Below are 138,866 nucleotides of genomic sequence, written 5' to 3'. Positions count from 1 at the left end.
CTGCACACAGCTTTCTCCTCTGGGTCTGGGCCGCCCCCTCTGTCCCTTACAATGGCACTTGCCACTGGATGTAGAACTATTCTGTCTAGGACAATCTCATCTCAAGATCCTCCACTTAATTACACCTGCAAATACCGTTTTTCCACATCCGGTCACATTCCCAGGTATCACAGGCCAGGATTCACACATGCATTTTCTGGAGTCACCGTTCAACCCACCGTAGATGGTGTCTTATCTAAAATTGTATCTACACAATCACATGCAGCGATAGCGGGGCCCACTGAGAAACTGCGGTTGGCAACTGTGGGTTTCAGATTCTCTTTAAGACCTTCCTGCAGCTGTGCCTCCTGGCACAAGCATCCATTTTCTCCGGGAACAGAGGGCAGCTTTTCTTTTATGGCTTTGGAGCAGAGACTGGGGTTCAAGTCTCACCTCAACCACTGACCAGTCTGTATGGAAGGGTCGAGAGGCTGCCTTCCTCGTCCGGAAAACGGGCCCCTCACAGTGGCCAGGGTGGGGGAAGGGCTGCGGTCAGCAGCAAGCGCCATTGCCAGCAATCACTACTGGAGAGGCACGCCCTCTCCCATGCCTGACCCGGGAGCCCACGTGATGGTGACTGTCCCTTGTGCTGCCAAGTCTCCCACTGGCAGAGGAAACCGAGGCCACGGTGGAGTGGGGAACTAAGTTTATTTCCGACGCAGTGATTCTCAGGACAGTGGCGGATTTGGGCTGAGGGGCGGGGTGGGGGTGGGGATGGGGCAGGGCTAGAACTCCACCTTGCAAGCGGGGAAGGCCTCGTCCTGCATGGACACGGTGCTGTTGCTGCCCAGCACCGTGATGCCCAGCGCCTGGTGCCGAGCGTGCGTCTCCTCATACCACTCGTGCATGGCCATTGAGTCAAAGGTGGGGATCAGGGTCACCTACAGGCAGGAAAAATGGATGGGCAGTGAAGGGGAGCGCCCTCTGTCCTCCTGGCCCAGCCCCTCGGCAGCAGAGGCCCTCCTTCTTGGATCACGTGTGCTCTGCCTCTGTCATCTCTTGCCTGGATGCCTGCAGCCAGCTGGCCCCTGAAGTCCCTTCTCTTCCCCACGGTACCCAAGGACCCTCTCACAGCCCAGGAGACCAGGCCACAGCTGCAAGCCCTTCTCCATGCTTTCCATTCTTGGCTCACCCAGGCCTCCCTCCATCTCCTTGGACACACCAGGCTCGCTCCCACCTCCAGGCCTTTGCCCAGGCTGTGCCCTGCACCTGGACTCTCCCCCTGGACTGCCGTGCAAGCTGTGTGTAAGGCCATGGGTTGCATGTTCACATGCTGAGTGGGCAGCCAGCATGGTAGAAGCTCTTCTCTCTACCCAAACTTGCCTCCTCCCTCCAGGCTCTGTTTCAAGGCTTCCTGCGGCGACAAGCCCAGGCCTCTCTCTCAACTGTGTAGGTGCTGCACACCCCACCTGTTCCTCCTGGCCAATTCTTATGACAGTGTGAGGTGGTTAAGAGCTGGGGGTCAGGAGAGGTGATCAAACTAGTCCACCTGAATCCCCACCCAGGCTGCTGCAGACGAACGAGGAGTGAGTATGACAGGGACAGCATTCTGAGAGCTGTGGAGCACTCCTGCATTTGCCCTCCTTCCCTTGTGGCCAAGGAAAGGAGTCTTTGAGCCCCATTTCCACCTCTGTGTGGGTTCAACAGGAAGACACTGGGAGGCACTGTCCCTGCCTTGTGCCAATACTGTCTAAGGCCTGGTTTGGTTGCTCACCTTCAGGTCACGGTCCCACTGCTGCTTGCCAGCCAGCAGTGCATCCAGGACGGCCCGCATGCCCTCTTCCTTGTGCTGGTCCTGGCCGCTGATGACATAGCAGAGCGCACGCACTCGACGGAAGAACTCCTCATCCACCAGGCAGATGCTGCCCCCGCTGGGCAGATAGGCCAAGTCAAGGTAGACAGGGGAGCCAGGTGAGGTCTCCAATCCGCCTGACCGGCTGCTAGCTGACCCTGTGGGCAAGAGGGATGGGATTAATTGTGAGCTCCGGGACTGGGAAGGGGCTGAGACTCAGCTGTTTTCACCTGAATGGCTCCCTCCTGAGCAGGAAGCCTTCTCATTGTTTTGTGGTTGGTTGACAAGCCCTCCCTGGCATGGACAGCTACTCAATGAACCGTGTAAATACCCCTAGCTGCCTCCTCAGTGTCTGGAACCTCCCTGGCCAGTCCCCAGACACAGACATCCTCAGGGCTGGAAGGAGGGGGGCAACTATGGAGGGCTTCCTGGAAGAGGGGGTTTTTGGCACTTGAACCCTAAAAGCAGCTGATGCCTGGAAGGCTCTGCTGCTACTGCACCATCCACTGTTTAACCAGGCAAGAGACATTTATCAGACCCTATTGGGTACCACATCCTGGGGACATGGTGACCAAGACAGACAAAAATCACTGTCCACAAGGGTGATGGAGAGCCAGAGCTGATATGAGAAGGATCACGTTGCAAGGAGATCCAGGACAGGGAGGGCTGGATGGAGCTGGAGCTGCTGCACTTGGAGCCTGGACCATGGCCCCAGACCCAGAGCCTGCTCAAGGGGAACAAGACCATCACTTTGGGGTGAGTGAACTCATAGTCACTTGATTAAGGTCTTGAGCACAGGAAGCCTGCCAGATGCCTCATGTCTTATAATCATAAACATTGCCCAGCTCTGAGCGTGGGCCCAAAGGACTACGGGGGGCATTTGCAAATGAACGAAACCCCTAGCTGGGGCGAGTGGCATCTGTCACTTGAAATTAGGGACTGCAGCGGCGAGGATACTGCGTGGAGCCTCAGACAGAGAAAGCTACTGTGGCTACGGAAAGGGAGACAGGAGCAGTAGGGTTGGAGGGGCGAAGAGAAGGTGAGGGGGCCGTAGGTAGGAAAATGAGGGTAGAAGAGAGGTTGGCAACCGTCTGCTTTTGTAAAGATGGCTTTACTGGAACACCTGTTCAGTTACTTACTGAGATCCTGAGTTTGGGACAGAGATGGTCTGGCCTGCAAAGTTGAGAAGACCTCTGGCCCTTTCAGACACTGTTTGCTGATACAGCATGGAGGGCAAGAACCCTGAGGGGCCAAGACCATGGCCTTTCCAAAGAGGCCAAATGCCCTGGCAGACACAGCCTCAGATGACCCCCAGTCTCTGGGTGCCAGTCTTTCCCAGACCTTTCCCTGGGAGGGGCACCCTCTCCCTGCCACTCTGGTAGGAACCCATAACCTGCCAAAGGTCACAGGGGCCCATCAGGTGCCTCCTTGAAATCTGCCCAAGAAAGACAAGAGGTGATAGCTCAGGTGGGCGCTGAGGCTCAAAGAGAATGGAGACCAGGGTGCCCAGGAGCCGAGGGCAGGCCACGCAGGGAGAGAAGCCAGAGACTTCCATCAGCTCCTGGAGGGCAGGACTACCCCAGGCACCCGATATAGGGCCCAACCCCAAAGCAAGCGCTTACTAAACATGAGCTACAGTTATTATCACTGTCATCACTGCCTCCACACCAGCCTTCCCTAGGTAATTCCATCCCTGCACTAACGCAGTGGACACCACGTCCTGCAAAGTGCTGCGTGGAGGCCAAGTGAGCTGAGGGTGTCAATCACATGCCAGGCTCCCCAGACTTCAACTGGAAAAGAGAAGGGGAATTAATACAGTAATTTCTATTGTTGATTACATGTGAAGCATCATCCTTACGTAGCAGGAAGGAGTTTTAACATTCAGGAAAGTGCTTTAACATAGTGGGAGGATTCTGGGAGGACAGGACAGTGGGAAGCACCAGGAATCCCTCTCCCCACCTAGAGAACAATTGTATTGCAGGCCCTCCCCCTAACGTTGGAGCGACTTCATGGGATTTAAAGGACTGCACATTTCCTCTTCTTCCCCAACCCCCTTCTTTTCCTGGAAGCCAGGTATTTAAGGACTAGGATATTCAAAGGCAACTACATATATGCAGGAGAACTTAGAAAGTCACCACCCGACCCCAGAGAAAGGAAGAGGCTGAGATAAGACCTGAGAATACCTTACATTTACACCTCAGGCTGAGCCCCATCACAGAGACAGCCCACAGTAATCAAATGCACAAAAAGCCACAGCAGCTTTTCAAGATGGTTCCCAAAGAGAAGGAAGCCCTGCTCCTCCCAAAGCCAAAGCCAAAGCCAAGGCTTTGAAGGCAAAGAAAGCAGTGCTGAAAGGCATCCACAGCCACGTACAACAAGAGATCCGCATATCACCCACCTTTCAGTGGCCAAAGACATTGTGGCTGCAGGCAGCCCAAATATCCTGGGAAGAGCGCCCCCTGGAGGAACAAGCTTGACCACTATGCTATGCCACCATCACGTTCCCCCAGACTACAGAGTCAGCCTTGAAGAAGATAGAAGACAATAGTACACTTGTGTTTATTGCAGATGTCAAGGCCAACAAGCACCAGATCAAACAGGCTATGAAGAAGGTCTATGACATTGATGCGGCCAAGGTCAACAGCCTGATCAGGCCTGATGGAGAGAAGAAGGCTTATGTCTGACTGGCCGCAGATTATGATGCTCTGGACATTGTCAACAAAATTAGGATCATCTAAACTGAGTACAGCTGGCTAATATTTAAATGTAAAAATGTTATACTGTTATAAAAAAACACAGGAAACCCTGGGGAAGGGTACATTTGGATTCCAGAGTTACCACATTATTACATTAAAAAAATGTTCAGTTAAAAAAAGAATCACAAGGTACACAAAGAACCAGGGAAGTATGGACCATTCAAAGGAAAAACAAGAAATCAACAAAAACTGCCCTGACAAAGACTGGATGGCAGACTTACTAGACAAGACTTCAAAACGACTGTGTGAAAGATTGTCAAAGAACTAAAGGACGATGTGGGGGGAAAAATCAAGAAAACAATGTATGAACAAAAGAGAAAATCAATGAGGAGATAGAAAAAAATCAAAAAGAAAGTCTGCAGCTGAAAAAAATAACTGAAATGGAAAAAATCACTAGAGGGATTCTGTTTAAAATTTGAACGGCACAAAAATCAGTGATATTGGTGTAATGATAATGGAAGTTACTGAGTCTTTAGAACAGAAAGAAAAGATTAAAGAGAGTGAACATAGTCTAAGAAACCTGTGGGACACCAAGAAGGGAAAAAGGGGCAGAAAGATTAAAAAAAAAAAAAAAGAGCCCACCCTGGCTGGCGTGGCTCAGTAGATTGAGTGCCAGCCTGTGAATCAAAAAGTTGCTGGTTCCATTCCCAGTCATAGCAATGCCTGGGTTCCCCAATAGGGGGCGTGTGAGAGGCAACCAATCAATGCATCTCTAGCACATTGATGTTTCTCTCCCTCTCTTTCTTCCTTCCTTCTCCTCTCTCTGAAAGCAAACAAATAAAATCTTTAAAAAAAGAGCCCCAAATTTCCCATATTTGATGAAAGACATGAACATAAACATTCAAGAAGCTTAATGAATTCCAAGTAGAATAAGCTCGGAGATCCACATGGAGAATCATTAAAATCAAACTGTTGAAAGCAAAGGTAAAGAGAAACTCTGAGAGAAAGTGGCACTAACGGGGAAGTTTATCGCTACAAACTTACGCTTTAAAAGCTTTTATTTAAAATGAATATCTCAAATCAACAATCTAACTTTACAACTTAAGGAACTACAAAAAGAGCAAAGTAAATGTAAAGCTAGCAAAAGAAAGGAAATAAGGATTAGAGCAGAGATCGATAAAATAGAAAAACACAGAAGCAATGAAATTAAAAGTTGGTTTTTTGAAAAGACTAGCAAAATTGACAAATCCTTAGCTGGACTAAGAAAAAAAGAGAGAAGACTCAAATTAGTAAGATTAAAAAAAAAAAAAGTGGAATAGAATAAAGAGTCCCCAAATAAACCCTCACATATATGGTTAAATGATTTTTGACAAAAATGGCAAGACTATCCAATAGGGGAAAGAATAGGCTTTCCAACAAATAGTGCTGGGAAACATGCAAAAAAAATTGCAGTTGAACCCTTGCTTAACACCATATTTAAAAATTAACTCAAAATTGAGCCCTGGCTGGTGTGGCTCAGTGGATTGAGAGCCAGCCTGTGAGCCAAGGGGTCACTGGTTTGATTCCCAGTCAGGACACAAGCCTGGGTTGCGGGCCGGGTCCCCAGGAGGGGGATGCGCGTGAAGCAACCGCACATTGATGGTCTTCTCCCTTTCTCTTTCCCTTCCCTTCTCTCTAAAAATAAATACATAAAATATTTTTTAAAAATTAAATAAGTGAAAATTGATCAAGAGATAACTTAAGAGCTAAAACTATAAAACTCTTAAAAGTAAACATAAGGCAAAAGTCTCATGACATTGGGTTTGGCCATGACTTCCTGCCTACAGCACCAAAAGCATAGGCAACAAAAGAAAAAAGACAAACTGGATTTTATGTTAAAAAAAAGTAAAAACTTTTGTGCGTCAAAGGGCACTATCAACAGAGTAAAAAGGCAGCACACAGCGCACATCAGATAAATCATGTATCTGATGAGGGATTCATATCCAGAATACAAAGCGAATGCTCGCAACTCAACAAGAAAAACACAAATGACCCCATTCAAAAATGGGAAAAGAACTTTGTAGATGTTTCTCTAAAGATATAAAAACGGCCAAGAAGCAGATGAAAAAATGTTCATCACTAATCATCAGGGGAATACAAATCAAAACCATAAGATACCACTTCACACCCATTAGAATGGCTACTATCAAAAAAAACAGAGCAAAGTGCCCAAAGAAAACAAGTGCTCGTGTATCCAGAGAGAAGATATATTGACAAAAGATGAAGGCAAAGACAATGCTCAGATGAAGGAAAATGAGGAGAGTTGTCAGCACACCTGCTCTATGAGAAATGCTCAAGAAAGTTTTTTAAAATCCTCACCCGAAGATATGTTTATTGATTTTTAGAGAGGAAGGCAGGGTGAGAGAAACATTGACTGGCTGCCTCCCATACATGCCCCCATCGGAGATCGAACCCACAACCTAGGTATGTGCCCTGACCTGGTATCAAACCTTTCGCATATGGGATGATGCTCTAATCAACTGAGCCACCTGGCCAGGACTCAAGAAAGTTTTTTAGGCTGAAAGGAAATAATAGCAGGGGGAAGGGAAACTTAGGGAATTAAGGGAAACATAAATGGTAAATGTATACTCTTTTTCTTTTTAAAGATTTTATTTATTTATTTTTAGAGAGGTGAAGAGGAGAAAGAAGGGAAAAGATCAATGTGTGGTTGCCTCTCATGCGCCCCCTACTGGTGGCCTGGCCCACAACCCAGGCATGTGCCCTGACTGGGAAGTGAACCAGCAACCATTTGGTTTGCAGGCCCATGCTCAGTCCACTGAGCTATACCAGCCAGGGTGGTAAATGTATCCTTTTTTTTAATGTTTTTAAATATGTATAACTGTTAAGAGCAAACATTGTAACAGTATCTGGTCAGGTTTTCAATGTATGTGGACACAGTTCACATAACTGTATCATAAAAGGGGAGGGTAAAAGGATCTATATGGTTGTGAGGCTTCTACACCTTACTTGAAGTGATAAAATATTAACTGTACAGACTATAAACTGTTCTGATTCTGTTAATTTCATCTTTTTCATCGAGAGTCTAAAATCCTCTATTTGGTGTCTATGGAAGCTTCCAAAACTGTCTCTATATAGATGTAGATGTAAACAAAGCTGACTCCATCTTTGTGTGCCCCGATTTCTTCCGAACATGGTCGGAACCTGACTAGCTCAGCCAGCACCAAAGCCTCATGATGACAAGTTGTGAGTCATTATGACACATGATTAGTTGTGTCCTATAAGCTTACACAACAGAACCATAAAGATTCCTGTCAGTAAATGGCCAGAATGGCAGAGCAACTGAGACAGTATCACACTAGGTGCTGGTGTCAGTTGTAAGCAAGCATCCACCATAAGAGCAGCAGGAGGTCTGGTCCCTCTGTCCTGTTGGTAATCAGGTCAGCCGCACTATAAAACATTTACTGTAACGACTGTCCAGCAGTGGAGGTTATCTGTGCGGGTTGTGCGGTCACCTTCTGCTCTGACCCAATGTTCCTGTAATTCACAGGAAGACTGGGAGCCGTGTGCACCCCAAGTTGAAAAAAAATTTTTTTAATGCAGCAATTCCACTTTTGTATTGATCTCAAGGAATTTAAAGCAGGGTCTCAAAGGGATGTTTGCACATCCATGTTCAGAGCTGCATTATTTACAGCAGCCAGAAGGTGGAAGCAACCCAAGGGGTCGCGAAAGGATGAATAAACAGAAACGTGGTCAGTCTGTCTGTACCACGGACTATTATTCAGCCTTAAAAAGGAAGGAAATTCTGACACCTGCTACAGCGTGGATGAACCATGAGGACATTATGCTGAGTGAAATAAGCGAGTCACCAAAAGCATAAATATTGTGATTCCACTTCCAGGAGGTCCCTAGGGGAGTCAGACTCAGAGACAGAAAGGATGGTGGGGGCTAGGGGGTAGAGGGTGGAGGGAGAAATAGGGAGTTAGTAGTTAATAGGGACACTTTCAGTTATTTAAATGAAGAGAGATCTAGAGATGGTGGTGGCGGCTGCACACCGTGAATGTACTCATTGCCACTGATCTGGACACTTTTTAAAAACGCTAAGGCTGTGACTGTCACGTTCAGTATATCTCATCACAATTGGCGCTGATGTGACCAGCCCCAGACGGAAACCCTGCAGCCGAGTCTCTCATGGGCCACTTCTCCTATGTCATCACAGTTTGTTGCTCAGGAATTAAGCACATAGTGTGGCTCCACAGCAAGAGGACTGTAGAAGCTTGTGCCTGGTTTCCCAGGGATGCCCAGGACCCAGCACAGGGAGCTAGAGGGCCCTCCCCCGTGTCTCTTCTCTCCGCAGACCCTGCTGTGTCCTCCCATACGTTGCAACCAGTACGGCTAGATCCTCCTAGCTGATCACCAACCTGGTCCTGGTCTTAAGAACCTCGACACAAATGGTTACGTAAAACATACTATTAATTTCACTTGTTTCTTTCCACATTCTGTGGCTCTGTGGCTACTAGTAAGTCCATGATGACACCGTGTTTTCATCGATGGCAGTGCTGGAGCAACTGGGAACTGCCAAGTGCTTAAATAGTGAGGCCAGAGATTCCATATTGAGGAAAATGAGGCCCAGAGACAGTGGCAGGTGTAACTAAGGCCACATAGCACTAAGGACAGGACCCCCAGGTACTTACCTGATGGGCCCCGAATGTTCGTCTTGGGGACTGAGGGCTTTCTGGATAGGGGTGCCCGACCTCCCTTGTCACTGGGCTCGCTCCGGGCGCTGAGTGGCCGACTGGCCCGGTTCCCACTAGCCTGCCCCTTGGCCTTGGCAGTGGTCACTGGAGTGGCTTTGGGGGCAGCAGTGCTGAGGTTGGGGCGGGTCACGGACTTCCGAGTACGGCCGAGGCCCTCGGTCCGCCGGGCTTGTTCAGGAGGCAACAGCTCGGGGTCCACCATGCAGATGCTGGGTGGGGTGGGCAGTGGTGGCGGAACCTTGAGGGGGTCGGGCAGTGGGTTGCGGCGAGGGACCCCAAAGCCCTCCATGTCCTCATCTGAGTCCGCAGTGCCAGGGGCCGCAGGCAGGGGGTCCGAGTCAGACAGTGTGGGCAGGGACTCACTGACGGATGTGGGTGGCGTCTCCTCAGCGCCCACAGCGCCTGCCCGCTCCTGGGACCGGGCGCTGCTGTCGTTAGAACTGCCGGGGGACGTGGGGGCCGGCGCCATGGGCACGGCCTTGCGGTGCTCAAACTCACAGGGCGACACTAGGCACAGGTCCACATCATGCGGGGAGGCCGAGCGTCGCACCCGGGGGCCTCGAAGAGGGAGGCTCAGCCCTGCCTCACTCATGGGAACAGGGGGCGGTGGCAGCACCTGCTCAAAGGAGACGGACAGGGACTCATCCACCTCTGTGGAGTGGGGGGAACCAACCTCAGCAGGCAGGGAAGGTGTGGTCACTGTGGGGGAGGCATCTGGCCCCACCTCCCCGCCCCGCAGAGGGCTCAGTGACAGCTGCCTACCACCCTCAGTTGGGCCCTGCTGGGCTCCAGCTGGTGAGGGGGTGTGCGGCGGGGAGGTGCCACTGGCCACCAGCTGCTCCTGAGTCTTTAGGCTGTTACTGTCCTCCCCTGTGGGGCTCAGCCCCAGTTCCAGGCTGCTCCCTTGGCTGGGCGTGGCCACCAGCTGGGGGACAGGAGAGCTGCAGGCCTGTGGGGGGGGGCTTGCCTCTCCACACCGGAAGCTGGGGGCGCTGTGGGGCCCATTAGCTGCCAATGGGACACCTGGGCGGTGACTGTTGAGTGCTCTTCGAGGCTTGGAGGCTGCCTGGGCACCTGCCTTCTTGCCGCTGACCAGAGTAGAGGATGCCCGGTTCAACTCCCTGGGCTGGGTCCGAGGGGCGCTTGGCTTGGGGTCCTTCTTCACCTCGCGGGGTTGCCTAGCTTCCTTCTCAGCCCTGCGAGGGCCCTCAGCTCGTGGTGGCTCCTTCCGGGCCACCCCAGGGCGCTCCTGGGCAGGCCTGGCAGGCAGTGTAGTCCTGCCCTCTCTCCTCAAGCTGTCCCGAGAGCCCACACTTTCCTTGCTCTCAGTGCGCCGAGGCCCTGCCAGGTCTTGGGGGGTTACCACGGGCTCCCGCAAGAAACCCAAGTGCTGTAGGCGGACCAGGCTATCCAGGAGGCGGGCAGGTGGTGTGCAGCCAGGGAAGAGCACACGCACCACTTTCTCAGCGGGGCCTGTGGGGTGCCACACCAGCAGGGCACACACAGATGCCAGTGTGCGCTCAGCACCAGCCGAGGGCGGGTGCAGCACATACATGTCCAGCCGGCCGACACCCATTTTCTGGAAGAGCACAGTGGGCTCGGCTGGCATGGACCCACGGCTCAGGGGCAGGGGCTCTATGCCCAGCCGAGCGAGAAGGCTACAGGCCAGCTCTGCCTCATCCTCACCACGCACCAGACGAGAGACGGCCCCACGGGCATTGAGGAACACAACGCCCAGGCCTGGCGAGACGAGCCTGCGCAGCCTGTCGTCCCCAGAGCCCCCATCAGCTGCTGCCTCCTCGCGCTCCGCCAGCTTGCGCCGCAGCAGGCTATTGAGGCCCGGGAGGCTATCGGCACCTGCATGCGTCACCAGAACAGCGTCCACCCTGTCCAGGTGCCGCACCAGCTTCCAGAAGCTCGACTTGGGGTTTGAGCCGCCGTTGACCAGCATGGTGAAGCCATTGACAGCAAAGAAGGCGGCATCCCCGAGGCCACCGGGGAAGATGTAGCAGCAAGGCCGGGCAAGCCTGAGGAAGCCCACGGATGCTGGTGGCTCAAGCAGCTCGAAGGGGGATGGCAACTCCAGGGACTCGGCCACGTACTCCAGGAACTCACGCAGACCCTCAGAGGCCGGCCGCTGCACTGGTGGGTTCAGCTGCAGCCGGAGCCCACCCTGGAGGCCAGGCACTTCAGGTGCCAGCTGGGCCCAGTCTCCGAGGGTCGGGCAAGTGATGGTGAGCTTGGGCGGGTCTGCAGAAGGGGGTGCAGCATCCAGAAGATCCCGGATCTGCAGAGGCGGAAAATGGTTAAGGGGCCACCTGGAGCCAGGCAACACCCAGCACCTTGGGAAAACTGGACAAGTACCCCCCCGTCCTGCTGCCTGGAGCTTCGAGGGTCACTTGTCACTCTCAGGACAAAAACCCAGCCCTCCCCAAGTCCTGCCTCACCCTTTGCCCCCCTCCTGACTTCCTGCCTTCTCTCACTCTCGTTGCCCCAGGGCCTTTGCACTTGCTATTCCCTCCAGGGAAGCCTTCCCTGCCCTCTCACCAGCTCTTCCCTCACCATGGTTGTATCACTCACTACAACATAAACCCGTGCTTTTCACGGGTTTGTTTGTCCGCCCCACCCAGACCAAGGACTCCAGAAGGGAATCTGGGGTGCCGCCTGAAGCCTCCGGGACGTCTATTAACCCACAGGACCACCCCTGACCCACATACTGCAGTGGGCAATGAAACTGTGTCCTGACAACAGGAGGGACACATGTCACCACCATCCTTCCACAGAGAAGACAGAGCTCCCGACAGCAGGTCATTGGAGGAACGAGCCTGGATTCAGAGCCCCGGGAGGCCAGGTGGGGAGGAGGCAGCTTACCTCTTTGTCCCCCAGGACCTGGAGGAAGTGGCGGGGTGAGAAGCCCCCAGTTTGGAGCAGCAGCTCCCCTGTCTCTTCCAGGCAGGGCCCAGCCAGCACCAGAAGCTTGTAAGGGGCGGGGTCCAGGAGAAGGTTCCGGAGCTGAGGAAGGGGGAGAATGTTAAAGGCCCTATTCTGCATGGTGACATAACCAGCATCACACTTTGGGGTGGCCCTCAACCCCAAATCTATATATAACCACCCCAACAGGTCTCCATCCCACAGCCAGGCCAGTGCTTGACTAGAAGCCAGAAATTGTAGCCTCTCTGCCTCCTGCTGCCCAACTCCCACCCAAAACTCCTTCTCATCCTAAAACATCTGGCTCCAATGACCTCTCCTCCTAAAAGTCCTCTATACCTTTTCGGGGCTTCCTTAAGCCCACCTCTCCCTATGACCCAGCCCCAATGCCATGGGGCTGGCTGTCTCCTCCTGAGCCCCTTGAGGGAACGTTTTTGATGAGAGGAATCAACCTGTACAAGGGTCTCTACAGGGGTCTCCAGGGGCCTCTATCTTGTTCATCTTTCTCACAGATAATTGGGAGAAGGATACAGACACCCGCAAACTGCAAGTATTAAAAAGTCAATTCAGCCCTGGCTGGGGTAGCTCAGTAGACCGAGCACGGGCCTACAAACCAAAGGGTCACCAGTTAGATTCCCAGTCAGGGCACATGCCTGGGTCGCAGGCCAGGTCCCCAGTGGGGGGCAACCACACACTGATCTTTCCCTCCTATCCTCCTTCCCTTCCCCTCTCTAAAAATAAATACAATCTTTTAAAAAAACCCACACAACTCAATTCAGACAACTAGTAGGGCCCAGCCAGATGGAACACACAAATGGTAATCATCAGTCAGATGCCACCTTCCCACCTTTCCCACCCCATTCCGTCCTCCCAAACTCGGGCATTTTGGGAGGTGGGGAAGGCTTCTTGGGGAAGAGGGAACTGCTGCTGGGTGCAGACAGGAGGATTTCGGGCAGCACAAAGTCAGGGACACAGGAGATCAGGATGGGGAATGGCACTGGTCCGTGTAGCCCACTCCCTCCAGGAGCTGACTGGTACCTACCTCATCACATAGGGACTTCTCTGATGGGTTCAGAAGGACCAGGGTCTCCAGGGTGTCTCCTCGGTGGTGCAGGCTGCGTTGGCCTATTGGAGAATTGGATCTTGTGAGTTGGGAGCTAGGCCATGTGCACAGGGTCGGGCTGTCTGGGGTCAAACCCTGCCCCCATGTGACCCCAGGCAGCCACAAGCCCCTCCAGGATCTATTTCCCAGGAACTCCAGCCAGGCAGAGCTGGCCTACGTGGTAGTGCCACGGGTCAGGATGAGGCAAGAACAGGAAGCCTACCTCAGCAGGCCTCCCACTGGAAACAGCAGCAACAACAAGGCCATCACTGCTTATGAGGCCCAATTCACAGCTGTCAGCCCTGTGGGGGATGCCATGTCACCCCCATTTTATAGGCAAGGAGCCTGAGTCTAAGGAGAGCCAATGAGGGAACCACATGGGACCTGAGGCAGGACTGTGGGGAGACAGGGAAGTGGCAGATGGGGCTGGAATGAGGGGCAGCAGGAGGATGCCCAGGGCTGGGAGGCCTCATGAGCCACGAGACGAGAGTGGGGTTGATTCTGGGATCCCAACTTAGTCTGTTCCATGGAGCCCAGTTGTGCTCCCAATATGGAGCATCAGGCCTAGAGGCTAGAGAGGCAAGCACCCTGCAGGGCTAATGTGTGTGCTTCTTATCACACACCTGGATATTGCTCCATTCGGGTGGGGAAACCAAGGCACAGAGAAGGGAAGTGGCCACTGAGGTCACACAGAGCCGACAGGATATCCAGTACCCCCATCCCATGAGGGGTCAGGAAACCACCCAGAGCTGCCGGGACAATGAGGAGACTGGTCACTTCCTTCCCCTCCCACAGCAGCCTGGAGGTGACTCAAGGGCTGGTTGAGGGGAGGGGGGCTGCAGGAGACACCCAGGCCCCGCCCAGTAGCTGCTGCTGTTACCACTGAATCGCCAAGGAGCCACAGACTATGTGGGGCTGCCTCAGGCATCCCAAATCCCTCCCAGATCTTGCACCTTTCTCAGCTCCCCATCTACTGAGTACCTATTATGTACCCAACCCTGTTCAGGGGTCACTGCCACAAACCAGACATATTCTCTGCCACAGGAAGCCCACACTCCATCTGCCTGCCCGCCCAGTCCCTTTGCCTCCGCCTTTCCCTCCACCTAACACAGCAGTCCTGGATGCTTCTCCTCCTAAAAGCCCCCTCATCCCAGGTCCCCCAACCCCCCCCACACGTCAGCTGCTTCATCTGTCAAATAAGGACGAACACATGAGAACCTGCCTCGTGGGCTGTGGATGGCCAAGGGAGATACCTCTGGGTCAGGGTCCACCCCCGCTCCACACTCAGCAGAGCTCAGGTGGATTCTTACTGTTGTTGGGGCTTTCAGAGAGCGCTCGCCCAATGGACACCAAAGGGGAGCAGCTAGGGCACACAGGGTATCCAGTCTCACCTTTTACGATGTTGGAGAAGGTGGCCGAGTGCCGGGACACAAACACCCTGAGCTGCTCATCCAGGCTGCAGACGCCAGGGTCAATGTCCCAGGACCTGAGGCCTAGTGGGGGAAGGGGAATTGAACTGAGGTGGGAAAATCAGCCCCCTCCCCTAACCTGCCCCTGCACCTTGATCATCTCAGTCATTTCCTCCCCTCCAGCACCTGCCGCAGCCCCACCATAGGTCTCACCGCTCCTGCACACTACCAGACACTTTCCCACCTCTGGGCCTTGGCTCCGGCTGTTCCCATCGTCTACAGGTCCCCGTCCCTTTAGGTCCCCGTGCCTTTAGGTCCCCTTTGCCTTTTGCATCATGCTGCGCCATCCACAAACCATGCAAGCTTAAAACTGGTTGTCTCCTCACTCACCTTGGGTCCACCCCCACCCCTTGCCACCCCCACACACACTGTTAGCCCTGTGACAGCAGGGCTGAGCCTCTAGTCTTCCCCACCGACTGCTCTGCAGGGGAACATTTTCCAGCTTTCTGAACGGAGCGTGCTGTCGCCCCACATCACAGGCGATGGACCCCAGGCCCTGCGGATTGGAGAGATGAATGCCCTCCAGCCACGGCGTGGGATGCTCGCCAGGTGTGGTGTGCCAAGTGGCTGCAGGTTAACTGAACCTTGCAGGTGCACCTATGACTCACCTCTCCTGGTGCCAAATCCCACGGATAGGTCGCACCCGCCCACACCCCAATTAGCAGCTCCTCTTGGAGCCACGGAAAGTAGGCCCCGGGGCTCCAGGCGACGCCGCCCTCCCCCTTGGCAGGCCCTGCGGGCGGGAAGCAGAGCTGTCGCCAGTGTTGCTCAATCGCACCAGTCCCAAAGCCGGGACGTGTCCCTTCAGTGGTCTTCACCCGGGTCCGGGCGGAGCAGCCGAGACCAGGGCGGACATCCACGGTCTTGGTCCGAGAAGTCCGACTAACAGTGAAAGGATCTGAGCCCTCCACCCTTGGATCTCGCCGCCCAGTCTACCGAACGCCCGGCCCCCGCCCGCTGAATTTCGCCACCTCCCGCGCCGATTTCTCGGTCCCGGCTCCACGTAATCAGCCGCCCCCAGCCCCAGCAGTGCCACCCCCCGCCCGGGGGACCCCGCCCCATCCCCCACCTGGGCCGCCCCACCCCTGCCATCCCACTCCCGCCCCACCTCGTTCGAGCTCCTCCAGCACGTAGTTCAGCAGCCCCGGGCAGCTGCACTCGCCGCCCACCACGAGCAGCAATGAGCTCGGCGCTTCAGCCGCCCAGGGCCCGGCCGCCACTGCAGCGGCCACCGCCTCTGCTGCCGCCATCTTCGCACCGCCCTGAGGCTCGGCGAGCCCGCCCAGCTGGCCCCGCCCCTTAAAGGGGCCTCACCGGAAACGAGGACAACACGGCTCGGAAGTCTCTCTCTTCACCCGTTATGTGCCCCCTACTGGCCCCTAGTAGTCGTGGAAGCTGGTGCCGACTTTTGGGTCCTCGCTTTGCACCTGCCAAACGACCAACATCCACCCACCCATCCACCCATCCACCCATCCATTCATCCAACCATTCAACAAACTTTGGTTGCATGCCTACCAGTTGTCAATCAGAATCCCTGCCCTTGGGGAGCTCACCTCACATCGCAGTGGGCCCAGTCGGAACTGCTCCCAGCTCTCTAGGTCAGGGCTTGAACAGAGAATAGAAAAGCATCTTGTAGCTGGGGCTTTGAGGGACGTGTCAGAGTTTGCCAGGTGTGGGTGGTGGGGCACAAGCACATGAAGCAGAAATGAGCACATGTGAAGTTTTAGTTAACAAAGGGCAGTGTTTTTGGGATGCATTCCAGAGCACTCTGGGCCTGGAGCAGGGCAAAACACTTCTGCACCAGCTGTGTGCCAGGCATTTTATTCCATTAGCTCACTGAATATACGCATGAACATAGGAGGTAGATGCTGTTATTAGGGTCATTTCAGAGGAAAGAGAATACTGAGGCTTGGAGAAATGAAGTCATTAGGCTGATGAGTGGTAGAGCAGAGATTCGAATTCAGGGGTTCCAGATCCAGATCCAGGAGATTCCAGATCCAGATCAAGCAGAGATTCCAGATCCAGGCTGTGGCAGGGACTGACTGTCCAGCTCACATGGGTATCCCTCTCTCCCCAAACAGCTTCATTCAGCCCTTTTACCTATGGCAGGAACTACTTGAAAAATCACATTGCATCATTTTGACAGCTGCCTATGCCCATGCTGTCTCCCTTGGGAGTGAGCTCCCCAACTCTGGAGGTATACAAAAGGAATCAAGACAAATGAAAATGTCCTGGAAGCAGGATCAGCGGGCCTTTGTTCTTCATTATCTGAGTTGTTCAGCCCAACTTCCTCCCTGGTCAGCGCGTAATGGTCACTGGCCACATGCCATCTAACGTTTTGGCACTCTACTTCCTCTCTCTTTTTGGCCCTGGCATCCTTCCTCTATTCCAATCCCTCCTCCTTGGCTCCCTTCCCTGTGTCCTGGCTGCTCATTTTTTAAATTATTGTTCTGAGTAATCATGAGAGTGTGAGTGTCTGTGTCAGGCTCTGCCTCTCCACCAGGATGGGAGCTTGTTGGAGGCCAGACCAGGCTGAGGCCTCTTTGGGGCCCTGGCCTTTGCACGACAAGGCTGGGCATCTGGGAAGTGTATGCTAAAGGCTTATGGATCAGGGATGAAAAGCCTATTGGCCCACCATTCATTCCTTTATTCCTTTGTGTATATTTATTGATTGGGTCAGGACTCAAACCCAGGACCTTCTGATTGAAGTCTCTACTCTTCCTTCTGCTCAGGGCTGGGAGTTAATCGTTTAAGTTGTTCTTAAAGGACCCTGAGGTGTCAAGATGTGTCTCCACCAGAGAGTCTGATTGGGAGGGAAGGGTGCCCCCATAGACCTCAGATGTTCTTAGTGTTCTGGAGCCCTGATGTTTCACTGTCCCAGAGTGTGCCAAGGCCAGAGAATCCGGTGTGGGGAATGTGGAGAGCAACTCCCAGAGATGAAGAAGCATCTGGGGACCATTTATGAAATCCCAGGAACCAGATGCAGGTCACTGCCCTTCTACATTTGTCCATGTGTAACTCCATGCCTGTTGCAAAGTCACCGGGGTCAGGTGATAGCTTTGTGAAGGAAATGGAACCCTGGGTCCTCAGGACTGCTGGATGCTCTCATTTTCTTCCCCTTGTAATTTTTTTCTCTTTTTAACATGGGCTTAGTCAAATAGGGCTTGAGGAGGGGACAGCTCTCAGATTGGGAGGGAGCTAGGACATTCCCAGCCCTGGCAGTTCCTTGGACCCTCCAGTTGATTCTCTCCTTCCTCAAGGTGACCACAGCCATGACCTCTGTCACTATAGGTGAATTTTACCTGGTTTTGAACTTCACAGATATGGGGTCACACAGGGTTTCAACTCTTGGATCTGGCTTCTCTTGCTCCTCCTGTTATGGTGAGAAGCAGGTGTTTGAGCCTTTTCGTGGCTATGTAATGGTCTTGGGTACCACTTCTTATTTTTATATTGTGGTAAAATGCATATAACTTATCATTTTAGCCATTTAAAGTGTATAGCTCAGTTGCATTTAGTACATTCACAGTGTTGTGCAACCCTCACTAATATCTAGCTGCAAAACACTTTCATCCCCTTAAAAGGAGACCTCATCCCTATCAGCAGTCACTTCTCATCCCCCCCACCCTCCAGTCACTGGCAACCCCTAATCTACTTTCTGTCCCTATGGATTTTCTTGTCCTTGACATTTCATACAATGTATCACCATTTCGATCTGGCTTCCTTCATTCAGCATAATATTTTCAAGGTTCATCCACGTTGGAGCATGCGTGACTACTTTTTTCTTTCGTATGGATATTTATCCCCACATTGTGTTTAGCCATTCATCCACTGGCGAGTGTTTGAGTTGTTTCCACCATTTTGCTATTGCGAATAGAGTGCTCTGAACATTTGTGTACAAGTTCTTGTTGAGTACCAGCCTTCCGTTCTCTCGGATCGGTACCTAGCGGTGCAATTCCTGGGTCGTATGGTAATTTCATGTTTAGCTTTTTGAAAAGCTGCCAGCTTGCTTCCACAGCAGCTGCATCATTTTACATTCCCACCAGCAGTGTATGAGGCTTCCGATCTCTCCACATTCTTGCAAATACTTGGTTATATTTTTTATTGTTACACCAATTATTCACTATTTGTCCATTTCACCTGTTGGTGGATATTTGTGTTATTTCCACTTTTGACTATCATGGATAAAGATTTTTTGAGCCTTTTTGCACATATCTTTTGATGACTATTCCCCCACTCTCCCCAGTAAGTGCTCAGGGATGGGATGGCTGGGTCACGGGGTAAGAGATGATCAGGCTCTTTCCCCAAGTGGTCTGTGGGGGAGGTTGTGCCATCCCGTGTCCTCATCAGGACATAGGTTTCAGCCTTTTAAATATGCAGGATATTTAAAAGGCTTTCTTTCCTGCTCACCCCCACCCCACCCCAATCCTGTTGGTCGACATTCAGTAGGGATGTGTGCTGGCAGTGCTCTAGTTCTGGGTGCTGGAGGCAGGAACAAAGCTGCTGGTCCTGGGCTGAATCATTCCCCGTACGGGACAGGAGGGAGCCTGAGGTCTCCCATGTTTTATGTGTTAATTCAGTTCTCCTTGCAAGAACTCCGGGCCCAGATCCTGAGTAAACAGATATAATCAATGGGAAAGTGAGGTTCAGAGAGGTCAGGGGGTGTTTTCAGTGTCTAGCACCTTGGCCAGGATGTGAATTCAAAGCCACTGGTGCCAGGCCTTGCAACAGGTATTCCACTCATTCAACACTTCCCGACCATCTTCCTGTGCACTGAGGAAGTTTCCTTTCTGGTCCCCCAGAAGGCCCCAGCTTGCATGAAGAACAGCTGGCCCCAGATGCCCCCAGCCTCGAGTAGTCAGGACTGGGCTATAGGGTGGGTCCTGGAGCTGGAGGAGTGGGGAGTAGGGAGGGGGTTCTCTCTGGGGAGAGAGGGAAGGTATCCTGAAAAAGGGATGTTGGGGTTGGCCTTTTGAAGGGTTCACAGGAGTTCTTCAGGCAGATGATGCATTCATTAATTTGAGAAACACCTTCCGGCCAAATCCTTTGAGCCAAACTCATGCCAACATTGTCTCAAGGAGAACCAGACACGGACTCCCCAAGGGGTCGTTAATGGCTGGAAGGTCGTTAATGGCTAGAGGCTGGAGGAGTCCTGGGTGGAGGAACTTGGGGGTTCTTCAGGAGACCAGTAGGGGGTGCCTCCTGGGAGGAACATGTGGCTCCAATTTGCTCTCCCAGCGCAGAAAGAGCTGGCGCTTACTGTTTTTGCTTTGGAGTACACTGCTTGAGTTAAAGGAGGCCAAGATGTCATGGTTCTGCCTCAAAGAGATGCTTAGACCTGCTCCAAGCCACCTTCTGGCAGTGGAGCCTCAGTTTCCACAGGCGACATACATGGGAGGAAAAACATATCCAGGAAAAACTTGCCCATAGGCCTGGTGGTGTGGTGATGGAGAACTTCAGTTGTTGTCTGTGGATGGAGGCCCATGCATTTGGAATAAACAGGGACTTGTGAATGTAATAGGGGTGTCCCAACCAGACCTAGGGGGATCTAGAGGACTTCCCAGGGAAAGCAGCACTTGAGTCAGACCTGAGAGAGGAGGAGGATTGAGCACAGGCATGGGACAATGCAAGGACCAGCACCTAGAGAAGCAAGAGCTTCACCGATGGAGGGAATAGCATGTGCAAAGGCCCTTGAAGCCAGAACAGTCTGGGTGTGTTTGAAGATGACAAAAAGACCACAGAGGGACTAGATGGTGTGACAGGGAGATGCAGGGAGGTTGGTGAGAGTTGGACCATGCGGGGCCTCCTGGGTCACATAAAAGGCTGTGGATTTTACTCTGAGGGTCATGGGGAGCCATGGAGGGTGTGGGAGCAGAGGAGGGCATGAAAATTGAACTGTAAAAACAACTGTGAGCTGGTTTCAAGCATTTTACAAGATTAACATATGTAATTAACCGTTCCATTGCACAGGTGGGGAAACTGAGGACAAGAGAGGGTAAGTTACAGGCCCAGGATCACACAGACAGCACGTGGCAGACCCAGGATTTGAATCCAGATGCCCTGAGTTTGAGGGGCTGGGCTCTTAAACACCACTCTAAAGGGCAGAGGGAAGAGGGAGCTGGGAGAGGCCTGGCCCGGGTGGGCGCCCACTTGCAATCAGTTCATTTTGTATCATCGTCAGGATGCAGTTAGGTGGGTGCGTGGAAAGAGGCTGCATTTTGTTTATAATCCAGTCCTCTTCCAGGCCCTCAGCCCCTCCCACACTCCCCCAACTAGTGCAGACACCCACAGAAACCGAGATTCCCCCCCTCTCCTTTCACCCCCTCAGCGTCCCGTCAAGGTTACTGCCAGGGAGGATAGGACAAGACAGCACCCCTTCCTCTGCTCCAGGCTACACCCCAAACCCGCCTAAGGGCAGCGAGTGGGGAGGGAGGCGGCAAACTAGGCCGATTTCCGTTCTTGAGGGCTGCAGAGGATCCTGAAGTGGTACCACGAGCCACCATTAAGCACGTCATTCTAAGAAACGACGTGCATCCTTTCCCTCCTCCTTTCCACATACGTACGCTGAGCGCACATTGTGTGGTGGACGCTGTGCTGGGCCAGCTGCAAGCGAGCCTGGGTCCGCCCTCACTGCTCTCCAAAGGGCTGAGGGTTCTCTAATCTTTGATACCAGATTAATTCATTAATTATTCCACTCGACATATAATTCTGGAGCACCTACTATATGCCAGGCGTAGAGGAGACAATGTTTTCTGAGACCCCGTCCTGGTTTCTAAGGAGCTTGTTGCCTGATTGGGAGACCGACAATAACAATAGTATGAAAAGAAAACGAGGGCCCAGGGGGAGGTCTCCACCTAACCTGCGGGGTCAGGAAAGGTTTGCAGAACGAGGGGTTATTTCAGCTGATAGCGGGAGAGAAAGCAGCTTATCCAGAAGGAAGGAGTGTTTCTGGAAGGGCACAGCGCGTGTGGAGACCAGCCGGCGACGTGTGCGGGAGCAGTTAAAGACGTCCTGGGAGGAGTAGTCTGCAGAAGGAAGAGCGAAAGATGGGGAGGCTGTAAGCTAGGGGCGCAACCGAGGGAGAAGAACCTTGTGGGCGGAGCTTTCTATCTGCGCCCTCTCATTGGCCGTGAGCTGGTCCAATCAGGGGCGGTCACGAGGGCGTGGTCAGAGCGAAAGACACCCAGCCGGCGTGTCTTGCGGACTTGTAGCAGGGATTGGAGGGGACCGGGGGACCGAGATGGATCCTCACCCGGCTTCTCACCCTTGTCCAGGTCTGGACCACGCCCCCAGCGACCCGAACCAAGTCAAAAAGTCACCACTGTACCCACATCTCCCATCTCACTAATGTCCTGGTGGTGAAACACACGGCTGAGGAACACAAGGCTGAGGACAACACAAGGACCCAGACCCCAAGCCAGATGGGGTTCAAACCCGAGCTGTGTCCCTTCCCAGCTATAGGATCTCACGTTGCCTCAGTTTCCCCATCGCTCGAACAGCCTCCCGGCGACCCACACTTAATAGGGTCGCTGCGGTGATTGCACGAGGTAAAAATATGCTGAGCATGAACCAGTCCCTGGACGGGCTAACTGCCCACCGGTTGGTTATTCTTTGTATTTTATCACTTTGCTTTGGAAATGGGCTGGCCACAGGTAGCTCTCTTGAGTAGACAGTTGGCTGCGAGCTGGCTATGGTCTTTCCAGGAAGAGCATATCCACTCCCAGGCCTGTCCCTGGATGCACTGATGTTAATCCCAATAAAGTTGACATCGTGTTCCTGAACGTAATTAAGCATGGATTCACCTGGACATTGCTGTTCTCCTTTTGCATTCTGGAGCCAAAGTTTTTATGGATCTTGAGCCTCAGACGTTTTTATAAGACCCTGCGGTGCTTGGGATCCCCAGGCCCCAAGACACTTGCTTACACAGCCTTGCTTGATAGTGCCTTAATGGTAGTCCTAATGAGAGGTGGAAGCCCTGGTTCAAGTGTAGCTGTGCCTCTTACTGCCTGCTCAGTTTGGGCAAATGCAATGACTTGTCTGATGTGCCAATTTCCCTCCTGTCAAAGAAAACATCATTGAGGCCCTTTTGTGGAGGCTTCTCAGCCCTCTTATCAGGCTGGGTGTGAGTTCACCCTGTGTCCACTTAGTCTGGGGTAGGGAAGGAGGACTTAGAGGGGTGGCGTGAATGAGGGTGCAGTCCTGAACAGGGGCATGTTGAGGGGCTTGGCTAGGGGAAGTGGTGGCATCAGGGGCCTGAAGGTTGGAGAGAGTAGAGGTTTGGTGTTTTCACTGGTCACTGTCCTGAGCTGGACTCAGGCTGAATGGTAAATGAGCCTTACACACTCCTGGATTCTCACACTGAACAAAGCACCACCTCTGCTCCTAGCCACTCCTTTGTGCTTCAGTTTCCTCATCTGTAAAGTGGAAATGATTGTACACGCATGGAGAGATGGCATGTGACAGGTACACAGGAAGAGAGCAATGATCGTGGGGAGGGAGCCCTTGGTTTTCTTCTTTGTTTTTGTTTTTTTATAAAACTATAATTTTAGGGGGTTTGGGAGAACAAGAGCCGGTAGAATGTAAGGGTTAAGGGACCACCTGGGCTGCTGGGTTTGAATTCCAGCTCTGACATTTTCCTACTGTGGTACCTAGGGTGCTAACTTAAAGTTTTTGTTCTCAGTTTCCCTATTAATGAGGTGGGGCAAAAGTAGGTTTACAGTCATAACCAATTTCCAATAATTAATTAATTAATTAAAATACAAGAATAAATTATGTGTTTCACAAGTCACAGAGTTTATTCTTGTATTTTATTTATTTGTTAATTATTGTACTCAAAAAGTGGATATAATGGTAAACCTACTTTTACCTCACCCTGTATAAAATCGATTATGTTAATTAAACAAGTGAATATTTGCAGAGTTCTGCCCAAGGCCTAGCATACTGCTGGCATTTGTAAAAGAAGTTAACTTGCTTCCAGAGGGTCCCTGGCTCCAGGCTGTCCCCAGTCCTGGGATCACCCATTGGCCCAGTGCTGTCCCTGCTGGTCACTCTGGGGACTTTGGGCTGAGACCTCACGTCTAAGCCCAGAGCCACATATCCCATCATCCTAGACCTATCCCATCTCTTCCTTCCCTATATGTCCCACCCCATCTCATTCTCTTGGCCAATTCAGTTGTGCCCTCTCTCTCTCTCCCTCTCTCTCTGTTAAATAAAGATTTTATTTATTTATTTTTATAGAGGGGGGAGGGAGGGAGAAAGAGAGGGAGAGAAACATCAATGGGTTGCCTCTTGCACGCTCCCAACTGGGGACTTTGCCTGCATCTCAGGTATGTGCTCTGAGCCGGAATGGAACCGGCAACCTTTTGGCTCATAGGTTGATACTCAATCCACTGAGCCACACCAACCAGGGCATAATTGCTCTCTTATTATCAGCCCTTCCTAGGCCAATCCAGCCCTGCAGGTCAGGTCCTGAAATTTACAAGGGGTCAGCACTGCCCTCATACCATTAGTTCTCTAGGAGACAATTGCTTTTTTATTCCCATTTTATGGGCAATAAACCAAGATTGTCTTAATCAATTTCTCTTTGTCACAAGTAGGCACATCAGGAGGTCCAGCCCAGACATTTGTGCTCACTGTGCCCTCTGCCAGGAAGGCCCTTCTTCCAAGTTTCACCTTATTTATTAAAACCTCTTCACTCTCCAGCTTCCTTCTTACAGGAATCCTTTCCCAATACCTCAGTCAGGGTCTCCTGTCCCACCTCCCAGTCCCTCTCCTTTCCTTTTGTCCAAGACCTGAACTTAGAGATGGGGCTTAAGGGAGAGAGCATATGTCAGGCACTCAACACATTGCCAAGCACACAATAGACCTTTAGGAACCAGCTGAGTACTCTTCCCTTCTCCAGTCATGAGAACCTCATGCTCTAGTTCCTCTTCTTCAGTAGTCCCTGCCCCCCACTCTGCCCAGCACCCAGGGCAAGGCCAGTGACAATAGAACTGCCAGAAGGAAAGGAGAGCATAAGGCAGTCCTGAGGGCTCTGAATTCTATGTTCCCTTCACTCACCATCACTTGCTGCCTAATAACAGTAACTAGAGTTGGGGGTGAACAAACATGGAGGGCAGACCCCAGGGTGTGATGTGTTCATTTTGGCCCTGGAAGCCAGGTGGCCCTTTGCACTCTGTCTACACTCTGGCTCCAACAAATGCTTGCTGAACCAATTGATTGACATCTGATTCATATCTGTCCCTTCTGCGGAGCCCCACACAATGCCAGAAACACCAGCTGTACACAGTAAAACTTAAAAACATATTGAAGACCAAGCAGGGTTGCCTTGGGTTAAGGCTTCTAGAACAAGTTCTGTTCATTCTCTATTACCAAAGCTGAGCAGATGCTGTGGAGAGGGAACCTTCTCACCTGAAGCCCAGATGTCTCCATAGCGGCTCTTGGCACAAGAGGTGGGCAAATTTTGATAAGAGTGAGGCCCCTGGGGATGGCCAGGAGCTCAGACATCCAGGAGGAGTGTGTGTGCATTTGGTGTGTGTGGTTTTTTTTTTATCCATGTGTATGTGTTGTACTTTTCATCAACTGTGCACCATTTCCCATTACTTATCTTTCAAATGCTCTTCTCTGTGGGTTTCATAAGGTGGTGGAAAGAGAGCAAGACATCAGAAGCCAAGAGAGAAGATTTCTGAGAGAGTTTGCAAAAGACATGAATATAGATCCATAGTGAGGAGAGCAAGGCAAGGAGGGAGCCACAGAGAAGGGAAGACGAGAGAAAGATGGAGGCAACATGGCATAATCAATGGAGAGAGGAGATAGCTCAAATAAATAGTTTTGGAATAAGGAGAGCTGTTGGTGGGAGCAAAATGGGGCACTGGTTCTTTAAAATTAATTGGATCTGAGTGAGCAGTTTATCAAGGGCTTTGGCAGAAGGAGAGAGACAAGGTGCGGTAAGAAAGACAGTGAACAGTGAAGACCCATGTGTTAAACATATTGAGAGATGTAATTCACCTTAACAGATTAAAGATGAAGTTATCTAGGTGTCCCAATGATGCCGGAAATGCATTTGCTAAAATTCATCACTCACATGCAATAAAAGGAAAAAACCTTAGCAAACCGGAAATAGAAGTGGACCTCCTTAACTTAATTCTCTATTAAAAACCTACAGCAGATATCATATGTGGTGGTGAATATTGAAATGTTCTTTCTGAGACGGGGAACGAAGCAAGGCTGCCTATTATCATGGTGTCTGAGATCATACCGATGGCCCTGGCCAGTGCAGTAAGACAGGAAAAAGCAATGAGAGGTTCAAAGACTGGAGAAGAAAAAATGAATGGGCTTTTATTTGCAGATGACATCCATTGGATACAAAGGATCTGCAGATATAATTATTTGATTTACAAAATAATTGCATTGGATTTTTGGAAATCCAATTGGATTGGATTGGAAAGATGAGAAATCTTGTTAGGTACTGGAGCCAATTGCACTCCACATTCCTGCAACTAACAGACAAAATATGTAATCTTTAAAAAAGCCACGTATCCATAACATAAAATACACAAAGCATTTAAAAATAAGATTTAGAAATAAAAAACAAAGGCATGCCAGAGTTTTATGAGAAAGTTGTAAGCTTTACTGAAAAGTAAATGGAAGGATTCATTGAATTTGTACTTTGGAAGATTCAATATCACAAAGGTTATAATTTTCCCTATTTAGTTTATAAATTCAGTGCAATTCCATCAGTTTCAACCAGGTTTCTCCATGGAACCCAACAAACTTAGTGAAAGTGGAAGAACAACTCACGCTCTCCAGAAGGAGGATGAATGGGGTGACTAACATGACTAGCAGAGAGCAAGGATTGTGTAAAGCCTCAGAACAGGGAGAGACGGCCTGGGTCAGGAGAGCCAGAACAGACCCGGATAGGGTAGACGTCGTGCAGCCCTGCACACAGTTTAGTCGGTCTGTGCCCATTGTTAATTATACATGTATGAAAACTTGCTTTGTGACAGTTTCCTTATTGGGACGATGGATTGTCCATATGGAAAAAAAATGTGCAATTGGACTTTATCTCACTCCACACTCTCAAATCTATTCCAAGAGAGGTCAAGATTTACTGTACATAACAGAACTCTAAACATGTAGATGTTATGAGAATACCTTTATGAACCTGAGAAAAGCAAGAAGTCCTTACACAAAACACAATGTGCATACTGCAAAGGAAAAGACTGATCAAATTGAAGGATTTAATATTAAATCCAGAGACAGAAAGCAGATTAGCAGTGGCCAGGGGCTGAGGAAGGAAGGAAGAGGAGCGACTGCTCATGGGAATAGCGGTTTCCTTGGGCGGGGGGTGGGGGGTGGCGTTGGAAATGTTTTAGTATTGCATCGAAGTTATGGTTGCACAATATTGTAAATGTACTAAATGCCACTGAATTGTACACTTTAAATTAGTTAAAAGAGGCCCTGGCCAGCATAGCTCAGTTGGTTGAGTGTCATCCCGCAAAGCTCAAGTTTGCTGGTTCGATTCCCAGTCAGAGCACAAGCCTGGGGGTGGTGGGCCCAGTCCCCTGTCTGGGATGCGTGCGAGACGTAACCAATCAATGTTTCTCTCCCTTTCCTTCTCCTTCCCTTTCCCTATAAATAAATAAGTAAGTAAGTAAGTAAATAAATAAATAAATAAATAAATAAATAAATAAATATTAAAATGGTTCGATAAATTTGGCTGTGTGTATTTTACAGCAATAAAATGAAAAGAAATTTAAAATTAAGAGCTTTGTAGAAACTCCTGTTCCAGGAGGTGGAGCACAATTCCTTCCCCTTGAGGGCAGGCTGGGTTTAGCAATTTGCTTACAAGAAACAGCAGAGCAATGGAAAGAATACTAACTCACAGTGGGTACACCTGGCGAGCAGCACCTTACCTAGATAATCAACATGAACATCACCTGTGATGTCACGTGGGCATCGGGGACCTCTGGTATGATGTGACATGAAGGTTACCCCACTTGTGTGGTCTTCCCCCCAAACCCCATAACCTCAGTCTAATAATAAGAAAATATATACACTGGGTGGTATGGCTCAGTGATTGAGTGCCAGCCTGCGAGTCAAAGGGTCACCGGTTCAATTCCCAGTCAGGGCACATGCCTGGGTTGTGGGCCAGGTCTCCAGTTGGGTGCACAAGAGGCAACCACATGCTGATGTTTCTCTCCCTCTCTTCCTCCCTTCCCTTCTCTCTGAAAATAAATAAATAAAATCTTTAAAAACAAAGAAAATATCAGGTAAATTTAAGTCAAGAGGCTTTCTACAAAATATCTGACCAGTACTCTTCAAAAGGGTCAAAGTGATGAAAAATACATAAAGACTAAGAAAATCACAGAGGGTGGGGACCAGGAAATAAAGTGACTAAATGCAATATAGGGTCTGGATTGGATCCTGGACTAGAAAGATGAAACCCTGGTGAAATATAAAGTCTGCTATCTAGTTAATAATTAGCGCCTATGCTAGTGTTTTCATTTTGAGATATGTGCCCTATAGCCCCATGTATGATGTAAGCATTAGGGGAAACCAGGTGAAGGGTTTACAGGAATGCTCTACCCCTTTATTCTGTAATCCTGTAACTTTTCTGTATATCTAAAAATTGTCCACAGCAGCCCTGGCTGGCGTGGCTCAGTGGGTTGAGCACCAGCCTGCGCACCCGAAGGTCCCAGGTTCTATTGCCAGCCAGGGCGCACGGCCGGGCTGGGGGTGCTCGAGAGGCAACCTATAGATGTTTCTCTCGCACATCAGTGTTTCTCTCCCTCTCTTCCTCCCTCCCTTCCCCTCTCTCTAAAAAATAAATAAAATCTTAAAACAAATACAACAATTTCCACAACAAAATGGTTATTTTAAAAAACTAAGAGCTTCTGTTCACAAAATGACACCACAAATAGAAAGAAAACAAGCCGCATACCTGAAGATCTTTTACAGCACACAGATGAACCCAGGAAGGATTTGGATCTGATGTGGATAAAGAAGTACAAAATCAACAGGAAAAGAGTCAAATTTAAAACATGGATAAAAGACTTGAACAGGAATCTCACCCAAAGAAGAAACCAATAATCATATTAGAAATTCCACCTCATGAATAATCAGAAAGTAAATCAAAACCAAAACTGGAGTTCACCCCCTCCACTTTGGCACAGTTCAAAAACTTGGACAATTCAAAGTGTTAGCAAGGACGTGGAGCAACCGAATATAGTGCTGGATCAATGCAAACTGCTGGAGCAACATGGGAAAGCAATTGGATGTCATCTCGTGAAGCTGAGCATGCAGGTGTCCTATGATCATCCAGCCTTACCCATGTTCACCAGCCTGTGTTTCTAAGAATGGTCATAAGATCTTAGACTGTAATAAATCCTTAGTGGAAACAATCTTTAAAAAAATCCTCACCTAAGGATATATTTATTGATTTTAGAGAGAGAGGAAGAGAGAGAGAAAGAGAGAAACATCAATGGGAGAGAGAAACATTGATTGGTCGCCTCTCATTGATTGGTGCCTGATGGGGGATCAAATCCACAACCTAGGTATGTGTCCTGACTGGGAATCAAACCCATAACCTTTTGGTGTACGGTCGACTCTCCAACCAGCTAAGCCACCTGGCCATGGCAGTGGAAACAATCTTATTGTCCACCAACTACAGAATAGATAACTAACCAACGGTGTACTTATTCGAAGCAATAGGACAGTAAAAAGTGTATCTATTACACCCACCACCTCCGGCACTGTTTTAGGCACTGGAGATACATAGCAAACAGGTTTGCAGGGCACTGGTCCATGTGGAACTGACCAATTATATGTGTGGGGAGGAGTGGTGAGCAAAACTGTGCCCAGGCCCAACCAGTGGAGGAGCTGGTGTCTGGGGGCGCCCAGAAAGTAAGGGCTCAGTTTGGGGGAATCAGGGAAGGCTTCCCGGTGGGGGGTTATGTTCACACTGGGCACTGATGGATGAATAGGAGTTTTCCAGTTCCACAAAGGAGCGAAACATGGGATCCAGTCTGAGCATCTGCAAAGATCCACAAGCTGAGTAGCGTAGAGCGCCCTCAGTCGCTCTGGTTAGGTAGCCCCAACCCGGCTCAGGCCCTTTAAAGCCCTTCCCTCCCCTTCCCTCCCCTTCCCTCCCGGAGCCCCCGGCGCCCCAGCTGGTGGCGCTCCCGCAGCATCAGGCGTCCCCCGGGCTCCGCCCGGCGGCCTCGCGTCAGCACCACGTCAGGAGCTGTCCGCGCCCCCGGTTCTGAACCAAGATGGCCGGCGGCGGAGGCCGGGCCCCGGCGTGAGCTGAGCGCCGGCGGCAGCCCTGGCCATGCCCCAGCCCAGTGGCCTCTGAGCCCGACCTGACGGTGCCGGTCCGCCGGCGACCCCGGAGACATGTCTCTACTTTGCGTTGGAGGTAGGAGGCGAGGCTGCGGGGCGGGGACCGGTGTGGACCCGACTGGCTTCGGGTTCTGTGTGGCTGCAGCTGGGCTCCTGGGGAGGAGGAGGGGGCGTCTGAGTAGAGCGCACGCGGCTGGGCTTTCGAAGGGGCAGCCCTCGTAGACGCGACTGGGCGCCTGATCAGTGGAGACGTAGCTGGGCTCTCAGAGGGGTCCTGGCGGCAGCTGCTCGGGGTGTGTGGACATGGCTGCACGCGTGGGTCCGTGTGGACACCAGCAGAGATCTGGAAACGGTGTAGACTGGGGCATCTGTGTAGACAGGTTATTAGGGGGCCCGTGTGGAAGGGGCCGAGCCGAATGAATCCTGCACAGTACTCGGCAGGAGTCCTATACTGTGGGCTGGGCAGGGTGTCCTCGCGGACGCGGACTGAGTTCGGAATTCGAAGAGGCGTGCACGGGGAGGGGTCTTCCAGCCCAGATCATGTAAAATTTGGGTACGGGCGCTCGGACATTAGCACAACAGCACGCTAGTAACCCCCGAGCCCTGGACGTGGAGGATGACTGTGAAGGGGGCTGGGGAGACCCCTCCCCACCTCCTGAGAGGTCTGTGATTGGGGGTCTTAAAAGGCGCTTTTTCAGTTAACTCTTTGGCTTCCGGAGTTGGAGGCTGCGGGAATCGGCCGGAGGCCTCCCCGGCTCGCCGCCCCAGCCAGCGCTTCGAAACGCGTATCCAGCCTTCTCTGCAGGGAGCCGACCTCTCGGAAGTGCGGTGCCCCCTGCACCCCTCCCGGCCCCTCCTCACCTCACCCACTTCGTGCCTAAGCCAGGGAGGGAGAGGAGGGTGGAGCTATTTTGGGGCCAGAACGCCATCTGTGCCGAGGCCCACGCCCAGGCCTGTGCTCTGCATTGGGGTGGAGGAGGGAGAGGGACGCGGGAGGGGCCTGGCCGTTCTCACCTCGGAGGGCTGGCGCGGAGGGGGGAAGCCAGCCCTCCAGGCCCCCGGCGCCCCCGGCGCCCCTGCTGAGAAGTCAGGCTTTGGGAGACCTTGGGCGGCAGTGGTGGCGGCGAACTGGGGTACCACGATTGCAGAGGTCTCAACCTTGGGTTTTAAGGACCGGGGTCCGCCTCCCTCACCCCTACTGCCTTCAAGAAGACCGGGGTGGGGGAAGAGGTGTGCCAGCCAAGTGGGAGACGCCAGGCTTCGAGAGGCCTTAGGCAGCAGGGCTTGTGCGTGTGTCTCTGTGCGCCTTGGTGAGAGCGCGCCGGACCGCGGCCTCGGCCCGGACCTGGGTGGGCGAGCGCGGGAGCGCCAAGCTGTGCCCGCCGCCCCTCCCCCCACCCGCCGCTCCATTCACAAACCTGGCCCCGCCCCCTGCCCCCTCCGCGGGGCTTTCCGGCGCCTTCCCGTGCCGATCGCGCGGGACTGAGCGGGCGTGGACGCGGGTTCTTAAAGGGACAGGGGCGTCCTTTCCCGAGCTCGTTCCCGACGGGCGGGGCTGGTGGTGGCAGAAGACCCAAAAGATCAAAATTCTACTCATTCAACTCTTGGCCTATGGAGTTAGGGGAGTGGAGAGGTGGAGGGCTCCCCCCGCCCCGCCCCCGCCGTGCAACTTCCACGGACTAGGCCTAAGGGGAGGGGAGGGGAAGATCTCACTTCCCCACTGGCCTTTCCCCTCTTGTAAGTTGCCCAGCACTTGCGGGGAGGTGGGGTGGGGAGTGGGGAGGTTGGGAGGCTGGCACTGGAGGAGGGGCCTATGTGGCTGTTCTGACTGACTTTCTGCTCTTCCCACCCCCACCTCACCCTGCCTCACATCCTTCGAGTTCAGTTCTTCTGGAAGATTTGCCTAGTTGGGGAGGAGGGGGAGAATCTCAGCCTTCACTCTGACGCAAACAGGAGGCTGGGATGTGCGGGTGGTGTGAAGGGGGGGGGCAGCAAAAGGGTGAGGCTTCCTGAAACGGATACCTGGGGGAAGAACTGTGTTGGATAATACTGTCACCAGCAGGGTGGAGGGGTGGTCGCTGGGAGGGGCAAGGCTGGGGGTGAGATGGGGCGGGTAAAACCCTAAGGTGTAAGGGGAGCAGTATGATGATGGGAGAGGCTGATGGGGAAACTGAGAGAGTGGGAAGAGGGGAAATGCTGGGAGGGGTGGGGGTGACCCAGTGAAGCCAGGATGGTGGAGAGGAAGAATAGCAGAGAAGAGGAGGCAGGGCAGCAGGGGAGCAGGGCTGAGAGGGCTTTCCATGGATTTGAGCTTATCCTTGGGGTTGAGGAAATTCCTGGCCACCCACCCAGGGGCCCTGCTACGTGTACCCACACCTGACACACATAAGCTGGCACCTTCTGGCCAGACTTGCCCTGTGTGGACAGAAATGCTCAGGATCCACCAAGGCTCCACGAAAATGACATTCCTGTGACTGCACACATGGACAAATGCACGTGTTCACATGTGAACACACACATGCATATATTCAGGACACAGTCTGCTGCCACAGGTATGGTCCCTGCAATATGTGTGTACATGCATGTACACACTTATATCCACATGAGTTTGATGTATGTTCACAATATCTGTGTCTCATAAAAACCTGCTTATGGCCTAATATGCAAGTGTATGCTCATATATACATTCTAGGGTCCCAAATCTATAAGAAACATATATGTATACTCATAAACACATGCCAAGCTATGTGTGCACATATGAAAGCACTTACCTGGCCACTCAAAGCAGCCCCTTTGAACAGGTGAATGACGATGCATACAGACACATGCCTATGTATACAGCTTCACACAAGTGTGTACACCCATGCAAGTAAATAACTACACGTGCTGTAATGCATCACACACACACACCAATGTATGTTTCTACCTGACACATCACCTGCGAGCCCACAGGTACCTAAGCTCACACATATGCAATTCCACACGCAGTCACACCCTACTCCCCAGCACACATGTGCAGACCCTCGCCTGCATTGGGATACAGCACATGTCCCTCCAAAATGCACATATACAGCCATGTACACACACTTGCCTGCCCTGGTAACACAAGCAAGTACACATGCAAACACACATAAATGCAAGCTTACCTCACACCGACACATGGGAGGCTACCCTGCATAGGCCTTGCCTCTGTCCCCTCTCATTTCGTTATTTATGTGGAGTCCCACTGCTGCACACCACTGCCTCTAATTCATCTGCTAGGTCTTAGCAGAGTCCTGAGGCTGCTACTTCCAAGAACTTCATCTGGTCCTTTCATGCAATCATTCATATATTTACTCAGCAAGCATGAATTCAGCATCTACTATGTGCCAGACACTGCTCCTGGCACCCAGCCCTACTCCTGGCCTCATGTTGTGTGGTCAGAGTGGGAATGAGAAGGAAGGGCTGAGGGGGCCTGGGAGGGGGTCATCCAGGGCTTTTTTCCTCTGGGAATCCTGCCCTGACATCACCACCACCATTTGCCGGGTCTCAGAAGATGAGGAGGCAGCTAAGAAGATGGGAGAAACAATGTGGGCAAAACTGTGGTAGAGTGGATTCAGTTCTAGACCCTCCTATGTGCCTCCTGGCATTTGTCAGGCCATTCAATGTTTTTAAGGATCCATAAATATTTCATGAATTAATTTTGTGTAAAATTAGCAAGTGTGTTTGATGATGCATTTGCCTTACAAATAATAATCAATCAATCAAAAGCACCATTATCCAGCATTCTACAAGCAATATTGAGGACTTTTATGCTCATTGCCCTACTTAATCCTCACAATAGCCATTTTACAGATGAAGAAAACTGAGGTTCAGGGAGGGCCAATGACTTGCCTAGTTCCACAGAGTCAGGGTTGCAGCTTCCTGACTCCACAGCCTACTGGTAGTGGAGGTTAAAGGTTGAGCCTCCTCTCAGCCTCCAAGACCTGTGAGACACCCAAGTCCCTTCCATGGGGTGAGAATCTGTCTTGGGATGCCTTCTTTCTTCATCCACTCAGTGAAAATACATGTCATTATCTCCCCATTTATCTTGGCTGTTCTCTTGCCCCTCTCCCAAAAAGCCTTCACAAATCCCTCTGCCCCTGACTCCCCCATTTCTGACACCACCCAGCCAGGAGAGGTGTGTACCTGTGCCTTTGCTGTCACCATCCTCAGAAGATGCCCTTCAGGATTGGCTCTGATTCATCTCCAGGGCTGTAGTCTTAGCTGCTCCCACAATCTGCACCTCACTCTTCTCCCACATACAATGGGCTTCCTCTGTGAGGTCCCAACCAGGACATTCTCAGTCCAGCATGTCTGGGTTTGAATCCCCAAATCCACCACTTCCTGGCCACGTCCATACCCTCTTCATTCCTCAATGTGCCCATCTGTAGAGCGGGCACACTAACAGCACCTACTGCCTAGGTTTCCTGGAACTCTCCAATGAAGTGAGGTGCACAGAGCCATCAGCACAATGCTTGTTCTGTGGAAAGGTTTAATAAGTGTGAGCCAAAGACAGAAAAAAAAAATCAATGATGCTGTTTTTATTAACGGGGCCTAAAAGCTTTCTTGAAGGGGGCCCGTGGCTGTCAGATATTTCCTGAGAGCTCATTGCGTTCTCAGGGCCTTGGAGGGCTCAGGAGTACACAGGTTGCAAAAGAGGTGACAAGTTCTTTGGAAGTACATGAGACGGCGAATTCAGAACCGTAGACAGCGCAAAGGGGTGGAGAGACGAATGGTTCAGCACCGTGGACAGCGAGGTGCTCCAAGAGTTTTGAACGTTGAGGGTGGGTGTCACTGCAGAGATAAGGGAAGAAGAAATCACGTCATTTCTTCATTTAACACTATTTAATGAGCACCTGCTATACAGGCCAGGCCTAGTTCTGATACCTGGTAAACAAGAGACAGAAATCCCTGTCAAGATTCTTGGCACATTTTTTTACATCGGAGGCTCTGGCTTCTTTCTGTCTTGGTAGGTGAAGGGTTCTCTGTCCCAGATGCCAGACCAGCAGGGCCAGTGTCTTTATCACAAAGCTCATGTCCGCCATCAACATCACATATGAAACTGCCAAAATAAATTCCATAATTTATTTCAGAATTCTCTAGGCTCCCTCTCCCCCTTGTAATGACTTCTGACACCTGGTAAGCACGTCCTGTCGGGGAGGGGACATTGAGCCGCTTCTCTTAAGGGTAGGAACCCTCTACTTCCCACCCCCACCTCCAGGCCTGGCAGGTCAGGGACCAAGTACCCCAACACCAGAGTCCACCTCAGTTAAAATCCAGGGCATTCCAGGCCAGGGGCACATTTAAACCCCAGCCAAATAAAAATAGCAATAAGTCCTGGCTGGTGTGGCTTGGTGGATTGAGTGCCAGCCCACAAACCAAAGGGTCACGGGTTCGATTCCTAGTCAGGGCACATGCCTGGCATGCGGGCCAGGTCCCCAGTTGGGGGCGTGCGAGAGGCAACCACACATTAATGTCTCTCTCCCTCTCTTTCTCCCTCCCTTCCCCTCTCTCTCTAAAAATAAATTAAAATCTCTTTTAAAAAATAGTAATGATACTATTAATAGTAGTAGTAGTAATGATAGTATAATAATGCTGATCCTAATAATGATGAAGAAGAAAGGGGAGAGAGAGGAAGAGAAGGGAAGACTAGAGGAGGAGGAAGAGAGACCGGCTTGCTCTACTTCTCCCCATTTCCCAGATGGAGAAACTGAGGTCCAAGGCCTGGCAGCGCCTATGAGGGGAGTCCCGAGCCCCTGCTCCTGGCTGCACTGATTCTGCCCCAGCCATCGTCTGCCTGTGCCACCACATCAATCAGTCAGTGCTGACAGGGCCCCCCGGGACCGCGGACCCGGCCCGACAACGCGTTTCCCTCGATGTCTCACCAGCAAGTCAGAGGGGCCAGCAGTAGGCACCGCCCTGAGCCGCCACTCCCGGCCGTCCAGTTGCCCACGCCCTCTGCGCCCTTGTTATAAATAGCCTCTCGCGTGTGACCAGGGGCTGGCGCGGGAGGGGTGGCGCTTCCGCCCCAGTGACCCCGTTGCCCGGCGAAGGCGGGGGACGTGGCGGGCGCGTACGTGACGGTGGTGGTGGCAAAGGCGACAATGACTCGGGTTCATTTGCCGAGGGAAAGACATTTACTGACGGGAAGACGGTGGGGGGAAAGGGCGGAGAGAAAGAGACTGGCTCTTTCCGCGAGCCCTATCGGCCCCTCCCTGAGCCCCTCCTTCCTCGGCGCCTTCTCCTTCCCCAGCCGCTCCCCACCCCTCCAAGCCCTCCCTCTCCCCGCCCCTCCCCCCCCCCCCCGCGTCTCCCCCAGCTCCCGGAGCCCCTGCCCTTAGTCCCCTCCCCTCCTGCCGCCGTCCCATACCCTGCTACGAGTTCCCCACCCCGTGAGTTCTCCTCCCCACTCTAAGCCCCCTTCCCTGATCCCCCTTTCCTTTCTGAGCCCCGTCTCCCGCCCTGAGTGTCCCCTCCTTTCTCTGGGTTCCCAAGAGGAACATAAATTGGTATCGTTATCCCTGACTCCCTGAAGGGGCCCGCGGGCCTGAGCCAGGCCTCTGCCGTGGGAGCTGGACCCCTCCAGCAGTCTCCCGCTCCTGGGCCCCAGCCAAGCCCATTGCCCTCTGGCCCTCAGGGGCCTGGAGAGCAGGAAGGTGGGTGGGAGGAAGGAGTGGGGACAAGAGAGACAGAGACAAAGACAGAAGGGGAGGAAGGAGACAGAAAGACAATGACAGGAGTGGAGAGAAACAGAACGGGAGGAGGGAGACCACTCAGCGTTTCTGTGAGTCAATCCCGCCGCTGCGCAGCACCCCTCCCCCCAAACAGGAACAAACGATATTTACTGACAAGTATTTAGGACCACCCCACTGCCCTCCTTTCGTGGGAATTCTCTCTTCACTGGCTCCATTCAGCTGCGTTTGCATGGCAGAAATTCAAGTGGGGACAGAGATACAAGCAAGATGGGAGGCTGTGGCATTTGCCCAGAGAAAGTCCAAACTTGTCTCTCAAAAAAGAAGAATAAACCACAGTTCTGTTCCTAGAAATTTACCTTCTAACTTGCTTGCACACACTTCAAAACGTACTGGAAAACACCAAGGCCTGCAGAGGGTGTGCAAGGTCACTGTTTGTGTGGGAAATAAAAGAATGCACCTGTGCTCCTGAGTGCCTCGCCAGACTCTCTGTCTCTAGTACCTGGAAACACTGAGTGCACTTGGGAGGGAGAGTGAGGGCTAGCGTAGAAAGAACCTTATTCTCATTGCAAAATTTTTGGGTTAGTTTGATTTTGTGAAATGTGCATGTATGGCCCACTCAAATAAAAACATTCACTTGAAAATTTAAAAAAGGTAGCAGAAATGTGAAAAGGAGGAGAGAGGCTGTTTGGTAACAGATTTTAGGTGGAGGTGGAGAGTGTACGGTGGAGAAAGATGTTGGGGGCAGCTGCACGGGGCAAGAGACGGTGAAATGAAAGTTTACTATCCTGTGAGAAAAGTCAGGGGAGAGGGGAATTGCTGTGAATCATTAGGGCTGTGGGTTATGTGAAATCTGAAGAGACTAGACCACACAGGACCCTGACATATATTCGGGTTGTACCTTTCACAGGTGAGTGGGACTGGACAAGTTCTAACAACCTCCTGGCCAGGACCAGGATGCCCTGTTCGGTACCTGTAGTTCCCTTTGAATATTGAACCCCAAACCTGGGGAGTATTTGGTAGGACAGGCTGAGCTGGACAATTGGAGAAATCTTGCTAGCTTGACAGAGAGATAGGGTCACTGGAGATTGTCTCTCCTCTCTCCCCCCTTCCCTCCTCCCCAACTGTCCTCCTCCCTCTGTGTCAATACTGGATGGCTTCCTGTAAGAGGCCTTTTCTGCCACCTGCCCAGCTCCTACTTTTAAATCTTGTTCAATAGAGGGTAAAGGCATAGCTGGAGGGGATAAGCTTCAGGGGGATTTGATATGGAGGGAAGAGGGGCAAGGATTATTCCCAGGGTCCAGATTCCTTCTACCCCTAGGTCTGCCTGTACTCACTTGTCTGATGGCTGCTCTCTCTCCCTCCCATCCCTGCCTCCCTTCTGTCCTTATTTTTCCTCCTCTCCTTGTCTCTTTGTCTCTGTCTCTAATTTTGCCTCCGTATTTATCTTGTTTCTATTTTTTCCTGTTTGGTCTCTGTGTCTATCTCTTTTGCTCTCTATCCTTGCCTCTGTCTTCTCTCTGCTTCTGTATCTCTCTCCTCTCTGTCTCTCTTGCTCTGTCTCTATTTTGGTCTCTCTCTCTCTCTCCCTCCCTCCCTCCCTCTCCTTTCTCCCCATCCCTTCCCTTCCCTATCTCTGTCTCTCTCCACAGTCAAAAAAGCCAAGTTTGATGGTGCCCAAGGTAAGTGGCCTCTATACCTGTCCTGTCCTATGTTGTCTGTCTGTTTGTCTATCTATCTCTTGAAGAGACCAGGAAGGAGGGTCTGAGCCATTGGTGGGGGACCTGGACTGTGTGTCTGCTAAGTATCATGGAGAATGTCAGACAGGGCCTGTGGTCCCAGCAATCTCCTCAGCTGTCCCCTGAAAACCCCTCGGTGTGTGGGGCTCACCCTGAGCCAATAGCCCTTCCCAGGGTCCTAAGAGGTAGGGTGGGGACTCGTGGATCAGGCTCCAGGTGGAGAAAGTGAGGCTCGGAGAGGTGTTGGAGTTTCTTATAGTCACTTTTGTTCCCATCTGGGGCCTCAGTCTTTCCAGCTAAAAACCAAGCTGTTGGACAGTTATTTTTAAGCAGCAGGATTAGGCATCCCCAAATTCCATGTCTCCCTGCACCAAGGCCGCTCCCCTGTGCTCTGAGGGACTGGGCATAAGGGAGCCGCGGGGGCAGGCCTGGGAGTGGGAAGCACGCACAGAAGCCGAGCGTTGTGTTGGACCTGGAGGGCCCCTCCAAGCACACACAGTACCTGGGGGATCACAGCGGGTTGACTAGAGCTTGGGAAGGGAGACCAGGGGTGCCTGAGCCCCCGCACTGACCCTGCTGTCACCACCACAGAGAAATTCAACACATATGTGACCCTGAAAGTGCAGAATGTCAAGAGCACGACCATCGCTGTGCGGGGCAGCCAGCCCAGCTGGGAACAGGATTTCATGTTGTGAGTCTGACTGGTCCTGCGCAGCCTGCCCTCTGGCACCTTGCTGGTCCCACTGGGCAGAGCCAAACATCTGGGTGTCATCCGGGACTTCCGTTCCCCCTCCCTCTGCCCCACGTCTACTACCCGAAGGGTAGTAGAGTGCTTTGCCTCCAAAGCACTTCCCAAACCCAGTCACTTCCCTTTATCTCTAATGCCACCAGCCAAGTCTCCAGTGCCACCAGCCTCCACCCTGGCCTCCTGCTGCAATCTGCCTCTTGCAATCTGTTCTTCTCCAGGCAGCCAGAGGGATATTTTTAAAACTGCAAATCACATCCTTTCATTCTCCACACTTGCCTATGGCTCATCAACCTCAGAACAAAAACCACACTCCTCCCCATAGCCCCGAAGAGGCCTGGTCCCTTTGACTTCCCACCAGTATCTCCCTCTATCTTTCCTGACTCACCTGCCCCAGCCACAGCCACCTCTGCAAGGTCCCTCCAACATGGCCAGTTTGTTCCTGCCCCAGGATCTTTGCACTTGCTCTTCTCCCCACTCCCTGCCCCAGGAGAAGAGTCATTTCAGACCTTGCTACCAATTGTTATGTTAGTCATTTGTGTGAATTCTGTACATATTTATGGCCCCTGACCCCAGACTGTGAGCTCCAGGAGGGTAGGGCCTGGTTGGTCTCTGTCGCTACTCTCACCCCCACGCCAAGCACAGGGCCTGACACTCAGCACATATTTGCCTAATCATTGAATGAATTCATGACCTGGACTCTCCTCTCAACCTGGAGCCATGCAGGCCCTCCTATTACATCCCACCTACTTTGATGATGGGAACGTGTGCCATGCTTTTTGCTAAGGCTTTGATTACATCAATTTGCCCACAACACTGGGAGTGAGGATGCTACTCTAATCCTCATTTTACAGATGAGGAAACAGAGGACCAGAGAGGCTAAGTCACCTGCTTAGTGTCACACAGCCTCTACCTGGGAGAGCTAGGATTTGGTCCCAAGCAGCCCTCCACCCCTGAGCAGAGCCTGGCTGGGGACTGTCAGTCCTGGAGGCCATGAGAGAACCAGTTAGAATCCTGGAGCAGAGGAACAGATGGGGAAGTAAGGGAGGAGCTGCCCTTACAACTTTCAGGAAGATCTAAAAGGGGAGGGACAAGGTGGTCCTCAACTCCCTAAAAACCAATAATTGAATGACTGGATTACAACCAACATATATATTCAAGAACATTCCTTAAGATAAGTCTTTGGCAAATTGGTGAATTCAGTGAATTGGACATTCACCAAGGTTTCCCCCCAAATCTGCCTATGTGTAATGTGGGGCCTGCTGGGAAAGTGCTCAGGGATAGGATCATTCACATATTCAGGGGTGTCCCCATGCGATTGGACAGAGATGACACTTGGAAGGATGGAGGCACCCCAAATGCCCTTTTCCTGGGATAACAGGGGGCCACAAAGCGTATTTGGGCATCTTTCTCACTTAGCCAGCATTCTCAAGGTTTGAGGGTTTGAGGAGACACCAGGCAAGTTGGGGTGTAGGAGCTGTGTGGTATCTGTCCCACTCTTCCATGCCAGCCTGGAGCCCTGGTTCCGCTGTGAGACCCTGAGCATGTAACATAGCCCTCTGGCCTCAGTTCCCCATCTGTTAAACAAGAGTCACTGTGATACCTTCCTGACTAGGACTCACTCACCCAGGCCCGGGTTTGAATTTGAGTTGGGTATGTGTACTAAGGTGAATGAACTGACTTTTCTTAGTCTCCATTCTCTCACTCCTGCCCCCTCCTCTCTCTCCTCAGCGAGATTAACCGCCTAGATTTAGGGCTGACAGTGGAGGTGTGGAACAAGGGTCTCATCTGGGACACGATGGTGGGTACTGTGTGGATCCCCCTGAGGACCATCCGCCAGTCCAATGAAGTGAGTGGTGGGCTGAGGGTTGGGGAGGAGTGCCTGGGAGGGGCCCAGAGGCCAGTGGCCCAAACAACATGGATATCGACCTCCATCCCTTAACAATGTTCATGTAGACATCTGAGGCTGCAGTGACAGCTCCAAAGTCACCAGGGTCTAAACCCTTTCCATCTTATTTGCTCTTCCTTTCATGTGCCTCCACCTCATGGCCCAGAATGGCTGCTGGAGAATCACCATTACATTTGCATTTCCACCAGAGAAGAGAAAGGTGGCAAGGGATGGAATTTACCCTCCAAGTTAAGGGCCAAACCTGGAGGTTGCTCATGGCATTTTACTCACATCCCATTGGCCAGAACTTAGTCATGTGGCTCCACCTAGCTGCAAGGGAGTCTGGGAAATGTAGTCTTAAGCTGTATAGCCCTGTACCCAGCTAAAAATGTCTTCCTATGGAAGAGAGGGGAAGGGGTATTGTGAGCAATTAGCACTTTGTGCAAGAGGAAGGCCACACAAGCCCTGAAGGTACTAGACAATCTTGGCCTCTTGGCCTTAAAGTTTTCCTCCTCCACTTCATTCCCCCATGCTGAGCCCAGCAGCATCTTATTACCCCAAGACCCTTTCCTACCCTCTCTCCACATCTCCCTTGGGAGTCCTTCTTGATGGCACCTGCTCACAATGCCAGCCTTATCTCCCTCTACACCCCAACCTCCACCCCTTACAGACCCCGAAGAAGGCCTCTGAACCTTCACATAAGCTGTTTCTTGGGCTTCCGGTGTCCCTCCCATCACCTTCTAAGCTCAGCTCCCATGTCCTATCCTCTGGGAAGCCCTTCATAACTCCCCCTGGATACTTGCAGAGGACCTTGGACTACTACTTTCACCCCTACCAGCCTCTCCCTGGGGCTGTGGAAAGCAAATTCCACAGAACATCATTCTCACTTGAGATGAAGAAACTGAAGTTCAAAGTGATGCCCACCTGCTGAAGGGCTTTTGTCCCTGAACCCAGGGGCACTGGTTCATTCACTTGGGGAAGGATTTCCTTACTGGATTGTGGGAGCACCAGGGTCTGCATATGAAGCTAGGGCTGCATAGCTGCAGTCAGCCATGAGGAGTGGCTGTGTAATTACCCCTGCTGACTCCACAAGGCCCTCTTTCTGGATCTTTGACTCTGGGTTCCCTGGACAAGTCCCCATGTTGCCCTGGACTGGGATCTTCCCTCTGAGTCTCAGTTCCCTCGTCTGTAAACTGGGGGTGTGGCCCTGGCTCTTAAGGTAGGGGTGAGATGGGATGAGGGAGACAACTCATGTTAACAGATACCTGATCCACCTCACCTCACCTCGCCTGGAACCTGACCCCTATCATCATTGTTCCCTACACCCAGGAGGGCCCTGGAGAGTGGCTGACTCTGGACTCCCAGGTCATCATGGCGGACAGTGAAATCTGTGGCACCAAGGACCCCACCTTCCACCGCATCCTCCTTGACACCCGCTTCGAGCTGCCCTTAGGTAAGTTTGGGGAGCGCAGGACCCTTACCCAGTCCCAGGAGAATGGTCAGGCCTGGGTAGGTCCATACAAGCCTCATTTGAGGACAAGGTTTCCTCTCCCCAGAGGAGAGGATTTTCTGGGTTTCAGCGAGTCAGCTGAGGTGTGCACCTGCTGTGTACGGAGCACGTTCCAGCTCCTACAGGTCACCAGGGGGAAGCAAATTCTTCTTGACCAATGGGACGGAGATATGAGCTGCCCTGGCAGGTCCTTGGTGAGGGATTCGGCTTCAGGGGTGAGCTGGGGATAGAAGGAAGACAGTCAGAGAAACAGAGACAGAGAGAGATAGCAGAGATAAACAAAGGCAGAGACACAAAGAGGCCTTTCTACCTTTCCTGGAAGCAGCTCGGTTCTCCCACATCATCCCTCCAAGGACTCATGGCTACCCCACCATTATAATGCTGGGGTACATCTCCTCTCCCATTCCCCATCCACCCCCACGGCAGTGCTGGGGCAGGGAGGGATGGGGGGGTGCCACCCTGTCCCCAGACCCACTGGAGACCAGCCCTGTAGGCCTGCAGGATATACTGGATGTGTGATGAAGGGACAGTAGGGGCTTCCAGACTCACAGCCAGGACTCCCCTTCCAGACATTCCTGAGGAGGAGGCCCGTTACTGGGCCAAGAAGCTGGAGCAGCTGAATGCCATGCGGGACCAGGATGAGGTGAGTACTGATATGGGGGCTCTTTCCTTCTTGCATCTCTCTCTCTTCATCTCCTCATGTCCTCCACTCTCTGTCTCTGTTTGTCTCCTTGCTTGTCTTTCCCTATATCTGTGTCTCTAACTCTTCATAACTCATCTGAATTGGTGACTCATGTGGTCCTGTCTCCAAGCAGGATGTCAGCCAGGAACAGTCTACCAACAATATGATGATGATTTCAATTGACTCAAGTTCTGCATTTGCCAAATACCCCCAAGGACACGCAGGGGCCCTGAAGCGGTTCTCACACCCCCTCTCTGCCGCACACCCCTCAATTCCTCAAGTCACACTTTCTTAAAAATTCTCATCCCTCACAAGCCTCAGCCCCTGTACCTCAGCTCTCCCATGCCGCCCCTTCCTCGTCTTCTTGGCTCTGTGTCCCCACAGTGAAAAGACCCACTGTGGCCCAGAGGACAGCCTTTGAAAGGTGAGGGCAGGGAAGGAATAGCGGACAAGACTACAACGTTCTTTAGTGAGAGGTGCAGGGCAAGGGTCCAGCACTCATGTGTGAGTAATTTTTGTCCCACCTCATTTCTCTGTCTGTCTCCCTCTCCCTCCTGTCTCTCTGATCTCTCTTTATTCCTTCATGTGTGTCTCTTTTTCTTTTTTCTATATCTGTATCTCCCTGCCTTGCCTCTCTGAATGTATTTCTCTCTGTCTGTGAACATCTGTATCTTTCTCCTCCAGAGGGAGAGGATTTGAGAGGCATGGGGGAGTCAGGATGGGGCACAACAGAAGACCATCCCGGTCCCCTGGCTCCTGGCCCTTCTGAGATGTGCCCTCTTTCCTTCCCTCCCCTCAGTATTCATTCCAAGATGAACGAGACAAGCCTCTCCCCGTCCCCAGCAACCAGTGTTGTAAGTACCTCTCCGTCCCTTCCTTGGCCTCCCTCCCACCCCCATGGCTGTTGTGTGTAACAGGCCGACTCCTCTCCAGAGCTATGGGTCCTAAGAGCGGGCAGTTAATGCTCACAGTGTGGTGGAAAGAAGAGGAGATCTGGGACTTGGGTTTGAGTTCTGCCTTGTTCTGTGGCCGCAGGCATGCCAGTGTCCCTCTCTGATCCCTGGAGCCGCTCTCTTTGAAGTGGTGCATCTGACAGCCCTTCACTTTGAGGGGTCCCAGAACATCTAGAGGCTCAAAAAACATTTTGCAGACACTTTATTCTATCCATCAAACCCAGATGAGGGGCTCTTTCATGCGGCCCACAGCCGGAGGGAGCCGACGGACACTGACAGTCCTGCCGACACATGTAGAACAGGCGCACAGATGATGGCCCAGGGCTGCTTCATTCGCCATTTTCTTAGATGAAGAAACTGAGGCCCAGGAGGAGAAGCAACTTGCCCAAGGTCACACACCCGGCAGGAGACAAAGCCAGGATTTGAACTAGGTCTGAGGGGCTCTTGCCACTGCACCGAGTCTATTTTTCCTGATGATGATCACGTTCCTCTGCCTACTGCCCCTTCATCCAGGCTGGAGTTTTCAAGATTGTTTGTGTCCCTTGGCCCTGTGGACACTCAGAGGCACCCAGACCAGGTCTCCATGGGCCAAGGAGATGTTTCTTTCCCAAAAGTTCCTCCTGAGTCCTCTGGAGCGGGGAGGAAGTGACAGATCATAGAGTCCCAGGGTAGAACCTGAACCCAGGACACTTTGTTCCCACCCTGCACTTCAACTTCTTCCTCCGGTTCCATCTTCTTCCTTATCCCCCTTTTCTCCCCTTCCTCCTTTCTCCCTGTCTCCCCATACCTGTTTTTTACACCCCCTATATGCCCAGGATGGTGATGGTGGAGCTTAGTGGAGGGAGCTGCTAGGGGACTGCAGCTGGGGCACCCTGTTCTATCCTAACTTGGGGTGTTACTGAGAAAGTCTCTTGACTCCTTGCCTGGGAGGAAGCCATCACTTCCCAGAAGGAATTATAAGCCCCCTACCCCCATAAATGGGCCCACTGAAGGGTATGGTGGGGGAAGGGCCAGACGAGGTGGAGGCAGGAGCAGATGACAAGTACCTGGGCAGGTGGACTAAAATGAAGAGTGGGTTCAATTTGGGAATGGAGACCCACCGCCCAGCATTCACCTCCAAGTCCTCTTAGGAATGTTCATGGAGGAGTCAGGCTTCTGGTCCGAGGCATTTCCCACAATGCCATGCACTGGGAATGGTGAAGGGAGGTGTGGTTCTCTTCCTGGCCCCGAAGCTCAGAGGCTGTGTGACTTGAGGCTGCTCATCCCGCCTCTCTGAGCCCTGTTTCTTCACCTGTACGATGAGCAGGATGAGGAAAACCCACTCAACAGGGGTGTTTCAAAATTTGGGATTTCCAGTTCAATATTTCTTTCCTCACACACAAGATAGGGGAGGGCAGGAGAGGGGCAAGCCGACCCCAGACTTCAGAGCTGGAAAACCCATGCCCCTTTTGTTACCTCCTGACTGAGCCTGTGGCCTCCTCTGTGGAAACTGGATATTCCGCCTTTCTCCCAAGGTGGAGTGAAGGTGTGACAAATGTCAGCAGTTAAAGTGATACTTGGGGAAAGACCCTCAGGTTAGAAGGCCACTGGGGTCCTGGGTGGGAGGAGATGGGGAGAATGAGGAGGACGGCGGAGCCCCCCTCCTTGTGCCCCCCTGCCTGCTCCCTTTTATTATCTCTGCCCCTTCTCTTTGTAGGCAACTGGAATTATTTTGGCTGGGGTGAGCAGCAGAGTAAGTACTCAGCTTGACATCCTGGGAGGCCACGGGGAGGGGGTGCCTTGGCAACCCCACCCCACCCCACCATGCAGGGAAGCGAGGAGCCTGCGGCTGGCACACTGGGGCCAGACGGCAAGGCCCCTTCCCTGCCCTCCTGCCCCTGCCCATTAACGTCTGTCTTGGGAGTCCTGCTCTGCCTGTTGGGGAGTGGGCACTGCCATTGGGGTGGAAGGGTTCAGCTGGGAGAGATGGGAATTTAGACAGTAGACCTGCCTGTCTCCAGCTGGGCACTGTGACCCCCGTTCCCCCCACTCCCCATGTATAACCTCATCTCTTCTCCTGTGACTCCTTTCTCTTTTTGTCTCCCCATCTTCTTCCTCCACCTGGAAATGTCACTCTGAGGGTGGGGGTGGGGGTGGGGAAGAAAGAGGGTCTCAGAGCAGAGGGCAGGGTTCCCCAGGCGGATGCCATTTCTGAGACCTCCCTCTAAAGTCCCCTCACACACATCTTCCTCCAATTTGCCCCCAGGGGAGGGAGACAAGCAATCCCCTCAATTTGGATCCCATTTCTCTCCCTAAGGAAGAGTTCCCTTAGTCCCATGTCCTTCCTCTTCCAGAGGAATCCAGCCCTTTAGTCTGAATACGAATCTGCGTCCTCTCTCCTCTGCCAGCTGGGGGCTCCTTCACCCCCACCCATCCCCTGGCGGACAAGCTCCACTCCCCCCTCCCTCCAGAACCAGGGAAACTGTTTACATGTACTTTGATCCAAACAATTTGTCAAAAAAAGTCGGTCAGAAATCAATTTGACCAGAATAGACATTAGGCAGAAAAGATTTGTTAACAACCAGTTTGCCACAGGCAAACAATACTGTCAAAAACAGAGATGTTTTTGATTAAAACCAATTTGGCTAAAGCTGATAACTAGGTGGGGAGCAAAGACCACTGGGCCAAAAGCAGAACCTTTGATGGAGGCACAAGTGTTGGAAAGTTGGAAGCAGCAATTTGGTAAAAAGCAGAGTCTGGGTGAAAACAAAAAGAACACAATCCAAAGCAATTTGCCCCTCAAAAACAGAGAACTTGTCAGAAAAAAATAATTGGGTGAACACGCACACAGCCTCATGTGACTTGGTTGAAAACATCTTGGCTTAGTCAAGAACAATTTGGTAAACAGAGCGCCAACGTGGCCAAGACCCAGATAATTGGGTAGAAGACCAGGTGGCCAACGGGGCAATTTGGTGACATTGACAAATTGTCCAGAGCTTCGAGGGGGATCATCCAGGTTTCAGATCCCCCACCTCAGGCTTTTACAGGATCACAGTCTCAGCCCGAAGCCCACCACCCTAAGCCCCGGAGACCGGCATCTGCCTCTGTCTGTAACGTCAGCGCCGACTGCACGTGTGCAGCAGAGGGCCGTCGTGTGCAGCGGGGACAGGGAGAAAGGTCGTAGGTCATAGCAGCCCAAGTAAAATGGGAAACTGGGAATCCACAGTTGCCTTGGTAGGGCCAGCTTTGCCAGCTGAAAACGAATTAAGGTTTTTCTAAAGGCAAAGTAACTGAGGGAATGTATGAATTAGTTTTTAAAAATTTTATCACATTTTAAGAACTGGACCCATTTGTCGAATATGTATAGTAACAGACACATTAGCTGGAAAAGAATTAGAAGTTTAAAATAATAAAGAAACAAAAATAGACAAACATCTGGGAAATAATAGTTAAAGCAAAAGTACTTAAGCAAAAAAAAAATGCCTAAAGGGATAAAAAGAGGCGAGCCACCTCCTTGGTGTTTAAAACCACCAGTAAATTGATGCCATGGGCCGCCCAATAAGGGGGTTATTTATGTATTTTTGTTGCAGCCCATTTTCAACCCAAGTGTTGTTTTCAAAATACATAGTCTCTCCTGTCCTGCAACAATCTAACATCCCTTGACACAATTCCATTTTCTTTTTACTAAGAGAGAAAACCTGTTTTCTTTTTACTACGGAAGACAAACCAAACTAAAAACATCCTTTAATTTTTATGTAACACTTGAAGTTTGGCAACTCCACGCTGGTCCATTTTAGCGATAGATTCTGGGTGTGTGGCAGACTTGCCAACCTAACGACCTAATCCTCTTTGAGGCAGATTGTACCTTGTCAGAGCCCCTTCTTCGTTCCTGTGCTCGTGAGTTCAGATCTGGTGTCTCCATTCTCAGATATCACAGAATCTCTGAGGGTTAAAGTGCATTTGTACTCCACCTTGTCCTTCTGATCTCCCTCTGACTTCTTTGAGTGTTTGCTTGACTCCTGTTATGGGAAGCTCACTGCTTCATTGGGGGAGGGGGAAGAATTTTGGTTTTAGAGAGTCTGGACTTTGGCAAAGTCCATTCTTACATTTAAGCTGAAAGACATCTTCCCATTTGCCACTGTTCTCACAGTGTAGCACCTACCCTGGACCCCAGATGCTAGGTCCAGTTTGATCCACATAAGACAAAGCAGAGTTTTCACCTCCCTTATTCTAAAGCCTGTACCTCTATTTACATGACCCAATATCCTTCATTCATGCTGGTTACTCTTCTTAAATTAGCAGCCAGTGAAGATTCCCTAAGTCTGAGATCCTGCTTTGACCCCCATTGTATTCTCTGTCCCCCTCTCTCTCTTCCACCCATCCCTCCTCACTCTCCCTCCTCACCTCCTCTCTCTTCCAGATGATGACCCTGACAGTGCAGTGGATGATCGTGACAGTGACTATCGCAGCGAGACAAGCAACAGCATCCCCCCACCCTATTACACTACGTCCCAGCCCAATGCTTCAGTCCACCAGTATTCTGTTCGTCCACCGCCCTTGGGCTCCCGGGAATCCTACAGTGACTCCATGCACAGTTATGAGGAGTTCTCCGAGCCGCAGGCCCTCAGGTAGCCACCCTGGTGCTGAGGTCCCTGTGTGTGTGTGTGTGTGTGTGTAGCCCTGTCTCCTGGAGTGAAGAGAGAAGTAGGTGGCTGGAGGGAACTGGAGGTATAGGTAACCAGGTCTAGAAAAGCAGCATTTACACTTCCTTATAAGCACTAGAGCCCTTGCTTTACCCAAAACTTTGCAAGAAAATTCCACAAGATTGAAAAAAGTGGGTCTGCTTTGGCTGAAGAAAGAAAGTCCGGATGCCCCTGATTGGTCCTACTGAAATATGGGGGCTCCTTGCACTCCTTTAAGAAGCCACTGGTCCCTATCTACTGTCTTACTGGGTGGGGAGGAGTGAGTGGCAAAAGATCACTATTAGTGGGGGATGTGAGACACAGTGCTGTTGGAAAAATTCCAGCAAGCAGCTGGCTGGGGGTCCCAGGTGGCCCTGCCCAACCCTCCTGGTGGCCCTGGACCCTGTGTTCCTGGCCAGCGAGCATGGGCACAGTGACTTGGGAGCTGCTCCTATTCTGTGCAGCCATAGTCACCAGTCCTTTGAAAGTAGGCTGTCCCCAGACCTGCCCAGTAGGTGGGCCCCTGGCCCTGGTGTGCCTTACCACTGCCCAGGGCAGGGTGCTGGTCCTTGAGCCAGGGAGGCTGAAACTCCAGCCTGCCGCCCCTCCTTGACCTGACCACCCCAGTCCTGGTTTCCAAACAGGACAATAACAAACATGGAATTAAACAGCTTGAATATTTGTACAGCATTTAGACAGACAGAAAACACATCCATCCTTGCCGAAAGTTCTACTGGACAGTGTGAGAGTTTGGGTAAAACGTAATTTGAAGGAAAACTTCATAAGCTTCCTACTCAAACTTGACCATTGACCAATACAGTTCTTTTGCAGATATTTGAACAACCCTTACTTTGAATTTTTCTATACTTAATATATACCACAGAAAGCTTGGCTAGTTTACAGATAAAATATTTTGGGAGGAACTTTTTAAAACACTGAGTATCTACTCTAGCCTTTATTTTTTAGATCCAAGGAAATGAAATAACACATTCAAGGTAAAATATTTAGTGGCAGAAATGGGATGAGAACCAAGCAAGAAAGCACATTCCTGGCAGAGGGCACAGCAAGCACAAAGGCCCGGAAGTGGGCACAAGTTTAGGGTGTTGGAGGAACAGCAGGGAGGTTGATCCAACCAGAGCAAGGGGAGAAACAGAGGGACAGAGAGAGAGGTGAGGATGGGAAGGTTGGAGGGTTTGGGCCACACGAGGGTGCCAGGCATAGCATGGGTTTGGTTCCAAGGACACTAAAGGGCCTGGTGGCATTTGGACAGCGGCAGTATGTGATTGGGTTTATCACTCAAAGAAGCCCCTCTGTGGCATCCATGGGAAGCAGGGACTGTTGGGGATGGGAGAGGATGTTGGGGTAGCACCATGTGGAGATGGCAGAGCCTGGACCAGGGTAGGGCCCAGGGTGCAGAGAAGTGAGTTAATTTTATGTACAGCTGCAAGGTGGGTAAGGAGACCTGTGGCAGGGCCAGCTGGGAGCGGAGGTTGAGGCAAGGAGTGGAGGCAGAAAGGCCCCGGGCTTTGGTGAATGAGGGGGCTCAGTGGTGGAAGGACCAGGTTGAGGGGGAGACGTCAAGAGCCAGGCACAACAACCACGGTGACATTGCAGGAGCCCTAAGTTTCCATGGGGGCTGTGGTGAGGACATTGATTCGGTGTCCTCAGCACATGGGACGAGTGTGGATAGGGACAGCACACAGTAGGTCATCAGCGATCACTAAGTTCATATTGTCTGTCCTCTCAGACCATAAGTGCCACAAGAGCAGGCTTTCTGTCTCTTTTGCTCATGGCTGTGTTTCCCTGGCACCTACAGCAGGGCCCAGGGCACGGCAGGTGCTCAAGCAGTGCTGAATAAATGACTGGGTATTGGACCTGTGGGACTGGGGCTGGTTGGGCAGTGGCTCTGTGCCCGGCCCCTGAGCCCCACCCGTCCCCTCAGCCCCACAGGCAGCAGCCGCTATGCCTCCTCAGGGGAGCTGAGCCAGGGCAGCTCACAGCTGAGTGAGGACTTTGACCCAGATGAGCAGAGCCTGCAGGGCTCTGAGTTGGAGGATGAGCGGGACCGGGACTCCTACCACTCCTGCCACAGTTCAGTCAGCTACCACAAGGACTCACCACAATGGGACCAGGATGAGGATGAGTTGGATGAGGAGCTGGACGAGGAGCTGGATGAGGAGCTGGATGAGGACCTGGAGGACTTCCTGGAGGAGGAGGAGGAAGAGGAGCTGCCTGAGGACGAGGAAGAGCTAGAAGAGGAAGAGGAGGTGCCTGATGACATTCGTGCCTATGCGGAGCACCAGGAGGCAGCTGTGGCTGAGCCCAAGGACTTTAAGCGTGTCAGTCTTTTTCTGGCCACTCCAGAGAAGGAGGACAAGGCCCCAGCCTTGCCCACTGAGGCCCCCACTGTGGCCAAAGTGGCCCCTGAGCCAGCTGTGCCTGAGGAGGTGCCTACAGCTGAGCGGATGCCCAAGGATGAGCCCCCCAAAGCTGAGGAGAGGTAATGAGAGGGGGCTGAGGGACTGGCACAAGGTCACCATGGTCAGGGATCAGTGATGCCATGATGGAGTGAACACGGATCTAGGGAATTGGAGGGGAGGGTGGAGTTGTCACAGGGCCATGGGTTTACTGAAGAAATCAAGATGGGCCCAGGTGGTCAGAGGGGGTTCAGTGGAGTTAGAGGAGGTGAAGCTGGGTCATCAAGGTGTCTTAGGGGTTGTAAGGGGTTGGAGAAGTCACAAACACATTGCAAGGACCCTGGGCAAATAGATTTACGAAGAGTCAGAGGACCAGGAGAATGGAAAAGGGAGTCTGGGCATCCAAAGTTGTCAGAGAGGTGATGGGCATGTGGGAAGGGGACAGGGGCACTGGGACACGTCAGAGGGTGGCACAAGTGGATCCTAGTGTCTTTGAAGGACCATGCATCACTCAGAAGGCAGAGGATGGAGGGAGAGCCAGCTCTGGAACCTCAGGACGCCCTGTGCCTCAGTTTCAGGCCGCAAGAAGATGAGGAAGGCCAGGAGGGTCAGGACTCCATGTCAAGGGCCAAGGCCAACTGGCTGCGAGCCTTCAACAAAGTGCGGCTGCAGCTACAGGAGGTGAGTGAGAGCCCTGGCCAGCTCACAGTCTTGCCCAGTGCCCCACCCATGGCCATGCCCAGACTGGCCATGCCCACTTCCCCACTCCTCTAATGCTCCTGCCACACTGGTCCTTTTCCTAGCCCTACCTACCACACCAGTCATGCCATGCCCCATGGACAGCTTGGCCATGCCCACTTCCTCACCCCATCTACCATGTCTATTCCTCTGTACATCCTGGTCCTTCCATGGCTCCGCCCACACAAACCCAGCCCCACGCTCTCCTGCCCTTGCCCTGGCTCTACCATTCCTGGTTTCACCCACACCTGTCTGCCCTACACCCCACACCAAGATCCAGCCCAGCCTCCCCCATTCCAACCTGATATTTCTAAGCAGGGGAGGAGGAGAGGTGAGCTGTGCCTGGACCTAGGTCATGGCTACAGCCATGTCAGGGGTCAAGTTCATGGATAGGGGTAGAGGTTAGGAATAGGGATTGAGATCAGGATTAAGGCAGCAGTCAGAGGTCAGAGTTGGAATTGGTATCAGGGGATGAGATCAGTGCTTGGGATCATATTGGGTGTTACTGTCAGTGTTGGGAAAGGTCCGGGGTCAGGTCAGTGTTAGGAAAGGAATTCGGTGAGAGACAAAATTAGTGTCAGGGTCAGGGTGATGACTGTTCAGATGCACAGCAGGACTGAGACCCTTTACTTACTCTTTCAGTCATTCAAATGACTCTGGGCTACAGACAGAGCAGTGTTATTATCCAGGGGGAACTTCCAAATTTGGATGAGGCTGGCAAGAGGAGATCCTAATCACATTCCCAAAATTTTCAACCATCCAGTATCAGAGCCACAAAAATTTCGAATCAAATTTCTTGTCAGTTTAAAAAAAGAATTTTATTTTTTTTACTAAATAAGATATTCACATGATTCCAAATTTAAAAGGTAGAAAAGAATATACAGTGAAAAGTCTATTGAATAACTTTCACCCTGTTGGCAAATTAAATGAAAAAAACAAAACAAAACAAAACAAACAACAGCTACAACACTTGTCATGGAACCAGTGATATGACAAGAAAAATAAATGTAGGTGGGCTCTCTGGGTTTTATAGATGGGACATAAAACAAATCCAAGGCAATTAGGAAAATTCCCTGGAGAAGGTGACACTGAAAGTATTCAAAATACTTCAGTAATATTTCAGAAGAGAGGGCTGCTCACTACCCTCCCAGCCATGCTACCCTTTAGTTAGTTTCATGGGAGATGGGAGGTGTAGACTCTGGGTCTACACCAAGACCTGAATGATAAATGGAGGCTTCTTGGGTGCAGAAGGTGGGAGGGCATACACACAGGTGGCACAGCTTGGGCAAGGGCCCTGGGGCACAAAAGCAGACAGGCAGGTGAGGCTGCAGGGAGTTTAAGGAATGGCAGGTTCTTACAAGTGTTTGAACCAGCCCCTGAGAATCCCCAGAGGCTACAGAAGCATAAGCTCTTGCTGGAATGATGCTAACACATCCTCAGGTTGACAGATGAGGAGACTAACATCCACGAAGGCTGATGGCAGAGAGGAACTCCTCTCTCCCATTTCACAGATGGAAAAGCTGAGGCCCAGAGAAAACCAGTGAGCTCTCTAAGGACACACAGTGAGGACTAGGTCCCCAGGTTTCCTGACTCACAGCCAAAAGGGAAGACAGAAGTGGGTGTGGAGACTGCCTGGTCCTGGGGAAGGGCAGCCACACTCACCACATCTGTCTGTTCCACAGGCCCGGGGAGAAGGAGAGATGTCCAAATCCCTGTGGTTCAAAGGCGGGTGAGTAATGGAGCTTTGGGGCTGGGAGGAAATTTTGAACCCAGAGCTTGAGGCTGGTTTGCACCATAGCCAGCAAGGGCAGAGACAGGTTCCATTTAGACGGGGCATGGAGTGAACATGGCTGAAAGAAACAGCGGAAGCACCGTCAAAAGACACTCAGGAGCGAAAGGTAGGAACATGTTGAGCCCTCACAACAAAGCCATGGGGGAGCACTACTCAGATTTACAGATGGGGAAACTGAGTCTGGAGAGGTATATGCCTTGCCCAAGTCACTCACATAATTCACAAGTGCTTCCCCCTAAAATAAATGTGAGATAAAGGAGAAGCCCATTTCCCTGCACTGCCCATCTGCAAGCCAGGAGTGAATTTTTTGCTTTTATTCTGCTTTTAAATCTCCCAGACTATTGCCGTGGCTGCTGGCACTTTCATTAACGATAGTCGTTTGGTCTTAAATGGAGCAATTTGTCACATCTAACTTCTTAAATTACTGATATTCTGGGTTTGCTTTTTTTTTCAGCCTTTGGATAATGAGGTTGCAAAAGATATTCTTAAATTACACTAATGTTTTAAAATAGCAGCAGGAGAGTGACTTCCTTGTAGGTCTTTTGCAAACAAAGCCAGGAGCTGTGATTCCCAGATGAGCAGGTGTGCGGGGCGAGGAGCCCCAGAGCAGGGACTGAGATGGGGATTCCTGTGTGTGTGGTTGATGGAGGAAGCTCTCTCAGGAGACACCCGTGTGGCAGGCAGGGTCAGGCCTGGGAAGTAGCTTGAGCAGAGATGCGGTTCAGGAGTCGCCAAGCCTCTGCCTGATTCTGCAGGGGGCACTGGAGCAGGAACTGCACCTTAGAGCTTGTCCAAGATACCTAGCAGCCAGGCACCTCTCTCACTAGCCAGTGAGACCCTTTGGGAGAGGAGCCACAGCTGAACCTTCGCTGGAGTGAGTGCACCTCTCAGTAAAGGGAATTCACACAGGTCACTGTGGCGTCTACCACAGCGCTCATTCAATCCTTTGGCTACTGTAAAACTGCCAAGAGACAAGAACACAATTTCCAGCTCCCTCATTCCCCTGGGAGTTGTAAACCACTCCTTCCAGGCTGGATTTTCAATAGACACATATATTTTCAATTTTGAGCATAAAGAAAGGTTTCATTGATATTTTTATATACTACTTAGGTTCCCTTAATTCAAATTTTTATTAAACATGAGTGCCTGCATCATCCCCCCATCTCCAGACAAAGAAGTTGAGGCCCAGTGTCTTCATTTCCTGTGAGAAATGACCACAAACAGGGGGCTTATAACGACAGAAATTTATTCTCTCACGGTTCTGGAGGCAGAAGTCTGAGATCAAACTTCTCCCTCAACACCCACAGGGCAGAATTCCCTCCTGGCCTTTCCAGCTTTCGGGAGCCGTCGGCAGTCCTTAGTAGTTCTCGTTTGTAAATGTGCCGCTCCGATCTCTGCCTCCATTATCACACCACTGTCTTCTGCTTGTGTGTCTCTCTTCTTATAAAGACACCGGCCATATTGGGCTGGGCCCACCCTACTGTAGTATGACCTCATCTTAACTAATGACCTCCGCCATAGCCTTATTTCCAAATAGGTCACATTTTGAAGTCCTAGGGTTTAGGAGTTGAATGCATATTTTTGGAGGGGGGACACAATTAAATTCTTAATGCCTGGGGAAATCTCGTGTCCTGCTCCAGCGTCAGCTGATGTCTGTTGGAGGAAGGGGAACTTCCTGGGCCCTTGATGTCCTCCTGTGTGTCTTGCAGCCCAGGGGGTGGTCTCATCATCATTGACAGCATGCCTGACATTCGTAAGAGGAAGCCCATCCCACTCGTGAGTGACCTGGTGAGTGCCTGCGCCCTCCCCTCCCCCAGCCCTCATCCTGTACAATTGCCTGCCGCAGACCTGGGGCTGGGGGCTGGGGGCTGGTGAGGTGTTCTCTGGGACTAACGCAATCTGGTTTCTACCCTGTGTGCTGTGTGCTGCATGGACACCTCAGGCCATGGTGAGTGAGTGACAGTAACCTGGGCCCCTGAGTCTCCTTCCCAGGCCCCTGCACTAGGATCTTTCAACTGGCCCCCAACCCATGGGCTCCGAGGAGGGGCCCTGCCATGTCCTGCACTTCATGGGTGGGGAAGAGGGCAGGTGACTCCCCATCTTGGTTCACAGTGTGGCTGACGACCATGGCCAAGTCTGGCCGCTGGTGGTGGGGGATGGGTGAGTCAGGGGGGTAGGGCTGCTCACCTTCCAGGGTCCTTTCTAAACCAGAGCCTCTGTCACTTCTTCTTTGCCTGTTCTTCTCCTGCTGCTGTGTCCTATTCATTGCGACTTTGGCTTGACTCTGGCTGGTGGCCCCAAACCATGGCTGTGGATTCTGCTCTCGGTGACTATCCCATGGGTGTCAATCTACTCCATGACTCCGTTGGTGTTGTCCGCGCCCCAGTCCCTAGTCCAGTCCAGAAAAGCGGGCATCACATCGGCCTTGGCCTCCAGCACTTTGAACAACGAGGAGCTGGTGCGTTGGGTTATAAGGTGGGCTGAGCTGGGGGCTTCTGGAGGAAGAGGAAAGTGTGTGGCAGAGACAGGCATTCCTCACTCTCCAGGGTTGGCTAGCTCAGCATCGGGTTAGCCCCCTCTGTACACAGGAACCTGTGGATTCTGACCGCGTGGGGGCGGCGGAGGGACTGAGGCTGGACTATACTCTGCACAGGGTGAGGGTGCCGGCAGTACAGGGCTCCCAGGTGAGGGCCCTGCTCCCCATACCGCACCCCCTCCCTCCTCGCAGAAAAACCACGTTTACAAGAAGACCCTGCAAGCCTTAATTTACCCCATTTCATGCACGACACCGCACAACTTCGAGGTGTGGACGGCCACCACGCCCACCTACTGCTATGAGTGCGAGGGGCTGCTGTGGGGCATCGCGCGGCAGGGCATGCGCTGCACCGAGTGCGGCGTCAAGTGCCACGAGAAGTGCCAGGACCTGCTCAACGCCGACTGCTTGCAGCGTGAGCGCTGGCACGGGCTGGGGGGCAGGGACGAAGGGGTGGGGCTCTGAGTGTTGGGGGTGGGGCTCCGCGGAGGCAGGGTGGGAGGCGGGGCAAGAACGAGCGGGATTGGCGAGATGGGAGGGGCATGAAGAGAGGGGCAGGGTGTGGGCGGGTTGGGGTGATAGGGCAGGACTCCTTTCAGTGGAAGACTAGGGTTGAGAGGAGCGTAAAGAAGATGTGAGAGTCGAAAAAGGGTGGGACGGGACTCAAGGACTGGCTTAAATACAAAGGGCGGGGTTAGTAAGAGGTACCCATTCCCCTTGAGAAAAATGGGTTAGGTAGAGTTAGGGTTAGCTCAGAGAAGGGGCGGGGTCTTGGAGAGGCAGGGGATTCAGAGAACAAGTAGGAAGCTCCAGTTTGGGGGTTGATTCTCACGAACCCCCATGGCTTAAAATGCCCATGGCAGCTGCCGAGAGAGCTCTGGAGGGGGAGTCGGGGTGCTGGCTGCAGTGAGGCGCGCTCCCTGGACAGTGCCGGCTGTGCGCTTCCACAGGGGCAGCGGAGAAGAGCTCTAAGCACGGGGCTGAGGACCGGACGCAGAACATCATCATGGTGCTCAAAGACCGCATGAAGATCCGGGAGCGCAACAAGCCCGAGATCTTCGAACTCATTCAGGAGGTCTTTGCTGTGACCAAGGCCGCGCACACACAGCAGATGAAGGCAGTCAAGCAGAGCGTGCTGGATGGCACGTCCAAATGGTCGGCCAAGATCAGCATCACTGGTGAGGCCGCCAGGGGTAGGGGGTGGGGGTAGGGGGACCTTTTCAGCCATCTATGCTCCCTCCCAGGCCTCTTCCATTTGCTGTGCATACTTGAACATATCCATGTCCTTCCCATGTCCACGTGTGTGTACATTTATGCCCACAGGTGACCATGTATGCCTCCAAAACTGTGTGCATGACACTATCTCGGTGCATCTTGATTAGTGCCCCCAGAATCAGACACCAGGAAAAGGAGTTGAGGGCACATGGTTTATCTGAAAGGCGATCCCAGGAAACCTCCTGGGAGTTCGGAAGTGAAACTGGAGAGAAGGAGCTCTACACAGAGTGCCAACAGCAGGCAGTGCTGTGGACACCTGGGGCTCGGTGCTGCTTGGGACCACTGGGGGACAGTATTGAGCTCCCACTGCAGAGGGGTCCTACCCTAGGGGCAGGGCCCTTGTGGTGTTTATCCATGCCATACCTCATTTGGATTTCGTAGGAGACAGACCCCAAGATGATTTCAGGGCAGGTGGGTGTCCAGGAGGTGGTCCTAGGAAGCCCTGGTAGGGGGTGGAGACAGAAGTCTGGGAGCAAGGAAAGAAGGCACCCTTCACGTGGGCACCAATGAGCAGGTGACTTTGCAGTCAATGGAGGTTCAGTCCCACTGGGGAACTTCAGGGGCACAGTGTAGAGCACGCACCTGAGCATGTCCCATCCCAGGGGGTGGCCCTGGGGCACCTTCCCATCCTTCATTGGCTGAGGGTTCCCTGGGTATTAACTCTCTAGCAAGGCCAGTGTGCCCTCAGGCCATATCACAGGCTTCCCCAGCAAGCAACCTGGAGCCTCTGGCAGTGACTCTTCCCAGCATACCTCCTTCCTAGAGCCACATTTATGTCTCTGTTATGTGTCTTCCAGTGGTCTGTGCCCAGGGCTTGCAGGCAAAGGACAAGACGGGATCCAGTGACCCCTACGTCACTGTCCAGGTTGGGAAGACCAAGAAACGGACGAAAACCATCTACGGGAACCTGAACCCTGTGTGGGAGGAGAACTTTCATTTGTAAGCGCCTAGCTGGGTCCCCAGGAACCCATGCAGAACTCCCTGTTGGGGCAGCCCAAGGGGACCTTAGAACCAGCCAGAGCCAGCTGCCTGACCCTTGCTCCTTCCTCCACCTTGCAGTGAATGTCACAACTCCTCAGATCGAATCAAGGTGCGTGTCTGGGATGAAGATGATGATATCAAATCCCGCGTGAAGCAACGGTTCAAGAGGGAGTCTGACGACTTCCTGGGGCAGACGATCATTGAGGTGCGGACGCTCAGTGGCGAGATGGACGTGTGGTACAACCTGGGTGAGTGAGGGGGGAGTCTGCAGGGAGCAGGGAGGAGGCCCCAGGGAGCCAGCCAAAATGGGGAACCTAGTTGCAAAGGAGAGATATAGTGTCGGTAGGAGTCAGTCTAGGATCCCAATCTGATGTCAGCAGGAAGCACCCCAGCTGAGAGGATAATCTAGGAAATTCTTAGTTTGGTTTGGTAGGGTGAGGGAGGGACACAATCTCTGTACTCCAGTCTCACAGTTGAGGCAGGAGTAAGACCAGGGGGTCCTAGTCCAAAAACAGAGGCACAGACCCAGGAATCCAATCTAAGAAGGAAGATTGAACTTTAAAAATCCAATCTAAGAAAGAAGGTATACACATAGTTTGGGCATCCTAATCTGAGAAGTGAGCTGTAGACCCACGAGCCCTGTCTGAGAAGATGAGTGGAATCTGTGAGCCCAATTTGATGGGAGATACAGGATCTGTGAGCTGAGTCTGAAGGTGTAGGGAGAACCCAGTCTGAGAGGGGTAAGCAGAGTCCAGGAACTTATTAGTTTTGTTGGAAGAAATCTAGATATCCCATTCTGATGGGGGAGGCTGGAACCCTGTATAACAAGATGAGCAGTAGACTCTGGGGAGCTTGATCTGATTGGGGAGGCAGGGCCTGGGAGCCTGGTTGGTGGGAGGGAAGCAGTGCTTAGGGTTTCTAGTCTAAGGAGGGACATGCAGAGCCAGGAATTTAATCTGAGTGAGGAAGCAAGGTCTGGGATCCTAGTTTGAATGGAGAGATGGGGCCTAAGGAATTCTAGTCTAATGGAAGAAACACAAGTCTAGGGAGCCCGGGAGAACAACAGTCACACATACATTGAAATAGCCCATGGCCAGATTGGAAAGTTCTGACACTGCCATCCCTTTCTGCCTTGTAGACAAGCGGACTGACAAATCTGCTGTGTCCGGTGCCATCCGGCTACACATCAGTGTGGAGATCAAGGGCGAGGAGAAGGTGGCCCCCTACCACGTCCAGTACACATGTCTGCACGAGGTGAGGCCCACTGCTCGACCTGCCCTCAAAGCTCATTGTGATCTCCCACATTGCCACCACTCACCATTTCTACCTGCCCCAGCTCCACCTTCCTCTTTGCTGCCACACTGTCCATACTCCCCTGGGCCTCTGAGGCTGTCCCTTATGCCATTCTCTCTGCCTGAAAAACTCCTCCATCAAGGTCCAGCTTCAGGGCCCCCTTCTCTAGGAAGCATTCCCTGACCTCCAGGCAGACTCTTACTACCTAGCTCCAGGTCTTCCATCTGTCGCATCCATGGACATTCAAGGTTGGGCTGTTTGTGTCTGATTCTATCTTTTCCAGCTACCTGGGGGCTCCTGGAGAGAATAAATAATTAAATAGATGAATGGGTATTGAGTGGATAAAAGAATATATGGATGATGGAGGGATGAGCAGATGGATGTCTAGTTAAACTGTTGGAAGTATAGGTGAATAGATGGATGAATTTGGGGGTAGTCGGATAGACGGATGGGTGATGGATGGATGAGTGGACAGATGGATAGATGGATGGATGAATGGATAAATTGATGGGGGACAAATGGCTGAATGGGCATATGGATGGATTATTGGACAGATTAAGTCATATGTAGTAGATGGGATAGATGGGTGTGTGGTTGATTTACTAGGAGGAAGAATAGATAAATTTGGGGGTTGTTGAAGGGGTGAGTGGATCAATGGATGGATAGATGGGTAAATGAATGGAAGGATGGGTGGGTGGGTGGACAAATGACTGGGTGAGTGGTTGGATGTATGGATAAACTATTGGAAGTACAGAAGTGTAATGGGTGAATTTTGGGGTAGTTACACAGGTGGATGGGGGAATAGATGCATCAACAGATGAATGATAGATGGATGAGTAGGTTGATGGTTGATTGGGTGGAAGGATGAATTGTTGGATGGACTGATTAAGTTGTGGGTAAATGTATGGGATAGATGGATGTGTGGATGAATTATCAGAATGGTGAATTAGTGGATGGATAAATTTTGGGGTAGTTGAATGGATAGGTGGATGGGTGAGTGAATGGATGGATGGATGGATGGATGGATGAATTATTGGAAGAATGGATGAGGGACAGGTGAAATTTTGGGTAGCTGGATGAATGAAAGAGTATATGAATAAACAGATAGATAATGTAAGATGCCCTAGACCTGACCCCTTCTGTCCCCTTGCACTCTCTGACACACCTTCTCCCTTGTATCGGCAGAACCTGTTTCACTTTGTGACTGATGTGCAGAACAATGGGGTTGTGAAGATCCCAGATGCCAAGGGTGACGATGCCTGGAAGGTTTACTATGATGAGACAGCCCAGGAGATTGTGGATGAATTTGCCATGCGCTATGGCGTCGAGTCCATCTACCAAGCCATGACGTGAGGCTGTAGGCTGGGGTGGACATCAGGGAGAGGTGCAAGAAACTGGGCAAGGGGTCACCGAGCAGATACTGCCAGATCTGAGATGGAAGGGATTCACAGGAAAAGGAGTCAGAGAAGAAGTGGGTGTGGTGGGTGTTATGTAATTCCTCTGGGAGGTTAGGCAAGTACCAGTGCTGGGGGCCACAGTGACAAGGATGAGAGCTGGAGTCAGAGGCAGAGATAGGAGACAACCTGGAGAGGAGACAGAGAGAAACTCAGAGGACAGAATCAGGTGACAGAAAGGGATCATTTGGGGGGTTGGGAGGAGTCACGATGCTGTCTCAGAGGCATTCTGGGGGGTCACAGCCTCTCCTGGCTGGACACCAGGCCCAGTGCTTCCCACTCCCTTCCACCAGCCACTTTGCCTGCCTCTCCTCCAAGTACATGTGTCCTGGGGTGCCTGCCGTCATGAGCACCCTGCTTGCCAACATCAATGCCTATTATGCTCATACCACCGCCTCTACCAACGTGTCTGCCTCCGACCGCTTCGCAGCCTCCAATTTCGGGGTCAGTCCCAGGGGCTGGGGGATGAGGGAGAACCCAAACCTGTGCTGGTGAAACCCTGTGCAGCTCCCAGATTTCCAGTTTGGACTTGATTTGCTGTGTGACATTGTACCAGTCACATCTCTCTGAGTCTTAGTTTACCCTTCTGTAGAATGGAAATGGATGTTTTAAGGGTTCAGTTCAATGGTGGATGGGATGCTTTTACTGTATATTAAACTCTCAGCTAATATGGCAGCCACCTTTCACTGCTACACTCAACGCCCAAGTCCCTGCTTCCATTCATCCTCCTCCTTTTCTGCTACCCCAGAAAGAGCGCTTTGTGAAGCTCCTGGACCAACTGCATAACTCCCTGCGGATAGACCTCTCCATGTATCGGGTGAGAAGTGCATGCATGATGACTTGCTTACCACCGTGCACATGTGTGCCCATAAAGGGCAGCCTCTAGCAGGTGTGCACATGGGAGGACCCATTCTAATGTGCAGAGCGTGTTCCTCTAATACGTATACACATATGTGAGCAGCTCCTTCCCAACCTACTTGGTGCATCCAAAAAGACTGCCCAGTTGCTTCAAGGTGTTTTCATTGACCCCCAATCCACCTCCTGAAACTTTAGGGCTCTTGTATCTCCCCTAAAACAGTGTCCCATCCTCCCCTAACCTTCTTCCATAACTCCACCTCTCTTCTCCCTTCCAACAGAATAACTTCCCAGCCAGCAGCCCGGAGAGACTCCAGGACCTCAAATCCACTGTGGACCTTCTCACCAGCATCACCTTCTTTCGGATGAAGGTAGGAAAGGGGACCCAGTCCCATTAGCTCTCTAAGAAGAATTCTCCAGGACTCTCAGCTCCTAAGAGTAGCATTTCTCCTGGAGAGAAGTGCCCTTTCTCAGTGATCCTCTGTTTTCATACTGTTATGTTTCCTTAAACCCAGAACCACTTATAGCCATTTCCTGGGCACCTCCTGTCCCTTCTCTACCCATCCATGCCCACCTTCCTTCCTCCAGGTACAAGAACTCCAGAGCCCACCCCGAGCCAGCCAGGTGGTGAAGGATTGTGTGAAAGCCTGCCTCAACTCTACTTATGAGTACATCTTCAACAACTGTCATGAACTCTACAGTCGGGAGTACCAGACAGACCCTGTAAGAACTCCAGATGAGGCAGAAGGGACTAGTAGACACCACCTGACCTTGGCCTAAGTCCCAGACCTGCTCCTTCCCAAGGATTTTACTGTTCTGAGCCTCAGTATTTCCCCCTGTAAAATTATGTCATTAACCCACATCTCAGGATTGAGGAGATCCAATGAGATACAAACTTTATATAAAATATAGTTACGTACTTAGCACCTGATACACAATAGGTGCTCAAATAATTTGATTTTATTTAAACTTAGTTTGGCATAACACAGTGTTGTGAAAGTGAATTACTGTTCAATAAATTTTGAGTTGAATGGAATTTTTTAGTACAGTACAGTTTTGCTCATTTCAACTCAATTTAGTTGAGATCTTTCAACAGGTATTTATCTACACATATAATGTCCCAGGATTGTCAAAACATTTCAAGGAACTTATGTTCTATTAGGAGGGAAAGATGTAAAATTAGTAATTTACAACCCAGGGTGATTAGCCTGAGGTGGCCCCTACATCAAGTTTGGCTTCTAATAGGAGGTGACACATAAGCCAAATTCAGTTCGATTTTATTTCATTCTGTTCATTTTCATTCATGTGACTTGAGTTGAAATCAGTTGCTCTTAATTGAACTGTTGAGGTGAAGTGGATTAAATTGAGTTTAGTTCAACTCTAATCAGTTTGGTTCCATTTATTTCTATTCAGATGACTTAAAATCGCTCTTGGCTAATTAGTGAGCAGCACTGAATTGGATTGAGTTGAATTTAATTGAGTAAAAATTTATTCGTTTGATTCAGTTGAATTGAGTTGAAATTGTTCTTGACTGTGTTGAGTTGGCTTGGGATGAGCTGAGTTGTTGGGTTAGGTACAGCTGAGTTCAACTGACTTGGGTTCAATTGGGCTCATTTCTGTTGAGTTTAGTTACATTCATTTCCACTGATTGACTGACGTTAGATTGAGTTGATCAGAGTATGTTAGGTTGAGGTGAGCAGGTAGAGTTGGATTGGTTGACTTAGATTGAGTTGAGTTAGATTAAGTTGAGTTGAGTTCAGATTGAATATTGTCCATTATTTTGATGTAGGTCGTTGTGGATCTTGGAGAGATTGATTAGGCTAAATCCTATTCAGTTTATTTGAGTTAAACTCAATCCAGTTTAATTCCACTCTATGAAGTTTAATTGGCCCCAGTTTGGTTCCACTGAATTAACTCTGAGAATGCCATCTGTTAAGCTGGGTGGGTATGATTTGTATTAGTTTCAGTTCCATTTGGTTTAGGGAGCTTGAGTTCAACTAAATTCAGTTCCATTCAGTTTTAGAGCTGAGTCTAGTTAAGCTCTGTTAAGCTGAGTAGATATGAGCCCTGCTTGAGCCAGTTTACATGAGTTCTGTCCCTTTCTGTGCAGACCCCCTACCTGAACACACACGTTAATGGGGCCCCTTCCTCAACAACCTCCTGCACCTCAATAAAAAACTGAAGCTCCCATCCCTTGACCCCTGTGGCCAACATCTCCACTGCCCCACCAGGCCAAGAAGGGGGAAGTTCCCCCAGAGGAACAGGGTCCCAGCATCAAGAACCTCGACTTCTGGTCCAAGCTGATCACTCTCATAGTGTCCATCATTGAGGAAGACAAGAATTCCTACACTCCCTGCCTCAACCAGTGAGTTGTGTGTCTATGTAGTTAATATTCTGGAGGTCATCTTGTATGTGTGTACACAGTTTTGTCTTATGTGTAAAGGCGATCATGTCTATTGCACATAAAGTGTTGTATATGTGGGAGCAATTGTGGATGTGATTGTGCCTGGATAAAATATAGCATAATTTGCAAACATAAATGTAAAGTTGTATCTATATACACAATTACTGGTACATCAATATGTATTTTAATATGTATTGATTTGTGTGAATAGCTATACATATGTATATAATTTTGAATGTGTGTATAGGTTCATAAATCACAATAGATAATGTTCTAATATTTACTATGTGGAAAATACTCTTCTAAATTTTTTGCATTTAAATTTCATTATCTCTCACATGTGTAGGTGTAATTTTGTGTATAGTTGTGCTCTGTGGGTTTGTGTATGTGTTTACAATTGTAGAATGGGCTTCAATATACTATATTGTATATTGTGTAACTGTGTGTGAATGGGTGCACAGTTTCAGTTTGTGGATTTATATGTTTGTGGAACTTGTGTCTCTGTGAGCTGAATGAGCTATTATGATTTATTTCTCCCTGAGGTGAATGTTAGAGGAGCCCCTAACTCTGAGATGCCCTGATATCTTGGTTACTCAGATATGGATTTAAGATCGGGGACTTTAGATGGATTGATGGATTGGTGAATGGATGGATAGATTGGTAGAAGGATGGGTGGATGGATAAAGGAATAGATGTATGTTTGGATGGCTGGACGAATGATTGGTTGGATGGAAGGAAGGAAGGAAGGAAAGGAAGGAGGGAGGGAGATGAAGGGAGAAATGGATAGATGGGTAGATAGACAGATGGGTGGGTGAATGAATGGGTATATGGATGGGTAAAGGGGTAAATTAAGGGATGAAGGGATGGAAGGATGTGTGGGTGGAGACTTAGGAGAAGCAGGGCCTCAAGGCAGAGTCATTCAGCCTTGACAAGCATCACTTGTGCAAGTTGGTGGCTATGAGGGGACTTGAATACAGATCCCTCTACCCTACCCTTTGACAGGGAAGGCCAAAACAGCCTGTACCATCTGGCTTCTGGCTGTCAAGTTTCTATACTTTCCTAACTTTTGCCAGGTTTCCCCAGGAGCTGAATGTGGGTAAAATCAGTGCTGAAGTGATGTGGAACCTGTTTGCCCAGGACATGAAGTATGCCATGGAGGGTGAGTCCCCCACCCCTACATCTCCCAGCCTGGCTACAGCAGATAGCTGTGTCTCACTGTCTTCTCCAAGACTGTGAGTTCCCTGTACCCGCATGCCTGAGCTCGAATACCAGTGATGGCCAGAGTGGGCACTGCCAAGACAGAGGGTGGCAGACCCTCCTGGCTGAGCCACTCCCCCGATTCCCTGCTCCAGAGCATGACAAGCATCGCTTGTGCAAGAGTGCCGACTACATGAACCTCCACTTCAAGGTCAAGTGGCTCTACAATGAGTATGTGGCAGAGCTTCCTGCTTTCAAGGACCGAGTGCCCGAGTACCCTGCGTAAGTCTCCTGCCCAGAACCGAAGCCAGAACTATAGTGCTGACACTAGACTGAGGCCCAAAGAGGAGGGCTCACCTACTTAGTGTTCCCTGAGCATCAGGGGCACAGGTGGGCTCAAACCCAGTGTTCTCCATTCTTGGTCATTGGCCTAAGAACTCCTATAGCCAAACAATTAATAATCATAAGTATCAGGAACTGTGCTGAGAAGTCCCACACATATATTCACATTTAATCCTTTAGACAGTTCTATGAGATGGGAACATCATAACGCCCATTTTGTGGATGAAGAAATATAGGGTTAAATGCTGAAGGATTTGCCCAAGGCAACATCCAATAAGTGATGGAGCTAGACTGAACTTGGAATGTCTGACACACAAGCTGTGGTAGAGAGTGAGTTGGTGGCCACCATTTACTGAGGACCTGCTATGCTGTGTTGGGATCTTGGAGAGTAAACTTATTTGCCCATGGCAGTTTATCAACCAAGATTCCCAAAAGTCTGGGCCTTGCCCTGACAGTGGTCACTTGGTCAATTTCATGGGTGAAGTAGCCAAGGCCTGGTGGGGGAGGGGATCAGAGGAGTGACCACCCAAGGCCACACGGTGTGTTCAAGCAGAGGGTTATGGGGACAAGAGATGTCAGGGCCCTACCCCGGCTCTCCATTCCAGGTGGTTTGAGCCTTTCGTCATCCAGTGGCTGGACGAGAATGAGGAGGTGTCCCGAGATTTCTTGCATGGGGCCCTGGAGCGAGACAAGAAGGATGGGGTGAGAAGGCTGACCCACCACCAAGCTCCCAATCTGCCCACAGTGGATTCACTCCCTCTGTGGTCCATTGAGATATTATCTGGGGGCAAAAACTGCCATTGGGATGAGGCCAGTCTCTGGATGGTGTCCACAATCTTTGTCTTATTCATGGTGTTCAAAGTCTTTTGTTCATTCAACAAATGAATGTGAGTTTATCAAGCCTGACCCCATCTGCCCACCCCCTGTGGCCTCTGTGTCTGACTGTAAGCCAACCTCACATACTATCCATCTCACCCCAGGACAGTTGGTCTCTGGCTCTCCTTGTGGAGAGTAGGGGGTTGGGCTCTGGGGACTGTCTGGCTCTGACCCCTCTCTCCTGGCCTCCCTTCCCCTGCAGTTCCAGCAGACCTCGGAGCACGCCCTGTTCTCCTGCTCCGTGGTGGACGTCTTCTCCCAGCTTAACCAGAGCTTTGAGATTATCAAGAAGCTTGAGTGCCCTGACCCCCAGATTGTGGGGCACTACATGCGGCGGTTTGCAAAGGTGAGAGAGTACATGTGAGGTCAGGGGTGGGGTCCAGGTCGGGATGTGTTAGAGTTAGGGTCAACATTGAGGCAGAGTTGAGGCTGGGATTGGTGTCAAAGTTGGGGTTGGTGATATCACTGGGACTGAGGTTGAGTTTGGGGTCGATGGAAAAACCATCCCACTGTTGGAGTTGGTCATGCCATAGAGGTTGGAGTGTGGTTGGGGACAGGGTTTGGGTTGAGGTTGAAGTTGGAGTCGGTGATGTCACTGAGATTGGAGTTGCAGTTGGGATTAGGGCATGAGTTGAGGTTGAGGTCAGGATTGAAACAGGTTGAGTTTGAGGTAAAAGTTGGGATTGGTGATACACTGGGACTGAGGTTGGAGTTGAGGTCAATGTTGGGGTTGGTTCTCCTATAGAGGTCAGGGTTGTGAGTTGGGGACAGCATCTGAGTTAAGGTTGGGGTTGAGGTCAGGGTTGGAGTTAAGGTTGGAGTTGAATTTGGACCTGGAGTTAAGGTTGGGGATGGGGTTGAGGTTGGGGTTGGGTTTAGACTTCCTGTTAGGATTGGGATTTGATTTGGTATTATTAGAGTGTTGGGGGTTACATAGAATTGGAGGGGGCCCTGGGGGAGTTTGGAGGTTGAGATCATTGGACTGGGATTAGGTTCAGTTGGATTTGCTTTAGGCTGGCATGAAGTTGGGGAATGCAGGTAGGAATTGAGATTTGGTTTGGGATCAGGTAATGTTCGTGGTTGGGGCTGGGTTAACATGATGGTTGATTGCTCTGAAAAAGAGCTGAGTCTACGTAAAATAATTGTCTTCAAGTGGTGGTGTCTCCCTTGATTGTGATGGTCATCTGGGGTGGAGAATTCACCCAGCCCAGTGGTCCATTTTAGGCGCTAAAGTGGGTTTGAGTTTATCCCTCATCTCACTAGTGGCTCTTGATGGGCCCATCTAGCTCCAGCCCCTCCTGTTAACCACCCTCTGTGTCCTACCCAGACCATCAGTAATGTGCTCCTTCAGTATGCGGACATCATCATCAAGGACTTCGCCTCCTACTGCTCCAAGGAGAAGGAGAAAGTGGTGACCTGCGGGGCCCCTGTCCTCCCTCCCAACCCCATTCCGCAGCCCCAGGACTCCATCCTTCCCTGGGCTCTGAGACCTGTGTCTGCATGTGTGTCCAACTGTGTGTCTGACTGTGTATGTCTTGGGGGATCTGGAGGTGAAGGGACATGCCTTTAGTGTGTCACTGTCTGGTTGTGGCAAATAAAGCCTTCAGGGTATATGTATGTGAGCATGCAAAGCTTTGAGCCCATGTAGGAGCACGTGGGTATATGACTAGAACTCCCCTTCCTTGGGTCATCCTTCCCTCTGCCAGTCCCCAGAGACCACCCTCCTCAACACTCCCAGGAACATCCATTCTCAGATGACCTTGTGGGACCCCAGCTTTCTCCAGACCCAGACCCTGAAACCATCCAGGGTCCCTGCTGGTGGGTGGAAGAGACCCTGGTGAGGGGTCCTGTGCCCTGACTCCCTGCTTTGTTCCCATCCCCAGCCCTGCATTCTCATGAACAACACTCAGCAGCTGCGAGTTCAGCTAGAGAAGATGTTTGAAGCCATGGGTGGCAAGGAGGTGAGGTGGGGCCGAGCAGGGTGACCACAACCCCCCACCCCTGCAGGCCCCAGAGCTCATACCTGATGAATTCCAGTTCAGCCACTCCATTAAACCCAAGCAAGCGGCTTCACTGCCTGCGTCTCCATTTCCTCCCCAGCCCCTTGGGGTCCCTTTCCCTGAGTTGGGTGGGAAAATGCCCCAGACATGTGGATGCTCTGTAAACCTGACCTGACGGATATCCCTTCCCCTTCCTCAGCTGGATGCTGAGGCCAGTGACATCTTAAAAGAGCTCCAGGTGAAACTCAACAACGTCTTGGATGAACTCAGCCGGGTGTTTGCTACCAGGTGGGGGCACCTCCAGGGCTGGGAGCAGGGGCAGGGGGCAGCTCCCAGACCTTTGAGCCTGGGTATCCAGAGACTCAGCAGATGTAGTGGTGAAAACCTCAGGCTTGGAGTTATATGAAGTTGAGTTCAATCATGGCTTCACTGCTTACTAGCTGTGTGGCCTTGGTTGAGTCTTAACTTCTCTGAGCCTTAGTTTATTCATCTGTAAAGTGGGGATGATAATAGTACCTGAGTAGGACTGTGCAATGAAATGGTAAGTGTCTTAGCCCAATGCCAGATTCTGCTATTATGAATGCTCCCTCCTCAGTTATATGCCATGGCTCCCTGACATTGATGATAAAAGGTCAAGGTCCACAGATCAGCATTTATGGCCTCAACCTGGCCCTTTCTCCAAAATCCAGAAGTCTGGTCTGAGCTCCTCCCCTCTGTGCCCTCAGCTTCCAGCCTCACATTGAGGAGTGTGTCAAACAGATGGGTGACATACTTAGCCAGGTGAAGGGCACTGGCAATGTGCCAGCCAGTGCCTGCAGCAGCGTGGCCCAAGATGCTGACAATGTGCTGCAGCCCATCATGGACCTGCTGGACAGCAAGTGAGCCAGGCTGGGTAGACTGGGCTGGTGAGGGAGGGGCCGTGGGTGGGACTTCAGAGACTGGACAAAGGCCTGGAGAGAATGCTTGAGCATGCTTGCTGGGTGATGGTTGAATGATTTGGATGAGTGGGTGGGTGGAGGCAATGAAGGGATGGAAAGATGGGTGGGTAAATGATTGGAGGGATTGGTGAGTAAGTATTTGTACTGATAAATGGATGACATAAGGGTTGGGCAGGTGGATAGATGGGTAGATTAAAAGAAATGCTAAAAGGCTAGATGGAGGAAATGTGGATGAAAGGATGGATGGATAAATGGATGAATGGGTGGATAGTTGGGTAAGTATTTGGCTGGATGAATAACTGGATGGATGGATGAATGGAGAGAATAAGGATAAATGGATGGAAGTGTAGATGGGAGGATGGATGAAAGGAAGGGGGAGAGAGGGCAGAATAAAGGATGGATGATGAATGGTTAGAAAGTTATCCAACTGGTTGAAAGTTATTCATCCAGCCAAATACTTACCCAACTATCCACCCATTCATCCATTCATCTGTCCATCCATTCATCTGCATTTGTTCATCCGTCCATTTTTTCATCCACCTCTCCTCCATCTAGCCTTCTAGCATTTATCTTTTAATCTACCCATGGATGGAAGGAAGGGAGGAAGGGAGGAAGAAAGGAAGGAAAGAAGGAAAAATAGATGGAAGGAGCATTAAAGGAAGTTGGGGGGGGCTGTTTTGGTGGGTGGGGGGTTCAGTTGCTGGATGAATATGCTCAAACATCCAATCGTGAATTCTTTGTTTTCCCTCTCGAGTCTGCCCTTTTCCTATAATTTGCTTCCTCTTCCTCTTGAGCATGGCCCCAGCTTCCTCACAGTCCCTATTTTCCATACTGCCTTCTAATCCAGTTTATCCCCACTCTATTTTTTCAAACAGTAGGGTCTGTCTTTGTCTCTCTCTCTTGAATACACCATAGTTCCCCACTGCCCTCATGCTAAGGCTCTGGCCTTCCTCCTAGACTTTGAGGCCCTTTCCTGTTTGGCCACTGCTGAGCTTTCCAGCCACCATTTGCTCTCCACATCGTAGCTTCCTCAGACCACCCAAGGTCCCTGTACAGGCTCCAAGCCCTCTGGCGTATTCATTGGATGCTTTCTCACCTTGCCCATATGTTGAGGGGGAGGGCCTGGTTCCACAAGTCAGGGGCCAGCTGGACTCTCTCTCATACCTGCCCCTCACCCCCAGCCTGACTCTGTTTGCCAAAATCTGTGAGAAGACAGTGCTGAAGAGGGTACTGAAGGAGCTATGGAAGCTGGTCATGAACACCATGGAGAAGACCATCGTCCTGCCACCCCTCACTGACCAGACGGTGAGGCCCACAGGGGTCAGAGGGGACACCTGGGACACCTCCCCTGTGGGAGCCCAGAGAGCTTGGTGCTAAAGGCATTGGGACTCAGAGGTTGTCCAGGCATCAGGGTCATCCAAGGGTCTTAGAAGCCACCAGAGATCAATGAGGCTGAAAACCAGAGAGGTTACATATGGGTCAAAAGTCATCAAAGGGTCAAAGAGGTCAAGGAGAGTCAAATGACATCTAAGGAACTTAGAGGCCACATGAGCAAGAGGTCATTCAAAGGTCAGAGATCATCCAGAAAACAAGTCAGCTTGGGGCTCAAGGCCACCTATGGGGCACGCAAGTCATAGGGGTCTCTGGGTTTATCAGAGGTCCTTTAGGGGGTAAATCAAGAGACAAGGAAGGTGGACACCATGGACTTCAAAGATCAAAGATGAAAAGAACGGGTTTCCCTTTTGGGAACAGCCTAGAGAGGGTAATCCCCAGGGATCAGGCTGCGGGGTGGAAGTGGGGTACCATGACATCTGTAGAGGGGTGTGGCTGGGCATGGATCCCTCCAGGGAGGCATTGGGGGCCTGGACACCTTGGTATGTGGGTTGATGGCTCAGCACAAAGTGGGAGGACACTCCTGGGTGGACATGGGAGGCTTGGGGAGCATGGGTGGGGTCTCCCCAAGAGGTAACAATGGTGTAGGAGGCTTACACCTCCCACAGCCGACCCTGCCTCATCCAGGCTGGGCTAGGGCATGGGGTTCACCCCTCGGTGCCCTCTCCGCCCTCTCCCTGGTCTTCCTGGGAGACTCATGGTGACTTATTCCCCCCTCCCTACCACCCGGCCCCCATCACGGCTGACAGATGATCGTAAGTAGAGTCCCTTCTGTCTGTCTGTCCGTCCGTCCGCTCTATGTCTGGACTTGGCCCACCTTGTGGCTGCAGTCCCCCACCCAGTGCCCCCTCCTCACCCACTGCCCCCCCACACTGTCCCACCTCCTGTCTAGATGTGCCTGTGTCTGTCTGGGGTGGAGCATGGGGAGGGGGTGGGGCTGGGAGGGAGGGAGGTCACGCCCACTACCCCACCCCAGTATAAGTATGGAGGCAGTACCTCCGGGTTCCCAAACCCCAGGCCGAGCACCTTCACATATGCCCTGGTCTCTTAGTTGGGATACCCCCCTCTCCCATGCTCAGACACCATTAGGGTATCTGGATCTCTTCTAGAAACTAGGAGGTTCAAAGTCAGCACAGTCGCTCTGATCTCCCCTTTGGGCTCACCACCCAGGACCCTATTCAGCTGCTCAGGGCAGGCCTTCCACCACTCCTACCCACCCTACTCCCACCGCGCGTAAACCCAAGCACCCAGGTGGGAGACAGATTTGGTGTCAGGCAGACCTGATGTCAAATCCCAGCCCAGCTGCTCTCTCTTTCTCTCTCTCTGTGACCTTGGAAAGTCACTTCACCTTCCAACCTCTGTCTCTTTGTCTGGAAAAAGTGGTTAATTGTAGCAACTGTCAGAGTGCTGTTGTCAAAACCAAATGGGACAAGGCATTAAAGTGCTCATCTCCACGACTAGCAACTAGCGGAGGCAGCGGTCACTAAATTAGAGCTGATGATGTTGTTTTGGTGGGGCGGGGGCGGGGGGGTAGTATTTAGACACATACCAGGGCAGAAATCAAGAAAACCACTTTAGAGTCCCCCTCTTTGTGAGAAATACAAAGCTTTTACAATACTTAATTAAAAGTCTACAGGAGTTCATCTCATCTCTTGGCGGCTTTGGTGTGGGTCTTCAGCGTAACCATCTGGGGGCACACACCCAGCCACAGACGATGCGCTTGTGGGCAGGAAGCAAAGAGAGCTTATGTTCGCTGATGACTCCCTGTAAGCCAGACCTTCTCCTAGCTGCACGAAATTTCAGCTCACCCTCATGCGCCTTTAGAGAAAGGTGGATTTTATTATTCCCATTTTGCCAATGAGGAAAGCTGAGACTCGGGGGAGGAGTCATTTACTCAGCTAGTTAAATAGAGGCCAGAGTCAGTATGCAAATTCAGGTCTGTCTGAATACGGGACTGTTTGCTTTCCTGTTCACCCAAGAATCAAGCGCCTCATGTAGACAACAAACATAAATGGTTATATTTTGGCAGCGACTTCTCTCCTTTTTCTCTGGCTCTGTATTTCTATTTCTCCTCTCTTTCTCATCTTTCTGACTCCCTCACACATTTTAACAGTCGGTCGTTAAGAAACACACACACACATCCCCTTGCGACCCAGTCACCAGCCCCCTGTGCAGTGCAGATGCCCCCTACCCCCTGTCCCCATGAGTACATGTGTGATCCCCCCGCGTCCCCACCCCACATGGCTTGTCAGGCTGATCACCCTGTGACATTGTCTCTGCAGGGCACCCTCTTGAGAAAACATGGCAAGGGATTAGAAAAGGTAATGAGGGCCTCGTTGGTGCTGAGGCCCCGAGCCCCGGTGTCTGGGCTTCTGTGTGCGTGTGTGCGTCTGTGTGCGTGGGCAGGACAGTCAGCTGGGGGTCACGAGGAGGGGAGGAGGGGGTCCTAACTGGCACCCTCACAACCAGGATGCAGAGATGAGGTGATTCCCCAGGGACAGGGCTTACGATGCGCGTGCACGTGTCAGCTAACGTGTGCACGTACAGCTCCCGCCCTCTCAGGACAGCACCCAAGGAGCTCATCCCAGGCCTGGGCTCAGCTGAAATCTGTGGCTTCGAGAAGGGCCCAGACACTGAACCATTGCCCTGGGCTGAGACATGTGTTGTTTTTTATGCAGATTTTTGTGTTTTTTATGCAGATTTTTGTGTTCTAATGGTTGTTTACTGTAAAGAGATGGGAGCTGTAGCAACACACGAGCAGTTGCCCTCGCTGTGCACTTGTGCGGGAGCTAGCACACCTGTGTGCACACAATTGAGGTCTCCACTTTATGAACGTGGATGGTAGGACCTCCCGACTCACTCATCCAGCCACGTTCAAGGTGCCAGGCACCGTACACATGCATGTGCATCTGTGGGAGGGGGAGACGGTCTGGGGGTGGGGGTGATTGTGCACACACGTGCAAGTTTTAGGAATGCACATGTATTTTTAACATTTGACTTCTGCAAGTGTGTGTCTTTGTACGTCAGCCTGGGTGTGTGTGTGCATAAACTTTCTGCACACTCACTTTCTGTGCCTGAGTGTCCATGTGTTGAGCAAAGTTGTGATACCTATTAGCATGTTTCGTTTAGAGTCAGGCCTGCCGGGATAAGGTCTTGGGAGTTGGGAGACAATAGGCCTCAAGCTCTGTCTCTTCTCCCCTTCCCCAAGGTGGCCCACTCTGGGGCAGGCTGACTATGGGATGAGGCATCTGTCCCAAGGTGATGGGCTTGTTCTAGGCTCCTGGCTTGGCTGTCCAGGAGCCTGGCCCCAAGCCCCCACCAACGGACAAGGGAAAGTACTTAGCTGGGGAGGGAGCTCATCATTAGACCCAGGACCTGGGAGGGAGCTCTTGGGCTGGGGGGGTGGGACTATGCTTTGAGGGGGCAAGGAAGTCCCACTGACTACCCTCCAAGCCAGCAGCTGAACTCTGACCTCCACCTGATTCTCTTCACAGGGCAGGGCGAAACTGCCAAGCCACTCAGATGTAAGACCGACCTCTCACTGTCTGTCTGGCTCCTCCCCACCCCCACTCCGCCCCCTGCCTCCTTCCACCCCTGTGGTCTGTGCCGTCTGGGGTTGTTCTGTGAACCCATCTGTCGGTCTCTTCTTCCTCTGTCTGTCTGGCTTCCTTGTGAGGGGTGGCGGGCAGGGGTGCAGCAGGCAGGGAGGAGGGGGTGGCAAGGGAAACTGAGGCTCAAGCAGCTGGTCTCCTGAGTAACTGTGCCTCATTACAGCCTTGGGAAATCGCAGACCAGGAGTAAGAGAGCAAGGATAGCCGGGACGGTGACAAGTAGCGGCTTCCATGGGTCAGCGGGTAGATCGTCCCTGTAATTAGGTCTACCTCTCCTGGCTGTGAAGGGCTCCCTCCCTGCCCAGGGCCCCCAGACGGGCTCAGGGCCCAGTAGTGTAGAACTCCTTATCTCATTGATACTCAGCCCCACCCCATCCTCCAAGGGGTGCCCCTGTTAGCCAGGGGAAGAAACTGAGGCCCAGAAAGGGTCTAGGACACACCTCAGGTCACCCAGCACAGTGACAGAGGAGGCAGGACATGGGACTTCCAGGCCTGGACCCTGTCTCCCCCAGCACTGCCCATGACCTTTAGATCAAGTGGTAGTAGCAATGACCATTGACCAAAGACAGAGTCACAGTTAAACCTTGAAGTGGATATGATTTCCCTCATCTAGATGGAAAAACTAAGGCTCAGAGAGGTTAAGTGACTTGCCCAGGGCCACACAGCAGAGCTGGTATTTGAACCCAGGCCCACTCAGCTTGTTGGGACAATAACCAGGACACCATCTTGACGATGTCTGTTTGGGGAGGGGGACAGGGGAAGAGTATATTGAGGTGTGTGTTGTTGGGGAAGATTGTTCCTTTAAAAGGTCAGACTAACAGACTCCCCAGATTACTGGGGAGTGCCTCCCACAGAGGGAATGGTCCTGTGAGTAGTGGGGGTCTCACTAGAGCCCATCCCACGGTTTCCTCAAGACCCTCTGACTTTGAGCTGGCAAGACCCACCCACACCTACAAACACCATCTGGTGCTCCCCCCACCCACCGCCCCTCACAGCCTTCTCTCTCTCTCTCTCTGTTTCTCTTCTCTGTCCCCAAAACCTGGGGTCCTGGTGGAGGTGGGAGGGTGGATAACATCCCCACAGGACAGGGATTTCTGGGGACAAAGTCGCCACCTCTCAGCACTTCCTGGGAGGCTCCAGACCTGTCTCCAGGACATACCCATTGCCTTGCCCAGAGCCTTTGGACAAGAACCAAGAAGATGTCCAGGGCAAGGGTGTCAGCAGGGGCTTGGGGACTGGTCTGGAGGACCCCCACCCTTACCTGGCTATGTCTGTTGCTACCCACAGGGAACCCAGATGATCTTCAATGCAGCCAAGGAGCTGGGTCAGCTGTCTAAACTCAAGGTGAGGCCAGGGGTGGGGGCAGGAAATCAGGGTGGGGATTCCTTGGGGAGAAGCCCCAGAACAGTAACGTGCTTTGCAGGCTCATGAGGCAGGAATACTACTCAGACTGGCTTAAGCACGATTTCTTTGTTCTGGTGTATTGGAAAGATGTACATGGTTCAACTTCAGACACAGCTTGATCAAGGGTGCAAATAATTTATTCAACAAATATTTATTGAGCACCTGCTGTGTGCCAGTCACATGCTGGGCGCTGGGGACACCATGATGAAAAGGCAGACCCACTATCTAACTCCTCACAGTTTTATAAGGATTAGGACCATAGATAGGCCGATCCCTTATGAAGGGCCTGCTCCGCCCACTGGCCCCTCTCTCCATCCATCCAGGACCACATGGTACGAGAAGAAGCCAAGAGCTTGACCCCAAAGCAGTGTGCAGTCGTTGAGCTGGCCCTGGACACCATCAAGGTGAGAGGCCCCACCCCTACCTATCCCAGGTAGGGCAGGCTGAAGGTGTGGCTGATGTGGACATGGACCTAGGTTCAAACCCACCTTAACTCATTCAATGTATAAACACTCCCTGATGACCCTCTGGCAAGGCCCGGAGGAGCCCCAGGCTGGGGGGCATGGGTGGATACGGACGTCCCCAACCCTGTGGGGTCAGAGTGTGGTAGAGGGAATGATAGGAGTTGGGGTAGCCCAGGGAGGGAGCAGCAAGGACTTTCTGGAAGAAGACATGTCGAAGGTAGGTTTTGAGGAATGCACAGTTCATAAGGCAAAGCAAACAGCGTTCTAGGCAGGGGCCCAGCCCATGCAAGAATATGGAGGCATGAAAGGGGCTGTGGTCTCCATGAAATGAAAAGCATGAAAACTACTCGGAAAAAAATGTTTTGCTGAAATGGAGTTGGACAACGTATTAAAGAGCAGAGGTCAAGGAAAGCTCCTTGAAACCTTGATCAAAGAAAGACAAGGAGCCAGATAAGACTAAGGGCCAGGGTAGGGGCAGAGAGGGCCCCACCACCAGTGAGCGTAGTAAGTGCAAAGGCCCTGAGGCAGGCTTGTTCTAGGGAAGACAGCTGGGGAGAAGGCAGGGAGGTTGCAGGGTTAGAGCCACAATGGGCCGAGTGAGGGGCTGGAGGCACGAGTGTTGTTCTGAGGGTGTTGGGAGCCCACTAGAGGGTCTGGGGCAGGAGTGAAGGTGGGGAGCAGCAGCACCAGACTTGGGTGTTTGGGAGACCATTGGATCTTCCCTTCCATCGCTGCAGAGGGCAGAGGGATGGAGGACAGGGCATGGGGGTCCACCACAATGAGCTGACAGGGGGTGCCTCTGGCCTCACCTTCCCCACCCTGTGCCCACAGCAATACTTCCACGCGGGCGGTGTGGGCCTCAAGAAGACCTTCTTGGAGAAGAGCCCAGACCTGCAGTCCCTGCGCTACGCCCTGTCCCTCTACACGCAGGCCACCGACCTGCTCATTAAGACCTTCGTGCAGACACAGGCGGCCCAGGGTAAGGGGCCCCAGGGTAGCTCCAGGCGAACACCCGCCTGCCCACAGGGGTAACCTAGCCCAGCCACGAGTTGCCACTGGCTCATCTCTTCTGTGATATCACGGCAAACTGACAGCTCCTTGGCTCTTGTGAACTGCTTGATGTCACCGACCAATGAAATCCACAGCTTGTGGGGGTGGGATCTCTTATGTCACCAGGCCAGGAGATGATTGACGTCTGAGAATCTGTGACGTCATAGGACCAGGAGGTGATTGAAAGCTCTGGGGAGGGACCTCTGATGTCAAAGACCAAGGTGATTGACAGATTCTAGGGGCACAACCTGAACAAACAAGGTTGACAACTTTGGGGGCAGGACCTCAACAGTGGGGGCGTCTAAGGAGTGATTGACAGCTATGGCATGGGCGGGACTTCCTGTGGCCGATGAGTGGCAGTTCCAGGGAAGGGACCTCTGGATGAAAGGTTGAAGGGGAGAAGGGCACTTCTGTATTGTCTGGGGCTAAGGAATGATTGACAGCCCCAGGGATGAGTGGGACCCCAACCTAGAGAGGGTATAGGGAGAGGAAGTTCCCATTTCTCTAACTGTCTCTTTTCTTGCCTGGCTCCAGTCCCTCTGAGCTCGCACACACAGCTGGAGCTGGGGGATACGACTAGCTCCCCTCCCCAGGGACCCTCCCCTTTTCAAAATTGGCTCTAATTGTGCGAACAAGGGAGAGAACTTTGGCTGCTGACCCAGACTGAGTTCCAGCAGTGGAGGGAATGGCTGGGGTGGAGGGAGCAAAGCCCTGCGGGCGCGGGGGGCGCCTTTCCCCACCCCAGTCAGCCCTGGGCCCTCCCTGGATGTCAGGCCTCTACGTTCAGCTTCGTGCCCGGTCCACACTGCTGCTTTTGGTGTCCCTGGTGTCCCCCGGTGCGGGAAGCTGTCCGTCTGTCCGTCTGCAGCTGACGTTTCTCTCTCTCTTGTCTCTCCTCCCTCTCACTCGCCGCCCCCTCCACGCCCCCCTTGCTCACCCCACACACACTCACCCTCCATCTTCGCCCCTGGATTGCTCGTCTCTGCCCCCTTCCCTCCTTTCTCCCCCTCCCCCGCGATTAGTCCATGGTGGAAAAGGGACTAGGTTTACCCTTAGTGAAGACATTTATCCTGAGAAGGGTACGTGCCTCCGTCACCCGCCCGCGCCTGGTGCCCGGTGCCTGCGCCCTTCCCAGCCACGGCTAGTAAAAGGCCCGTCCTTCCGCCTCCATGGTCCCGGGCCACGTCTGGGCTTGACCGGCTATGGGGACCGAGGTGGACAAGGGGGAAGGACGGCTTGCTGGTTCCACGTGGGGAAGGAGAAGCGATTTGAGTCGGCATCCGTTTCTCCCTAAGAGTATCTCTTAAGCCAGATCCCAGCTCTGCCACTCAGTGGCTGGGCACCTAGGGCAAGGGACAGCCCCTTGAGCCTCAGTTTTGTCATCTCTAAACTGGAGACGGTCAAGGATCTTAATTCATAGGATGTGATGAATTAAATTTAGGGCAGTTTTTGACATTTAGTAGCTCATAGCAATGTTTAGTTGTTGTTGTTGTTATTATTATGTTTGCTATCACTTTTCCTAGCATAGGAAACTTTTTTTCAGGCTCTAACTACAAACCAGCCCTTGTGCCAAATGCTTCTCAAGGATTCTTACAAAGATTCCTTCCAGTCGCCCTGCAAGGGGGTCCATCAGTCTATAAATGAGGACGCTGAGTCTCAAAGAAGCCACTTGCCCAAGGAACCTTCCCCTGCAGGGGAGGCCAGGGCTTGTGGGGGGAGGGAGGTGTTGAGAGAAGCATAGAGAGGCCCAGGAAAGACCCTTCCTCTTGGAGCCAGCAAACCACGGGAGGGGGGCGCACAGCACTGCCCCCCTCCCCCTTCTTACTAGCTTTGGCCTTGGTCTGACCCCTCACCCCTCCCACCACCGTCCGACTCCCCTCTGGCATCCTCATTCTGGCCCGGATTGAGCTTGCAATGAAGCATCAGCCTGGGGAGGGGGGGTGGGAGGTGAGGCTGAGCATGACTGGTGGGGGGAGGATGGGGTGAGAGCCTGAGATGGTAAGGAAAGTGGCCTGGGGTAGCAGTAAAGATGGGGGTGCACGCCCCAGTACTGGGGTGCTGGGGGTCTGCAGGCTTCTATGCCCCCCTGAGCCTCAGTCACTTCCCTCCCCACGCAAGCGACCTGGAATCAACCTTGGACTGACCCGTTCTCCTTCCCCACCCCCACTCCCAATGTTCCTCCTGTTCCTCCCCCATGCATGGGGTGCTCCAGGGTAGGGTGCTTCCTGGGGGGTTGGGGAGGGGCCTGGTTGGGCGTGCTGGCGGTCACAGGTTCCCAGGCCCTACAGGATGCCCTTTCCAAAGTCAGAGGGAGAGATGAGGACAGAACTTTTTAAGCTGCCCTTCAATGATCCTCAGCAAAATCAATCAAGATGCTTGTGCTGGCCAGACACAGAAGTGCACCTCATGCTGACTCAAGCAGAGAAGAGAATTTGTTAGCTGTGGAACTACAAGACTAGGGGTTGACTATCATCAGGAATAGCTGGATCTAGAGTCTTTGACAATGCCATTGGTCATTGGTCTCTTCTGAGACCTCTGTTGGGTGGCCTCTCCCCTCGCTGAGCAGAGACAGCCTTGCCAGCTTAGCTTCTGAGAAACAGAAAAACTTTTTTTTAACACTTACAGCCAAAGCCCCAGAGCTAACTCCTACTGGCCCAGTCTGACTCACATGACCATCCCTCAGCCAATCAGTGCAGCATGGGCAAGGAACGTTCTGATTGGGGAGCCACAAGGTCTGAGGTGAGGGTGAGAGCATTTCTTAATGGAAGCTTGGGATTGTCTATTAGAAGAGGAATGGTGTGGGGGCAGGGAAAATAAAAGAGGAAATCCCTGTGGTTGGAGCAGAGTTAGAAAGTGTCAGAGTGGAGGGAAGTGAGGCAAGACAGGTAATAGCGAGATGTATCGGGAGGGACACTGCAGGTCACAAAAAGGATTTGACTACTTCCAGGTGACATGGGAGGGTGTTGAGCAAAGAAGGGATGTGCTCTAACTTAACAGGCTTTCCCTCTGGTGCGCTGAGAGAGGCTCGGAGGAGGGTCTACTGCAATAGTCCAGCAGGGCGACGGGGGGCCGGGCTGGCACAGAGACCGCAGGCTAGGGAGGTAGAGGACACACTGGACAGACTCTGAAGGGAGAGCTGGTGGGATCTTCTGATGTTCCAGCACTTAGGGAGGAAGTGAAGACAAGGAAAGGGGTCAAGGCCTGGGATACAGGATGCCCCAACCGTTTGAGGATTGACAGAGGCGGAAGAAGTGATAAAAGAGGGTAAGGAGTGACTAGTGTGTAGGATGAGGACTTGGAGAGTGTGGCATTGTTGCAGCCAAGAGGAGAAACTGAGGCACAGGAAGCCAGAGTGTCAGATGCTGCTGAGATGGTGTATTAGAGGAAGATGAGTTTTGACCTCACGGAGGTCAGTCGAAAGACAAAAGTGGGAAGCAGACACATTAGGATCAGAGAAGTTCAGAGATCTACCTGAGATCACAGAGCAAGGCAGTGAAAGGCCTGAGCCCTGGATTCTTGACCTCCCCAACAGCACCTACCACCCCAGCCAATCCTCGGTGCCACCCTGTCAGGGCTGTTGACCTGGTGCCGCCAGCACATGGTAGGTGGGAGACAGTCCAAGTCCCTTCTGGTGGGTGGGAAAGAATGGAGCTGACACCAAACATTCTCCCCTGCCCCACCCAGGCTCTGGTGTGGAAGACCCTGTAGGTGAAGTCTCCCTCCACGTTGAGCTCTTCACTCATCCAGGAACCGGTGAACACAAGGTCACAGTGAAAGGTGAGCAGCCTGAGGTGGGAGGAGCAGCACCTCAGCCAGGATGTACTAGGTTCTAAAAAATAAACCAAACTCTTGTCTCTAGTAAGAAGAACTTTTTCCATTAAAAAAAAAAAGTTCATAAAATTGAAAATTCCAGAAGTAAACCACCTTCAGGCACAGCTGAATCCAGGGGTGCAAAAAGTGTTACAGGACTCAATTCTACTTTCTCTCTCAGCTCTGGTATTCTTTCATTGACTTTTATTTTTGTAAATTAGAACACAGGTCAGGCTATTTTAGCCAAGGTCTAGAATAACAGTGGCTTAAACAGATAGAATACATTTTTCTCTAAGGTGACTCCCAATGACAATCGGCCCAGAGCTGATGCTGAGACATCACAAAATTGGGGATCCAGGTCTCTGCCATCTTTTGTGGCACTTTCATCCCTAATGTATTTTCCTCCTCTATAGGGTCCCAAAGAACTCAGGCTGACCAGTATCCTAGCCTGCAGCTGGAGGAAAAAGTTTAAGGCATTTTCCCTTTTAAGCCACAGAAAGTTGTTTGGTCACTTTCTCTCACATCTTATTGGCCAGAACTTAGTCACATGGCCATACTTAGCTTCAGAAGCATGCTGGGAAATGTAGTCTTTAAGACAGGCTTTGAAAACCACAACCCCATTCTGAGGGAACCTGACAAGATTCTTCCCTTCCTCTTCCTCCAATAGTGGTGGCTGCCAATGACCTCAAGTGGCAGACTTCTGGCATTTTCCGTCCATTCATTGAAGTCAACATCATTGGGCCCCATCTCAGTGACAAGAAACGCAAGTTTGCGACCAAATCCAAGAACAACAGCTGGGCTCCCAAGTACAATGAGAGCTTCCAGTTGTGAGTCTGGGGTGCTCTGGGGAGCAGGCATTTGCTGGGCTAACCTTAGCCCACTAGACAGGAGGGATGTCTGATGAGCCAGTGGTTCCTGGGTGCAGGAATGTGAGGGGTCATGTCCTAGGTGGGTGTGCTGGGAACAGCAGCAACTCAGCGTTGTTGCTGAGTGACATCAGTCAGGGGACACCAAGATGGAGCTGACGACCTTGGTGGCAGGCAGGTCTGGGGGAGCGGCATAAAATGTGATGTAACATCATGATGAGGGTTTGGGAAGGTGAGGGGAAGTGTGGGCAGAGGGACGTGTGGGTCAGGGCCATTTCTGGGGCTGGAGACTCTGGTTAAGGGGCGTGGGGGTGAGGACTCATGGAGTCAGCAGTGAGCCTTGTCAGGTTCGCTGGGGCAGGTCATCTGAGGGGTCTGCTGCTGGGGACAGGAGTGGAGTGTGACTTGGTCCAAGGTATGGGGGTGCATGTTACTGGGGTGTGTGGAGTCACATCTAGATGGGCTTCCTGGTCGGCAGCTGTGAGCTTGGTCAAGGCATCTAGAGAGCACAGACCCTGGGGGCCATAAATAAGTCTGATCACAGTGTACAGAGGGGGTGGAGTTACATGGGTGGGTTTTTGGGTGAGGTGTGAACCTCACTGGGCAGGGTAACGTTGGGGGCTGTTCTTGGAGGACATTAGTGCAGAGGGCATCAGAGCTGGGGAGAGGTGGGAGCTCCTGAAGGACCACAGCCAACCAGTCTGTTAGAAGAGGGCCAGAGACATTCCTTGGTGGTGGTGGTGGTGGTGGTGTCAGCTGGTGTGGACATGGCCCAGCGAAGGGCTGTAGGGCCAGTCACTTGGGCAGGGGCTGGCGGGCCTAGAGTAGGAGGGGATGAAAATAGAAGGATTGTGCATAGGTGTTGCTGGGCACGGGGGACTGGGCCACTTGGCTGGCCAAGTGGGAGGGGCTGGCGTGGGACGGAGCCATTGGTAAGAGCGGGGCTGGCAGGTGAGTGGGACCTACCCTGACTTCTCGCTCTCCGTAGCACGCTGAGTGCGGAAGCGGGCCCCGAGTGCTACGAGCTGCAGGTGTGTGTCAAAGACTACTGCTTTGCTCGTGAAGACCGCACAGTAGGGCTGGCCGTGCTGCAGTTACGTGAGCTGGTCCAGCGCGGGAGCGCCGCTTGCTGGCTGCCCCTCGGCCGCCGCATCCACATGGACGACACGGGCCTCACGGTGCTGCGTATCCTGTCGCAGCGCAGCAACGACGAGGTAGCCAAGGAGTTCGTCAAGCTCAAGTCGGACACGCGCTCCGCCGAGGAGGGCGGTGCAGCGCCTGCGCCCTAACGCTTGTGGCGCGGGTGGGCAGCACTGCGCCTGTGCAAGGAAGGCGGGGCGGGACCTTTCTGAGTGCATGTCTCCGGGTTCTGCGCAGAGGGCGATCTGCGCCTGCACCCTTGACTTAGCTTCCGGCTCTGGGGAATTGTGAATGGACGATGCCCCGCCCCCTCGGGAGGCCACGCGCCAGGGCGCGGGGAAGGAAAAAGCCACATCCCCTCGTTGAAGCAACGCCCGCAGCGCCTACGTGGCCTTTCGAGCTAGGATGGGAGAATCCCGCCCTTTATGGAGGAGGCCAGGTCCCTCGGCTCTGGTCCCCTGCCTCCTGTCCCATGGAAAAGCCATAAGACGGGTCCCCAACCCCTGGGGCCCAAGACCAATTGCCAAGTATGGAACTCTAAGCTCCCTCGAGGGGCGGGCCCTGGGCAAGGTGTGGGCGGTCTGGGGTGGTCTTGGGGGCTGGAGAGACTAGGATGGAAGTTGGAGGGCCTCGGAATACCCGAGTCCCTTTTTATGTTCGTGCAAAAAATAAATGGGAAGAGGGCCTAAGATGGGATTTCAAAAGCACATGCGCCCTCGGGCGCCCAAACCCCACCCCACCATGCCCAGTCCTCGTATCATGGAGTTCAACCCACCCAGTTGACAGATGACAAAACTGAGGCCCTGAGAGTTGCTGTGGGTCCCAGTGCCATGCCTTGTCCCCACTCCCTTTGGCCTGTGTGCCACATCCAAGGGTGGGCTGAGATCGGATGACCGACAGTGCTCCCAATTGCTGCTAACCCCCTACAAGGGACCTCCCCCAACCATACAAGGGATGGGGGCCTTGGGCCAAGGGTCCCACTGTCCCCTCACCTCTGGCTGCCCTCAGCCCTTTCCACAGGACCCTATGGGGGATACCCTGAGAACTCTTGACCTCCCGCCAACAAGTGAGGACTTGGGATTTCTTGGACCCAGCTCCACCCCCGACTTCTTTTTCCTCTACCAGAATTTTTCAGACAGGAAAGAGCAGAAAGAGACCGGAAACTCTAGAGGGGGAGGATGTAGGGTTCCCCAGCACCACCCCAGGCATGTGCTTTGGAAATTTCCTCCCTCTTTTCCATGCGAACTCTCTCATCACTCAAAACTCATCATTAAGTATCTCCTCCTGTAGAAAATTGTCACTGCTCCCCTCAGGACTTCCCCACTCTGTCCTAGAAGCCATGGGACTGGAGGTGTCTGTGACAACCTCTGTTTTCCCCAGACTGCTGTCTGAGGCCTCTCAAGGCCCACACAGGCTAAGCACAGAGATGACAGAAGGTATGCCTGGGTGAATTATGTCGTGGGGGACATCGCCATGTGTCCACACATCCACATGTGTATCTGTCCGTGACCATCCCTATCAGCCTTCCCTTCCCACACAGATCTGGGCACAAAGGAGGTATTTCAGCCACACTGTGGCTGAGTCACAAGACAGAGAGGAGAGAGGACAAGAGAGGGCATGGAAGAGACAGGAGAGGAATCCAAGGAGCTGGAAGGACTTAAAATCAGGAAGTTTCTGTATTGGAACAAGGCTCAAAGAGAAGCAGGGCTTTCCCTGAGGCTGCCCGGCAAGTGTATGCCATGCCGGACCTGGGATGACACCTCTAGGTTTTTGCCACCTCACCTGGGGAAGCCAGGGTTCTGAACCCTGGTGGGGTCTCAGGGTTGCAGTGGGACTCGCTTCCTGTGAGGAGCTGGCCCCAGTTTTCCATGAGTCGGAAGGATGCAGTAGAGTAGGCCCCTGATGAGGTAAAGAAGTAAGACATTGAGGAACACCTTTGACAGAGCCAGTCCCCTCCCCAGGAGGGACAGAGACAGAGTAAGCACACCGACAAAAAGAGAAGGAGGGAGAGAAGGTAAGAAATTGGGAGAGTTTGATCACATCCCAATGGGAACAGAGATCATGAGATGGAGAGAGAATCAGAGATGGGGAGGGACAGGAGAAATGGCAAACTTGGGGACCTAGAAGGAAAAGGGGCTCACTCTTCTGGCTGTCACTAGTCTCACCTAGAAGGATTTACCCAAAATGAGGAGGTACCTGGCCATGTCCCCAATCCCTCTGACCCAGGCACCAGAGCCTGAAACCTCACCACACCCCCATCAGAGATGCAAAAAATACTTAACACCCAACTAGAAATCCTTGGGACCTCAGAGACCTTACCGTCCCCAACCCCCACCCCCTGCGCTGTCCATCTTGCAGATGGGGACACTGAGGGAGGGGCAGAGTGGGGACATCCTGGAGTCACCCCAGACTCTGCTGTCTGGGTGCAAAGGAAGGGGAGCTTGCTGGGGACTTGATTTGTATCACCGCCCCATCTGTCCCCTGGACATCCTTTCCTATGAACTGTTAAGGACCAAAGTTGTCTTTGCTGACATGTGTTGCTTTTCTCTGCCTTTTTTTTTTTTTTTAAGAAAGAAATCAAGTTGACAGTGTTGAGTAAGACCCATTCCCATCCCCTCACCACTACCCAGCCATAGTGGCTCTTTTAAGGCACAGGTCACAGGCGTCGGGTTCCCCAAGCATCCCCAGCCACACAGTGGGGTGGGGGTGGGTTCAGACCCCACCCCTGGCCCTGCCCCTCTGACCTTGAAACCTGCCACCCAGTCCAGAGAGGTTCTTCCTCTATGTACCTTTCTCTTAGCATGTGATTGCAAATGTGAAATCCAAACACTGTTTTAATTCCATCCCGTTGGTCCAGCATCTGCGCAGGTGCCCCCATTTCTCTGTAAATACGTGACTTGGAACAAATGTTTAAAACCACGAAAAGTGATCATGAATGCATGATGTTGAGATGTTTTGCACTATTCTGACTTTTTGGTCTCTGTAAAAATATTTTATTAACAGCAAACATTAAAAAAAAGAAAAAGCACCCAGCTTCAGACCCATGGTGGTGGATTTGCCTTCCCAGAAACGCAAAAATACTCACATACCACCTACTACACGCAGACTGTTGAACATGCTTTCTGCCCACGAACCAACCTATCCACAGGTAGCATTGTCCCAATTCACAGAGCAGGAAAACAGAGTCCCAGAGAGGTGAGATTTTTGTGGAAGGGGTGGAGCAGAATTTGAATCCAGGACCTGGAGGGGCGGTTGCTCTTAGCTCAAACAAAGAAGAACAAAAAAGCCAGGGCACCCCCCTCAAATCTGTGTGTGTCTGGGATTTTTTTTGTTTTGATGTAGCAGGTGAGAATCTCATTTTATAAACTTGGAGATGCAAAGGATGGAAACTTCATTTTTCTACAGCTAAATTTAATTTCTGTTTTGATCTTCCATCCCACCAGGGAGCAGAAACAGTCTCACTCAGCTCAGGGTTTCACGGTAAACCCAGGGACTCTCCTCCGAAGATCTGGGCTGTTTCTGTATTAGAGTGGCCAGAGCCAGGCCATGGGATCCACCACTGGGAGTGAGTTCCATGAGTACTTCTGGTAGCAAATAAAAGCAAAAAGGGCTAAAAGTGGAACAAACAGCAGTTAAACCGCAGGGATTACCTATGACTCAGGAATTCCACGCTGAAGACTTGCACGTGGGCAGAAAGACTGGAAGCAGCCTCAGTGTCATGGTATTTTCCCACAAGAAGATTATACAGCTATAAAAGTAGATGACCTACACCCCTGGCTGCTGTAGCTCAGAGGATTGAGTGCCAGCCTGCAAACCAGAAGGTCGCCAATTCGATTCCCAGTCAAGGCACGTGCCTGGGTTGCAGGCCAGGACCCCAAGAAGGGGCGCATGAGAGGCAACCGCACATTGATGTTTCTCCCCCTCCCTTCCCCTCTCTAAAATAAATAAAATCCTTTTAAAAATTAAAATAAAAAATAAAAACAGAAGAACAACAGCTGTCTGCATGATGTCAAAAGGGGCAGCCTGCCAGAGGCCCTGAGTGTCACTGACTGTCCTTGGTGGCTGTGCCAGACCGCAGCCCTTATCTTTTCCCTGAGACCCAGCCGTTTCCCTAACGAGACAAGGGCGCCCTACAGTGTGACTTCGGCGTAACTGCTCGCTCCCTGACAGAGGGGAGCTGGCTTGTTTGCTGCTTGCCACAAAGTGCGTTCAGTCCTTGGCACCGTGTCCCTCCCCATGTGGGGTCCGTCACGCCACCCGTGGAGCTTGAAGACCGAGGCACACACTGCTTGCTGTGCTGTGAGAAACCATCTAGCTCTGACCTTCTGGGTCTCGGCATTGCAGCTACGGACCAGCAACAGGTGTCTCTGCATTCTCTACACCTGAGGTTCTTCTCCGACAATTGACACGGACGAATCTTGCGAGTGCGATGCTGAGTGAGAAGAGGAGGTCCCAGAAGGCATCAAAGAACATGAGACCACATTTACAAAGCCCAAAAACCGGCCGTGCATATTTACAGCCACAAGATACACCCACAGAGATAATTGAAGGTGCATAAGTGTGATGAATAAAAAATAGCCCTGGCCAGGTGGCTCAGTTAACCGGAGGGTTGTTCCGAACACCAAAATGTTGCGGGTTCGATTCCCAGTCAGGGCACATACCCAGATTGTGGGTTCAGTCCCTGGTTGGGGCGCATGCAGGAGGCAACCAATCGATGTTTGTCACATTGGTATCTCTCCCTCTCTCTCTCTCTCTCTTTCTCTCTCTCTCTCTCCCTTTCTCTCTGTCTGAAATCAATAAACACATTCTCGGGTGAGGATTAAAAATAAAAATAAAAAAACAAATAATTAAAAATAATAATAAGCAGGAAGCTAAGGATTAAAAAAATTGAGGATTCCACCTCACACCCATCGGGATGGCCACTATTTTTTTTAAAAAGTGCTAGGAAGGACGTGGAGCAACTGGAACCCTTCTGCACTGTTGGTGGGAGTGTAAATGGTGCAGCTGCTGTGGACAACAGTGTGGAGGTTCCTCAAAAAATTAAGAATAGAATTACCACGTGACCCAGCAATTCTCCTTCTGGGAAATGATGAAAGCAGAGTATCAAAGAGTTACTCGCACACCCATGTTCACAGCAGCACTAGTCACAATGGCCAAAAGGTGGAAGCAGCCCAAATGTCCACTGAAGAACGAATGGATAGACGAAAGGTGCTTCATCCACACAGTGGAATATTATCGAGCCTGAAAAAGGAAGGACATTCTGATACACGCTACAGAATGATGAACATTGAAGAAATTAGGCTGAGGGAAATAAGCCAAACACAAAGACAAATACCGTGTGACTCCACTTCTGTAAGGTCCATGGAGGAGTCAGTCACTGAGACAGAATGTGGAATGGAAAGGGGGATGGGAGTCAGTGTTTAATGGGGACGGAGTTTCAGTTTGGGAGGATGAAAATGTTCTGGAATTGGATAGGGCTACTGGTGGAACAACAACATAAATGTACTAAATGCCATGAGATCGTACACTTGAATATGGCTAATTTTATTTTATCTGAATTTGACCTCAATTTAAAAACAACAACAAAAACCGGTGGCTGGCTGGATTTGGCCCATGCACCATAATCTGTCAACCCCTTGGCCTAGTCAATTCTTCTTCAGTCTCCCTGCCTCACCTCTCTCAATGTTGAGCTAACTCCAGCACCATCCTCCTGCTCACCCCACCCTCCACTCTCACCCAGCCCCAGCCTTACCCATACTCCCACTCTCCATCCCACCTCTTAATCTGCCCCACCCCCACCCCCACGCATTCGTGCCTTTCCATTAAGCCACGCGCCAGGAAAGATCACCCAGACAACGTCACTCAGTTTCCTGGAGGGTGTAACACAATTATGTGATTCGTGATCTCTGTAAACTTACATTTCATTACGTAATTTGTTACACTGCATAATAATTACTCTGCTCCTAATCCTGCAATTACATGTAATAGCTTCTATGATTAGGCATCCTACAATTACACAATCATTCTTACCATCCCCATACTGTACAGTAATAAATGAGAAGGAAGTGGTGGGTAGGCAGCAGCCCACGTCCCCACCCAACCTCTTTTCGGGCAGAGGCTGCAAAGCTGCTGCCGTGTTTGCAGACTTCCCTGGAGCCAGGCACGTGTTTGGGTCCACCAGCCAGAGGCGCCAGTGGGACTTTAGAAGAAAAAAGGAATTGGCGTTATGTTGGTTTTTCCTCCCCTTCACTCAGCCAGCAGCCAGCCTTGGTGGGCATTGAAAAGCAGTGTGGATCCTATTCTTGCATCACAGATGCAGTGTAAGTGCCTGAAGCTGGAGGTTTCAAGGACCCCTCTGACTTCACACCTTCTATGATTGTGGAGAGTCTCAGTTCCCCTGAAGAGCCAGTTCTACAAAGTCATTCCTACAGGACCAGCTCAGGTCCTGCTCCTCTGCACCAGAATCTGACAAGCTAGGCCCCCTGGGCCACACCTGGCCCACTGCATGCCTTTCTAAATGACATTTTATTAACTCACAACTGTGCTCATTCATTCATTCAGTTCAGTCTGTGGCTGCTTTCATGCTACAATGGCAGAATTGAGTCCTTGCAATTTCCTATATTAACTCCTGTCCTGTTAAAAGACCTCAAGCGGTTTCTCTTTCCCAGAGTAACTTGTTATGCTGCATAATAAATGATGATACATCCATGGAGCCAGACAATTAACTGTAGCCATGTTGGGGGGTGAATGTGGTAGATTATACAGTGCACCCTCCTCCAAGAGACCTGTGTCCTGTTGTCCAGAGCCTGTGAGTGTTACTTTAAATGGCAAAGGGAAATTTGCAACTGGGACTAAATTAAGGATCTTGAGATGACACAGAGATTATTCCGGATTATTATGTTGTCCCTAAATGTAATCGATCACAAGGGTCCTTACAAGAGGAATGAAAGAAGTATATATGATGCCCTGGCCAGTGTGGCTCAGTTGGTTGGAGCATTGTCCCATAGCTGAGAGGTTGTGGGTTCCATTCCTGGTAAGGGCACATACTTAGGTTGTGGGTTCAAGACCTGGTCCAGGCATATATGATCCCCAGCCTGGGTGCCTACAATCCTCAGTCCAGGTGTGTACAGAAGGCAACCAATCAATGCTTCTCTCTCACATCGATGTTTCTCTCTCTCCCTCCCTCTCTATAAGCAATGAAAAATGTCCTTAGGTGAGGATTTAAAAAAAGTAGATGTGACGGCGGAAGCGAAAGGTTGGAGCGACTCAGGAAGGCGTCCCGAGCCAAGGAACGCCAACAATTAGTTCTCAAAGAACTGGAAACGGCAAGGACTCCGATTCTCCCCTAGACCTTCCCAAAGGAGCCAGTCCTGCTGACACCATGACTGTGCCCAGCAATAGGGATTTCAGACTTCCGGCCCCCAGAACCACGGGAGAATAAATGGGCGTTGTTTTAAGTCACTAAGTGTGCGGAAGTTTGTTCGTGCAGCCACCACAAGCTAAGACAATAAGCCAATGGACCAACCGAAGGTTTTTTCCATGAACATGAATCACTTTTCAATTAAAAGTAACATTAAAACAGTGTATATGTGGAACATTGCAGAAGGAAGAATGCAGTTCTCCTGGAGGGTAAGGGGGAAAAGGAAAGATCTGAGTTGGATAATTAGATGTGAGGGCGGGGCATTCAAAATGAAATTCACATTCCCATGCACCACCAATAAGCTTCTGACCCCTTCAATCTGGAGGCAGAGCCTGAGAATTTATGTCTTAATCAGAGAAATGTTGAAGCAAAGGAAGCCACTTCATGCCGCAAAGAAGAGGCTCATGTCCCTAAGAGGCTGGATGGTACTAGGCACAGAGGTTCTTGATGCGGGCACAGTGGGCCTTGGGGCCTGGTCATTCTTTGTTACAGGGCCACTTTGTGTCCTGTAGGGTGCTTAGCTGCATCCTGACTCCACTCGGTAACAAGAGCACCCACCCCAAGCCATGATCACCAGCAACGTCTCCGGACATCGCCCAATCTCCCTGAGGGACCAAATCACCCCCAGTTGAAATCCACTGGGTTAAAATAAGACTTGGAATCACCTCATGTAACTGAAATACGTGAGAAGCAACTCCAGTGTCCCGTGAGAGGGGACTGGTTACTAAACTAAGATCATTGACCCTGGATGAAGGGGGAGGAATTAACAAGAAAAGTAACTATGGTGGTCTCTACTGTTACCAACTTACCCAACTGAAATAAAAACTCCGGCAGCACAGGTGTATCATACGTCACTGTTCACTGCGGGTTGTGATGTTCTCCAACCAGAATGGTCTGAAAAATGGCGGTCCACCCCACCACGGAATAATGTTCCAACCCAAAAGGAACTGGTGGACATCTGCGTGGATTAGAAGGTCCACAATATGTCGTTAAATTTTAAAAGAAAAGTGAGCCCATGCTTATGAAATAAAAATGTGTTATATAGGGAAAAGAAAGCAGGTTGCTGCAGGGTTTATGTAACATGATGTTCTTTTTTTTTATCCTCACCAAAGGACATTTTCCTTTGCTTTTTTAGATGCAGAGAGAAGAGAAAGGGAGAGAGGGAGGGGGAGAGGAAAGGGGAGAGGATGGAAGACAAACCTTGATAGGAGAGAGCATCGACTGGTTGCGCTCCTATGCACCCGGACTGGGGGTTCATGCTGGGGATCATGTGTCTGGACCAGGGTGGGTCACACACGCTCACACCTGAACCAGGGATGAACTCACCACCCAGGCATGTGCCCTGAGAATCAAACCCACAATTCAGTTACGGGACGCTGCTCCATCCACTGAGCCACACCAACCAGGGCACGATTCTTTTGAAAAATATGTATAAATATGCTCCATGCAAGTGTGTAAGCCTGTTTTTACCAAAATATAAGTTGTCTCTGAGGATATGTGACTTAATTTTGCTTTTTTAGTTTGCTTAGCTGTATGTCCTAAGTTTTCCACAAGAATCACACACAGTGTTATTGTGTAGATACCCCACACTCTAAGGACTTAAGAATCTTGAGAACCTTAAGTGTTTGACACAGAAAATCCAAATCCCTGGGGCGAGACCCCTGAGGTGTCTGCTCCAGGCTGTCGCCCTGAGGCCCCCAGGTGCCTGACTGCTTGTTGGTTCCCCTGCAGCTCCTTCTTCCTGGTCTCAGGTCTCCACCTCCATCTGGGCTTCCGGGGGTGACCACTTGGATACAAATCCTCATCCTAGGGTCTGTTTTCTGGGGACTCCAAACCATGAAACGCCCCCTCTGCATTGTCACCTCAAATATTCCTGTAGTTGACCCCACAGGATAGAGCAAAGTTGGCCATCTGTCCCTGGACTATTTTGGGGATGTTTTATGGGACAGGCTGGGTCACAGGGCCCTCACTGCCCGCTCGCCCTCACACCCACCCTCAGCTTCTCTCCAGCACCTGGTCCTCTCCCACACTTTGGCCAGCAACGAGTATGGGGGATGGAAGCAATGTGTTGGCAGTGAGCAGAGCGTCAGGCCAAGAAGAGAACACAGACTTATGTGAAAACCAACCAGGAACATTTAATAAAAAAATAAGCAAGTTATCCAGGATCTGACCCAGCGAGCAGTATCCATCCCTAAGAGGGTCAAGCACCACTGGCCAGCTCCGACATTCGTTGCTGCCTGACGGCACTGCAAGTCCTCCAGCCTGGGCCGGGGAGCATCCTGCCCAGGCTGCAGGCAGCACCCCAGTGCAGCTGAGCCCACCAAAGGCTCGAAGAGAGGAGTGCCACAGAGCAGGCAGACTACACCTGAGATGCAGGCCTGGGAGGTCAAGCAAACAGGAGCAGGGGTGGGCGGGGGATACCCAGCCCCCATCTTCACCCCCACCCCCTCCAGGGGGGCTGGGTGCAGGAGCCTGCATGCGGCCCTGTGGTTACCGGAACCAGCAGCAGCCCCTGGTGAGAGAATAGCCACCCACCTTGCTGGGTGGTGGTGTGCACACAGCTCGGGTGATTGGGGAACGAATAAGGACTCCAACTCAACCATTTTCTAACCCCACTGGGAGTCCACAAGGTCTGGTACACAGTAGGCACTCAATAAATGCCTAATGCATGAAGAAAGGAAAGGATTCTTTTGTTCATCTCTGTGGCCAGCATGCACATGAGTGACCAAATGCTGTCCGAACAACTGTCGTACTGTTTCGTATCACTGATGCCTGGCACACAGTAGGTGCCCTTCAGATGCGTGGGGAAGAAACCAGTTAACGAGGGAAGAGCACCTTGTTTACCTCCATCCCCGGCACCAAGCTCAGCTCCCGGTACACAGCACACATTCGATAAAAGCACTGAGTCAGTAAGAATTTTTGTGTCCCAAGTACCAGGCTAATGGTAGGTGCTTGATATGTGTTTGAATAAAAGAAAGTGTCTCATTTATCTCAATATTCCCAGAGCCTGAAATGGTGCCCAACATAGGGTAGGCACTCAATAAATACTTAAATTAATTTTTAAAAAATGAATGTGTATCACTAGTGCCTGATTTTTGGGGGATCAATAAATGCTTGGTGACTGCATCATCACTGAGGAAATAATTATGCCTCATTCACTGCCATCGCTCACAGGCCTGGTACTCAACAACAATGCTTTAAAAATGTCAGGCACATGGAGAGATGCACGCTGGCTTGTTCCCACCCAGTCTCTCAGGGCCAAACACTGTGCTTGACATACAGTAGGCACTCCATTAGTGCTGCCCGCGTGCCCGGGATAGCTGAGCAAGAGCTGGATGGACACCACCCTGCATGGAGAGTGCTCCGCGGCCTGCCAGGAGTCCGCAGGGGCCCTGCTGTCCCCAGCAAACATCTGGAGGCTGCTCTGATGCGTTAGCGGCTGCGCCTCAGAGCTCGTCCCGGGCAGCGCTGTCCAACGGGGATTGCAGCACATCCGAATTTTTGGCCTCTCGGCTCAGGGCCTGCTGCTCCCTCATCTTCTGCGATTTGGCACGGTCCCAGTCAGTCTTGACGTGCTCGTTGTTCCACACGACTGAGGTCTCTGTGTCGCTCACGTACCCATCGTCCCCTGTGTAGTGTGTGGGATACACGAGCAGAGGCTCCACGGAGAAGGCGCGCAGGTTGCGGGGCGAGAAATGGGCCTTGTACTCGGACCTGGGGGGAGGGACATAGGGGCAGCAGTGCATCAGGGGAAGGGACAGATGGATGGAGAAGTGGGAGGGGACAAACTGAGACAGAAGCAGGGATTCGAATGGAGCCAGAGGTGGAGGGGACGCACAGAGGAAGTGGACGCGGAAAATGCACCTTCCTGGGGGTCTGACAGCCCGACCCCTCCAGGACAGCTACACAGCGAGACCCCAGCCCGCCTGCCCGCAGCAGCCCCGCTCACACTGGGTGCTTGTCGAACATGACTGGCAGGAACTCGTCAACGGGCAGCATCTTGGAGAGTGGCCGGGCGGCCAGCAGCTTGCGGGCGCCTTGTAGGGAGATCACGTAGGCCAGTGTCCAGTAGGAGTAGTCGGCCTCCACCAGGTTCCTCACGCGGGGCACAGCTTTCTCGGGGTGCTCCACCTGCATCCGCTTCCGGCCTACATAGCTGGGGTGCAGAATTGAAAGCCTATCACCCTCCTTCCGCCCACCATCAAGCACTAACCCAGCAAAGCGGGGACCTAGTGGGCCCCTGTAAGGCCCTGGGACAGGAGCAGGCTTGGCATGTTTGGGGCACAATAAGGAGGCCTATGTGGCTGGACTCTTTCCAAGGGCACTAGGGAGCCACAGAAGGCTCTGGAGCTGGGGAAAATGGGATCTCTGGGACATTCTCCAAGGCTGTGCCACAAAGAAGGAGAGTGGGGCTGACAGGGACCATGGTCTGGGTTCAGAGGGCTGTGGGGCAGCGGAGTGAGGCACAAGGATGTGGTGAGGAGTCAGGAATGAAGGGGTGCAGTCACCGTTCTTATTAACAGCATGGTTCAGAGTCTGGGACCTGGAACCTGAATCAGGGCCCTGCACACCACAGGAGACAGAGGGAGGGAGGGAGGAAGAACCAACCCCCTATATGAGATCCCAAAGGACTGTTCCAGAAATATGCTGGCCACACCAGACCTAGTGCTGGGCTAAGACTCAGGCTCCCTGGCTACTCCCCACATTAGGCCAGCTCAGGACTATGAGTCCTGACCTCACATACCCCAGACCACACCCCCAACTCCTCAGACAGCTCACAGGTTTCCTGGGCAAATCTTAGCCACACCCCAACCCCACAAGCCCCTTCAAGTCTCCAAGTCCTGATGAACCCCCACCCCCACAGCCAGATCCCTAGGCTTCCAGGTCATCCTCCAAAGGTCCTACCCCACAGGCCTGAGGCCACACCCCAAGCCCTGACAGCTCTCAGGCCCACCCCTCACATAGGCCACATACCCACAGAGTACTCTTCCTGCCACACTCACTCCGGTTGCCCAAGCTTTATTTTCTCAGCTTAGCCATGCCCCCAGGCTCCAGCTCCACCCCTCTCCAGACCACACCCCCAAGCTCCAGCCCAAACCCTAAGCCCCAGCTATATCCCACTCTAAACTTTACCCCTGGGCCCTGGCCAAGCCCCAGGTCTGCACCTGCCCCAAGCCACACCCTCAGATATGGCCCCACCCCCAGACCCCATACTCACATGAGGTCCCAGTCCAGATCCTCCCTCTCCACATCCCGCATGAGGTTCAACAGGCGCCTCTTGAAGAAGATCTCAAAGCGCAGGTCATCCTCGAAGACAAGCGATTTCTGCAGGCCCCTGTCCACAACCTGAGGGAGACCAAAGCCGGGCCTGACCCTCAAGCCAGCTCAGCTTAAAGGCTCTGGGGCAGCAGGAGAGAAGCAAAGCACCCTCGCCCCCTACCACTGTCTGGACTGACCTCCCCACCCAGACACCACGTCCTCAAACATTCAACTCCCCCGCCGGATTGCTCCTCCCCATTCCAGGGCCTGGGCCTAGGCTGACACACAGCATTCTCCCTCGTGCAGCGGCAGGCGGACTCTCTCTCGCCTGCAGGCTTCCGCTCTGATGCCACCCACCCGGAAGGCCCTTCCTGACCACCACCGAAGGCTGCCAGCTGAGGACAAGTCATGCCCCAAGGCCTCTTCTCTGTATGTATCTCACTTATTTCACTGTGATTTTTCGTGGTTTATCATCAGTCCTCCCACTTCCTAGAGTTGTGAGTCCCCTGCAGGGGGCTTGTCGTGTCCCAGCAGCTACGATGTCCCCAGCAACTGCACCACGCCAGGTGAACAGTAGGCACTTGGCAAATGTTCCATGAATGAATGAACTTGAGAATTTTCATGGCTGCCCACTGAGGCCATGACTGGGGAAACTGAAGCTCAGGCTGGAAAGCCCCACTCTGCTCACAGAGCTCACCCCACTAAGAGGCAGGGCTGGACTTGAACTCTTATGTCGCCTAGCTCAGGGCTGCTGGGACACCACAATCTCGGCCCCATGCCAGCCATGATGAATCTCAGGAAAGGAGGGCAACCCAAGTGGGCGCCCATCACCTCAAACACCTGGACAGCCCCTCCGAGCACCCTCCCACCCCGCAGCTGGACACCCATCTGGCCTCATGCCTGGCAGTGCCAGATTCCAGCCCTGCATCCTCCCTCATCACAGCCTCTCTCTCTGTGTGGCTGATGAGCCCCAGGGTTTACGTGCTACCCCTGGCAAGGGCTCCGCACTAGTTAAAGTCACCACGGCTGTTACTTCTATTAGTAAATGTCAAGACCACAGTCCAGGCTCCAGACATTTGAAAGCAGCTGGGTGTGAAGAGGCCTCGCTTGGCCCCAGACCCAGCCTGACACTGGGCTCACCCCTCCCCCTCTCCAGGCCGCACATGTGCACAGTAGAAGGACATTCGCCAGAGAGGCCCTGGGCCCTGCTGCAGCTCTGGAAGCTGCCTGGGGTGCACACAATGCCCTCCCTGAGCTGTGGGAAGGCTGAGGAGGGCCCTGCTCTACCCTCCTCGCTGGACCCTCTACCCCGCTGGACCCACCTCCTTCCAGATGTTATAGTGACTGAGGAAGCAGCCCAACTCTCCCTTAGTGAGGGGCCGCCCATGGTAGGGGTCCTGGTAGCCGGGCAGCATCTGGATGCCCAGTGCCTCCACCTGGCTGGTGTTCATGGCTCTGGAAGGGGGGACAGGAAGGGGTCAGTGGAAGATGCACCCTGCCTGCCATTCCCCCATGAGGGTCCCCTCCTGCTGAGCAGCTGCTGCCCCCTTCAACTACTGGCGCCCCTCCTGGACCCATGGCCTGGCCTGCAGGGGGTGGTCTACCTCGTGTGGCTCTGCCAGACGCCCTCCTAGGGTGGGACTCCCCTCCCCTCCCCTCCACTATGGCCCCCAGTGCATGGTCCACGCCCCTCCCCCCAGGGTTGGACGCACTTGCCGTCCACAGCCTCCAGCAGCCGGAACTGGATCTCCTGCACCTGCAGGGCGCGCACCATGCGCTCCCGCCGGTCCTGCCGCCGCCTCAGGTTGATCATGAAGACCTGTGGCACAGGGCCTCTGTGGGACCCTCCACCTCAGCCCCCCTCCCTCCCCAGCCCAGGAGGCCCAGCCCACCTCGTCAAAGCCCATCTTGTCAGGCATCTTGGGAGGCACGGAGACATAGCGGGAGGGCTCTGCTGGGGGGTGCTTCACTGCAGGGCAGAAAGAAGCCGAGGTGTTGCTGGTGTCATGGGGCAGGGGGCTTTCCAGTCTCTTTCCATTGCCCCCTCCCCACCCCCAACATGGCTCCCTATCACCTCAAGCTCCTCAGCCTGGGGCTGGGGAATCTGCCTGACCTGTCCCCACCCATAACACTGTTGCTAGTCTCTCTCCCCCACCTCCTGCTCACTCTGGCTGTTAGCACACCAAACACACCCCTTCCTACCTCAGAACCTTTGCACAGGCTGGGCTTCTGCCTGGAACACCCTTCCTTCCTCCTCCCCAACCCCAGTTCTCAGAGAGAGAGAGAGAGAGAGAGAGAGAGAGAGAGAGAGAGAGAGAGTGAGAGTATGTGTGTGTCCCCCTGGTGGCTGAAGATGGAATGGCATACTCCCTTCTGTTTTGGGGGTTGGGGGTACTTTGGTCTCTTGAGGAGGGGAGTGTCTCCCAACATCCTCAGGCTGAGTCAGGTACCTCCTCCCCGCCCCCACCATCAAACCTCCGTCCTGCTATCCTCACTCCGCCTCCCACAAGCCCTGTGGAATGGACACCAGGGCTGTCCACTCACACTGGGTCCCCAGTGCCCAACACAGGGCTCAGCATACAGCACGTGCTCATAGAATGAACCAAGACTGATGACAAGCTGTGTCACCTTGACCCATTTGGGTCTCAGATTCCTTATCTATAAAATGGGCTAACAATGCCTCAGAGGGTTACCCGTGAAAAGGTGCCGTGAAATGACACATGTATGGGTTCAATGGCGTCCTCCTACAAAAAGTTATGGTGGTGTCCAAACCCCCCGGACCTCAGAATGTGACCTTATTTGGAAATAGGGTCTTTACAGAGGTGATCAAGGTAGAAAGAGGTCACTAGAGTGGGCCCTGATCACTATGACTGGGGTCGCGATGAGAATGAAAATTTGGACACAGGGGGAAGATGGCCGTCTGACTGAGCGATACGTGTGCAGGCTGGGGTTTGCCCAGAATTTCAGAGTAGCCACGGCTGTTCCCCTTTCAGCTGCTGTGAGCAATGCTCAGACCACGGCCTCAGGGCCTCTGGCACATCCCTCACGGCTCCTGCAGAAGGATTGGACCCTCAGGTAGACAGGAGCCCGCAGAGGCCCCTGCCTGCCCAGCAGGCTAGCCCAGGAAGCCCAGCACGATGGGCAGTGCGGCGCATGCCTTGCCAAGAACAAAGGCCCCGTGTGAGCTCAAGGAGCAGACACATGTCTTTCTGTCTGAGTGCTGTGGGAAGGCTGAGCTAACCCGGCACCTCCCACCCACAGCCTGGGCCTCCTCCAACGCCACCACATGCCAGGGTTTCCTCCCACCCAGAGCCCTTCGGCTCCTGGCCAGCCCACCCTCCGTGAGCAAGCTGAGACCACCGCCAAGACTCTGGGGTCTGAGGACATAGGCTCAAATCCCAGGGGCCCCTTGCTTTCTCTTTCTGAGCCTCTGTCCCCCCCACCCCGCACACACACAGATGGCGGTATGATGGTGAGCCTGCCTGTGGGGAGGTAGGATCTTGTCACCCTGAGCTCTTCTGCAGGTCTGAAATCTCATTGGAAGAAAGATGTTTGAACACATGAAAAAATCACGTGTACAGCCCAGGTCCGGATACCCACATGCAGATAAAAAGAAATGTGGTTTTCACTTGGGCAGAAGGAAGGATTCACACAAATATCTGAAACCCCTGGACCCTCCTTCCATTGTTCTGTGCACTCAGCTCTGGCCCTCAAGAGAGAAACGGGAAGTATCCACGCCTCTGTCACGTGAATGGTTTCTTGACCAGAAGCAGTAACAGACATACATGTGAAAACTGAAATGAGGAAAACCATGGCAGCCACAGAAATGCCGCTCGGGACCCAGACGCGGATGAGAGTTGGTGACGCGCAGAGACCTGCTTCTCAGGACTGTGGTCCCAGGGCTCCTGACCTAGGCCTGAGCGTCTGCCCGTGACAGACACGTGGGTGTTGTGCCTTCTCCACCCTGGTGGCCTTGCAGCCTCCAGGTGTCATCTCAGAAGATCAAAGTCCCCTCCCCAAACAGAAGGCAGTGTGCCATTCTTCAGCCACCAGGGGCACCCGTGTGCATATACACACACTCAATCTCAATCTCAATCAATCTCTCTCTCTCTCTCTCTCTCTCTCTCTCTCTCTCTCTCTCTCTCTCTTCCAGCACAGGGAAGAGCCGGGCAGCTGACACCAGCAGCCTGGCGCCTCCGCATGTGTACACTGGGGCAATGGCTGTGCTGCCTCCCAGGCCTTCTCAGACACATGTGTGACCAGCGAAGGGCAAAGCCCCCACAGAAGCGGACACTGTACCACTGTCCTCTGGCTCCGGAGACACCCCCACCTCCTCAGGATGCCCCTCCTCAAGCGATCTTCATGGCAGCTCAGTCCTATGTGCTCAACCCATCGCAGGGGCCCACCGGAGGCATGGCTGCTAGTTAAGGACTTACGGATTTATTTGTTTGTCTATTAGAAAGATATGAGCTTGCAACTATGGTTGAAATATGTAATTTTCTTTTTTACTTCAGTGTATTCAAGTAAAACAAAAGTGTCCACATAAGATAAACAGTAAATAAATAATAGGTCTCAGGTTTAGAAATGGCCCAAAAAGGCTGTGGCCCAGACACTGCCCTGCACATAAAGGTTCACCAGTGAAAAGCTGTTGTCCTCCCTGCTCCCACATCCCTCATGGCTCCCAGCTGCTCCTGAGGAACACACCAGTGTCTAAGGCTGCAGCCCTGGCCCTGCCAGCTCTGTCCCACTGACCTGGTCTCTTCCCTGAGCTCCCGGGGGCTCAGACTACCGGTCTCAGCATATAATGCTCCCTCTGGCTTCAATCCCCTTCTGGTGAACTCCCATTCACCATCCATCCTAATGCCACCTCCTCCAGGAAGCCCACCCTGACTGCCATGCACAGCTGCTGCAAGCCAGCACTCCCTGAGAGGGGAGGACAACTGTTCACTTTGTTCACACTGGGTTCCCAGTGCCCTGTAAAGGGACAAGCACCCAGCAGGTACTCAATCGGTGTTCAGGAGATGGACATGAGATGATAGAGAAAGAGCAGTGTGGCAGACTCACCCATAACCTCCAGCTCCACATGCATGAAGCTCTCAGCCTCGTCCTGGAGGGTACTGTGTGACCGCAGCGGCACTGGCAGAAAGCCATACACCTCCTTGTTGCACACGTACATCTGGACCTCTGGGGTCAGGGAATAAACATCGAAATTGAAAACTAAGCAACAAGATGACAGTGGCCACCTCTTACCACAGTGTCAGCCACATAGCCCAGCGTGGGGCCAGAAAGGAGAGGAGTCTCACCCACTGTTCCCAGCAACCAGCAGAAACCCCTCAGATTTGCATCTGGGACTTGAAGCCAGACAGGGATTCTCACTGGCAGGCAAGATGTCAACTATCAACAGAACTGTTAACGAGCACCTTGCACTGCACGGACAGGGCCCCCACAGGGTCCCATGCCAAAGCAAACTGCAAAACAGCAGGGGAACCGTAAAGGTGCGCATTTCTGCAAAAGGGGGAGCAATTGGCTGAGAGGTTAGGAACGTTATCTCCATGTGCATTTGTCCTTTTCTGGATGGTTTAGATTTTTATATGGAGTGTGCATCTTTTTTAAAAAGTTAGTAACTCAGTTGAAATAATTTTTACTTTAACTGGTTAACGTCTTCCATAATGGGCCAGATGGTATAAATATTTTAGGCTGCTGGCCCAACAGTCTCTGTCTCAACAATTCAATTCCACCCTTGGGACATGAACGCAGCCACAGGCGACACTTAAATAAGTGGGTGTGGCAGTGAACCAACGAAACTTTCCATACAGGCCCTGAAATTTGAACTTCATATAATTTTCAGATGTCACAAAATATTTTTCTTTTCATTTTTCCCCAACCATTTAAGACATATAAAAACCGGCCCTGGCCAGGTGGCTCGGGTAGTTAGAGCATCGTCCTGATACACCAAGGGTGCGGGTTTGACCTGTGCTCAGGGCACATACAAGAATGCATAAATAAGTAGAACAACAAACTGATGTTTCTTTGTCTCTCCCTTCCTCTCTCTCTGAAATCAGTAAAATAACAAAACAAAACATTGTGCCCTGGCTGGCGTGGCTCAGTGGGTTGGGCACCAGCCTGCGAACCAAGGGGTCACCAGTTCCATTTCCAGTCAGTGCACATGCCTGGCTTGCAGGCCAGGTCCCTGGTTGGGGGCGAAAGGCAACCACACATGGATGTTTCACTCCCTCTCTTTCTCCCTCCCTTCCCTTCTCTCTACAAATAAATAAATTAATGAAAACATTCTTAGCTCGTAACTATACAGAAACAGATGTTGGGCCAAATTTGGCCTGCTGGCCAGTTTGCCAACTCCGGATTTAAAGTAAATGACGGGTTAGTATATGGCTGTGTTCTTTCTCTTCAAAACATTTTTCATTAATTATACAATTACAGAACAACTATGTTCAACTACAGAAAACTGGGAGGCCTGGGGTGAGAAGACATCCAGCAAAGCCAGGGCTAGAAAAAGAATGGGTACTGGGGCCATCATCTGAATACCACCTGGATACAGCCACACCTAAAGCCACCCCTACACCCTGCAGTTTTGATCCTGTGAATTTTCTGTGGGCTCTGTTTGGTCTTGTTCCACACAGATTCCAGTGAACCGGCCAGATGACGCCTCTCTGACAGCAAACCCCCGAGGGCTCACCTGCCTGCTTGCAGGAGAAGGCAAAAACGATGATGTCATCAAAAGACCAGGTATAGTCGGTGTGTGGAGGATAGAATGCCAAGTTCCTGGATGCTGCCTTCCGCAAGTCGATCAGGAAGGTCGAGTGCACCATGGGAACCGCAAAACAGCCCTGGCGGTCCCGCTTTCGGATGGGGATGTAGGCAGGTGTGCGCTTGTAGTAGCCCTGTGGGGAAGGGGCAGAGTTCTGCATGGGGGTCCCTCAGGGTGAGGCCGGAGGCCCAGGACAATGGGAGGCATGGAACCCAGGTGCCAACTCCTGCCTGTGGTGGGCATTCCCTGAGCATGGTGCTATGGGCCTGATCAGTGACAGTCCCCACTCCCAGTGCCTCAGCTGATGGGACAATGGCTGACAAAAGGAAAACAGCTGTCTACTCACAGACTCGGCCGCATACTTCAGATCGGAAAGGCAGAGTTTGAAGGAGAAAATTAAAAAGCTGAAAAAGGTTTTAACATTAAACTGACCAACAACAACGACAAAAAAATCCAACAAACCCAGCCCTGGCCGGGCTGCTCAGTTGATTGGAACATTATCCCGTACACTAAAAGGTTGCATGTTCGATCCCTTGTCAGGGTGTGTTTGGGAGGCAACCCTTCCATATTTCTCTCTCTCCCTTCCTCTCTATCTAAAACTTAATAAACATATCCTTGGGTGAGCATTAAAAAAAAATAACACCCAAGCTTGGCAGAATGCTGATTTCTACAGTTTGGGGGATTTAATATGGCAAAATTTATTAAAACTGAAGTACTATGGCCCTGGCCGGTGTGGCTCAGTAGGCTGGCGCATCATCCTGTCACCAAGGGGTTGCGGGTTTGATTCCCGATCAGGGCACATCCCTAAGATGCAGGTTAACCCCCAACCCCCCACCTGGGTCTGGGTGGTACAGTCCCCAGTCTGGGCGCGTGTCGGAGGCAACCCATCCATGCTTCTCTCTCGCATCGATGTCTCACCCTCTCCCTCTCTCCCTGAAAGCAGTGAAAAAAAATGTCCTCGGGTGAGGATAAAAAAATAAGTTAATACCCCCCCAATCTATAAAGTGCTATGACTTATGCCCAAAGAAAGCCACTTTGAGATTTATCCCATAGCAATGAAATGCGGATGTTCGCGCTGCCTCTAGTGGCCACACCTAGTACAACGCCTATCTAGAGAAGAGAGGTGAAATGTTGCTGCCACATAAAAGAAGGGGTTTGCGCTGCACCTGTTGTTCCGACGGGATGCACACACGTGCTGTTCCATGGAAAAGCAAACTGTATATATAATACGATTCAGTTTTCATATGAAATAAATCTGACATGTTTTTATGATCCTGGAGACAAGAATAAAGATGTGGAAAGACATTTTTTAAAAATCTGAAAAAGGAATTGAAAAAAATCTGAAAAATTTGACATCTTTTGACTTACATAAAAACTGAACACCAATTCAATGTAGAAGACAAGTTTTAAAAGCTTCTGGAATAATCTTGAGTTGGCCTGTCTTCCTTGGACCCTTTACAAATTAGAATTGTTGGCACATAACATTTAGATTTCTACGACACATTTTAAAAAATAAAAACCACTGAATTACTCACTTTAAAAGGGTGAGTTTTATGTCTTCTGAATTGCATGTTAGTTAAAAACAGAACGCAGGAGGAGACAGGATGGGTGAGCCTCCTGGCTCTAGCCACCCAGCCCCCTTCCCCTGGCATAGCCCCCACTCCACCCCTTTACTCCCCCTGGCTTTGCCTGCAACCTCAGCCTTGACCCTGAGGTGGAACATGTGACACAGGCCTGGCCAACCAGAGCCGGGAATGTTCTTGGTTCCTGTAATTGGCTCAGGGGTGAGAGGAGAGAGACTGGGCAAGGCCCCATCAGAGAGGACTTCAGATGGATGCAGCTGGGATCATTCCCCAGGAGCTGGAAAACAAAGCCACCCAGGGAAGAAGGAAGACTGTAATGTTGTTTGAACATCTGAATCAAGCTGTGCCTGAAGTCCCATTCTGGCACCGTCACTTCCTAGCTGTGTGAGCTTAAGCAAGTCGCTTCCTCGCTCTATGCTTCTGTTTCTGCCTCACTACTGGGAAGAGGTAGGGCAAGGTCAAAGTCTGGACCCTGCTGCGGGGGCGGCTTGACGGTGTTGTGAAACACTGGGCACCGGGAGGTATGATGCTAAGTTAGGCTCCCACTTGCTTGGCCCAGCCCCCACCACCCCTAAGCCCCATACTACCCAGGCAGCCCCCTGACCTGAGAAGTCATCCCACACCAGAAATTGGAGTATGCGGCTCGGGAATCCAGCATCGGCGCCACCACCGTCTTGTTCTCAGCGATCAGCAGGGTCAGTGTGTCCGGGTTCAGGATCAGGTTGTCTGAGTCCACAAACTACAAAACACCCAACACGCCATCAGTGTGGGCCGCCCAGTGACCCAGGCTGGGCCACAGCTCGGAATGATCGGGCAGAGGCAGAGCCCTGGAGGTCTGGAGAGCCAGCCGGGAATAGCACACGTGACCCCGGAAGCCACCCGGCGCCTCAACCCATGGCTCTACCTTCAGTAACGAGCCAAGTTACCGTCACGCACTGAAACAGGAGCCGGAGCGGACCACACAGCAGCACATACTTAGTGTGTCTGGGACACACTAATGGGTCCCAGACGTGGTGCTGTTAAGACACCAGACAGGACAGTGGGCGTGCCATGGGGCCCTGTTAGCGGGAACTTTTACAACAGGCAGCACTGGTCCGTGAGGATAGTTGGGGCAGAGGCCACCTCTGTGAGGAACATACTTTTTTCTCCGCGAGTTAGATGACAATAAAAAGTGCATATAAGCCTTGGCTGGGTGGTTCAGTTGGTTGGAGCATCATTCCATACACCCAAAGGTCGTGGGTTCGGTTCCCGGTGGGGGCACGTATGGGAGGCAACTGACTGATGTTTCTCACATCGATGTTTCTCTCCTCTCTCTCCCTCTTCCTCTCTCCAAAAATCAATAAAACATATCCTCCAATAAGGATTTTTTTTAAAGTTCATAAAAATAAGAACTTTATTTTACTTTAACACCTTGAATGTTGGGATTAAAAAGATGGTAACTTCCTTGTTGCAAGCAAAGAAAAATCTGGGACGGAAATTCACCAAACCACAAACAGAATCGCCATGGGGGCGGAGTGCCTGCAGGTCCTCCCAAAGCCATGTGTCACCAACACCTTCCGGGAAGGCCACACCAGGACAGTCACTGTTTGTCACATGAACTGGGAACGACCCAGGAGTCTAGAGGCATTTGAACGAAGTCCTCAACAAATCAGCTAGAGAAACTCTGCCGTCACAACGGAAAAACACGCCACAGAAACCAATTAGGTGAGGACATCCCGTCTGCTGGGATGTGAGAACACGCAGGCCACAGGAAGTTACAAAGCTATTAGGACGTGGCTTTTCAAAAAAGGCATCTGGTCCACAGGTATGCTTTCTGTTACCCACGCAGGGTCTTTAGAGCATCTGAGTCACTTGCGGTAAACAACAGCAAAAACTAGAATCCCAGGCTTCTCTGGCACCGTGGGAACGGGATCCCGCCCAGGAACCCTCAGATGCAGACAGGAGGTGGCAGCCCCCGGGACAAGCCGTGTGGTTGTGTTATGCTCCCCACCCAGCCCCTTGGGGATGTTTAAACTGTGGCCTCTGAATATATGTGCAGTAAAAACAGCCAGAATAGTCTGGAAGGTCCTCAAAAAATTAAACACAGTTATCATGTGACCCAGCAATTCCGCTCCTGGGTATAGATCAGAGAACTAGAAACAGGGACTTGAACAGGTACTTGAACACCCATGTTCAAATGTTCAAAACAGCATGATTTATAACAGCCAAAAGGTGGAATCAGCCTAAGTGTCCAACAGCAGACAAGTGGATAAACAAAATGTGGTCCAGCTGCACAATGAAATATTACTCAGCCATGAAAAGGAATGAATACAACATGGAAGAATCTGAAAACGTGATGTTGAGTGAGAGAAGCCAGACACAAAAATCCAACCCTGGCTGGTGTAGTTCAGTGGATTGAGCTCCAGCCTGCAAAACAAAGAGTCGCTGGTTCGATTCCCAATCAGGGCACATGCCTGGGTTGCAGGCCAAGTCCCCAGTAGGGGGAGCATGATGGGCAACTACACATTGATGTTTCTCTCCCTCTTTCTCTCCCCCTTCCCTTCTGTCTACAATAAATAAGTAAAATCTTTTTAAAAAGTCCACATGTTGTGTGATTCCATTAATATGAAATGTCCAGAAATGGCAGATCCAGAGACAGAAAGCAGATTAGTGGTTGCTGGGCTGGGGGAGGGGAATGGGAGGTGACTGCTAATGGGGACCGGAGGTCTCCTTTTGGGATGATGGAATGTTCTGGAACTAGACAGAGATGATGGCTGTACAACGTTGTGAATGTTCTAATAACCACTGAATTGCACACTTTAAAATGGTTAATTTTATGTTACATAAATCACACCTCAATTAAACAACATACAAAAAAGCCAGAAAGTGAGTCTGAGAGGTAAGATTACAAAGTTTGTGTTTTCTTTCCTAAACTCCTTATTTTTCTTGTATATTTTCTTACAAGTAACACCCATAGTGTTTGTAAAAAGGGGGAAAAAGATGCCCTGTTGATAATAATTTTAAAAACATTGGACAAATTATTTCCCACGCCAATATGGATTTTCAAAGTCCCCAATTTCAAAAATAGTATGTGTCAAAAGCTGCTTTGAGTTCTGAACCAAAGCCTGGTGTTCTACCCACGTTTGCTGAGGGAAAAAACAGAGAAAACTAGCCAACCTCAGACCATGAAAGCAAAACAGAAGAGTTGGCCCTGTACCGGATGCTTCCAGGCAGGGCCGAGCCCCACCTCTGCACTCCGCTGGTTCTCGGACCCCACCCAGGGAGCTGAAACCTTCCTCTCTAAGCCTCCACTTTCCCGTCTGTAAAATGTTCTGAGGAGGCATCAACCTACAGGCCGCCAGGAGGAGCCTTCCTCCTCCCAGGGGACGGCTGTCTCCTCCACAAAGGGCTCAGGCCAGACCGACTGGCGTCCTCACATGTAGTCCCCAAGCAGGGCCTGAACCCCCCTGCCCCAATCCACAGAGGCATCCGCGCAGCCTCCTGCTGTCCCCTCTCCTGCCCCGAGAGGCCAGGGTCCTGCAGCCGCCACAGGGACTCTGAAAAGCATCAATTAGAGCACAGCCCTCCCCTGCTCACATACCCTGGGTGGCTCTCCATTAAAGTCAGAGGAAAAGTCAATCTCTCCCTCAACCTGCAGAGGCCGGCCCCCACCCACCACCTCAGTATCACCCCTCCACCGCTCCCTCTTCATGCCTTTCCAGCCACACTGGCCTCACAGCCCTTCCCTTCGCCTCAGATGCTGTCCTCCAGCTTCCCCCGAGGCTGGCTCCTTTGCTTCTTCAGGTCTCTTCTGGGGTCCCCTCCTAAGGAAGGACCCCATCTCTGCTCACTTGTCACCCCACCCTGGTTATGCCGTCTGTTGGAGGTTGAATGTTGAAGTGCTGACCCTTCGTGGCTGTGACTATGACCTTATTTGGAAACACGGTCTTGGCAGATGACCTTAGAAGAAGAGAAGAGACGCACAAGAGAGAAGTCCATGTGACCACAGAGGCAGAGATTGGGCTGATGCAGCTATAAGCCAAGGGCACCTGGAGCCACCAGAAGCAGGAAGAGGCAGGAAGGATCCTCCCCTGAAGCTTTTGAGGGGGAACACAACCCTGCTGACACCTGGATTCCAGACTTCCAGCCTCCAGAACTGGGAGACAACACACTTTCCAAAATACAGGCACCCCCCCCAATGTGTGTGGGACTTTGTCCCTGCAGCCCAGTACACTGACACAGCATCGACCGCCTTCCTGCAACTTCGTCACAGCTCCACCGCCTTCTGATGTTTCCTCACTCAATTTGTTTTTTCCGGTCACGTCCGCCTTTCCCAGGACACCAGCAAGGTGGGGCTCCGCCTGTGCAGATCTTCACCGTGTCTGTCCCCAGGCCCGGCAGGAGGGCACTAGGAGGGGCTCATAAATGTATGCTGATTGGCATGTACACGAAACCAGCCAACGGCACTGCCAGGCTGGCATACTGCGCTCAGCCTCGCCAGTGGCCTGGGCCATCAATGTCCTCCCCATCCGCACCAGGGTGGGGAATCACACCCAAGTCAGGGGGACAGGAAGGCCCATGACCTGTGGGCACTTACCCAGCATTATTATCCCATTCAACACTCCACATCCCCTCCTTCCAGAGGCAGCACTGGCCCAGAAGGAGGAAGTGAAAATGAGGCCTCAGCAGCTCAGCATCGCCAAGTCCCCCCAGTCCCTGACCCATCCTTCTGCTTTTTGGAGTGGCTCAGAGAGTGTCATCGAGGGTTTGTGGAGATCTAGTGTCATTCATGATGGCAATAATGAAAGTGGAGATGAACCAAGTGTCCAACCACAGAGGACAGTTAGGGACCCAAGGGCCCCAGGTCGAATCCCAGCTCCTCCAACTAACTAGCTGGGTCACCTATGACATCTCAATTCCCCCTTTGTGCCTCAGGTTCCCCCTCCGTAAAACAGAGTTAAGGATAGTCTCTACACCCACTGCTTTTCCCCCTGTGATCCGAGGGCTGGGAAACTCACCAAGATGTAATCAGCCCACATGTCCCGGGCCGATTTCAGGGCTGCCTGGCGCAACTTCATGACATGCTCGTAGCGTGTGTCAGACCAGTGTTTGGGGCCCTCCTCATCTGGGTAGGACCTGTGGAGAGGCGGCTGTAATGTGGGCAGCACTGGCACTGTTACACCCCGGAGAGGGCCCAGGCTGTGAAGTGGTCAGAAAGGGCTTCCTGGAGGAGGGGCTGGGTAGCTGGATCTGAAGGCTGGGAAAAGCAAGCAAGGAGAAAATAGGAGGAGGGAGGTGTATCTGCAGCAGCAGGGGGCATGGCCAGTACCAAGGCCCGGAGGGGAGAAAGTCCAGGCAATCTGTAGGGTGGGAAGAAAGCTCAGCAGGGGCAGGGCACTGGGAGACAATAAAGACAAAAGAAAATTGTAACCTGTCCTCCCAGACTCTGAATCTGATCTGAACAGTAAGTGCGCAAAGGAATAAACCCTAAAAGAGTGAAAGGAGCTGGGTCCATAATGCCCAGAGAGTTATGGGAAAGCTAAGCAGGAGAGCTGGTGTTGTCAGGCTGTTGGTGAGACGGTGAACAAAGCAGTGGGCGTCACTCAAAGACGTGGGGTGAAAGAACTCTAGGTGTAGGGGAAGGCTGGGGCAAAGGGCTGGGGCAGAGGCCGGAGACAGGGATTAGGGCCCATTGTGAAGCTGAGGGCTGTTGGTCGGAGTAGCCAGAGTAGCCAGAGCTGTCACGTGAGGCTGCGGAGTTGGGCCGGAGAGTCTGGGACTGTGGGGCTAGGGTTCTGGTACAGGGCAGTGGGGAGCCATGGAGGGTTGTGAGCAGGGGTGCAGTTGGGTCGGACTGGGAGGGCTCAGGGCAATACCTGGCACTTACCTGGGCTCCTCTGCTGGCCTCCATTCCACGGAGTGGTACAAACTCTTCACAGCCACCAACCACTCCCGCAGTACAGCCGATGTGTTGTCTGAGTTGTGGTCCGTGGCCACCCTGTGGACGGAGGGGGACAATCATTGAGGTTGGGGAGGCCAGGGCAGGACAGGGCAACAGCGTGGTTCCTGGGCTCTGCACCCTGGCTCGGCCTGCTAGCAGCTACAGTCCCTGGCAAGGCGCTTCCCCTCTCCATGCCTCAGTTTCTTCATCTTTAACACAGGGGTGAGGACACTTCACTAGGCTGCAGAGAACATTAAATAAACTAATTTTAGAAAACCCCATGAGACACTGAGACATCTAGGATCTTATAAGAAGGTTAGGTGCTAAATAGTGTAATTTAACAAAAATATAACTACATCACATCATCCCACCCCATCTTTTTTGAGTCTCTCCTATGAATGACACCACTTCCGAGTAAGCTGTGCCCACTTATTTGCTCAACAAACATTTCTTAAGCACAAACTGTGTGCTTGAATTATTCAGGCTAGGGAACCTAGGGTGCAGAAGAGGGACATTTGGGAATGTTCTAGTTTGACCGTGGAGCCCAGAGCTATTTTCCCAAATGAACTGTTACTAAGTTGACAACAAGGACAGCAGTAATAATCACAGCAGCTCTGGTCACTGAATGCCAAGCCATGATGCTGGGGCCCCAGGGCTTCACACCTGTTAACTGGTTAATCTTCAAAGACAAACCCAACCAGAGTAATATTAATGCCCCTTTTTCCAGATGAAGACACTGAGGCAGGAAGCAGGATGTCACTAGTCAGGCTTGTTCGTGGCTGTGTCCCATTCCCTGTCCAGAAAGGTTCCACTTACTCTGGGGCCATACCCCACATATCCACTCTGGTTAGAAGGCCTAATTCAGGCTAATTTCAGGGGCAGAACAGCAGCAGCAGTGGGAAGATACAGTTAGCCGGAGTACACCGTGGGCCAAGGCAACGCCCTGGCGGGCGCTCCAGGCTACCCTTTCTTGGAGCCTGTCTGTGCTCCAATGGGGTTTAGAGAGTTAGACAGCAAGGTCTGCCCTGGGTGTGGTCCTGGATCTGCCCTAATGGGGAGGCAGCAGGCGAAGCGAGGGTATGGCCCATTCTTATGAGGGGTGGGGAGAGGGAGGAGAAGAGTAGGAAGAGGGCACGCGTGGGTCTGTCCCGCACGATGGGGACAAGCAGAAGGCACTCACAGGTCTGGTCCACCCTGACCGGTGCCAGAACAACAGGGAGGACAAGGCGTGGAGCCACCCACTGGGCGGTAGGTCGGCGGCTGCCGGCGGCGCCTCACTCACCACAGAGCCGTGCGCTCCCGCGGGTGCTGCAGCCGTTCCAGTGCACCCAGTGTGGCTGGCAGCGCGTGGGCCGCGTTGCGCGCCAGCAGGGCGATGAGCACGCGCGGCGCCTGCAGGGGTGACTCGGGGCTCCAGCGCTCCTCCGGGAAGTAGGCGGCAGCGCCTGGCGGGCACCCCGGAGGAGGCAGCGCCAGCAACAGCAGCAACAGTAGCGTTGGGAGCGGCCGCCCGCGCCCGCGGCAAGCGCGTGGGGCCGCCGCCATCGCGCCACGCGTCGCCTTTAAGTCACTTTTTTTTCCGGAGGACTCTGGCCGCGCCTTAAAGGGGCTGTCGGAAACCCCGCGGCAGCCGCGCGCCTTAAAGGGGAGGAGAGCGCAAGGCGTGAATCAGACCAGGGCGCGCCTTCCAGGCCCCGCCTCCGGACGACCACGAACGAAAGTAGGGCTGTACCCTCGATAGCCCCGCCTCCGCTCCCTACTTAAAGGCACAGAGTTCAGAATCTGCCCTGCCTCCGGGCGACTTCTTCCACACGTGATGTGCCGCCCAACTTTTATTTGTACAAGCCTCAGGCTTGTACCAGGAGGTCCTGGATAGTGAGGACCGGGATAGTTAGAACCTGATTTGGGACCCAAAAGATCTGAGCCTCAGTTTCCCTTGCTGCAACGTGAATTTTACTGTCCTGGATCCCCGACCTGCCCGGCTTGCCCTCAAGGGTTGTTGAGTATTAAGCGCGTGGTCCCAAACTTCCCCCCCACCCCCACCCCCACCCCCGTCTCGGCGGGCTCACTGTGGGATCCTCAATATGTCCTTGTACAGATGCAGCAGAGCTGGCATGAAGAGAAGCCAAGTGCTGCTTTAACGTGCTGAGCACATGTTCTGGAGGGAGGAAGAGCTTTTCCATAGAAATGCTACCAGGAGATTGTTCTCCGATACTCGAATGTATTTTCTAATTGATCATGTTGGGGTCATTCCTAAAAATTAAGTTTAAAGAATGATGCTCAGATGTATATTCATTAATGTGTGGATAGCAGGGGGTTAATGTTGCTAAGTAAAATTCAGGGCACAGGTTGTGTGTCCTGGCTGTCCATCAAAGGATGACAGCAAGATGGGGCAATGAGCTTGACCAGAAAAGCCCCAAATCTCCCAGCCTTCTAATTCACCCCTCCTCTTCATGCCCTTCCCCTTGTCCATGCCCTTCCTCTAATTACTTTTCCCTCCTTTGCTTCTGTTTTCTGATACCTTTCTACAGTAATTATCTGCACAAATTAAGATTTTGGCTGAGTATTTCAGAAATGCAGCCCAGTCTTTACTGGTTACATGATTGACTCTGAGTGGAGGAAAAGGGATGGGGCCGGACTTGGTTACTGTTGATAGGGGCATAGTGGAGGTCTCTGCTTTGGGGGCATGTTTGAAACTTTCCTTAATAAAAAGGAAAAAAAGAAAGATGCTCTATGGACCTGGCAATGAAAGATCTTTCATATTAAGCAAGAAAAATAAGCTGACGAGCACATCCCATCCCGATACACTGAAAAGAGACTGGAAAGATTTTGAACCCGGGGAAAACAGTGATTTTTCTCCTAGTGGGCAGCGTGACAAGTTCTTGTTGCTGCGATTTTTCCAAAGTAACATCTACATCCTGAGTAAAAAGAAGCCAGCTGGACAGGGCTGTGAAGCACAAATGTGTCTCAGAAGATGGTGGTGGAGGGGACAAGCCCGGAAACGTGCGGAAAACCTTATTCTCTTGGGGGAGGCTCAAAACTCCAGGACAGAATGGGAGGAAACCATCTCCATGGAGGGTGCAGGTCCCCCTCGGAAAGCTGAACCAAGAAGAACATTGGGGAAATCCCTCCGGAACCTGCTCCGGAAGCAGCTGGAAGGCTTGTGATGTGGGGAAACTGCCAACCTCGAGCGGACAGATGGCTTTGCTGGCAAGCAGAGGGAAGTCAATGAAAGTTCTCTCAGCCTGAGAAACTTGATACCAAGTTAAAATTTGAGGCAAGTAAACAAACCCAAAAGGCCAACAGCAAGCAGAAACAAATATCTGTAACATGATACAAAAGACAGAGTTATCGAAGATCAATAAGAAAAAGATAAAATATCCTGAAAAAATAAAAAGCAGGTAAAACCATGAACAGACAATTCAACTGAAAAAGAAATCCACAAACATATAAATGCCCAATAAACATTTTTAGATTCATTTTAGTCATCAAAGAAATTCAAAATAAAAAAGTAAAATGTATGTGCCTATGACATTGACTTTTTTTCTTTTATGAAAATTCCTCATGTTTAGGAAGGACGTGGCGAATGTGCACAAGTGCCGCTGGTGGGAATATAAAAAGGCACAGCCCTTCAGGAAAGGAGTGAGGTGCAGGTGAGGTGGTTATGAAAGCCTTGAAGTCATTCATAGGACCCAGAAATTCCACTAGTAGACACTTATCCACTGGTAACAAAGATGGCTGTAGGCAGGTTCAGCTCCAGAATGTCCCTGGAGGCAGCAGAGGGTGGAGTGGCTGGGCCTCAGTGTGGGAGCCTGGCTGCTTGTGGCAAGTCCCTCTCTGAGCCTCAGTTTCCTCATCTGTAAAACGGAAAGTGTCATAAGGATGCTAAAAAATTGGACACATCAAATGCCTGGCACATAATAAATGCTCAGTAATTGGGGTACTACCAATAAAAACTTAATTTATGAGCACCTGGAACATAAGTGAGCCAAAAAGAGGAATGGAGCTTCAAGAGGAGCTAAACTCGGCTCCTAAACACGTCAAAAGATGCTTATCTTCACCTCCAAGGAGATGTGCTCATTAGAATGAAGCCAAGACACCATTTTCCACCCAAAAGGGATGAGAAATTCTGAGTCATCTGACAGCCTGTGCAGCCTGTGGGGAAATGGGCCACCTGCACACAGGTGGGAGACAGCAACCAGGTGGGCCCACACTCTGGACAGGTGGGACAGAGCTCTGGAGACCACTACCAGAAAGACAAGCACACGTGCTCTGAACCATGGGATTTCACATTGCAGGTTTACCCACAAAGACCTGCACTTACCTGAAAAGTAAGTTTGAGGTCATACCCTGTGACATTACCTGTTAGAGGGAAAGACTAGAAGCAAAACCCATCATCACTTGGATTCTAGTTAAATATAATAGGGAGCTCACCTACAAACTCTCACTGCCAGTTGCAAATCAAAAAACATTCTGAAACCCAGAAGTCTTTGTACGACTGCTTAATCTTTGTTCATCCCAGTGTGTGTGAATATTCATCAGTTTATCTGCAGCAACTGACTGTGGGAAGCTGTCCCAGACATGCATTAGTTAGCTATAGCTGCATAACAAAATGGCCCCCCAAAATTAGCAGCTAAAAACAATGCACGTCTATTATCTCAGAGTTTCTGTGGGTGCAGAACATGGGAGCAGTTCAGCTGGGTGGGTTCCCGAGGCTCTCACAGCAGCAGTTCCCAAGGGAGCTGTGAGCCACTCTAGAATCCCTGCTCCCATCTTGCAGAGCCCTTGCTCATGGTGAACCCAAGGCTCTCATCACCACAATCTCTCCTTTCAGTGTTGGGGACTAGTACCTGTTGGGAGAGGCCCCACTGAGTTTTGGCCGCATGAGATGGGACACAAATTCATGTGCATGTCAGAGTCTGGGCCTAGAGGGTCCCTCTCTGTCTCCTCACTGCCCTTGTTTACCGTGAGCTTGGCCAGACCAGCCACACCAGGGGACAGGCAGATGCTGTTCCATCCAGGAACCTATACTTTATGAAAAGATTGTATTCATTTATTTTTAGAGAGAGTGTAAGGGAGGGAGAAACAGGGAGAGAAATGTGATGTGTAAGAGAAACATCAATCGGTGGCTTCTTGCACACCCCCAACCAACAACAGAACCCTCAACCCAGGTTTGTGCCCTGACCGGGAATCAGAATGGTGACCTTTTGCTTTGTGGGTAGACGCCGAGCCAACCAAGCCACACTGGTCAGGACAGGAACTTACACTTTCAACCATCTCATACACCGTGTAAAGGCCTCTGTACCCCCAGCAATTCACTGGCATGGCCCAAGAACCTGTGAGGTCCTCACCTGCTTCAGCCTGGTTCTATGGAACTTCCGAGCAGCCATCCGGAGCACAGGACACATCGCTGGCACCCAGGGCCTTTTTCAATTCTAAAATGACAGATAACCCCTGGACACACCTGGAGAAGCCCTTACATCAAAGGGCTTCCACGCATTCTCCCACAGAAGCCACAAGAGGGCAAAGGATGGAGGAAATGACTGAGCCAGGAACCCTGAACAAGTGGCTTCTCTGAGCCTCTGTCCATGCCTGTGCCCAGGGCAGACAGTGCTAGCTGATCCCCAACGTCTTCACTGATTCAGATGCCACCAGATGCCATTCAGCTCCACCTCACAACACTGCACTCCAAGCAAATGTCACAAATTCAGTGAGGATCGAAACCCCTGAGGACATGGAAAACCCCTGGAAATGGAGGTGTGACCTGCTTCTGGATTTTTTTTCCAATCACAGAATAGCCTTTTTCCATTTAAAGTGGCTACCCACAAATGGAGTCACATGCTCACCCTTACTTCCTGGCTCCCAGAGCCCTGCTGTCACCTCTCAGACTGCTCTGGCTTCTTCCCTTCTTCCTCTCCGTGTCCTTCAAATACAGGCTCTCTGGGATGCCTCCCCTTTCTCCGCCCTCCACCCCCAGGTTGTGCCCCATCCCGCATATTTGGTGACACCCAGGCCAGCAATTCAGGCACCTCTCCTCATCACTGGGCTCCGTCGTCTCGGGGGCTGTCGCTGCTTGGGCCCATCATTTGTCCCCAGGACCATGCCCTCAGCCTCCTCCCTCATTTTCAGTTTAGCCACTGTCACCCTCTGCTCACACGCCCTCCATGACTTCCTACTGCCTGCCCCAAAATGTCTAAACTCCTCTGCCTGTCATTCAAGCCCCTGCACATCCTCCTCGGCAGCTCCAGCCTCCTCTCCTGCTATCTTTTCCTTCCTCTGTGTTGGCCGCGTGGATGTGGCAACATTCCCTGAATCGCCATCACATACTGCTCAGCCTCAGGTTAATGCACACGTGGCAGAGGTCACAGACACTGCATCATGAGTGAACAGGCAAAGCAAGAGGGAGGAGAGATGGCTCTGGAGCCTTTTCCCAGGGCAGGAAATCCTGTGAGGTCTACCCCAAGTCCAAGAATTCCTGGGGCCTCAGTGTCAGTCCGCAGAAACACGGGACATGATTGTTGAAAGGCTACATGTGAATGTCCATCTGCAGTTTTTGAGTCCCGAGAAGTCCCACACCCCCCTGGGAGCCCAGTTCCAATGCCCTCATTCAGGGAGCTTCCATCACTGTGCCTCTAGGCTTGTCCACCTCTGTCCCGGTCCAGACCTTCAGTAAAAAGGCTAGTGTTCCCAGGAAGTGAGGCAATGGGGACCATGGTAGGTCTCAGTATACACAGCCAGGGGTCGCCAGGCTCCCCTGAGCCATAGCGGGTAGGGCTCACCTCTGTCAATCCTCTTCAGCAGGGCCCCCCGAATGACATCCTCATAGATGCCCTCGATGGTCAGGGCGGGGCTGCCCACAGCAAGAACATCCCCTTCAAACTCAAGCAGCTCCTGGAACGCAGATGGGTGCAGGCTGGGCTGGAGGGGTGGGCAGCTTTGTGGGTGCAGCTCCAGCCCTGACCGTAAGTACCTGGGTGGCCTTGAGCCCAGGCACTTTACTCATCTTTAAAATGGACTCCTTGACCCGTATTCTCACGGTTGCTGTGCAGCTTGGTGAAACAAAGCACATCCCACTTCCACAGGAATAGTACAGGTGTCGCCTCTAGGACCCCCATAGCCACTTCCTCTAGAGTAGTCTGTTAGCGCCTGAGGCCAACCCCTGCCTGGCGCCCTTAAGCCCTGTGTGGCCAGGCCCCTGTGACCCCTGGCATCTCTCTCCCACTGCCTCGCTCACCAACCTCCAGCCACACTGGCCTCCTCGCTGTTCCCCCAACAAGCCAGGCACAGGCCTTCCTCAGGGCCTTTGCACATGCAGTGCCCTCTGCCTGGAATGCCCTTCCCCAGGACATGATTCGTGCCTTCAGCTCACTGCCTCTCAAGTGTCATCTTCCCAGGCAGAACCTCCGTGACCACCTGCCACCTGCCACCACACACACACACACACACACACAGACGCACATACTCCCTCTGCCTCCTCCCTTTTCTGAAACCTATGTCACCAGCTAGTATGTGAGGCATGTGCCCTCACCCCAGCTCTCAAGTGACAGTTATTAAGCACCGTCATGGGAGAAGCAGAGGGCATTGTGGGAGCCCAGTGGAGCTCCAGAGCTCAGGGAACAAAAGTCCCCAATTGTCGCAGTGGTTCTGTGAAGAGAGCGAGCACTCTGCCCACTTTACAGAGAGACACAGATGTTTGGTCGCCCTGCAGGACCTGTCTGCAGGCCCCCTGTTCGCTCACCGCTTTGCAGCTTGGCTCCAGCTGGCTCAGCACGAAGGGCAAAAAGATGCAGATCTGCCACCTGCGGACGAACCTCCTCTGCACTGAGCTACTGTCCGACTGGAACTTCTGCATGACACACACAGTGGCCAGTCCAGTGGCTATCTGGGCACCCAGGCCCATGTCTGTGCCCTCCCCCATGGGCCTCACCTTTAGCACACGCCCCCTGACTTTCTCCAGCTGCTGGGCAGCCTGGCTGCAGTCCAGGGCCATGGTCAGACACTGGTCGGCTAGCTGCAGGAAGGTGGCCACGGCGTCAGCCATGAGCTGTGGGAGGAGGAACTGGGATGACTCCTGGGGAACCCACCCTCTGGCCCTATCAGCCTCGTTCCTGTACAGCTGACACCTTCTCAGCATCCCATCTGTCCCTACCAGCCTCTTCCCTCAACTTCTTGTTTCACAAAATACCAGTAGCACCTCCTCCTCTCAGAACCTGGGGATCGTCCAGTCAGTGGGGACCTACGTGCAAACTGGTAGAAAGCGTCCTCCCCTCTGGAGGATGGTGCCAGGGTGCCCAGCCTGGGGAGCAGAGAGCTGGCCAGAGGTCAGCCTCCTGCCCCTTTCACTCACCACATCTATTAGCAGGTCCCATCTCCTTGGTTTTCAAAACACACCCGCCTCTCTCCACCAATAGCACCCAGCTAGTTCAGGCCTCCTCCATTCCTGCCCCTGACAGCCCCTGCTCCCCAAGGCAGGAGGGGCTTCCTAACCTTGAATTTGGTCATGCCCCCTCCCCAGCTTACACACCTGCTATGGCTCCCCAGTACCCTTTTGACAGAGCCCAGCCTCTTAACCCCATACTGAGGCCCTGACCCATATGCCCACCCACCTCACTGGCACATCTCCCACCTGTCTGCCCTCCTTTGAAACCTACAGCCCAATGTCTCTAAACTGCTTTATTTTCCCCAAAGGCAGACAAGCTTTCTCACTTCCCAGCATGTATATACACTGTTCCCTCTGGCCAGGACATGCCCCAACCTCCACGTGTCCCACTGCTGCCCCAGCTTGGAAGTCCTCTTCGCCTGGAAGTCCCCCCAACCCTTGAGGGGAGTCAGGAGTGCCCTCAGGGCTCCCATGGCACCTTGTACATCTGCACCACAGCCCTGTCCACCATAGGTGGTCACTGCCTGGTCATGGGCTCATGTCCACATGACACTGGGAGCCCAGCAAGAGAAGGCCAGGTATGTCTCGGTCACCATACTCTCCCCAGGATGCACCTGACACCTGCTCAGTGAAGGCTGCTGCCCTTGCCTCCCACCTGCCCAGCCTCCCACTCACCCTCACCTGCTGTGAGAGATCCTGGGCCCCAAACACCAGACTTCGTACTGCAGAGAAGCCAAACGGCGCCACCAGCTGCCCCAGGTGGCCCTGGCTCCGCTCAGCCTCACGGTAGCAGGTCTGCATCAGCTCCGGATCCCACGGCATCTCACCAAATGAGTAAACCTGTGCTTCAATGGTAGTCAGATGAGAAAAACACCACCAGCTGATGGGAAAACAGGGCCAAAGACCTCACAGCCAATTCATCAAAGGAAAAACACAAATAGAAACACATCTTACCTTGGTTATTACTTTAAAAATGAACAATAAAAGTAACAGTGAGGTAGGGTGTGATGGACATAAAATAGTAAAACCTGGAAAAAATGATAATATGCAGCGCTGGCATGACTTAGGGGAAATGGGCATACTCAGCCCTTGTGACACTTACCCCCCACCACCTGATGGCTTCTCTGTGTTAGGCCCTAGGCCTGCATAAATAGAGTAATCCAACACCATCTGTGCCTTTAAGGAGTTCACAGAAAAGTTGGGGGAGATAGACAATCAACCACAGTGGTATATAAATGCCTTCATGAAGAGGGAAGTGCAGGCAGCTGCAAAGGCAGAGAGAGAGAGGCCAGGGAAAGTTCCTGGAGAAGGTGGTTATGAAATAGATAGTTTCCTGGCTTGCGTGGCTCAGTGGATTGAGTGCCGGCCTGCGAACCAAAGGATCAGTGGTTCAATTTCCAGTCAGGGCACATGGCTGGGTTGCAGGCCAGGTCCCCAGTAGGGGGCATATGAGAGGCAACCACACAATGATGTTTCTCTCCCTCTCTTTCTCCCTCCCTTCCCCTCTCTTTAAAAATAAATAAATGAAATCTTTAAAAAAAAGAAATAGAGGCTTAACAAGTCGAAGGTTTCCTGTTGTATAGTAGAGTTCATTTAATATAAGAAGGACTCAGCTCACCTGCATGGAGCAGGATTCTCTGGAGACAGGGTGGGCTCTGGCTAAACAGCGGAATGTCAGGAGTAAGAGTTTGGGGGGAAGGTGGCTCCAGACTGATATTATTAAGTGCTACTCTTGTCATCTTACTCCTTCCCCATGTTTTAAACTGCACCCTCCCCCCCCCCCCACCAGCCAAGTAGCTCAGTTGATTGGAGCGTTGTCTGGATGGGCCAGGGTTGCAGCTTCAATCCCCTGTCAGGTACATGCAGGGGTTGACCAATGAATGCATGGATAAGTGGAGCACCAAAAGTTGATGTCCTTTCCTCTCTCTCCATCCCCCCCTTCTCTCCCTCCCTCCCCCTTCTCTCTCTTGCATTGGTAATTTTTTTTTAATTTTAAATAAAAAAACGGGCCCTAATGACCATAGCATGGTGGTCCACAATAAGTAAAATGCAGCCTAGAAAAAAAGTTGTTACAAAGTTTTTCAAAAGAGAAAGTTGTCAAAAAAGAAATGCAAGGTTCATTCTCGCAACTCTTCTATGAAATTAACACTCTGCCCCAAAAAACCCTCACCCCTAAAGCTCACCTCCTTCCGCAGCCGGGTGCTGGAGGGGCTCCCACGCAGGTGGCGAGACAGGCGGTCCATGCCCTGGACTAGGAGTGCCTGCACCACCGCAAGTACTGCTTCCACGGTGTTGAGCAGAGTTTGCGTGACTCGGGGCAGCTTCGCGTCCACCTTTCTGCACAGGCACGACTCCAGGGGGCCCTGGACCTCGGCTTCGAGTGGAAAACACTGGCCTGGGTCTCCTTCGCAAGGTGCTCCGCAAATGGAGTCGTGGGGAGACCCTCGGCTCAGCAGGGTGAGGTGATGGGTACGCTGACTCTGAACATCCTCCCTACCCCACTTCACTGATAAACAAGCTTCGAGTGAGGTGGGGTTGGCCCAGAGGCGCATGCCGGAAAGGCAGTGTCCGGATGAGTTCTCTTTGTAACTGAGCGGAGTGGGAGCCACCTCCGCCGTCTAACTGAACAACCTTAGTCAGACATTCCACTGCTAGCAACAGTGTCTCCTCTACTCTCCAGACCCGCACTCCATCCTTGGCCTGACCCCTTTTTCACGGCCCCGCCCTCCTTCTTGACCCGGCCCCATCAAATCTGAGCCTCAAGGCCACGCCCATGCCCTACTTTGTCCCCGCCCCCATGTCACGCCCTTTCATTCTCCAGTCAAGCCCCTGCCAGTCTTCCGGTTCCAGATTCTAGGCCCCGCCCCTTACACTATCTGTTTTCCCTTCTCCTCAGTCTACTGTGCCCTACGTGTTCAGACCCCACTAAGGCCACGCCTCTCCAGGCCCCGCCCCCGGGCCTCACCCAGCAGCTTCTCTGACACTCGCCCCTGCAGCCTCAGAAGGTGGTCCACGTCAGGGCGGATAGTCCTGTCCAAGGCCGCGAGCAGTTCGTCTTTTTCGGGCTGGAAGGCGCGGAGCCCCTCAGAGGCCCCAGCCAGGACGGCGCCGTGAACTGCATCCAGGAGCTGCCCGGACCAGCCCAGGGGATCCCATGGGCCAGGAGCGCGGGAGGCAGCAGATGTGGCGGGGTGGTGGGACGGATATAGACACAGAGGCAGAAAGATGTGGAGAGAGTTTAGATGACAGTCGGCGAGGAAAACGAAGCTGGGTGCCCGGATCAGGCCCCCAACCTCTCCGCGGACCCCGTGTATCCCTGCTCCACCTCCGCGATCCCGCCTGTACCTCTGTCCAGGCCCAGGCCCTGGCTCGGCCGGCCCCCCGCAAGCGGGTCTGGGTCTGGGCTTGCAGTGCGGGCAGCAGCTCCTGCATCAGCACCGCGGTCAACACCTGCAGAAGAGGGGACCATGGGCTCCGCTGAGGGCCTAGAGAGTTTCTGGGGGTCCCGGTGCGGGCTTGCGCGGCACTGACCTCGGCGTCCGAGCCCAGTGTCATGTCGTCGTGGCCAAAGTGGCCTTTGTGCTGCCGGTAGAGCCGTACGGCGTCCAGGAAGGCATGGGCGGCGGTGGCCTGACTTCGATGCAGGACTGGAGTAGGGGCGGGGAGGCGGCTCCTCAGTGCCTGACCGCCGCTCCCCTGCTGTCACATCTGCCCAGCTCCCCATCTCCTCAAGGGGAAGGAAGCCTTTCACCTCCTCACCAGGTCCCCAAAAAACAGGTATCACCCACCTCCAGACCTTTGCACAAGAAATGCCCTCCGCAGGGATAACGCTCCCTGAAGACAATCATCAGCCCGTAAGGAGCCTTTATGCAGTGTAGGTACAGGCACCCCCTGCGGGCAGTCACAGACCAAGCTGCACTGCAGACCCCACTGCCTCTCCATTTAGGTACCTTCAGTCAACAGCCTGCCCGGTTGTACGTGTTGGTCCTGCCCCCCTTTGTCGCCTGGTTAGCCTCTCTTCTTTTTCAGACCCCAGCTTTGACATTAGCCTTCCCTGATCCCCCAGGGAACGCTCCCACAAGACTGTGTCCCCATCACAGCCCTATCCCTTCTGTCTCCCCCAACCCCACACTCCATATTATAGATAAGAAAACAGATTTAGAGTGGGTCCCACAGCCAGCCGGGGCAGAGCCGTCTGACCCCAGACTCCAAGCGCCACCTCTGCCTGACCTTCCCTGGGACCCACCTGTGCCCCGAAGCCGGATGCCTCCCTGTAGGGCCAGCCTCCATGAGTGCTGCATCTCCCCTGTGGCTGCAGAGAAACAGAGATGCCTTCGGAAAGGGTGCTGCAGGAACAGGGGAAAGTTCACAGGCATTTCCAGCAGGGGGTCAGGCTCTTCCTGTGTATGGTCTCCTGAAAGCAGACAGGAAGTCACATCTTCATTCATTCATTTGCTCTACAATCATTCATTCACTAGGAGAAAATAACTATGAAATACTTAGAGGGAACCCTGGCACAGGCAGTTGCTCAATATGCATGATCCATGCTATTGTAACTACTATATCCTTATTCCAGCTCAGTCTCAGAGGAAGATGTGCCTGGGGCAGACATGAGCAATCCATCCCAGCACTGCTTCCCAGCCTCTGCATCCTTCTCAACACAGTGGCCTAGCAGCCACCAGCAACCTGTCCTAGTTGGCATGTGATCTGCCCCCTGCTTGCAGTGGAGTGCTGGAGCCAGCCACGCCCAGGTTCGAACTTGGCCAAACCGTTTTCTATGTGTAGGGCACAGTTTTTCATTTCTCTGATCCTATAAAATGGGTTCAAAAGTGTTATCAATGACCTAGAACGATTGGGAGGACACAATGAATGAATTTAGTTTTGGTTAATATATTTTGCGTCTCCTATATCCACAGTGTTTTGTTCTGAGTTCTAGAGTAATACGCACAGACTGTAGTAAAATATAAAAATCCAGAAGGTAGAAGTTCCTGGTCATCCCAGCCCTTTAACCTCAGGCCCCAGGGATAATCATAGCTGTTAACAGTTTGGGGGACATTACTCTGGATTTTAAAATCTGCACAAAGCTTCATGGAGTTCACTGTTGTAACAAGATGGAGTTTTCTGGTCTTTAAGTGGCCTTTTTGCTCCCGCACACGTGTGGGACAGCTCCAGCAGCTGCACAGCTTTCTTTTCTAAGGGTCTGGCCATATTATTTAATCAGCCCCAAACAACAGTATGTGGGTGGATTCCAATGTTCGCAACATCCTCATCATTTCTGTAGACTGTCCTCGTTGGTGCATGTGCATTATTTGGTGGCAAGATAGCTCCTCAGTGAAATGAAGGGTACAGTTCTGGCTCTGACGCTTACTAACTGTGCGACAGTCCTCAGCCACGGTGTGCACACCTGTGGAATGAGGTAGCTATAGACGGGCTGCCTGCTGGGCAGACTCAGTGCCATAACAGAGGTCCTTCTCAGATGCATCCAGTGCAGTCATGCTGCTCCTCTCCCTGTTCCTGCACAGTGTGTGGGGAGACGGAGGGACGGAGGAGGAGAGAGAGAGGACAGGGGAGGGAGAGGCGAAGGGATAATGGAGGAAGGCAGAAGGAGGAGGCAGGGGAGGAGGAGAAGGAGTAATGGAAGGAGAGAGGAAGGGAGGGAGGGAGGAAGTTAGAGAAAGAGAGAAGGAGTTGGGGAGGAGAAGAGAATATGGGAGAAGGGAGGGAGGGAGAGCCCTGCTAGAAACGCTGGACCGAACAACACACCTGGCCCCAGGTCTGTCAGATGTCCCCATCCACCAGCGCCCATCTCCCCACATGCTTGCCCACACCAGGTTTTGTTTTTAGCCTTTGCTACTTTGATTCTGGTCCAGTGACTTACCTCTCTCACTCTGATGGGAGTGTTTCTCTTTCTCGAGCTGGGATACTTACCCAGAAACAACGCTGCCCCCCCCAAGGGACACTTGGCAATGTCTAGGGGCATATTGAGTTGTCACACTTGGGGTGGGGGCTGCTATTGGTATCCGGGGGTGGAGACCAGGGATGCTATTCAATGCTCTGCAGTGCACTGGGCGGCCCCCACTGCACAGAATGATCGATCGGGCCCCAGTGTCAACAGCGCTGAAGCGGAGAAACCTGCTCTCAGGGTCCCCAGGAGCCTTACCTGAGGAATCTGGGCAGAGAGTGTCCAACAGGTGCAGATATTCTCGCTGGGAAGTCAGGACTGTGTACCCTGTCAGGGCCTTGGAGCCCAGAGGACGGCCCCCGTTTTCATACTCCTATAAAAGGTGTCCCAAAAACTGCTTTGGGGCAGGTCTAAACTGTGGCTTCCATGTCTCAGTGTAGGATCGGGGGAAGGCTTGTGGTTAGCTGGGGAAATCCTCCACCTCCCCTCCCTGCCTCCACCCCTCTCCCCCTTGCCCCCCCCCCCACCCCTCTCTTTCCCCCTCCTCCACACTAGAGCACCCAGCCTCCACGGAGTGCTGGGCCAGTCCCAAGTGCTGAATGAGGATTGTCTGTCTCATCCAATCAGCACAGCCCTTGCCTTGTAGACCGTCATCACTCATTTCACAGAGGTGGTAACTGCCTCCCAGGGCAATGAGTGACCTGAGAGAATTCCCCAGCCAGGAAGCAGGACACGGGTGTGACATGCAAAGACCTAACATGGTTTCAACCTCGGCTCTGCCAATGACCATGAGCAAGCCTCTACCTGTGTCCTGGGCCTCAGTTTACCCAGCTGACACAATAGGCAATGGTTGCCCACAACAGACCAAGCACACAGGGGCCCTTGATTCAGAAGAGATGATTGAAAATAGGAGGAGCAGCTGTGCTGGTATCTGGACCCCAAACCCACGCTGGGGAGGGCAGGATGGAGATTCTGGAGGCCAAGGGACACAGGCTCACATACCTCCCTGTGGCTGAACCACTCCAGGCGGCCATCCCCACGCAGGACACAGAAGATTGGCTGCCACTGCGGTGGGTGGCCTTGCAGCTGGATCAAGGTCCCCCGGTGCTCACGGACTCGGGGAAGCTTCTGGGGAAGAAGGGATCCTTAGATGTCAGGGCCACTGGCCAGTGTCCTGGTGTTCAGACCTGGACAGTTCCCACTGTGTCCCAGGTGCCACTAAGTACAGGGTGCCTGATGCTCAGTGAATGGTTGATGAATCAATTAACTGCAACTGTGATATTTTGATTCTTTGGCAGGGTGGTGGGAACTCAGGTGTTTGTTAGTAGTTCTCCCTACCTCTGCCCAGCTCTGAGAATTTCATTAAAATATTGTTAAATGCTATTATTAAAATTATATATAAAGTAAGTATTATATAAAATGCTCACACTGAAGCAAGGGGAAGTCCCTCCACGCTGCTTGAAACCCAACATCAGCTGTGCCCTGGCCCAGGTGGCTGGCGCCAGCAGGTGGTGGTGATGCCGGGGCTCCATGATGCCCCAAGAGGGACAAGGAGGGCTCTGGGTGGGAGGGGGCTCTATGTCCACAGTGCCATCTGAGAGAGGTGGGATACTCAGAGCCCAATGGGGCAGGGGACCCAGTGTCAGTAAGGAGTATGAGCTCCGACTTCAAATCATGCCTCCGCCTCTTGCTGGCAGTAGACGGGTCACTTTGCCTTTCTGTGCCTCAGTTTCCCTGTTGGTGGAAGACCCATCTCCAGGGCTTGTGAGGACTGAGTCGTGCTGGGCACACGGAAGCCCTGGGTGCCACTGCCAGCTCAGCAGACACGTGGGGCTGGGACCAGGTGGCTCCAGGCTCCTTCGTTCCATCCACAAACTGTTCCTGCACCCCTACTATGTGCAGACACCATGTGGGCATCAGGTGTGGGGATGGGGGGAAGAGGAGACAAAGCCTGGTCCCTGCTCTGGAAGACCAGACCCTCGGAGGTGACTAATGTATGACCTGGGGCTTTGCTGGAGAAGCAGTGGAATGGGGGGTCTCAGAGGAGGTTCCTGACTCAGGTGGGGGCAACAGCAATCCAGGAAGGCTTCTTGGAAGATGTGGCAGTTGAAGTACAAGGAGGAATGGAAAGTGCACTAGCAGATGTCACCACAGATGCAAAAACGTGGGTGTCCAGCAGCCATGCTGTGTCCTTGAGAGTGGCATCACACAGGGCAAGCTTTTTCCAGCCTCAGGCCTCGTGCACCGGCTGTGCCCTCTGCCTAGAATGCCCTTCCCATTCTGGTTTCCAGATATGGCTCCTTCTCATCCTTTACATCTCAGCTCAGAGGGGCCCCTTGCACCTCGGCTCCCCACCCCCAACAGCGGTCTTCCTCTTCAGAGCGCCTATCAGAAGTTATCCTGCGTCATGATATGTTAACTCGTTTGGGGTCATTTTCCCCAATCAGACTGTGAGGCCTAGAGGTCAGAGTGGGATCTGTCTCAGTCTCTGATCTGTCCCCAGCATCCATCCCAGGACATGCCAGTGAGTATTATAGTCACCCCAGGTTGTGGCACCAGCAAGGACAAAGGCATGAGGAGGGCCACCCCCTACACTGAACCAACAGCCTCTGCAGCCTCACTCACTCAGCAGCCCCCTACCCCCGTCTGTGGCACCCACTTTGCTGTGCAGCAGCTGGCATCCAGCCAGCTCCTGGGGTGCCAGCTCCTGGGAGATCTGCTGCAGGACTGAGGCTGCTAGCTGCACGCGGTACTGGGGCAGGAAGTTCTTCATCAGGGCTTCCACCTGGCCTGCAGGGACAAGGGGACAGTGAGGTGGCTGAATCAGACCACCTGCCAGAGGAAGGCAGACCTGTATGGAAGTAACTGGTGGGCTTCTACCCTCACCCCAAGCCCCAAAGCTACCCCACAAGACATGCTCCAAATTCCATTTACCCCTAATCCTCTGCTGCCTGTTTCCATCCACATGGGAGTTAAGGGACTCCGACTTAATTTATAACTGATGCACAACAAACTTCAATTGTACAAAGCATAGAATTTAACGAGCTGTCACACGTGTCCACTCCCAGAAACCACTGCCATGATTGAGGTAATGAACAGTTCCATTGCCCCTGAAAGTGATTCCACACCCCTTACCTACAGAAATTTTCAAAGTCTTCTAAAAACCTTACCCTAGCACACGGGAACTTTCTGGGGTACCAGAAGTATTCTGTATCCTGATCTAAGAGGTGATCACACAGATGTTAAAGTTCTTCAAGCTGTTCTCCTAAGATGCACTCACTTGACTGTATGTAAAACATACAGTCCCTTTTGCTGCCTGGGATTTGGACTCAGTGACTGGAGCTTCAGCAGCCTTTGTGTGGCACAGAAGCCACATATGGTAGAAACATGATATGGAATAAGTTGGGTTGTCTGACTTTTATCAGCCTGCCTGCTACTGTATCCTTCATAGGAGAGAGAAATAAATCTTTGCCTTAAGCCACTACAGAAAGAAAAACCTGACATTTGTGTAACAGCTTATTGAATCCATTTGTGTAACGGCAACTTGACCTTCTTTCCTGACCTAGATCTGAGCTCATCGTATTCCCAGTGCCCAGCACCCAGTAAGCACCCAACCATGTGGGGCACGAAGGGCGATGATCATTCCCTGTCTCAAATCAAAACTGCTGCTCAGTGCCCAGGGTCCACATGGAGGGATCCACTGGCCCCTGCCCACTCAGGAGGGTCATCCCCCAAGATCTGGCGAGGCCCAGGGCACCTCCCACCTGGCCCCTGCCCCCCACCCCAAACCCATGCCCTGAGGTGAGTTACCAGATTGACCAAATAAAAGTACATGAAACCAGTTAAATTTGAATTTTAGATAAAGAAGGAATTATTTTTTAGCATAATTATACATTCATGCAAAGTTTGGGACAGACTTATACTAAAAAAGTTAGTCGTTGCTTACCTGGAATTCACATTAACAGGGCATCCTATGTATCTGACAACCCTGAACCCCCTCCTCCCCACCCCAACCTCCCCCACACCTGCTCACCCCTCAGGTGCTGCTGCTGTCGCTTGTCCAGGGGGCTTGAAGGCCGCCCACCCATCCTGCTGCAGTGTCCCAGGATCCCCTAGAGTGGAACAGACACCTCTCTCCACCCCACGGCTCCCCAGGTTCCTCTGCTCAGAGGCTCTCTGGGAGCAGGATGGCCTGTGAGGAGCCTGGATGTTGTGGGGACAAATGCCAGGGGCCAGACACCAGAGTTTGGCCCCCCATGTGTGTGCTGGGGAAGAATGAGGAGGCCCGCCCCCTGCCCTGCCCCACCCTGCACCTGCATCCTCCCAGCTCCCCCAGGACCAAGGCTGCTGGTTTCTGTAGGGGATGCTGGGGCAGCCCCGAGAGTGGGTGCAGGGGTGGGAGACAAAAATCCTAGCTGGCTTTGGAGAAGGGATGCAGGGCAGCTATCTGGCAGGTCTGGGCAACCAGTTGTTGGTGTAGGTGGCAAGGAAGAGAGGCTGGGCAGAGACAGGGCATCTACCCCCACCTAATGTCCACCCTCTGGTGCCCACCCCCCGCTGTAGCCCCATGCTGGGCAATGCTGGGGGGATTCAGCCCTGGCCCCCCCTCAGGAGTCCCCAGGCTGGGGAGACAGAGCTAGATAGACACCCCCAGTCCCTGGGGTCACTGTTGAGGCTGGGAGAGCAAGTGCTGGGGTCCCAGATGAGGGGAGGGGATGGGTGTCCAGTGGGGGCTGCACTGATTCCTCCCTCACCCCCAGCACCCTCCCCAGCCTCACCAAGCAATCGCCAATCTCCACTTCATTCTTTTTTTTTTTTTTTACATATTTTTAATTTATTGATTTTAGACAAATAAGGGGGAGAGAGTGAGAGAGAAAGATCAGTTTATTGTCACTTATTTTTGTGCTCATTGATTGATTCTTGTGTGTGCCCCGACCGAATATACAGCCTGCAACCTTGGTGTTATCAAGACGATGCTCTACCCACTGTGCTACCCAGCCAGGGCCATCTCATTCTCTAAGTGTCTCTTGCAGATGCCTTTATTCCCAGGCCCCAGCACACCCCCAATGCCCAGCCCCCACCTCTAGAACCTCCTGCAGTTCCCCACGCCCTTGGGGGAAACACCGGACCCTGCAGATCCCCAGTCTCATCTCTCAATGGCTCCCCCCAGCCCCCTCAGCTCCCTGCCCCCCGTGGACCATTGTGGCCACGCCAACAAAACTGTCAGATAGTGATGAGAATGGGGAGAAAATGGAATGGGGGGAGGGGGGGGACAATGCTAGAAGCAGGGAGGGGGCAGGGAGGAGAGCTGCACCAAGACCTGAAGGAAGTGAGGGCCCAAGCCATGCAGTGGCTGGAGGAAAGAGCAGGCAGGGGCACAGCACTCACAAAGGCCCTAAGGAGGGAACAGCACAAAGTGGGGGTGGGAGGTGTGGAGGATGGTGAGTGGGGGCAGATGTTAGGAGAGGAGGGTGGGGGTTGCCTGGGCCACACGGGGGGGGGGGGGGGTTATGGGCCAACAGGAGGGTAGGTTTCCCTCAAGGTGAAAGGGAGAATCAGGCAGACCTAGTGCAGGGACAGTGGCTGCCCTGGGGAGAGGGGCACAGGAGAGGTGACATGCTCCGGGCAGGGCCCCCCTTGTGGGGCCCCCATGCCGGTCTCATCGTTTTCCCTCTGCTCCAAGGGTCACGGCCACCTGTGCTTGCTCAAGCCCATGGCTGAGCAGCTTTCCTTTCAACACCCTCCTCTGCTTTTCTCAACCCATTTCCTTCCACTCAGGCCTTGGCCCACTTCCTCCCTTTCACGTCTGGGTGACTGACCCCAAGACGTTGAAGGACACTTCTCTTTCTGGGGTTTCAGCTTTGAGGTTTCAATTCCCACGTCCCCTTCATGTGCCTCTGTGGGACGCCCCCCAGGTCCCCAAGCTCCCCACTCTCTGTGCCCACCAGCCTCCCCACTGCAGTCCCTGGAGCACAGAAGCTGGGTGAGCTGAGCGGACGCAGGCGCTGCAGCCTTGGCGTGTTCAAGGCTCTGAGCAGGGCTGCAGCAGGGCCTCACACAGAAGCCAAGGCTGGCTCCGTGTGCAGTGGGAACTCAGCCAGAGTGAGTGTGCAGTGGCCTGAATTGTAACCCCCCCCCCAAAAGGACACATCCACAGGTCACTATCAAAACACAGAAAATAACAAGTAGTGGTGATGACATGGAGAAATTGGAACCCTCGTGCACTGTTAGTGGGAATGTGAAATGGTGACCGGAAGAAAATAGTATGACGGCTCCTCAACAATCAATCACGTGACCCGGCACTTCTGCTTCTGAGTACATCCCAAAAGAGTGGAAAGCAGGGTCTCAAAAAGACATCTGTACGCCAATGTTCATCGCAGCATTATTCACAAGAGTAAACCATGGAAGCAACCCAAGTGCCCACAGATGAACGGAGAAGCAAAATGTGGCCCGTTCACACAGTGGAATGTTATGCAGCCATACAAAGGAAGGCAATTGTAACACATGTGACAACCTGGATGAACCTGAGGACATTACGCTGACTGAAAGGAGTCAGACACAGAAGGACAACCACTGTATGACCCCACTTATACAAGGTCCCTACAGTGGTCAAACTCAGAGACAGAAAGTGGAATGATGGGCAGGATGGGAGTTAGTGTTTAGTGGGGACAGAGTTTCAGTTTGGAAGGATGGAAAGCGGGAGTGGTTATGCAGCGGTCTACCGAACAGGACACCTGGAAATGGTGGTGATGGTGAATGTTGTGTTATGTGTATTTTAACACACACACACAGTATGTCCCTGTCAATAAGGAATGTCAGAATGCGACCTTATTTGGAATAAGGATCTTTGCAGATATAATTAGCTAAGGATCTTTTTTTTTTTAATGATTTTATTTATTTTTAGAGAGAGAGAAGGGAGGGAGAAACAGAGGGAGAGAAATATCAATATGCGAGAGACACATCAACCAGTTGCCTCTCACACGCCCCCAACTGGGGACCTGGCCTGCAACTCAGGCATGCGCCGGGACTGGGAATCGAACCCATGACTCTTTGGTTCACAGGCCGGCACCCAATCCACTGAGCCACACCGGTCAGGGCATAGCTAAGGATCTTGACATGAGTTCATCTTGGATCTAGGGTCTTTGTCCAATGTCAGGTAGCCTTAGTGGAAGAGGACACAGAGAGACACTCACACGAGAAAGCCATGTGACAACAGAGGCAGAGACTGGAGTGATGCTGTCATAGCCAGGGGTTGCCGGCAGCCCCCAGAAGCCAGGAGAGACGTCTGGGACAGACTTTCCCTCAGAGCCTCCAGAAGGAACCAACCCTGCCACTACTCTGACTTCAGATTTCTGGCCTCCAGGACTGTGAGTCAATAAATTCTGCAGTACTTTGCTACACAGCCCCAGGAAACTCACCGAGGGTGCCCACCCCTGCCCTCCACCTGCTGGCACTAGGGCTTCAGACCAGCCAGTGAGCCCCTTGTCCCGCTGGCCACCAAGGACCACAAGTCAGTGAGGACCTGGAGTAAATGTTCCTTTTAATATCTGGGCAGGGCTGGTGGAAGGGCCCTGTCAGAACCACGTGGCTTTTTATTTTTTAAAGATTTCCATTTATTTATTGTTAGATAGAGGGGGAAGGAGGGAGAAAGAGAGGGAGAAAGAGCCATGCATGAGAGACACATTAATTGGTTGCCTCTCACACGTCCCCAACCAAAGACAGAACCCACAACCCAGGCCCTGACAGGGAATCAAACCAGTAACCTTTCAGTTTGCAGGACAATGCCCAACCCACTGAGCCACTTCAGTCAGGGCACCACGTGGCTTTTTAATAATGAAGCCCAGAGCATGGTGGTGGAGAGATGCAGCCCTAGAAGGTCCCAGCCCACTCAGGCCGCAAATGGTCCCAAATGTGGCATCCCCGGGGATCAGCTACAAAGTGGAATGCTTCTCGAAGGGCACGGTCAGGAGTCGGGCTGCTGCCTCGTCCAGGAACCAGCAGAGTTTCCCAGTGTGGGGCTGGACAAGAGCGGCAGGGAGGGGGTTGTCCTCCTTGTCCTCCAGAATGCGCTGTGTGAAGAGAGCATGTTCGTGAGGCCCGGCTGTACCCCCAGCACCCCTCAGAGCTCTCAGGCGCCCCCAGGGACCAGAGTCCATGGACTCTCCTGCTTTCAAGATGTGTTGATGTCCTTTCCGTTGTCCCGGCTTAAAACAGCCAGCAGGGACAGTCCCCTTCCCTTCTACCATCTGTGACTGTATGATACGGGGCTGGCACACCTTTTCTGCAAAAACCAGGCAGTCAGGATTCCGGCTCGCACTGACATAGGGGCATGTGCGTTCCGACAGGTCTTTATTGGTGGGACACTGGAATCGGAATTCTGCTGAATTTTCCATGGAAATTTTCAACAGAATATCCAGGAATATTATTCTTCTTTTGATTTTTTTTTTCCACAACCACTTAAAAACATAAAATCTCTTCAAGGCTGGTGGGACTTCGCCCACGGGCCGTGGCGTGTCAGCTCCCTGGTGGGACTTCATGGTGCGTGGGCATTATCATACACACTGCTTTTTGCCAGCTGGGCTGCCCTAAGAACTCACTGACTTCGGATCACAAACCTGGGAAGTCACCTCTGTTCTCACCCCATTTTACAATCGGGAAGCGGAGGCTCCAGGAGGCCTCCCTCAAGGGGTCCATGGCGAGGGGCCCCCTCACCACCCCATGACCCACTTTTAAATGGGAAAGTTGAGGCTGGTGGAAGCCATCTGAGGCCACAGTGGACAACACTGGCAGGGACATGGGTCTGCTGTACTCTCTAGAGTCTGCACCCTACACCCCATCATTCTGGCCCCTGTGAGGACATCTGGGCCTGACGGTTTTGGGGGAGAGAATTATTTATTTACATTTAAAAATATTTCCAGTTTTTCCTACAGTTGTTGGTCTTTCAGTGATGGCAATTAAAATATATTTTTCATTTATCTTTAATGTCTTAATTTATTTATATTTTCATAAAATATTATGTATAACTAGGTCTTTTTTCTTATTCCTACTTTACTTATTCTACATATGATTTTTTTTTCCCTTCTGGATTAGCTTTGCCAGGGGTTTATCTATTTTTTGGACCTGTTTACCATTAAACTTTTAATAATAATAATTAATTCGTTAATTTCTGACTTTGATTTCATTTATTCCATCTGCTGACTTTACTTAGATTTCCATTATTGCTCATTTTTCTAATTCAAGAGTAAAGTGCTTAATTTGATCATTCAGTAACTTTCTATTTAATATTTTTTCTAAAAATATATTTTAATGATGAGTTGTTTATTCAATAGTTTTCTATTTAATATTTTTTCTCAGAAAAGTGGTTTTTAATGCTATGAATTTACCTGTAAGTGTAGCTTTGGCCTCATATCATCAACTTCATTTTGTAATTGTTCATTCCTAACCAGCTTGTAATTGCAGTTTTCATCTCCCCTTCAACTCAAGAATTACTGAAGTATCTCGGGATCTGGTGCTTTCAGCACCAGGAGTCATATTCTATCCCCAGGCCCACATGCCCAAAACCCTCCTGGGAATGGAGCCCTCAGCTTTACCTTCAGAACAGCTGCCTTGCCTTCTCCAGTAGCCACAAAGATGACAGTTCGGGCTGCATTCAGCACAGGCAGTGTGAGGGTCACACGCTGTGGAGGTGGCTTTGGGGAGTCACTGATGGGGGCCACTATCTTCTCTCGTTCCTGGGGTGGGAAGTCCCGATGAAGACCAGAGGACAATGTCATTTCAACTGCTGGAGCACTCACACACATTAGGCATGGTCCATCCATCATTCCATCCCACCCCACTAATTCTGTGGTACTTGATTTAAGGCCCCCGTTATAAGATGGGTACACTGAGGCTCAGAAGGATTAAGCTCAGCAGGCATGCCTGTGGGCAGAAGCTGACTCAAACCTTGCTGTAGGCACCGCTTGGCGTCGCTTCAGACAGCAGAGGCCCAAGCTCAGGTGCAGGCAGGGACCATGTGTGCACACTCACCTGCAGGAGGGGGTGGTCTGGGAAGAGTGAGCAGGTATGGCCATCGGGGCCGACTCCCAGGATCAGCAGGTCAAAAACTGGGATGGAGTCCCCTTGGAAGGCCTGGGTGGGGGAAGAAGACAGCCCACAGAAGTTGTGAGGGAGGGGCTCAAAGGATATAGAGACAATTATCAGAAAAAGAATCACAAGTAGCTGTAGCACAGGGAGTGAGGCTCAGCCTCACCTGCATAAAGGGGACTCTAATCTTTGAAATTCCACATTTCACTTGCCCAAGTGGCTGAGAGTTTGGGGACACAACTGTTTCCAAGACATGAGGACCCAGGCCAGCTACCAGGGTGTCAGAGGTGAGGGCACCCTTGGGGACCCCAGGGCTGGGCTATGGCCTCTCAAAGGGAGGATTCTCAAAGGGGTCCGCCCAGGGCAGAGCTGGGTCTGCCAACTGACCCCAGGGGAGTTTCTGTTATTGACAATCACACAGTGCTACCCGCAGAACTGCTCTGTCGCCCTGGGAGTGGCCATTGCATGGATGAGGTCCCCCTGTAGCTGCTCTGAGGGACTCACCTGTCTCAGCTTCTTGGCATAGTCCTCAGCTGCCTCCTCCACAGGAAGCTGGGGGTTAATGGTGATCACCTGGCTGTCAGGGATGGGTAGCTTGGAGAGCAGGTGGGTCTGTGGCATATGGAGGGAGTGTCACCAACAGTAATGCACAGGTCACTGCATTGTGGGTTTTTATGTGTAACCACATGAGTCATCCCGTGTGGAAGACCCGTGCGAGTCAGGATCTTGGTGGACCCCAGTGTTGATCCACCAGGTGTCTTTCAAGTCCTGGTGGTTTCCTGGCCTTGGCCTGCACCTGTCTGGCCACAACACAACCTTGTTTCAAAGTCCCCATGGTTCTTTGGCCCTTGGCATAAAATCCAGCCCCTCTATGCCCTCCATGAAGCCCTGCTGACCCTCCTACTCCAGCCTATACACAAGCTATACACCTCAGGGTCAGGCTGAGCAGGTCGAAACCCCGGCTCCCCCACTGGTCACTAGGTGACTCAAGCAGGTAAGCACCCCTTCTCTGGCCTCAGTTTTTCTATCCATGAAATAAAGGGAAGTACTGACAGCCCTAGCCTCATAGGCTATTGTGGGGTTTCATGATATGATGTGGATCAAGCGCTTGGTAATCAGTAAACCTTATTACAAAAGAGAGAGAGAGAGAGGGAGAGGGGAGGGAGCGAAAAGAAAGAAAATCGTCAGCTCAAGCTTCTAAGCAAAAAGAATGCAACAGAACCAGGACCAGAATGACCTGAGGCTCCTCTCCTGGTGAGGCCACCCCTCCAACACCTCCCTGGGCAAATTTTCCTCCTCCGGGGCAGAAGTGGACACAGACGAAGCTGGGGAACCCTAGGGCCCACTATGACTCCTCAAAGACTCCGTTTTCTCCTGCTTGTGAAACGGAGAGTGTTACCCTGATTCTACATGAGCTGAGGCCAAGGTTCAAAGACAACTCGCCTCCGAGGTCATTAACGCACAAGCTGCGTGGAGACATTGAGAACTCGTCCCGGCTGTACATAAGGAAACTGAAGCCCAGGCTCCACATCAGAGCGCACCTGCCTGGCTCTTTGCGTAACTCTGCGCTCGCACCAGGATGCGGCGCCTGAACTTCCCAAGGTCCCTGGCATGGGCCACTCTGCTTCATTCCGTCCCTTTTCCCAGGCCGTTCCCTCTGCCTGACTGCCTGATAAAGCATGACGAGGGGCTTCGAAGCCCCTACTGGTCCACCCAAGTGGCAGAGCAGGTGCTGCCTGGGTGGGACTTCAGGGCTGACCATTCCCTGTGCCCATCCATATAAGATGCAAAGGGCATGGTGTGATCCCTGGCGGCCCCCGTAGCCGCGCTCAGGCAGCGGGCGCGGCCTTCTCGGCGTGGCCCCCGGCGGCCCCCGTAGTTCTCACCCTGTAGAGGCCGTACGTGCTCTCAGCGTGCTCGAACGGCACTAGGCGCTCGTCGCAGAAGCCCAGCGTCCAGCGCGTGAGGCTGGCCAAGCCGGCGGGAGCGACGGCGGCGGGCAGCTCGCTAGCCAGCATGGAGACCAGACTACCGCCCGACAGGCCGAGCGCGAAGCGGGCTCGGGCCCCAGCCAGGCAGCACGCGGCCCGCTGGGCAACCAACTGCGCCAGCGAAGCGCCGAGCTCCTGCGGACTCGAGAAGACCGAGATGAGGCCCGGGGCCGGTGCGGCCATGGTGACGGCGGGAGGCGGAAGCGCTCCCGGCGGCCGCCAGTGCGCCTGCGTACAGACCGGGCCGGCAGCCCAAGGCTTAGTACCTTTGGGCAGCCGCCGGTGGCACATGCGCAGTCCCAGAACTGAAGCCGCGGTAGGGCGGGGCCTTTGGACCTTCTGAGCTCATTGACTTTTTTGCAGGTTGGACCTAACTTCGGTCCTGGGCTGGGAATGTCAGAGCTGGCGCAATTGCTCCCAACCTGGTAGTGACAGAGTGAGGCCAGAAAGAGGAGCCCAGAGCTGGGGGATCCCAAGCGGGGGACATGGGATGGGTTGGAGTGGAGGAAGGAGATGAGATTTCCTGGAGGAGAGCGTATTTTGGTAATTAAAATATAAGCTCCTTGAATGCAACGTTTGTGTTGCTTACTGTTACTTCGAAAGCCCTTTGAGTTATTCCTAGTACAGGGTAGGAGCTGAAAACGTGTTTGTTGAATTCCTTTTGCAAATGCTCCCTGAGGACTTCTGTGTCTGAGGACCCAGAGGCCTCTATCGAGCTGTTGCAGGGAGGACTCCCCGACCAGCGCAAATGGGATAGAGCTCATTTGGTGTGCAAGGGATGAAGAGATGAAGCGCAGAGACTATTTAGGGGGAAGAAACTATTCTCTGTGATAATAGTGGATTCATGTCATTGTGCATTTATTGAAATAGAACTTAGAGCGAACGTTAATGTAAACTGCTGGCTTCAGTTAGTGATGAATCAGCATTGGCTCATCAGTTGTAACAAATGTCGCACTAATGCAAGATGTTAATGAGCGGCTTGGCTCAGCTGGTTGGGCTTCATCCCTCAAAGCAAAATGTTGTTGCAGACTCCTGCCTGGGCTGCAGGTTCAGTTCCTAGTATGTTTCTCTTTCTCCTTCTCTCCCTCTCTCACTAAGAATAAGTACAATCTTTTTTAAAAAAATGGTGAGAGGACAGATAGGAAGTCTGCTTTTGCTCATTTTTCTGGAAACTGAAAAGTGCTCTAATAAAGTCTATTAATTTTTTATTAAAGGACATAGAGGCCCTGGCCAGGTAGCTCAGTTGGTTAGTGTCCTCCTGCTGTGCCAAGACTGTGTGTTCAAAGTGACAACAAACTCACAACTGTCAATAACCGAACCTAAAAAAACAAAAACGAACTAAGCAAACAACTAGAACAGGAACAGAATCACAGAAATGGACCTCACATGGAGAGTTATCAGTGGGGAGGGGGAGGGGGAGAATGGGGGAAAGGTACAGAGAATAAGAAGTATGAATGATAGGCATAAAATAGACAGGGGGAGGTTAAGAATAGTGTGGGAAATGGAGAAGCCAAAGAACTTAACATGTATGACCCATGGACATGAACTAAGGTGAGGGAATGCTGGTGGGAGGGGGGTACAGGGTGGAAGGGAATAAAGGGGAGAAAAAAATGGGACAACTGTAATAGCTTAATCAATAAAACATTAAGAAAAAAAAAGATTGTGGGTTCAAGTCCCAGTCAGGCACATGCAAGAACCAAACAATGAATGCATAAGAGAA

General features: G+C 52.2%; 5 protein-coding genes and 1 long non-coding RNA gene across 10 annotated transcripts in view; 1 reads left to right on the top strand and 5 right to left on the bottom strand.

Moving 5' to 3' along the window:
• The window catches only part of MAP1S (microtubule associated protein 1S), a 17,190-nt gene extending 1,142 nt beyond the window's left edge, over nucleotides 1–16,048 (bottom strand). The window contains exons 1-7 of the mRNA XM_053911373.2: nucleotides 15,889–16,048; nucleotides 14,703–14,804; nucleotides 13,252–13,334; nucleotides 12,153–12,293; nucleotides 9,219–11,568; nucleotides 1,754–1,989; nucleotides 1–920 (exon numbers count right to left, since the gene is read on the bottom strand). The exon at nucleotides 1–920 is cut by the window's left edge and continues 1,142 nt beyond it. Of these exons, the coding sequence (XP_053767348.1) occupies nucleotides 765–920; nucleotides 1,754–1,989; nucleotides 9,219–11,568; nucleotides 12,153–12,293; nucleotides 13,252–13,334; nucleotides 14,703–14,804; nucleotides 15,889–16,030 (3,210 nt within the window). The 5' untranslated portion in view covers nucleotides 16,031–16,048 and the 3' untranslated portion in view covers nucleotides 1–764. The remainder of the gene's footprint in view (nucleotides 921–1,753; nucleotides 1,990–9,218; nucleotides 11,569–12,152; nucleotides 12,294–13,251; nucleotides 13,335–14,702; nucleotides 14,805–15,888) is intronic.
• Nucleotides 16,049–30,050: 14,002 nt separating this feature from the next.
• Nucleotides 30,051–87,022, top strand: UNC13A (unc-13 homolog A). 4 transcript variants are annotated; one of them, XM_053911643.1, is made up of 44 exons: nucleotides 30,051–30,195; nucleotides 38,485–38,514; nucleotides 39,163–39,262; nucleotides 41,048–41,165; nucleotides 42,534–42,657; nucleotides 43,284–43,357; nucleotides 44,196–44,250; nucleotides 46,046–46,081; nucleotides 48,749–48,956; nucleotides 50,953–51,510; nucleotides 52,000–52,108; nucleotides 53,848–53,894; nucleotides 55,667–55,745; nucleotides 55,900–55,905; nucleotides 56,344–56,415; nucleotides 56,686–56,905; nucleotides 57,441–57,668; nucleotides 58,563–58,704; nucleotides 58,825–58,994; nucleotides 59,885–60,000; nucleotides 61,225–61,388; nucleotides 61,787–61,937; nucleotides 62,242–62,310; nucleotides 62,630–62,719; nucleotides 62,937–63,071; nucleotides 64,580–64,713; nucleotides 65,826–65,911; nucleotides 66,105–66,231; nucleotides 66,897–66,993; nucleotides 67,370–67,513; nucleotides 68,495–68,578; nucleotides 69,051–69,128; nucleotides 69,367–69,455; nucleotides 69,893–70,045; nucleotides 71,287–71,410; nucleotides 73,780–73,818; nucleotides 74,992–75,021; nucleotides 76,396–76,452; nucleotides 76,836–76,916; nucleotides 77,808–77,955; nucleotides 79,049–79,105; nucleotides 81,711–81,803; nucleotides 82,504–82,663; nucleotides 83,691–87,022. In XM_053911643.1, exons 1-44 carry the CDS (start codon nucleotides 30,174–30,176, stop codon nucleotides 83,989–83,991), a joined length of 5,205 nt encoding a protein of 1,734 aa, XP_053767618.1. In that variant the 5' UTR covers nucleotides 30,051–30,173; the 3' UTR covers nucleotides 83,992–87,022. The 4 variants fall into 4 exon arrangements, with proteins under 4 accessions (XP_053767618.1, XP_053767620.1, XP_053767619.1 ...); XM_053911645.1 differs by lacking the exons at nucleotides 55,900–55,905; nucleotides 79,049–79,105 and having other exon boundaries at nucleotides 68,495–68,575; XM_053911644.1 differs by lacking the exons at nucleotides 55,900–55,905; nucleotides 79,049–79,105.
• On the bottom strand, nucleotides 34,654–36,090 carry LOC123479768 (uncharacterized). The gene is made up of 3 exons (XR_006655513.2): nucleotides 36,026–36,090; nucleotides 35,028–35,202; nucleotides 34,654–34,934 (listed from the first exon to the last, which is right to left on the bottom strand). It is a non-coding gene; the product is annotated as an uncharacterized lncRNA (long non-coding RNA).
• Nucleotides 87,023–93,372: 6,350 nt separating the features above from the next.
• On the bottom strand, nucleotides 93,373–112,454 carry COLGALT1 (collagen beta(1-O)galactosyltransferase 1). The gene is made up of 12 exons (XM_024560882.4): nucleotides 112,073–112,454; nucleotides 110,737–110,847; nucleotides 109,868–109,985; nucleotides 105,475–105,609; nucleotides 103,216–103,420; nucleotides 101,586–101,705; nucleotides 98,414–98,490; nucleotides 98,234–98,340; nucleotides 97,844–97,976; nucleotides 96,481–96,608; nucleotides 95,212–95,418; nucleotides 93,373–94,976 (listed from the first exon to the last, which is right to left on the bottom strand). The coding sequence occupies exons 1-12, from the start codon at nucleotides 112,333–112,335 to the stop codon at nucleotides 94,709–94,711; spliced, it is 1,872 nt and encodes a 623-aa protein (XP_024416650.2). The 5' UTR covers nucleotides 112,336–112,454; the 3' UTR covers nucleotides 93,373–94,708.
• A 993-nt stretch (nucleotides 112,455–113,447) lies between these two features.
• NIBAN3 (niban apoptosis regulator 3) lies at nucleotides 113,448–129,317 on the bottom strand. Of its 2 annotated transcripts, none has more exons than XM_045195910.3 (15): nucleotides 129,106–129,317; nucleotides 127,732–127,862; nucleotides 126,075–126,200; nucleotides 125,331–125,445; nucleotides 123,417–123,584; nucleotides 122,702–122,817; nucleotides 122,516–122,620; nucleotides 122,136–122,298; nucleotides 121,354–121,544; nucleotides 119,846–120,010; nucleotides 118,718–118,834; nucleotides 118,529–118,636; nucleotides 117,570–117,681; nucleotides 116,142–116,225; nucleotides 113,448–114,647 (listed from the first exon to the last, which is right to left on the bottom strand). In XM_045195910.3, exons 1-14 carry the CDS (start codon nucleotides 129,158–129,160, stop codon nucleotides 116,158–116,160), a joined length of 1,740 nt encoding a protein of 579 aa, XP_045051845.2. In that variant the 5' UTR covers nucleotides 129,161–129,317; the 3' UTR covers nucleotides 113,448–114,647; nucleotides 116,142–116,157. The 2 variants fall into 2 exon arrangements, with proteins under 2 accessions (XP_045051845.2, XP_024416649.3); XM_024560881.4 differs by having other exon boundaries at nucleotides 113,585–114,647; nucleotides 119,852–120,010.
• A 2,649-nt stretch (nucleotides 129,318–131,966) lies between these two features.
• Nucleotides 131,967–137,442, bottom strand: PGLS (6-phosphogluconolactonase). Its single transcript, XM_024560880.4, has 5 exons — nucleotides 137,042–137,442; nucleotides 135,660–135,767; nucleotides 135,099–135,200; nucleotides 134,663–134,803; nucleotides 131,967–133,141 (listed from the first exon to the last, which is right to left on the bottom strand). The coding sequence occupies exons 1-5, from the start codon at nucleotides 137,435–137,437 to the stop codon at nucleotides 133,004–133,006; spliced, it is 885 nt and encodes a 294-aa protein (XP_024416648.2). The 5' UTR covers nucleotides 137,438–137,442; the 3' UTR covers nucleotides 131,967–133,003.
• Between the last annotated feature and the right edge of the window lie 1,424 nt (nucleotides 137,443–138,866).

This window comes from Desmodus rotundus, chromosome 9 (assembly GCF_022682495.2).
Source record: "Desmodus rotundus isolate HL8 chromosome 9, HLdesRot8A.1, whole genome shotgun sequence".
NCBI classification, from domain to species: domain Eukaryota; kingdom Metazoa; phylum Chordata; class Mammalia; order Chiroptera; family Phyllostomidae; genus Desmodus; species Desmodus rotundus.
Note: the sequence above shows the minus strand (reverse complement) of the source record. Positions and strands in the feature narration are given on the sequence as shown.

Excerpts from the sequence above, each read along its gene's own strand:
- NIBAN3 (XM_045195910.3), bottom strand. The coding sequence starts at position 129,160 with ATGGGTGGGCGGCCTTCAAGCCCCCTGGACAAGCGACAGCAGCAGCAC. Across the intron at positions 120,011-121,353 it reads GCACCCGGCTGCGGAAGGAG|GTTTACTCATTTGGTGAGAT; the intron begins GTGAGCTTTAGG and ends ATTGAAGCACAG. Across the intron at positions 118,835-119,845 it reads ATCTCTCACAGCAGGTGAGG|CTCATGGCTGACGCCGTGGC; the intron begins GTGAGTGGGAGG and ends CTCCTCCCACAG.
- COLGALT1 (XM_024560882.4), bottom strand. The coding sequence starts at position 112,335 with ATGGCGGCGGCCCCACGCGCTTGCCGCGGGCGCGGGCGGCCGCTCCCA. Across the intron at positions 110,848-112,072 it reads CGGGAGCGCACGGCTCTGTG|GGTGGCCACGGACCACAACT; the intron begins GTGAGTGAGGCG and ends CTCCGTCCACAG. Across the intron at positions 95,419-96,480 it reads GATCTGGACTGGGACCTCAT|CTATGTAGGCCGGAAGCGGA; the intron begins GTGAGTATGGGG and ends TCTGCACCCCAG.
- UNC13A (XM_053911643.1), top strand. The coding sequence starts at position 30,174 with ATGTCTCTACTTTGCGTTGGAG. Across the intron at positions 42,658-43,283 it reads CCGCTTCGAGCTGCCCTTAG|ACATTCCTGAGGAGGAGGCC; the intron begins GTAAGTTTGGGG and ends CTCCCCTTCCAG. Across the intron at positions 62,720-62,936 it reads TCACCTTCTTTCGGATGAAG|GTACAAGAACTCCAGAGCCC; the intron begins GTAGGAAAGGGG and ends TCCTTCCTCCAG.
- PGLS (XM_024560880.4), bottom strand. The coding sequence starts at position 137,437 with ATGTGCCACCGGCGGCTGCCCAAAGGTACTAAGCCTTGGGCTGCCGGC. Across the intron at positions 135,768-137,041 it reads GCACGTACGGCCTCTACAGG|ACCCACCTGCTCTCCAAGCT; the intron begins GTGAGAACTACG and ends CATATGCCACAG. Across the intron at positions 135,201-135,659 it reads ATGCCAAGAAGCTGAGACAG|GCCTTCCAAGGGGACTCCAT; the intron begins GTGAGTCCCTCA and ends TCCCCCACCCAG.